The 138368-nt window shown below is 53.6% G+C and overlaps 28 protein-coding genes across 29 annotated transcripts; 16 read left to right on the forward strand and 12 right to left on the reverse strand.

Moving 5' to 3' along the window:
- Window positions 1–3861: 3861 nt before the first annotated feature.
- On the reverse strand, window positions 3862–4321 carry IUM83_14523 (LisH dimerization motif; the record flags this gene model as incomplete). Its single annotated transcript, XM_067939277.1, has 2 exons — window positions 3862–4137; window positions 4193–4321. 2 exons carry the CDS (start codon window positions 4319–4321, stop codon window positions 3862–3864), a joined length of 405 nt encoding a protein of 134 aa, XP_067793614.1.
- Window positions 4322–4647: 326 nt separating this feature from the next.
- IUM83_14524 (Myosin-like protein) lies at window positions 4648–5466 on the reverse strand (the record flags this gene model as incomplete). The annotated part of the gene is made up of 1 exon (XM_067939278.1): window positions 4648–5466. One exon carries the CDS (start codon window positions 5464–5466, stop codon window positions 4648–4650), a length of 819 nt encoding a protein of 272 aa, XP_067793615.1.
- A 2168-nt stretch (window positions 5467–7634) lies between these two features.
- IUM83_14525 (elicitin) lies at window positions 7635–8162 on the forward strand (the record flags this gene model as incomplete). The annotated part of the gene is made up of 1 exon (XM_067939279.1): window positions 7635–8162. One exon carries the CDS (start codon window positions 7635–7637, stop codon window positions 8160–8162), a length of 528 nt encoding a protein of 175 aa, XP_067793616.1.
- A 529-nt stretch (window positions 8163–8691) lies between these two features.
- Window positions 8692–9162, forward strand: IUM83_14526 (elicitin-like protein INL3B; the record flags this gene model as incomplete). Its single annotated transcript, XM_067939280.1, has 1 exon — window positions 8692–9162. One exon carries the CDS (start codon window positions 8692–8694, stop codon window positions 9160–9162), a length of 471 nt encoding a protein of 156 aa, XP_067793617.1.
- A 6147-nt stretch (window positions 9163–15309) lies between these two features.
- Window positions 15310–16216, reverse strand: IUM83_14527 (Lysosomal Cystine Transporter (LCT) Family; the record flags this gene model as incomplete). The annotated part of the gene is made up of 2 exons (XM_067939281.1): window positions 15310–15676; window positions 15795–16216. 2 exons carry the CDS (start codon window positions 16214–16216, stop codon window positions 15310–15312), a joined length of 789 nt encoding a protein of 262 aa, XP_067793568.1.
- A 1447-nt stretch (window positions 16217–17663) lies between these two features.
- IUM83_14528 (Ankyrin repeat) lies at window positions 17664–20585 on the forward strand (the record flags this gene model as incomplete). The annotated part of the gene is made up of 6 exons (XM_067939282.1): window positions 17664–18036; window positions 18286–18503; window positions 18580–18659; window positions 18732–18808; window positions 19748–20119; window positions 20227–20585. The coding sequence occupies 6 exons, from the start codon at window positions 17664–17666 to the stop codon at window positions 20583–20585; spliced, it is 1479 nt and encodes a 492-aa protein (XP_067793609.1).
- A 23-nt stretch (window positions 20586–20608) lies between these two features.
- IUM83_14529 (Ankyrin repeat) lies at window positions 20609–25198 on the forward strand (the record flags this gene model as incomplete). Its single annotated transcript, XM_067939283.1, has 2 exons — window positions 20609–22000; window positions 22235–25198. 2 exons carry the CDS (start codon window positions 20609–20611, stop codon window positions 25196–25198), a joined length of 4356 nt encoding a protein of 1451 aa, XP_067793610.1.
- Window positions 25199–25486: 288 nt separating this feature from the next.
- Window positions 25487–27211, reverse strand: IUM83_14530 (CAMK/CAMKL protein kinase; the record flags this gene model as incomplete). Its single annotated transcript, XM_067939284.1, has 1 exon — window positions 25487–27211. The coding sequence occupies one exon, from the start codon at window positions 27209–27211 to the stop codon at window positions 25487–25489; it is 1725 nt and encodes a 574-aa protein (XP_067793537.1).
- Window positions 27212–28960: 1749 nt separating this feature from the next.
- On the forward strand, window positions 28961–35899 carry IUM83_14531 (inactive serine/threonine-protein kinase lvsG; the record flags this gene model as incomplete). Its single annotated transcript, XM_067939285.1, has 4 exons — window positions 28961–29317; window positions 29436–30687; window positions 33055–33548; window positions 33617–35899. 4 exons carry the CDS (start codon window positions 28961–28963, stop codon window positions 35897–35899), a joined length of 4386 nt encoding a protein of 1461 aa, XP_067793536.1.
- Window positions 35900–40973: 5074 nt separating this feature from the next.
- IUM83_14532 (transmembrane protein 65-like) lies at window positions 40974–41249 on the reverse strand (the record flags this gene model as incomplete). The annotated part of the gene is made up of 1 exon (XM_067939286.1): window positions 40974–41249. The coding sequence occupies one exon, from the start codon at window positions 41247–41249 to the stop codon at window positions 40974–40976; it is 276 nt and encodes a 91-aa protein (XP_067793535.1).
- Window positions 41250–42037: 788 nt separating this feature from the next.
- On the reverse strand, window positions 42038–42949 carry IUM83_14533 (Transmembrane protein 65; the record flags this gene model as incomplete). The annotated part of the gene is made up of 1 exon (XM_067939287.1): window positions 42038–42949. The coding sequence occupies one exon, from the start codon at window positions 42947–42949 to the stop codon at window positions 42038–42040; it is 912 nt and encodes a 303-aa protein (XP_067793534.1).
- Window positions 42950–43689: 740 nt separating this feature from the next.
- Window positions 43690–44183, forward strand: IUM83_14534 (uncharacterized protein; the record flags this gene model as incomplete). The annotated part of the gene is made up of 2 exons (XM_067939288.1): window positions 43690–43700; window positions 43769–44183. 2 exons carry the CDS (start codon window positions 43690–43692, stop codon window positions 44181–44183), a joined length of 426 nt encoding a protein of 141 aa, XP_067793541.1.
- A 114-nt stretch (window positions 44184–44297) lies between these two features.
- Window positions 44298–50816, reverse strand: IUM83_14535 (Guanylyl cyclase inhibitory protein; the record flags this gene model as incomplete). The annotated part of the gene is made up of 3 exons (XM_067939289.1): window positions 44298–46624; window positions 47000–47572; window positions 48842–50816. The coding sequence occupies 3 exons, from the start codon at window positions 50814–50816 to the stop codon at window positions 44298–44300; spliced, it is 4875 nt and encodes a 1624-aa protein (XP_067793540.1).
- A 413-nt stretch (window positions 50817–51229) lies between these two features.
- Window positions 51230–52287, forward strand: IUM83_14536 (Teneurin-1; the record flags this gene model as incomplete). Its single annotated transcript, XM_067939290.1, has 4 exons — window positions 51230–51458; window positions 51527–51679; window positions 51759–51992; window positions 52073–52287. 4 exons carry the CDS (start codon window positions 51230–51232, stop codon window positions 52285–52287), a joined length of 831 nt encoding a protein of 276 aa, XP_067793539.1.
- Window positions 52288–53185: 898 nt separating this feature from the next.
- IUM83_14537 (outer envelope pore protein 16-chloroplastic mitochondrial-like) lies at window positions 53186–53920 on the reverse strand (the record flags this gene model as incomplete). The annotated part of the gene is made up of 5 exons (XM_067939291.1): window positions 53186–53249; window positions 53324–53523; window positions 53599–53651; window positions 53732–53798; window positions 53879–53920. 5 exons carry the CDS (start codon window positions 53918–53920, stop codon window positions 53186–53188), a joined length of 426 nt encoding a protein of 141 aa, XP_067793538.1.
- A 1338-nt stretch (window positions 53921–55258) lies between these two features.
- Window positions 55259–55750, forward strand: IUM83_14538 (uncharacterized protein; the record flags this gene model as incomplete). The annotated part of the gene is made up of 1 exon (XM_067939292.1): window positions 55259–55750. The coding sequence occupies one exon, from the start codon at window positions 55259–55261 to the stop codon at window positions 55748–55750; it is 492 nt and encodes a 163-aa protein (XP_067793533.1).
- A 1077-nt stretch (window positions 55751–56827) lies between these two features.
- On the forward strand, window positions 56828–57745 carry IUM83_14539 (reverse transcriptase; the record flags this gene model as incomplete). Its single annotated transcript, XM_067939293.1, has 1 exon — window positions 56828–57745. The coding sequence occupies one exon, from the start codon at window positions 56828–56830 to the stop codon at window positions 57743–57745; it is 918 nt and encodes a 305-aa protein (XP_067793532.1).
- A 5582-nt stretch (window positions 57746–63327) lies between these two features.
- On the forward strand, window positions 63328–63990 carry IUM83_14540 (reverse transcriptase; the record flags this gene model as incomplete). Its single annotated transcript, XM_067939294.1, has 1 exon — window positions 63328–63990. One exon carries the CDS (start codon window positions 63328–63330, stop codon window positions 63988–63990), a length of 663 nt encoding a protein of 220 aa, XP_067793475.1.
- Window positions 63991–64085: 95 nt separating this feature from the next.
- IUM83_14541 (reverse transcriptase) lies at window positions 64086–66109 on the forward strand (the record flags this gene model as incomplete). The annotated part of the gene is made up of 4 exons (XM_067939295.1): window positions 64086–64526; window positions 64609–64914; window positions 65006–65440; window positions 65540–66109. The coding sequence occupies 4 exons, from the start codon at window positions 64086–64088 to the stop codon at window positions 66107–66109; spliced, it is 1752 nt and encodes a 583-aa protein (XP_067793494.1).
- Window positions 66110–72134: 6025 nt separating this feature from the next.
- Window positions 72135–72623, forward strand: IUM83_14542 (reverse transcriptase; the record flags this gene model as incomplete). Its single annotated transcript, XM_067939296.1, has 1 exon — window positions 72135–72623. One exon carries the CDS (start codon window positions 72135–72137, stop codon window positions 72621–72623), a length of 489 nt encoding a protein of 162 aa, XP_067793474.1.
- A 1009-nt stretch (window positions 72624–73632) lies between these two features.
- Window positions 73633–87713, reverse strand: IUM83_14543 (reverse transcriptase; the record flags this gene model as incomplete). Its single annotated transcript, XM_067939297.1, has 2 exons — window positions 73633–73747; window positions 87241–87713. 2 exons carry the CDS (start codon window positions 87711–87713, stop codon window positions 73633–73635), a joined length of 588 nt encoding a protein of 195 aa, XP_067793502.1.
- Window positions 87714–89549: 1836 nt separating this feature from the next.
- On the reverse strand, window positions 89550–89852 carry IUM83_14544 (uncharacterized protein; the record flags this gene model as incomplete). The annotated part of the gene is made up of 1 exon (XM_067939298.1): window positions 89550–89852. One exon carries the CDS (start codon window positions 89850–89852, stop codon window positions 89550–89552), a length of 303 nt encoding a protein of 100 aa, XP_067793472.1.
- A 4688-nt stretch (window positions 89853–94540) lies between these two features.
- Window positions 94541–95008, forward strand: IUM83_14545 (uncharacterized protein; the record flags this gene model as incomplete). Its single annotated transcript, XM_067939299.1, has 1 exon — window positions 94541–95008. The coding sequence occupies one exon, from the start codon at window positions 94541–94543 to the stop codon at window positions 95006–95008; it is 468 nt and encodes a 155-aa protein (XP_067793473.1).
- A 633-nt stretch (window positions 95009–95641) lies between these two features.
- IUM83_14546 (p300 cbp acetyl-transferase) lies at window positions 95642–96222 on the forward strand (the record flags this gene model as incomplete). The annotated part of the gene is made up of 2 exons (XM_067939300.1): window positions 95642–95832; window positions 95895–96222. 2 exons carry the CDS (start codon window positions 95642–95644, stop codon window positions 96220–96222), a joined length of 519 nt encoding a protein of 172 aa, XP_067793493.1.
- Window positions 96223–96899: 677 nt separating this feature from the next.
- Window positions 96900–106901, forward strand: IUM83_14547 (Armadillo-type fold; the record flags this gene model as incomplete). The annotated part of the gene is made up of 4 exons (XM_067939301.1): window positions 96900–98079; window positions 98160–98337; window positions 98426–98506; window positions 100721–106901. The coding sequence occupies 4 exons, from the start codon at window positions 96900–96902 to the stop codon at window positions 106899–106901; spliced, it is 7620 nt and encodes a 2539-aa protein (XP_067793471.1).
- Window positions 106902–106972: 71 nt separating this feature from the next.
- IUM83_14548 (molybdenum cofactor biosynthesis protein C) lies at window positions 106973–107593 on the reverse strand (the record flags this gene model as incomplete). The annotated part of the gene is made up of 1 exon (XM_067939302.1): window positions 106973–107593. The coding sequence occupies one exon, from the start codon at window positions 107591–107593 to the stop codon at window positions 106973–106975; it is 621 nt and encodes a 206-aa protein (XP_067793470.1).
- A 185-nt stretch (window positions 107594–107778) lies between these two features.
- Window positions 107779–110335, forward strand: IUM83_14549 (mRNA cleavage and polyadenylation factor I/II complex, subunit Pcf11; the record flags this gene model as incomplete). 2 transcript variants are annotated; one of them, XM_067939304.1, is made up of 5 exons in its annotated part: window positions 107779–108021; window positions 108390–108506; window positions 108627–108941; window positions 109671–110201; window positions 110282–110335. In XM_067939304.1, 5 exons carry the CDS (start codon window positions 107779–107781, stop codon window positions 110333–110335), a joined length of 1260 nt encoding a protein of 419 aa, XP_067793496.1. The 2 variants fall into 2 exon arrangements, with proteins under 2 accessions (XP_067793496.1, XP_067793495.1); XM_067939303.1 differs by having other exon boundaries at window positions 109671–110214; window positions 110282–110286.
- A 287-nt stretch (window positions 110336–110622) lies between these two features.
- On the reverse strand, window positions 110623–113214 carry IUM83_14550 (TKL protein kinase; the record flags this gene model as incomplete). Its single annotated transcript, XM_067939305.1, has 1 exon — window positions 110623–113214. The coding sequence occupies one exon, from the start codon at window positions 113212–113214 to the stop codon at window positions 110623–110625; it is 2592 nt and encodes an 863-aa protein (XP_067793476.1).
- Window positions 113215–138368: the final 25154 nt, after the last annotated feature.

Genomic DNA, 138368 nt, shown 5'->3' on the forward strand with positions numbered 1-138368 from the left:
CGTCCTGTCGCCTCCAGTCAGATGACCTGTAGTTGTTGCCATGGAAGGAGTCACCACCATCCTGTTGGTTGTCGTGGATCCTTTGATCGCTCCGTGCGCTGCATCACGCGAAGAATCGCGGCTGCTTGTAATCGATGCAAATGCTGCATCTAATGACCTTTTGTCCATAATGCCCCGTTCGCTTGAAAACTGCTGAAGTCGTAACCCGATCTCTTCTCTTTCTGCTCATGCAGTTGTGAAGCTTTTCTGGTTGAATTGCCGGGGCCGGCGATACTCGTCTTCCCTGAATGAATCGGTTCGGCTTGCTTGCTCGCTTGTCTTGCCGTAGTTGAAGCCATCAGCATCTCTAGACACCGTTGATTCACTACGAAAGCGGTCTTGTGTTGACGTGAAAGACGAGTCTGTGCCAAGCCGCTCATATCCAGTTGTCGAGGCATCGGGCGCCTTGAAGTCCTCCCTTCGTTTCCTGCAGGCATGGTGTAGAAGCTGAAACAATCGAAAACTGACCATTATGGGCAAAATGGAAGGGTCGCTAGGCAAAACGATCGTATGTTAGTGACAACCGATTATCCAAACCTTAAAGAGTTCGTCTACTACTACACTAGAACGAGTCACTGTTACTTGCAGCACTACAGCACCAAGTACGCAAGTTAAAGGTTAGACATTGCACAATAGACGCGATCCATCAGTCACATACCTCGACTCGGCAAACGACCCTCCCGATAGCTCCAGTTCGTGGTCAGACTCGCTACCGTCGTCCAAGAGCTGAAGCCTCTGTCTTTCCTCCTCTTCTTTCGCCTTTCGCTCGTTCTCCGCTTCTTGCTCCATTTGTCGTTGTTTCTCGGCTGCTTTTCTGGCAAGTACGCGCTGACGGTACACGTCGATGACATCTTCATCCTCCTTCTTTTTACCTCATCTGCAGCGTTTTGTCTTTCTTGTTCTTCTTCCTCCGGAGTTTTGCTGGTTCTGGTACTGCTGCTATGGCACTGCTTAACATTTCATCATTGTCCTGATCTTTGTCACTTTCAGCACTTGTTGGTGCCAGCTTCACTTCCTCCACTTGGACTTGATCTGGGGACTCTGCGTTTTCGGTCCGAACGGTGTCTTGAGCAGCATGAACTACGTTGGTGGCTTCTGTTCTCACTAGCGACAACCTCATCACGACCCGCACCGGCCTTTTGGTGTCGTCGCTACCGCTGTGGGCACTATCGGCTACCTCAATACTCGACTCTTGCCATGATGCATCTTCCTCCGCTGAAGCATCTTTATCCGCTTGGATTGCATCCTCGGACTCCTTTCGCTCACGTTCTGCAACTGCAAGCTGACAATCGATTTCTCGCTGGCGATCTTCCTGTTCGTGTTTCAGCGTTGCTGCTTCTCGTTCCTTTTCTAGTTCAATACGCTCTTGCTCTTCATGTGCCACGCGCTCCTGCCGTAAACGTTCTTCTTCTCGTTCTTGCTGTTGCCTTGCTACCGCTTCGTCCTCGAGTTGCTGTTGACGGCGCTTTGCCTCGATTTCCTCGTTGAATTTGCGCTCTTCAGCTAGTCTCCTCTCCTGATAGGCTTCCTCGTCTTGAAGTCGTTTCTATCGTCAGCCAAGCGTTGTTCCTCCAACTTCCGCTGTAGCTCTGCGGCTTCTTGTATTGCTGCATGCTGTCGAGCTAGTTCATCTTGCAGTTTTGCTTCCACCTCACACTGCTTACGTTTACGTTGATCTTCCAGTCGCTCTTCCTCTTCAAGACGCTCCTGACGCATGCGATTCATGCTTTCTTCAAACTGTCTACGTTGTTCCGCGAGTTCGCGTTCTTGTTCCTCCATCCGAGCCTGCTTTTTTTTTCGTACTCGCGCTGTTCTAACATTTCCCTCTCGATCCGTGCCTGTTCTTCTTTAAGCCGCTTGGATTCTTCCAGATCTTCGTCAGGTGACTGATTTAGTGCCGCTTGTTGCACAGGCTGCTGCTGACTTGCGACTGCTGGAATTCCTGATCAGGACCCACGGGTCTCTGGCCTTGGTGAACGATGTTGGGCTGTGAAGAACCCGCATCTTGAAAGTTCGCCATCATTTCCATCATCTTCATCATAAACGTACGCTCACTTCCTGCTCGCATGATCTGATCAGATGAACTGGTATCGAATGTATCGCCACCTCCTCCACCCCGCTGCGTGCGAAAGGATGCCATTTCTCGCTGTCCACCATGCCTCGCATTGATAGTCGCTTGAGCTTGTGTCAGGAGTGAGTTTAAACTTGATACATCGTGCCGCAGAGATTCTACATGCACCTTTTCGTCCTCATATTGGCTTTGATATTTTTCAGCAAGTGCTTCGGCCTCCGCTAAACGACTCTGCATCTCACGCACTTTTGCCAGCAATTCGTTTTCTTTCCACTGAAACCGGTCACGCTCTTCATCCATCATTTGCATAAACCTTTTCCTCTCAGTAACGATCGCATTGGCTTCGTCGAATTTCATATCCAGTATCTGCTGCTGCAGAGTTCTAACTTCGACCGAAATAAGCTTCATCTGCTCTTTCATCGCGGTATTTTTCTGCTTATAATGAGACAGTTCGTCGTCAATCAGGATCCTGTCTGTGGCTAGGCGAGCGTTGGTAGTATTTGCGTCCTTCAGGCTGGATTTCAGTTCACCAATTTCCAATTCAAGCTCTTCGACTCGCTTTTGCAAACGCTCACGATCCTTTTCAAGCTGCACTGTCGAATTTTGAGCCGCACGCAGATCGTCTCCTGATTTCTAGAGAGAAAGATAACACACGAAGAATTAGGTTTGCCGTTTAGATAGACACGCATAGATAAACCATAAACAGCTTACCGATTGCAAAGCTTCCAATGCAGCAACTTCCTGCTGTAGTGCAGACGCCTGTGCTTTCAAAGTTTTGAGTGTTCCTGTTTCAGTAGTAAGAACTTGCTCGCGGTCTGATAACTCATCTTGCTTGGCTTGAATATCCTGAATTGCTTGCTGTTTCTGAATTTGCCACGAGCGTTCTTTCTCTCGCATCGCTTGAGTAACGATACCCTCCAGGTTAGCCTCTTGCGTGCGGACACTTTCCTCCCAGAGCTGGAAACGCTGGGTCTCGTTAGCAAAGTGGCGGAAATCACTCTCCACCTTTTACTCTGCAACTCGGCCTCCTTCACTCTAAGTCTCTCCATGTCTTTGAAAAGAGACTGTCGCGTTTCAAAAGCGAAGTCTCGAGTTCTGTCCGCCGTGCAACGAGTGCAAGTTCCAAATCGCGCTCACGCTCTTGAAGGCGCTCCTGCTTATTACGATACTCTTGCAAAAGCGATGCTCGAAGATTATCCACTTCTCGATTAAAGCGCTTTCGTTCTTCTGCTCGAACCAGCGCAACCTCAGTAGATTTGTATCGATCCAATTCTTCTTGAAGCCGCTTATCACAGATTTCGTCATATTCTCTCTGGTATTGAACCATCCGCTCTTCAGCGATTTCCTGGGGTTCTAATTTCTGAGCAGCACATTCAGCTAGGTAGGTATTCTCCACATGCCGTAATTGATTTTCTAGTCGCCATATAAACGTTAACATCAGTGAACAAACAGATCGGTCAGTCACAGTTAAGTTGCGTACCTAGGACGATTCGATGATCGAAACAATCCATCGCTGTCTGCGTCCCCGAGTCCATCGTTGCAAGTTGGAACCGGCGAACAAGCTCTCGTACAAGAACCAATAGCAGCGACTGTCCTGTGTTCGCTCGCTCTAATTCCTACAATATAAATCACGAATGAGTAACAATCTAATGCAAATACGTAGTGCAATGGTCTTACCAGTTGATTTTGAATAGGTGAGCTTACGTGTAGCATCTTACAATTAAGCACTTCCGTTTAGTACGATCTTTAGTCTACGCAAGAGCAAAGTACGCAGCACTCACCTCCAATATCGTCGCACTATCCACTTGGTTTCGAGACCCACCGATCTCCGGCACAAACACCGCAAGCGTGTTCTCCAGGCCCTTACTAGCCAGATATTCGGCCACAAGCCCATGCGCAAGTTTCTCGTCCAGTGTAGAGTTCGGGGAAGATCGATTACCTCGACTGGCATTGTTCTCGTCATCTTGGTCATCGCGGAGTCGACGCTGATGCTGAAGTTTCTCGATGAACCGTCGACGAAGTTGCGCCTATGCAAACAGGGTCAGCATCTCATACACACAAATCGATGAGCAAACAACTTACCCGAATGAGCTCCACTGTGCCGTTGTCGCGAATGGACTGGAACATGCCCTCCTTCAGCTCCTCGAGCGACATCAAGGCGTTGCCATCGGCATCACGCGCCTGAGGATTCGCCGCCACGTTCTCGTCCATCAATCAAGATCCAAACTACGAAAGGTCACATCTACCAACCAGCGTTGCTACGGAGACAGCGGGTTGCGCACAGAGGCGGGCTTCTGCGATAACACGGATCAAGCTACGACGTAGACGAAAACCAACAAACTACAGCAGGTAAATCCACACGCATCTCATAGATACCATCGATCGCACGAACCGTTCCCGGTCCAGCAATCTTCACCCCCACAAAAAAGAATACAACCAGAGACCTCTTCATTCTTGGTCTGCACATACTCAACCAGCTAGGCACCATTTAACCCGGCAATGTGATGCTCACCCATTTCCTCAGCACCTCTTCTCTTTTAAATCCAGAGGGACTCGTCATCGCTGTCTTCGCCGGAGCTGCTTTCTTCGTCCTGGTTGTTGAGCACCTCGTCCCTGAGCCTGGCGAGCTCCTTCTCGCGCTCCTCGTCCTTCTTGAGCTCCTTCTCCTCGTCCCGCTTGGCCTTCTTCTCCATGAGCTTGTTGACCACGAGCGCTGACCGGATCTTGTCCAGAATGTCCTTGGGGATGTCGTTCTTCACCAGCTGCACCATGACCAGCGACCTGTTCTGCAGGATGGCCTCCAGCAGAGCCTGGCCGCCCTCCTCACCGATCCCGTTGTTGGCGAGGCCCAGGTACTTGAGCGAGATGTTGTAGGGCAGCACCTGGGCCACGGCCTTGGCGCCGGCGTCGCCCAGCTTGTTGCTGGAGAGCCCCAGGTGCTGCAGCGACTCGTGGCCGTACAGCGCGTCGCTGATGGCGGCCGCGCCCTCGGCCGTGATGTCGTTGCCGCGCAGGTCCAGGTGCTGCAGCGTGTTGTTGGCGCGCAGCATGTTGCCCATGGCGCGCGCGCCGGCGTCCTCGATGTCGTGGTCGGGCAGCAGCAGGCGCAGCACCGTGCGGTTGAGCTGGAACACGCGGCCCACGAGGTCTCCGCCCGCGGGGCGCAGCTTGCGCTTCTGGCCGCCATGTCCTTGAGGTCCAGCTCGCGGATCTGGTCCTTGTTGGCGCGGATCTTCCAGGATCTCCTTGAGCGTGGCGGCGGGGCGCTGCGTCACCAGGTTCTCGTCGTGGTGGCGCACCGTCATGGCCGACAGCACGGACGTCAGCACGTCCGTCTCGGACTTGTCGGTCGCCATGGCGTCGGTCGTCGTTGATCTTCTGGCGGAGATTGCGGAATGACTAGCTAATGGAGGGATGGAAGAGCGCACAGGAGTGATGGTCGGTATCGAGTTAGTAGGGTATATGATTTAGAAAGGTGTGAGTCGAAGGGTGGAACTTGGGAATGATATGAGGGGCATAGGATATGGTGTGACATGAACGATCGAGTTTGGAGGGAATGGAAGGATGAGAACTTGGATACATTTTTAGCCTGCTCTCAGGATGCATTTGCTTTTTGGCAAGCTTGCTGCCTATGCCGACGAGTATTTCATGTTAGAGGCGGCATGCTGGCCGTTGGTGTGCAATGCAATGTTAACTGTAGACAAGGCTGCTGCTGGTGGCGTGAATATCCAGCTTTGGTCGGTGGATTCTACGTAGAGGTCCATGCGAACAGAAATGTTGGATGAAAGACTGTCAATACACCTTTTTACTAGCACTGGCGAAGACAGAGTACGTGTAGATGTAGGCATCGCACATGATTTGTGTCTTTTTTTTTTTTTTCTTCCCAAGAGCACAATAAGTCATGAGGCCGTCATTGTCAATGACGACCTGTCAAAGTGGAGATGTGGTCGTGCTGGCAGTATCTCACCCGCGAGTAACTCACGCGCTTGTTACAGATCACATCCGTCTACCATGTTAGAATACTTGGTAGTCGGCGCGTGTTTGACAGCGTGCCAGGCACGCGTCTCCAATGGAGACGGTCAATACCAATGGAGACCGTCTCCATTGGTATTGCGGCAAGCTAGACGTTTTGGTCGAGTGGAGCGTCTTGAACTGAAATGCCAAGATACCGTGTGCAATGAGGTCACCGAGCTGCACGCATGATGAGAAATAAAGGTGAGCGCGTGCCTGGGCACCTGACAAGCGAGATCACAGGACAATACCCGCGATGGTATCGCAAGATCTACATTTTGACCCTTGCAGCACGAAGCTGGACATCGTTTCGGAATCCACAAGACAACAAAGCAGTATCTCGTGCCATTGGCACGTGTCCTTCTTGTCTTACGAGCTCCGGCTTGTGCAGCTCTCCCTTTCAATCATCTCCCTCTACGCCATTCTGTATTTACGCTCAAGCAACGAGTCGTTCTGTGTGAATACCGCATGCCGGCGTGTCCTGGAAGCTCTGCGTGGAATCGACGAATGCTCATTTGATGATGGAGATCTTCATCAGAGCGTTGTGCTCCCGGTTGAGGCTGTGTGCAGCGCCACCAGAGCCCTGAGAGCAGCCGATGGATCGCTCCATGGAGGTGTCCTCGGGCTCTGTTGAGGCGGAGAATTCTCATGACGCAATGTCTTCTTCTAGTGAGATGAATCGAGTGACACGGAGGATTCGCACGATGTCGCTCCATCGGCTTCTGGTTCACCCGCCGCCGGTGATGATGACGATCACGATTCGCATGGCATTACTAGCTGTACAGCCTCAAGCTCCACTGGAAGCAAAGCAAGCAGCGACAAGACCACCAGCTCCAAGACTGATAGTTCTACCGCGGGTTCGAAAGCGGCTAACAGCAACTCAACCTCGAGCACGCAGGCTCCAAATGCCTCAGCAACATCGTCTGCTGGATCTATCTAGGTTGCTCTTGGATCAGTCTTCATCGCGGTTGCAGCTGTCTTCCTTTAAGTACAAGATCACCACCTGCACACTTATCGTAGACACCGCGCTCTGATCGACGCTCCATACTGCACGTAGCAGCTGTAGTCCATCAACACGCCTTCGCCCTGTTCGCTCATAAAGCTTCGTGTTAAACAGAACGCTTGAATGACCCATCCGAGGAAAAAAGTTTCCCGAGTTGCATGTATCCTTTGTAATTGCCAGTTCTTGGACGGTTGAATCAACGCACATCGAGCCCAACGCCCTCTGTGTGACTCTGGGACAGAATGTTCATGGAGAATGCACTGCCCAACGATAACAGTCCAGCGATCAGTTTCTCGCGTGTGGGCCGCCTGTACTGACCGCAACCACAAACAGCGACGCGTTCTGACCCTACTTCTGCCTTCGAAGGCGCAAGCCACATGGCCAGTGCCTCTTCCTTGATGTGTTCGAACAACATCAAGCTTGTGGGAGGACAGCCTCGTTTCACCATTCCTCATTCTACCTCGAGTAGCACACTCCGGTCCGACCAATCTCTTCAAGATCCCAGCCAAGATGCCTTCGCTCGCTTCGGTTGTGCTTCTCAGCCTCGCGCTCGTCAGCCCCGTCGCCGCCAAAGACTGCCCCACAGAGGCGCTTCTCAGCCTTGCCAGCAACACGAACCTGGCTACCTGTCAAACCGAGACGGGCGTCAGCGTGGCGACCATCTCGGCTCTGACCAATGCACAGATCGCGAAAATTTGCAAGAGCTCCGCTTGCCTAGGGCTGATGGCGGATGTGGCGTCAATGCACCTCGGTGACTGCACCATTCCAGGCTCGAGCGTGACGGTGCAGACGGATATTCTGGACAGAGTCACGGCTGCATGCGGCGGAAGCAGCTCTGCGGCGTCTACGGGGTCGACTGGATCAGAGGGGTCGTCAAGGTCATCCGGCGCCACAACGGTCGGTGACGAGTCGAGTGCTGGTTCTTCAAAGAGCGACAAGGTCGTAGGAGGAAGTACGACGGGGTCTAGCAGCGCTGCGACGGTGACTGTCGGATTCGTGTCGGCGTTGGCTTTGACGGCGGTGGCGTTGCTAGTGTAGGATGCTGAGTCATCTTGTAAGATTCCCTAGGGAATGCTTTCAAGGATAAACACAATGCAATCTTTCTTGTTATCGTCTGAGGGTGTGTTGTAAGGCCCTGCCGTGCAGTGCAGGGTGACTTTCGAATTTGCCGATTGGTTTCAATTTGCTGCACTCTTCAACAGAGGATTGCGCTGAAGTTATGTGCTTTTAGCGACGATAATCCATGTACAGTTGACTCTTAACTAGCGTAATGAACGCGAGACCACCACGTAAAATCCATGTTCTGCATATTGTATACCATCGTGTTTCCACGACAACAGTGCTTTGGAGACGGGAACAGGATAGACGTTGAGTTCGATGTACCTTGGCCGAAGGAACCTGGGTGTAGGCACCAGATGAACGATGGGCAGTCTGAATTGTGAGAGAGTGGTGCCGGATGTATTTGGTGAACGTCAGGTCCTTGCGAGGGCCGACCCCTCTTCACTTTTCGAATTGCCCCACAACGAGGAGATCACGTCGAATCATTGCCACGGGCAGCTTCTGCAATATGTTTTCTGTGTCTTCGCTGGTGGCGATTTGCTTGGTGCTCGCTGGTGCCGTCAACGGAAACCAATGCTCCACAGCGGAACTGCTGACGATCACAGGCAACTCGAACCTGGATGGATGCACTTCAGACGTGGGCTTCGGTGGTTTCGCTGCTATCTCGGTACTCACGAAGAAACAGATCCAGGCTGTCTGCGATAGCAGCGCGTGCATGAGGCTGATGGACGACATGCGGGCGATGAACTTCGGGAACTGCGTAATCGAAGGCACAAACGTTTCGCTGGAGACAGACATCCTGGACCCGTTCGCTAGGGTATGCGGCGGCAGTGGGTCATTGGATATATCGGCAAGCACTATCGGTGATGAATTTGTCGGTAGTGGTGCCAGCGGCTCAAGCTCGACTAGTGGTACTCCAACGAATGCTATCGGTTGGATCTTCACTGTCGTTTTGACATCGATCTCGTTCTTCACGTAAAGCTGGCCTTTCGGGTCCAAAGAAATATACTGTATTGACATCGACTTTATACTTACTTGATTCGGGTTCGCTACATTTCTCTTGTATCAACAAAAAGTGATTTCTTGAGTGACACCAAGGAATGCAAAGTTACAACGGAGGCACTCTAAAATTTCGCGATACCTATACTGGGACTCGAAGCTAATATCACAAAGCATACTTGGAAGTTACAAGTTGCAGCCAGCTAGTTATAATATATCTGTGTACAATAAATGTCTTCATCAGAACGAGTGCCCATCCACTCACGCTAAGCTTTTCTTTTGATTTTGTTGAGTGCAGCAGCACCATATGAGAATGATTTGATGGGTACAGAAAACACTCTATTTCGCTGGCGTTTACCCGGTTGCGGATAGAGCATTCAAGGTTTGATTATTATAGTGAGCTCTCACTTCCCAACTCGCCCAGTTCCCGACAACGGGCATATTCAAGATGCCTGTAAACGTTGCCTTCGTGGTCGTGAGCTTGGCACTGATGGGAGCTACTAACGCGAACGATGAGTGCTCCACTTCGCAGCTAATGGGTCTCGCGGGGAACAAGAACGTTGCTGGCTGCTCGAAGGCTGCGGGTTTCAGCGGCATGTCAACCATTGCTGATCTCGCCCCAACAGCTCAAGGCCGTTTGTGGAAGCTCGGCCTGCGTAGCGCTGATGAAAGACATGGCGGCGATGGATCTAGGCAACTGCAGGATCCCAGAGTCCAAGATTCATCTACAAACGGACATCATCGACGCTTTCAATGAAAAGTGCAGTGCCCGCGGATCGATGGACTCGTCGTCAAGCTCTACCGGCTCAGTCAGCAGCAGCAATCTCAGAGAAAGCAGTGCTGCGAGTTCAGCGAGCAGCGCAACAACGGTTGTCATCGGCTATGCGTGGGCGATAACGTTAGCGATCGTCGCGATGCTACTGTAAGCTGCCACGCAAGCAACAATTTATGAATCCTCGATAGTGTGTTTGTACGAATATGAAAGCAATTCTGAGTCTTGACAGAAGCGTCATACAGAGCATTATAAAAACCGTTGCTTCCTAGAAAACGTTGGGAGGTGGTAATAGCGTAATGCTACTCGTTTGGACTCATCAGAGTAGTGCTTCCATCTTCTTGGTAAGCGTGTACTAAGTATGTGGCTTGTTGTACCTCCATGAAACCCGAGTATGTCGAAGCGAATAAACCTTAGCGGAGGATCCGCGCCACGCAAGGACGCCGTCTTTCAAGGGCTCCTTGCGTGCCCTACGCGTATCTTCTTTGAAGTACGTAGTATCTGTGAGGACATGCTTCAAGTGACCCGGAGGGTCGCACTGATTTACTGAAAACATCTATCAACTACAGTAGAACAAGGACTCGATATTTTACGGCGACAGCAGGGGTGAATGACCATAATACGAGCAATACCGCGACTACAGATATGCGCGACCTCATAATGAGTAATGAGATCCTCATTACTATGCAGTCCTGTACTCTGGCGAGCAAGCGTGGTTCGAACGATTGTGTTCTTATCCCCCCTCCCCTCAGTTTGCTGGCTGTTAAACATCGACGTAACCGTTGCCGATCAATATATATGGACGCTTGGTTCTCCTTGAAGCCTCTCCTTGCTTATTAACGCCTGTCCTTCATCATCGCTCATAGCTTGGGCCTTGTGAACGTCCGCCTCGACTTTGAATGCCTATGGTATGGAGCCGTTTGCCCGGGGCATACTTAGAATCGCCTAGGTTAAGAAGTACAGACCGAAGGGCATGCCGATGGTTTCATTGTGGTACAGCATCGATAGAACTGTGGTAGTGCCCGCATATTAATTTCTAGAAAGCTCGTGTATAACAGGCTTCTCCCAGTCTTGTTGTGTGCCTTGGCACCGATATAAAAACACGTCTTCCAGCTTCTTCGCGAGGTTAGCGCTGGTTCTGATGCTTCGTTTGGGCTACGGAAGGAAGCACCGCCCTCAGGGCGCCACTGCACCTGGATCGGATATCACGCCGTCATCGCCGTGCTCCATTCCTACCGCTCAAGGGGACTTCAGGCAAAAAACGGCTAAAGATCTGAGATTTTCCCTGATTACGAATCTCTAATCCCCATTCGTCGTGATGTCGGCGGTGCTCCCCTTGTGGTGAATTAATTTCTTGGGTAACTACAAGACGAAGCGCCACTTACCCAACTTTGCCCTTGGCTGCAACTGTACTGTGCAAGTTGCCACATACATGTTGGTTTCCAGGGAGGGCCTCGAGGGATCGAAACCTCTCTCGAGCATAACAACAGGATTGGTTACATTCCGTTGGGGATAGTTTGGTTGGAGGTCATCAAGGGAGCATTCGTCTCGGTAGCTTCGGTTGGATTGGGTTATCGGGCAAGTAACAGAAAAGTCCAGTCCGTCAAGATAAATCTGCTGGATGCTAGCGAAATCGGCAGCGCTACCGACGTTGAACGAGCTCTACAAAGTGGTACAAACATGGAGACAAAAGACGCCAATGTTGGTGTTGCTACATGTCGCCGCGAAGCTTGGGTTTGACAACATTTCTCGAATCCTACTCAGCCACAACGCCAACATCAACGCGAAAACTCTCCGTAGTTCTACGGACTGAGTGTTGCTGCGGACGAGGTTCATTTGGCTGTTGTTCGAGTATTGCTGGAGTCTGGTGCCGACAAAATGTACTCCCTATATGCTAACAGTATTGTTCACTAAGCATGTGATTGCCGAACAAACAATTCTCGGACAAAACCCCCGGATATTACTCAAACGTTTTGACACTTGAACGCGGCAAGGCCCGAATACATATATATCGAAAATGGTATTATAATAGGGACTAGCATGTATCAGTAAACTTACGTTATAGTCAGCTTTTGATGAAATATATTGCACGATTATTTTTCTGCAACTAACTCTCCCACTCACAGTCAGCAAACATACACTTACAGTTAATGTGTAGTAAATGTTACAAGCAGCAAAATGCCCCACACTATCCTATGTATGCTGACGACTGCAACGGATGGTGGTCATACCGAGGTGGCAAAACTTCTAGCGGGGTAAAAGCCCAGTCTCGATATTCGGCTGAGTTGTGATTGCGATATTCGGCTGAGTTGTGATAGCACAGCACTAACAATTGCGAGTGTTCTAGGGATGGTGGATATTGCCGAAACACGTCTCGAAGGTGAGGAGTTTGTGGACTTGACAGACAATGACGGCTGGAATGCAATTTTGAGTGCAGCAACGAACGGCCATAATGCCGGCATATGTGAAAAAGGGCCCGAACAACGCCCTGCCCTGTCGAATGCAGCGCTATGGGGCCATCTGGAAGTGGAACGGGAGCCGATCTTCGGTTAAGCATCGCTCGATGAACCGAGTGAAGACGGTTCAACCCCTCTCTTCAACGCAACCAAAATGAGATTGTCCAGCTGCTTGTGATCGAAGGTGCAGATTTAAAGCGACAATTTTGCACTGACGCCAAAGCTCTGCTAATGGCCGCAATGTATAATCACTCAGCATTCTCTTGGACGCGGAAGCGAATGTGGATTGGAAGATTTTTGCGGCTAGACAATACTATCGATGGCGTATTTTAGCGGGTACCCTCAACTGGTTCAGCTCTTCTCTCAGAACTTGTGGCGGATTCAACACTTGTGCATCAGCAAGGTCTGGAATAGGCGTACCAATAGTTCGTTTGCATTGCGACGCCTCACCAATAAATCGACAAGCTTCTGCAAGTGCACAAGAAAAACGCCTATGAGGATAGAGCATACTAAAGATTTTCAAGGAAGTTTATCCAAATAGTCGGTGTTTGCATCACAATTTATCCAAATAGTCGGTGTGCTGCGAAGCTTGGTGAGAAAAGTTGGGGTAGCACGGAGTTCGAGCACCCAGAAGTGGTCTCAGATGAGCAAGTGGAAGAGTTGGTTATATCGTTGGTGAAGACTTTCCAAGCAGGCTTGGCAGGAGTCGAAAGTCGGCAATCCCATAGTACAGAAGCGCTGCTTGACGCAGCGCTTCTGTACTATGGGATTGACTATCACGGACTTGAATTGAACGGACTGTTGGTACCAGTCGGGGAATGTATTTCCTCCAATGAAAAGTCGCGATCCCAAACACCGACTATTTGGATAAACTTCCGATTTTCAATAGGGAGATACTCTTTCAAATTTATTTTCAAAAATAAAAAACGGTTACTTATCAAAAAAATCAAAAATAGTACAACAAAAATCAAAACAAAGTATAAATATTTTAAATATTTTAGTTAAAGAAGGTTTTATAAAAAGTTATAAAATAAATTCAAAAAATCAATTAGATATTTATTTAAAATATAAAAAAAATAAAGCAGTTATTACAGAAATAAAACGTTTATCAAAACCGGGAAAACGTTTATATATAACTAATAAAGATTTATATAAAAAAACAAGCTGGCATACTTAAGTACAACACATGGTTCTCGTCATTTACAGCAAGCAACTTAAACCGTATTGGGTGGAAGACATCTTGCAACTTTTACAGCAGCAATACTTGCCTGTAGAGACCTATCTTGCATACAAAAGTGGCGTGATGGCAGAGATAGCCGACTGCAAGCGCTCATTGAACGTCGGCTGTGTCGCCATCCCGCAATGGAAATCTTCTAGGGATAGCGGAGGTGGCTTCAGTTATGGGGGTAAGCAGCCTTTCAACTGGCCACCGTCTTGTGGATTGATACAGTTGAGCGAACGTTTACTCTGAAATTCGTGACAGCATCACTACACTACTCGATCGTAGCTCTTAGTACTCAAAGGTTAAGGTGCTCCGGTCAACATCGTCCACAAGTGACTTCGGATCGGATTATACCCCCTGCTAATCTGAGCATTACCAGCGGCACAGTCGCAATTATTCTGGTTTTGTGGCACCCGTGCTCTGGTAATGCGAAATTGTTGGCCATCGGCCATCCGACCTTCAGGTTGTAACAGATCAGGCCGCGCAGAATAAGCGCGCATGGGACTGCTTAGTCAAAGATACCAACATGCCAGTTGAGAAGGCGTACCAGGGACAATTCGTGGTCGACTTTTAGCGAGCAAAGACTGCTCTGATCGTAACCTACCTCGAGGTTTGCTGTGTTCTTCGACAGGCTGCGAAAGCGGTCATCATCGCCCTCGAGTACAGTAGTTAAAGTGCTGGCCACCTGTGCGGTTGTGGATAGGATTTCGTTTTGTCATGGTGGTACATTGATGCCACTTAACTTCTTGGCTGCAGTATGTTCTGTCACAAAAAATTGCTGGACACGCGAATATCTGGTAATATTACAGTTTGGTGATCCGCCACGAAGAACATCCGTTGTTCGTAACCTGACTTTACTTTGCCCTTATGACACGGCCGAGCCACAGTTTGACTTCTGGTATACACGCCACGTGGCCTGGTCAACTAGTTGCTAATTGACAAAAGCTCCCGCTTGACAGCGTGATATCTCGTACTCAATCCTCGGTTTCACTTTTCAATATCCCCTTCATCTCATCAGCGAGAAATTACCAGCAATTGAGACTATGCCGTTGTCAGTGTCTTTAGCGATCATTTTGGCTGCTGTTGGCACTGTCAGGGCAAGCGACTGCACCGAGGCGCAATTTCAGGCCATGTCAAGTAATTCGTACGTTGGAGAATGCACCAAGGAAGCGGGTTTTCTATAATTTCGAAGCTTACTGCAGACCGCATCAAGAAAATCTGTGCATCTAGTGCGTGCATGGCGCTGTGGGAAGATGTTCGGACGCTGGGTTTCGGCGACTGCACATTTCCCGGACAAGGCATATCTTTGCAGACGGACATCCTGGAGCCCGTATTTGCCGAGTGTGGAGGCGGTGGGTCTACCAGTATATCGCCAAGCAGCTCCACCGACGATGAGGTTGGATCGGACAAAACCACTCGCAGTAGCTCAAGCTCCACGATCAGCGTTTCGCTTCTTGCCGGTTTTTCCACAACTTTCATGGCGGTCTTGCTGCTATAGTCAAGTCTGCATTCAAGCACCAAAAAGAGCAAGCCCGTACCAACTAAATGTTGGGCTGACACGGTGCTTTTCTCCTTCAACAACGAACGATAACGAGTCGAGAAACCCCGTGTCAGTCAGAGTACACAGCATCATTTTTTATATTCTTGTTTTCAATTCACTAGCATCATCGAGCCCCTTTACTTGGGCAAGAATGGCTGGGCCTCCCCTCCGTGCAGCATGAAGTGGTTGTTCTCGGCGTAGAACACGTAGTGCTGCAGGATGAAGACCACATCCACGATGATGCTGACAAAGCCCAGCGAGAACTTGACAGGGTCGCCGGTCATGGCCGTCCAGTCGTCCGTAGCGGCGGCGTCCAGCACCTGCTGCCCGATAGAGAGCAGTCCTCCGGCGATGTCCAGCAGCACGTTCCAGATGGTCCACCCGACCGTGGACTTGCGCTGGTAGTTGAGCGCGATCTGCGGGAGGCACTTGACCAGCGTCGTCATGAGCTTCACGTAGCTCAGCAGGTAGAGCAGGTTGAGCGTGTTGAGCACCGAGTCCTCCCTGTCGCCCGTGACCAGCACGGCCATTGCGAAGAGCAGCGCGGCGACGACTGTCCCGCCCGTCCAGAGGATGGTGGGCTTGCTGACCGTCTGCCCCCCCTCGCGGGTAGATGGCGCACTGGAACAGCGACACGGCCACCAGCACGGCCGCGTGCAGCGAGAAGAAGACGTCGTTGAGCTCCACGGCGTTGCGGTGGCCGCCGTGGCGCCGCATGTACTGCTGCTGGACGCTCTCGCTGTAGTAGAAGGCCACGTTGAAGACCGAGTAGCACGAGAAGCCCAGCATGTTGAGCACCGTGTAGTCCAGCGACAGCCCCACGACGCTGCGGCGCTGGCGGTTGAGGAACACCTGCGGGTAGAAGCTCACGCTCCAGCAGAAGAAGTAGATCCAGCCCACGATGCTGGACACGCGGTTCCAGGGCCGCGGGATGTGCGCGTTGGCGTCCAGCGACAGCCCGAAGACCAGGCCGGCCAGCAGGATGAAGGCGGACACCACGGCCGCGCGCCGGTTCACGGACAGGTCCATGAAGGAGACGCCCATGGCTGCACTGCGAGCGAGAGCGAGAGGAAGAGGATGTGATGATACATCTTCCGAGCAGCCATTGAAGTGTGACGGTAGCGTCGGTATGTCTTGAGCGAATGGGAGCGTGGGACTCCATCGACGCGGCTTTTCGACAGCGAATCAGAGGAAGGGAAAGCTGCCGCGAGATTGGGGGGTGCATACCGGTATAACCGGTGAATATGTAGACGAACGCAACGTCATTGGCGGACGGCGGATCTGAGATGCACAGGCCAATCGTCACCTTCTGGATCTTCGTCACCAGTGTTGTCTTCGTCAAGTGCAAACTCTTCTCGCATCCTTTGTTTCAATTTTTATTCGTGGTCGTAGGTAAGCTGCGTACTGTAGTTAAAACACATTTGTCCTCCTAAGCGAATACCCGCTATCGTACAGTCAGCTGCGGCTACATACTGCGCTTGCAGCTGGGCGACGAAGAGGCTTTGTCGCGTTTGCTTGCAGGCTGTCGAGTTGGTGCAGTGTCGCACTTTCGACTGTAGCGTCCAGGCATACGTCAACAAAGGTGTTTAAAATCAGAAGATGACGGAAATGCAGTTGAACCAACCTTCTTTTCAGCGCCCCACGCTGAAGGCTGTTCCGGGCTTGTGCCCCAGCAGATAACTGCCATTGCTATAGGCTACAGCTTGCAACGAGCGTGCGAAGCGGCGAGAATTCCCAACCTCTTTGGCAACCACATGACCGGAGTGGCTTCCCGATGGGCGATCACAGAAGGGAAATCACGCCGTTAGAAGCAATATGGCAGGGTGAGCCATGCCCCAGCGAAATGAAGCAAGATGGATGGTGGTGGTGGTCGTTATTGATCACCATAGCCGGCCGAATGCTAACGAAGGCTTAACGGGGCGGTGCTGGTTCTTTACCGCCGCGATCGTTGCAGTCAGCAACCACTTTAACAGCTTCAGCACGACCAGCTTTGAGCGTTGCTCATTCCCATACAAAATCCAGTTAAACTGACAGCGTTCATATGCTGGGGCAGCGAGTGACGGGAATTCGGCCGCCTTCGGTGGTAGAGAGGCGGTCTCGGGAGCGATTTGTCGGCTGAAATTGCTGTCACAGCTTGCAATAATGCATCCAGCGACCCAAATCCGCTCCCTTCGCCGTGCTTGAGCCTGGGCAGCGAACACTGCTGAAGTGTTGGTGCTGCCCAGCTCGGCAACGGCAACCCCACGCTCGCCCGAGCACGACGAAACGCTGCCTTCTCCTCTTGGCCGCTCAAAAATCAAAACGCTCCGTCGGCGTTCGTCGTTCGGCTTCTTTGCCCCTCGGGGGCAGTTGATTCAATGGCAGCCGCGAGCGGTGAGCTCCCACGACTAGAGCTCAGTTCCCGATTTGCGTGCTCGACGTGAAGTGGGTTTCGGTGGCCAGCCTCTTCGACGGATATCTCCACGCTGTAGCAGCACTTAGCAATCCCGCAATGGCGACCCATTACGACGAGAAGTGTCGGCGCTGCTCGTGCCGGAGGAAGGCGTGTCAGCGGCGTCGGGCGCAGCACCGGCGCCAGGTCAAGTGCCTGTTCCCGAACGCGCAGTTCCTACTGGTCCCGAGTGCCGGAGCGCTCTTCAGGAGGCAATACCCCATCGCGGTCAATCACAATGCACCCCCATTCGAGATAGAGGGGGGCGACGAGATCGCGATCGACAGCGAAGACCTGAAGGTCATGCGCGAGTCGGTCGATACGATGCGGCAGCAACTGCGTCGTGGTCTGCGCGACATCGAGGAGATCCGCAATCTAATCAAGCGCGTGGTAGCTCAAAGGGATGCCGAGAAGCGCGAGCTGAGCCTGAGAGGTACCAATGGAGAGAAATAGCAGCAACAGACGTTAACAACATACTTCACGGTCTCTATGGATACGTTTACGAGTTCTTAATCTATGTTTGGGCATAGTAATACTAAGTGCAGTGTTTACTCGTACGAGCCCTGCTACTTTTGCGCGTACTTATGAGCGGTTATTTTTTAGTTGGCGTTTTGGTCTTGGTCATGAATGAGCACGTTCGGCTCATAGGGCGTCATGACAAAGCGCTCTCCGTATGAATTAGACGGCGCTGCGTCGTTGGCTGCTGGTGCACAGCGAACGAGGAAGAAGAAGCGGCGAGAGAACGCTAGCGATGATGAGACGGCCGCAAACATCTCGTGGCTGGCTTCCGTTCTGCATCCAGAACAGCAAACTCCTGCTCCTCAGGTAGAAGGTCAAACCAATGAAATCATCGCACGGAGCCGCCCAGTCGTACTGGAGAAGCAAGCGGGACCGCCCCGGGTATGCAGTGCCGATAAATCTTTTGCTGTGTGATGTGTTAACGATGGCGATATTGTACTTTTAATTTTGGTTGTAGATGAGCGTGGAAGCTCTGGAGCAGAAGAAGATGCTGCTGCCATACCTGGACAAGATCGAGTACATTAATTGCCAGCTACGGTAGGTAAGTAGTCTGGATATATCATTGTAAAGTGGGCGAGAACTGTGATCTGAGCGTCTGTGCGGCTGTAGCCAACGCGGACTGCTACCGGCTGAAGAGAAAACTGCTCTCAAAGACGGCGATCGATCCAGTAGCCAAGTTAGTCGAGGTCTGCACAACAAGCCATTGGCAAAGCCACAATCTAGAGTGCTACCTGGCGCGATAGCGCCGCGAAATCAGGATGAACAAGATACTGAACCTGGCAAAGACTCAGCGTCTGCAGTTACGCCAGCCAAGATGTCGACTCGAATGCTTCGGTCACGGTATCCACGATTCTTCGAAGCTGTTGTGCCAGCCGAAACAGTAAAGACCATGATCCCCAGACAACGCGGGATCAATTGGCTTCTCCAAACGATCGAGGTAGTATACAACTCTCTGGCAGATATCCTTTTACTGAAAGTGGGGTCTGAAAAAGTCGACGCAGACTCCACTTCTTTGGACACCTGGGCAAAGCCAAAAGCGAGCCGAATGACCACTCCAGGGTGGCTAGCCATGCCATTCTTCACGCGTAGATTTATCCGCCATTCGTTGGGTCTCCCCGAGCTCGCTGATCAAGAGTGTATGGATCTCATGTACAATATCGAACTGGTACGGGATCAGTATCCGCAGGTGACACTATTCGCTTCGTTTCTGAGGGAGATTTTGGACGAAGACGCACTCCTCTTCTTCCTGTTTGTTCGGAGTCATCTACAAGAGGAACTGGACCTGGATCTATCATCTAAAGAGAAGCTAGCACATTCGTCGCAAGCAAGTGGATCCAAAAAGTATATCGCCAGCAATATGATAGAGCTGCGCAATCACCCATTGATTCCAGACGGCACAAAGCAGGTTTTCCTGTCCATGACAGCTTGCGAGACTGTCATGCAGCGCGTATTCGACTATTCAAGACGTATTCGGTCTAACAGCGCAACTCGGATCGCAGCTCCCATTCTTCTGGCACAGTACATTGTTCGCGAACCGATAGTTATTCGACTGCAAACCGGCGAAAAGCGATTCATGATTTCAGCTCAAGTTTTCCTTACCACACTGGTTGAATTGTTTGGCGAAGTCGCTGAAGACATCCTTGCCCAGTTCAAGTTCAACGACGACGGCGAGTCCTTGTCGAGCCTAATTCGCCTTCGAGATACCATCACACTCGATTCCAAAGTCGACAAATGGGTGACGCTGTACGCCGAGCAGGAGCGAGCTTTACGCAATCAGAAAATTGAGCTGATGAAGATGGAACGCAGCAACACCAACAACCAGTTCCGCGTGCAGCTCCGGCTGCTAGCGAATCGGATTCGTCTACAAGAACGAGAGCTCCAGCATATCCAGAAGAAGATTACGGACGGAGAAAACCTCGTGAACAACGTATGGAATGAGGTGGTGACAGTGAAGTCTCCACCCAAACAAGTCATCGTGAGAGGATCCGGCCAGATTGGTGAGGGCGCTACATGTAGTAAGCTCCTGCCCTCCAAAGAACTGGTCTCGATCCTTGGCCGCTTTGAAGCGCACATTGGAAGGCTGCAAAGAAGCACGACATCGCAGTGAAGGCCTCGATGCTACTCGCTGTGCCGTGGCAGCAGCAGATGGAAGAGCTACGACTCCGCATGGTGATTCGAATTCAACGCGCGTATCGAGCTCGAAAGCGCGCTAAAGAAACCAAGCAGCAAGCTCGCGACAAACTCGCGGCTCAGATTCGAGAGCGAGAGATCAAGCTGAAGAACCAAGAGCTGGAGCGAAAGCGCCTTGAAGCCTTGCGCGAGAAAGACATGGAGCGCCACCAGCAGCGCTTGAAGGCGAAAAAGGAGCAGGAGGAGAAGCAAAAGCGCGAGCTGGAAGAGAAGCAAAAGAAGCTGGTCCAGAAGGCCCGGAAGAAGAAGCCATGCAGCGTGCTGCAGCCTTGAAGAAGAAGGAGTTCGTCCACGTGATGGAACAATGGAAGGCATTCGTGATCAGGAAGAAGAACCGACGGAAGGCCAACGTCTTGTTCTTGAAATTCAAGCTCATGAAGTGGAAGCTACATTTCGCTCTGCACAAGTGCATGGCACGCGCAGCCAGGACGATCCAACGCTTTATTCGCCAGCGCAAAGAGCACGCACAACTCCAGAAGCAGATGAATATGCGTGCAAAGCGCAACAAGGTGGCCAAGAAATATTTGCTGAAGGTGCAGTCGCGTATGATGAATCGGTTGTTCAACCAGTGGGCGGCCTTCACAGTCGAGCACCAAAGACTGCGCGAAAATTTTGCAAGTATCATCCAGAAACGAGAAGGCCACTGGTTTCACCGCTGGGTCAGCTTTACCGATACGATGAAGGCACGAAAACTGGAGTCTGCTATCTTGATCCAGCGGCAGTACAGAGGTCGAGTAGCACGGCAAGTGTTTCGCTACCAACGAGATCGCCATCGAAAAGCACTCGCTATCCAGCGGGTCTATCGTGGCTATCGAGGTCGAACTATTGCCAGAAAACGGAAGGAGATCAAGTCGACCCAGGACTGTGGGGTGGAGGCAATCCTGCGTCGCATCAGGAACCGAGAAGCTGGGCTGTGTTTTGATATGTTGGTGAGGAACACGTACTGGGAGCTACGCATCAAAGAGATGGCGCAATCTCGACGACTTGCCACGGAGAGATCGACGCTGCTCGCTTGGGAGGCATTCGTCACAATGAGGAAAGAGAAGCGCTCGGCACTTTTCCAGCTTCGCAATCACAGTGCCTTGGTCATCCAACGGAACTTCCGCCGGCATCGCTGCCAAGTTGTTTTCAAGGAGGCATTAAGCAACCATCGCGCTGCCGTTGTGATTCAGCGGGTATTTCGCGGATATCTCGGTCGACAAGCAGCAAAACGCCGTCGCTGGGAAATGAACGCCGCGCTGCAAATACAAACTGTCTGGCGGCGACACAAGGCGAAGAAGTACGCTGCTGCAGTGCGGACGGAGAAGATTCTTCTCGCGACGTACAAGGGTGATTACACGACAGTCAAACGCGCCATTGCGAGCGGTTTCTGGTACGTCACGGACGCTGACGGCAACGGCATTCTTCATCTTGCAGCGGTGGCAGGGAACAAGCGAATCGTGAAGCTTTGTCTCCGCTACTCGTTCGACATCAACCTCGTCAACTACCACAGCCAGACTGCATTGCACCTCCTGCTTGCCAATCTCCCTCCTCCGAGCGCTGCACTTGACGCGAGCGACGTTCGATCTCGAGATGAACGGGTCGCTTTGGCAGAATACATGATCGAACATGGAGCGTGGCACGAAGCACCCGACGAGGAAGGATTCACCCCACTTCTCCTATGTGCATCCTTGGGTCAGAGCGAAGCTGTCGACATGCTGCTGAACCACGGAGCCAACGCCGAAGCGCGAACTTCTGGAAGTTACTTGAACGCACCTCAGTTAGCGGTTGAAGGCAACTACTCAACCACACTGAAGGTACTGCTGGAGTCAGGGAGCTTCGATACGGGCGAGAGCGGACGCATAACAGAATTCTTGCTCCACGCATGTGCTGGTCGAGGGCTGGTAGACTGTGTCCGAGTGCTGGTTACGCATATACGACAGCGGCTTGAGGTGTTCGGCTATGACGCACTCAATTTGTGTGACTCGGAGGGCTATACCCCGTTGATTTACGCGGTGAGCAACGGGTATATCGATGTCACTGAGTGCTTGCTGGAAGCTGATGCAGGTCCAGACGTGAAGGACTATTTCGGCCGTTCTCCACTTCACTTTGCACTTATTGCCACTGACGCAGCGACGCGCGAGGCGCTGGTACATCTCCTCATCCAGTACGACGCCGACGTGAACATGAAAGACACGGACGGCGACGCGCCACTCCACGTGAGCTGTGTAGAAGACGAGAGGCTGGCATGCACGCACCTCTTGCTCACGAGTGGTGCCTTGATCTGTGCGAATGCGCTTGGGAATCATCCCACTCACATCGCCGCTCGCAATGGTGCAGTTGACACGCTCAAATTGCTGATCGACTATGGCGGGGACATGAACCTGAAAAACTACGAGGGCAAGACCCCGTTGGGTATGGCGCGCATGAACAACCAGCCAGCTATCGTCGACTTCGTATCCGCATACTTTGCGCAGGAAGCCGCAGACAAAAAAGACGTGGGTGGACCTGAGCGTGATCCCGCGGAGGTCGATGGCAGCAACCAAGACGAGCTTGAACATCCAGAAGATCAGCAAGTTTCCAGTGATAGACTAGAGGTGCTGAGTGTCGCTGAGGAGGTAGCTGAAGATGAGAACCAGCAAAAGGAGTGGACACCAGCGGAGTGGGCTGCAGCTGTATCCGAAGCGTACTGCATGGGGTCAATCGCAGAGTGGACACAGTACGTCGACTCATCCACCGAAGTGCCATTCTACTACACGTCGGGGCCTTCAGGCGAGCACATATACACTTGGGATACCCCGGTAGAATTCGATGCCGCTATGGGCGAAATCTGGGAGATCGTGCGTGGCCCCTCAACGTCAGCGGCAGTAACACTACTTGACGGCGAAGAGCTGGATCCGTCTTCAGTTCGCAAAGCTGCTGACAGTCGCTATTATCTGTACCACAATCGGATCACAGACGAGCTCACATCAACAATTCCACCCATCGACTACGCGCTGCTGCAGGACGTGGTGCAGAATTCGAAACGAATGAAGCTACTGCGCGCTCGTGTCCGAAAAGTATCCGCCGATGAACTTAGCGCATCCGCTATGGAATACATGCGCTTCTTCCGTGGCTTTGAAGAGGAGAGCGCCCAAATCCGCAAAGAGATGCGGGCTGCCATCAAGATCCAGCGGCACTTTCGAGCTCGAAGAACACACTTGCTTGTCAAGGCTCTACTCCATCAGAACCGGTGTGCTGTTGATTTACAGCGGGCATTCAAGGGACGAAAAGCCCGTCGAGACGCTGAATTGCGCCGGAAGCAGCAGACTGAAGTCGTAAAAATTCAAGCGGCGTATCGCGGATACCTCACCAGAAAACGCGAAGCCCGTGGGCTACGAGCACAACGCCAGGTGCACCTGAAACGCAGACTTGCAGCACGGGAAATTCAACGCACATTTCGAGGCTTTGTGGGCCGCAAACTTGGCTATCGCGAAAAAGTTATCCAGCGGCTTGGTCCGAAGGGATACTTTGAATGGGAAGCACTGCGGAAGCGGGCAACAGTGGTGCGGTCGTTCAAGGTTTGGGACGAAATGGAGGCGCGCACAGACTTCCCCAGCGCCTTGTTCTACTGCCACCAGGTAACGCGCGCTTGTAGCTGGCAGAAACCACCTTCCTGGATCACGCACGACCACGAAGCTTTCGAGACCCGATGCCAATTGGTTCGTTGGGGGTACACCGAGAAGATGCAGCAAGCCGCGCAAACGCTGCAGGCAATCTGGCGAGCGCACGTGGCACGGGTTTCGTTTCAAATGGTTCTTCGCGCTGTGAGACTCATGAAGACTTGTGAACGCGAATACCTCGAAGACCCGACGCACTTGGTGAAAATGGGCAATTACGTACTCTACTTGCACACGATCGTGCACGACTACGATCGGGCACGACCGCTTTATGGCAGGCTCCTGCGCGTGATGGCTCAGCGTGGACCTGACATTCCCTTCGTCCTGTTCTCGTACGGTATTTTCTTGTACATCACACAGGAGGAAGACACAACGCTTGTCGAGGAGATGATCTACCGTGGTAAAGTCGCAGATCCGACGCTCGTCAAGTACAAGGTCGCGTTCATTGGTTTCTTCCGGCAGGCGATTCTGCAAAACCCCGATGATGCTGAGGCGCACATCAACTACGCCGCTTGTATCCAGTGGCTCTACGAACAATACGACGAGGCCATAACTCATTATCTCCAGGCGCTAGCTCTCGCACCACAACGCAAAGGCACCATGGAGATCTTCCAGAACATGCTCGATCGTAGGAGGCGCATTGAGCGAGCCAAGCTCACACCTCGCAGCAGAAAGGCCTTGACGAAGATGGAAGACGCTGGTGTTGAAGAGCAGTTTGACGCTTTTGCCCGATTCCGACGCTGGCAGTCCAAGCAGGCAGAAGATGACGACCGCGCACGACGCTTAGCCCTCGAGGCGGAGCAGGACGTTGTCAATAGGCTCGAAGCTGCACGCAAAATTCAGGCCCGATATCGGCGTCGAAATGCCATGCGAAAGGTGACGCGTCTCCGACTTGAGTACAAGATCGCAGCGGCGAAAGCTGAAGAGGCCCAACAGCAAGCCCTTTACGACAGAGTGACCGTGGCATTCGAAGACATCCTTTCCAGTGCCAGTAAGAAGAAAAAGAAGGGAGACGCCAGCACCGTCCTGAGTCTTCCCGTCGCACAGCTTGACGCCATCTTCATCTCTCTGAAGATGGAATTCAATGAGGCTCAGCTGAATGCCGTGAGCGCCAAATTCCGGAAGGACCACCACAAGTTGAAAACCGTGAACGTTATGGACGTTTGTCGCTTTGTGCAGGCGCAGCCACTCCTGCAAGAGAGGCTTCCTAGCATCTTTACGTCAGCAGCGTCGAAGGCGAGCGCGTAGTTATCATATAGGATAGAAGATCTGTGAAATACCACACATGAAGTAAACTTGTTAGTCCAACAACGCTGCATTGAGAGGCTGGACGAATTCGACGGTATTGCAGACTGGTAGCCGCCCACGTGGCCTTCAGCTGCATTAACCACGTGAGCGGCGACGTAGGATAATCAAATACATATTATTTGGTACGATTGCTTGAGGGGATATGCATCTAGAGTACTTGGTGTTGTTGTTGATGATGCTTGGGGTGAATACATGTCTGGCACAAGGTCTGGTGGGGGTGCAGGTAAGCTACACATCGAGCACCCAGCTCGACTTGCAGGCTTCCTCACATGAGATTCGCTTGCTTGGGTCGGGGTGCAGCAAAGACGCCAGCAGGAAGACGGCGTGAGGGGATAATGTCGGCGGGAAAAACCACGTCGGGAACGCCACGGATCGCCGCGGCTGGACGCCGCCCGCGCCAGCAGCTCCACTCTTGAGCATGCCAGCGTCGGACGAGAACGGGCTGTTGGCGCTCGCGGATGCCGAGCACGACCCGGCGGCCTGATTCTGGTTCCAAAGCATGTTGGAGCCGTTGAGCATGAGTCCGAGCATCGGCGGCGTCGCGTGGAAGCTAGGGTGGGCCGGCGACATTTCCGGGAGCTGCTGCTTGGAGCTGCTGGGGCTGCCACCAGCCTGGAAGAGGTTGGCGTCGAATAGCAGCTTGCCCGTGTGCGGGTCAATCGGCAGAGACCGCAGCCACTCTCCGAACTTGAGATACCTCGGGCACGTGGCCAGGTCGCGTCCGAAGGGGAGCGTGCCGACCAGCAGTCCGTACAAGATGACGCCGCTGCTCCACATGTCTGCCTTGCGGCCGTCGTAGCCGTACCGCGCGTTCTGCAGCACCTCCGGCGCCACGTAGTGCGGCGAGCCGACGATCGAGTTGAGTCGTCGGAAGCGCGAGGGCGCCATCATGTTGGTGAGGCCGCCCTCTCCGTTGTTGTCCAGGTCGTCGGCGCTGGCGCCGCTGCTCACGGCGGCGATGAAGTGCGCCGACAGGCCGAAGTCGGCGATCTTGAGCACGTCGGCGTCGCTCAGCAGCAGGTTCTCGGGCTTGAGGTCTCGGTGCACGATGCCGAGCTGGTGGCAGTAGCGCACGCCGGCCAGCAGCTGGGTGAAGTACGTCCTGGCCGTGTGCTCCTCGACGCCGGCGTCGCCGCGGATGCGGTCGAAGAGCTCCCCCCCGTAGGCCAGCTCCAGCACCAGGAAGATGGTGGACTTGGACGGCTGCACGAGCTCCAGCACGTCGTACAGCTGCAGCACGTTCTCGTGGCCGCTGCCGATGCGCTCGCCGCTCACGCTGTTGCCCGTGAGCTTGTGCATGTGCGCGATCTCCCTGTAGATGGTCTTCCTGGCCTGCAGGAAGGCGCGGAACTTGGCCGGCATGCTGGGGATCACGTAGGCCGCGTCGTTCACCACGACCACCTCCCCGTCCTCCTGCGTCTGCGCCTGCGTCTGCTCCTGCTCCTGCTCCTGCTGGGCGGCCGACGCCGGGTCCTCGCAGCGCCTGCGGCTCGGCTGCAGCTCGTCGTCGTGGTGCTCCAGCAGCCAGAGACTCACGCACATCTCGAGCGTGAGCTCGCGCAGCACGGGGGACCCGGCGGCGGCGTAGCAGGCCAGCAGCTCGCGCCGCCGCGGCAGGTGCACCCAGCTGACGTTGTCCAGCGTCATGCCGCGCACGTGGCCGGCCACGGGCGCCCCTTTCTTGACCACCTCGGCGCGGCGCAGCGCCCCCGGACTCGTGAGCTTGTAGCCCACGGGGTTGAGGATCTTGACGGCCACCGGCCGCTTGGCGCGCTGGTCGAAGGCCTCGTACACGACGCCCGCGATGCCCCCGCCCAGGTAGTTGCCCATCACGAAGGCCGCGGCGCCCGGACACGACGACAGCGTGATGTGCTGCCCGTCGTAGGCGGCCACGCGCTCGGGCGACACGTCCGCCTCGCTCAGAGGCATGTACTTGGTCTTGAGCAGCGCCATGGCTGGCGGCGGTGGGCGGAGAGGAGGAGGAATGGAACGGGGGGGCTGCTGGGGGCTATTTTCTCCTGCGACGGCGCTAAAATGCCGCCTAATTCGCTTCGAGAGAGGGTGGGCGGGCCCTGGTGCACGCAACAGGGTGTGGCAACACACTCACACACCTGAGCGGGCGAAAGCGTAAATGGGGAAGGAAGAGCCCTAGCCTTTTGGGGTAGGGCCCACTAGAAAACGGAAACCAAGATTTCGGCCGCCGCGCGCAGAGACGGGCGGGCCCCGCCACACTGGCGTCCAGTATGCAAGCCGCGGTGTGCTAACGCTCTGGAGCGGCTTGGGCTTCGACGGCGCCTGAGCGCTCTCGAGCCACGCTGTTTGCGTGGCCGCTAGGTGCAAGGAAGCAGGTGCGTGTGGCTTGCGCTGAAGCGGAGAGATGCAGTCGCCGGGCTGAGCTGCACTGCACTGCGCTGCGCTGCGCTGCAATGCGCGGCGGCGGAGCGACTGGATCCAGTTCGGTGCGCCACGCTGACTCCTGCTGACTGGACGAACGCTGGAGCCAAAGCGGCCACGGTCGCAGCTAAGAGCTGGCTGCATAGATAGCCAAGCTTGTAAAAGAAAACTTATCTTGGCTTTCTGGTGTACGGCATTGACACGCCCGCAGAGCAGACCCGACTGCAGAACGATTGCTGCAGGGCAACGTTCTCGTGACAGAGAGCAGTGCGCGCTCATGACGAGTTTCTTCCGACGCCGCGCAACCGGGCCATCGCAGAGTTTTTCGCAGGACGAATTACAGACGATTTACGACGCGCTTTTAGGCTGACTGCTCGATTGTATGCGCGCGCTGACTATCCAGCGCCTAAAATTTAGCTGGGAAGTCAGCACCGGCTGCATAAACGTGCGGTCTCCGTCGATCTTCAATCGGCGCGCTCCGACGGCGCGGCGCTGGCAGCTCCGGCCCGGCCGTCGGCCGCCCACCAAGCGCGACCCAGATAGATACCGACCCATGCTATTGTCACCGGTGCCTTGCATGGGTCAATGCCGCGGCTGAGTCAGCGCACCCAGCTTATCCCGCGCGGCTGCGGCGTTTTTTTGGCGTTCGCTCCGCCCCCTGCCGTCTCGACCGGCAAACTCGGCGGGGCTGGGCTGGGCTCGACTCCGGCGTTTCGAGCCTGGAGCTCGTCCTGAGTTGTTCGACGGCCCGATTTGCTTGTTCAGCGCTGGTTCCGCGCAAACGGAGCGCTGGTTTGAAAAATCTGCTGGCCGCGGCGGCAGTCTCCGCTCGAAAGGAGTCATCGTCATTTCCGCCACGAGATACAATTCGTTGATCCCAGTTGCACACACCACTGCCCACCGAGTTGAGGGAGTTGATGCCCGGCATGGCAAGCAAATCCAGCGCGCAGATGGACAGTGCGGCACCGCATGGCACACCCGGACTCAATGGCATCCGCACGAGCGGCGCCTTGCAGGAACTGCAAGCACAGCGCGCGCCCCACCAGCAGCAGCACCAACAGCGAGAAGATCTGCTCCGTCCTACAGCCTCCATCTCCACAGCCTCGTTTTCCATCCGAATCAGGCTGGTCCTCCGTGGTCCTCGTCTACAACGCGAAGCTCCCGCTTGTCACACGTCGCATATATCCACTCTTACACCGTTTAACTGTGTACGAGCATTTCTATCTTACCGTCCTCCACCTTATCGTCCAATCAGAAGCCACTCGGCAACCCGACGAAGAGCTACGTAACTCGACGATCGAGCGGCCCATGATGGCATCGCCTCGCCGCGACGTGCGCGAGGCGCTGCGGGCGTCGCTGGGCTGGAACTTCTCCTTCGCGTCCTCGGAGCCGGCGGCCGCGCGCTACCTGGTGGCACACCCGAAGGATTGCGCGCGGCTGGCCGAGTGGCTCGTGTGCGAGCTGCCAACGCTGGCGCACAGCGACGTGCCCAAATCGGGCCCAAACGCGGCGGGAAGTGCCCAAAAACCAGTGGAAGGCGGCCGATCCGGCGACCTGGAGGCGCTTTTGGAGCGGGAACTAGGGTTCGGGGCCTCCGTTGAGCTCGTGGACTCGTCGGCGACCACGGAGGACCGGGGGCAACACGACGGTAGCGAGTTGCAACAGGTGCGAGACGGCAACATGCAATAATGGCAACATTTGCAATTGCAATTGGCGTAATGGTGCTAAAGTGGGGTTGGGGCTGATGGAAATGATGACGTATGCTCGAACGAACGTGTTGCAGCTGTCCACCCGCGAGGTGCTCAAGCGGCTGTATGAGGACATCCCGTCGTATCCCGATGAGGACGTGCTCAAAGTGACTCGCGGGCTGTTCGACGTGCAGGCCACACCTCGCAACCCGCACTTGCCGGCGTTGAGGGGGGTGTTAACCACAGCAGACCCAAATTCGCAACATGGGGCAACAACTTCAACTTCAACATGCGCTTTTGCGGTGTTCGAGTACCACGCGCAGTCGCTGCAGGACGTGCTCACGTACAACCGAGCAGTGCTGGAAGGTCGTCGTGATGTGGACGTGGACGCGGCGTGCGAGCCCCAGTCGCCCGAGGAGCAGCAGGACGCCCTGGGAGACCTGAAGAAACGGCTGGTGCTGTTCCAATTGCGCCGCGTGCTCGAGTTCCTGCACGAGCGCGGCCTGGCCTGCGACGGCTTCTCCCCGCGTGACCTTCACTTAACCGACACGTTGTGGTTGCACCTGTCGGCGTTGCCGCGCGTGCTCGACGCCTGTGCTAACGCGCGGCGTGGACCTGAAGCTGAAGTTGAGAGCGTGCAGCAGCAGGTGCAGGTGCCTCTGGATGTCGAGTCGCGCTCCTCGAGGTCGATCACCGAGAGGTGGAGCACTGGTGACATCAGCAACTTTGAGTATCTCATGACGTTGAACGCTGCCGCTGGACGCCGCATGGAGGACGGCGTGTTTCACCCGTTCTTGCCCTGGGTCACGGACTTCACGGCGGGCCCGCACGGCGGCTGGCGCGACCTGAGCAAAAGCAAGTTTAGGCTCAACAAAGGTGACGCACAACTCGATCGCACGTTCGCGAGCAGCGCTGTGCCGCATCATATCACCGAGAGTCTGTCGGAGATCACCTACTACATCTACTTGGCAAGGCGCACGCCGATGGCGTTGCTTCGTCGTGTTGTTCGCGGGGATTTCCAAGCGCGAGAGTACCCAGCTACAATGGCGCGAATGTTTGAGTGGACGCCGGATGAGTGCATCCCGGAGTTTTACACGGACCCAGCGGTGTTCAAGTCACTACATGGTGACGATATGGATGATTTGCAGGTCCCGTTCTGGGAAGATACAGAAGGCGGAAAGGACCAGGATGTCGCCTCAGTGTTTGTGCGATGTCACCGCGCGATGCTGGAAAGTGACGAAGTGTCGGCACAGCTACACAAATGGATCAATCTGAACTTCGGTGCTGCGTTGAGTGGTGACGCTGCTATCCGTGAGAAAAATGTTCCGCTGGTGGTGCACGCTGCTGGTAAGAGTCCTGGTTTCGTGCAGCTTTTCACTGTGGCACATCCTAGGCGAATTTATCGCCGTCAACAACAGCAGCAGGAACCCGAGCCGATCAAGCGGCCTGCAACGTATTCTGTTGGAACGGAGTCAGAAGCTCCGCGGGCAGCATTGCGGCCACAGGGCACCACAAAGGAAGTAAACGCGATGCTTTCAAGAGCGATGCAAGTTGTGACCGACGCGCAAAAGGATGGACTCGCGTTGTCTCCGTTAAACTTGGGTGGAGGTGGCGTTTTGGGTGGAATGGCAGCATTAGGAGCTGCAGCGAGGGGAGGCGCGGATATGGAGATATCGCGCTTCGGTCTCATGCATAGCCAGAGTGCTGGGGATGGCGGTACTAGCATACCTGGGGCTGGTGGCGTAAATGTAATGAGCATGACAGCGGCGTCCCCGAACGAAGCCACACGGAGTCAGGTCATCATGCGCAATCTAAAGCAACGCCGACGTGGAGCCAAGCCTCGAGCACGGTCCCAGGCAAATGTGGGTGGGGCTGATCCACTTGTGTCGCCTCCGGCATTCCTGTCCGCGGGAGGGCGTGATGCAGTGTCGCCTCCGGCGCCGTCGTCTGGATCTGGATCAAGCGGGTTGGGTGCATCGCGACTGGGAAACCTGTTCCACTCGGACTCTTCCAACCCAAGCAACACTAGCAACAACAACAGTATTGTCGGTGGTGCCAAGACTTCGAACGGAGCATTTCCTAGCGGCTCAGAAGTGTCCGCAAGCCCACCAAACTCGACGGGGCCATTTACTAATACGCACAGCACCAACAACCGAAGCTTTACAGGAAGTAATGGCCCTAACGACCTCCGCGTGCTTACCATCTCGACACCTCAGACCGGAAGTGGCAACGCCAATGGAGGGCTTGGTGCATCTGCTGGTGAACGAGGAGAAGGTACCCTGACATCGTATCACACACGTCATGCCTCTCTAGGAGGTGGTAGCCCCAATACTGGCTCGCATCTGCTGCGTGACTTGTGGCAACAATTGCGCCAGCCTGAAGACGATAGTTCGACCGGAAGTAACAGTGCGGGTGGTGGCCACAGCCACGGTCATGGCCATCGTCGGAGCGCTAGTACGGGACACGATCTCATGTTGACTCTTGGTGCGGCACCGGGCGATATGCAACTCTCGGATTTGGACGCCGTCAATGACACTGCTCCTGGTATTGATGCATGCGGAGCCCTGGATGACGTCGACCTAAAGCTGCTCCAGCTTGGCCTGCGAATTGTTCTACCAGAGGCTGAAAAAGAGCAAAGAGTAGAGCCCGAAGCCCATGCACCGACTATGCCTGAAGTGGAAATGTCGATGCTCAATGATCAACATGCATTTGGGGATGAAATGGTGGATCCTGTGTACCGCATCCCTCATGAGTTCCTAGAGTCTACGGGTACGGCCCAAGATCTTACGCCATTCGAGCTAGCACAAGCTGCTGATATTTTTTCGATGGGCTGTATTGCCGCCGAGCTGTACACACATACACCAGTGTTCTCACGGCGCTCTCTGGAGGACTATCTTGCTGCATACTTGCGCCAGCAGAAACAAGAAGCCACTGAGGGAACTAACAACGGTAATGGCGATGAAGATGGTTGGATTTCGGGTATTTTGGCTGCCCAATGCCACGCAAAACTTTCGCGGCAGCAGCTCCATTGGAACCACGCTGTGGCAGAACGCCTTGCAGGCTTACCACTTAATTTGAAACAAGGAATGCTGGACATGCTGCATCCAAACCCACGCGAGCGGCTGCTTCTCGCCTGCAGGATTGATGGACTTGAGCCTGTAGCTGTTCTAGGCAATTCGGTTCTGTCTTTGAAGAGTAAGTCGTGTGTTCCGTCGACCAGACCCTTGGATACATTCCACGCAGCACCCTCTGCATTGTTCCCGAAAGACCTGGGGGTCGTCTACAAATTCTTGACAAAGCTTCACAGCGCTCCAGAGCGAGACTGGCATGCTAGATTTACTGCAGCAAGACAATTACTGGCGTCAGTATCCGGTTTATCCGAGATCTTGTTCCGTGTTGCGATGCCTGAGCTTTTGCGGTTCTTTCGAGCAAGATCACACACGGAGACCATCCGCGCCGAGCGAGTGGCGGCGGCTGTCGTTTTCCTGCTACCCGAGATGGCGCGACAGCTTGGCCGGGAACGGGCTCGTGTTGAGCTGCTGCCTGATGTGGTGCGTGTCTACGAAAGCAGCGAATTGGGGCGCTCGCCGCTCTTGAGATGCTGTCTAGGAGCACCAAGTGTGTTACTCTCCCTTCTTCGCGCATTTGGAGCAACTGCAGTACTCGACAGCTTTGTTCCGGTGGTATTGGAGTGGTTGGTTCCTCCTGCGACAGACTCCGACGCGGAGCTGAGATCATCACTAACGCCGTTGTCTGTTCGTTCTCCACCGTTACCCCCGTTTGCCGGTGAGTCTGCGGCGCTTGCTGCTGTGACCTTCGGTGAGTTATCATGCTCAGCGATGTTGGGTCCATCGCTTACGGCGAAATACTTGCTGCCGTCACTACTGCACCAGCTTGGGCGCGTTAAAAGTCGCTGGACGCACCTCGCAGATTCCAAGACACTGCGGCGCACCGACAAAAAAGTTAGTTTGGCTCCTGTCATCATCGAGAATGGCGATCTTCCCGGAACGTCTGAGTTCCACCTTACCTTCCTGTCTAAGGCCAAGCTGTACGAGTCGCATCACGTGGCGGACGCTATTCTGCAAGTGTGTCGTGAGTTGGGCGAGTTCCCCGTGGCGACATTGCTCCTCCCGCGACTATTTGACGTGCTTCCACGTCTTGTATCTCTATCCGAGAAAATCGGGTCTGTTCGCATCGAAGGCGTTCCGGTACGTGCCTCGCCTTTGTTTCTCAATGCGTTGATGTTGCAGAGTTAACCGTCACAATTTTGGTACAGGAGGAACTTGGGCGCGAAATCTACGTTCTGCTTCGCATTTTGCGGCATGTAGTGCGAACGCTGAATGACACAGCATCTCTGCAAGACCTGCTCTCTCGCCGCGCGCGTAGCAATCTGATGGAATTACTAGCACAGGCAGCTCCACCTTTTTTGCACCCTCGTATGGCAACTGCGGTGATTGCAGCCGCCACTGCAGGTATTGAGTCGACTTCATCAATTCGCGCGACATCTACCGGTACTACTACGATCTCGACGAAGAAAAAGGTGCTGCGTAGCCTGAATTTCATGAAGGACGCGGACCACCGCAATTTACGCGCTTTCACGGTTGTTGGTCTCTCGCGCACGATCGTGGCAGTGTGCCAGAAGCTCGGTGCAGAAGCTACTGTGTCGGATGCTAGCGTTGTGAGCGGCATCAACCGGTTCCTGAAGCGCTGCAGTGATGTGTATGCTGAGCTCGAGGTATCCAACTTTCAATGGGATCTAGCGAGTGAACTGGTGAGCGAGTTGTGTGTGCCACTACGAACATTGCTAGGGAAGGAACTGTTCAACCGCCACTTTCCTATCGTTGCCGGTAGCTCGGTTCTTCAGCTACTGCTGCTACCGCTGAGCAGTAGTGCTGGTGTCGATCCCAACCGAGGTGGGGGTTTCGACAGCCAGGCGCTCAGAAGTGACAAGCGGAACTTAAGCTCGTTGGACAACCGTCTGGCGCAGTCACAAATTCACATACGCAAACGAACGCCACTGGTAGAGGAAGCAGAAGGAGCAGGTGACGAAGAAGACGACGACGATGCAGATGACGAAAATGGCGATACTGATAACGCATCGGTGACATCAACACCAGAGCTCGAGGATCCCGCGACATACCCACCCGAGCTGCTGCGCTTTGCTTACCACGCTGTTCGTGTGCACTCCGTTCGCGCAACTAGTTTCCTTCGCGTGCCGACAACACTGCTCATTGGTTCTGGCAAGAAAGCGGCGCAGTGGGAGGCTGCACTCAGCAAGGAGTTGCTGATCTTGCATGAAACCCGTCGTCAGCGCAAGGTAGTAAGCGCAGCGCTTTCTCCAGAGCGTGCTGGTGCTGACGCCATTTGGCTTCGACCACGTATCCGCCAGCCTTTCGAGCCTCGACACGATGAAGGAGCCCCGGGCGGCGGATACGAAGGCGGTGGTGGCGGTGGTGGTGGGATGCTCGGAAGTTCTTGGGCTCTTAGCGCCGAAATCCGACAGTCCATTAAGGCCCATTCCAGCTCTATCCGCTGTGTAAGTGTGGATGCCGACGAAGAATTGCTCCTGACTGGGAGTCGTCATGGCTCGTGTCGGGTATGGCGTCTTGCAGGTCACCCAGTCCAAGCTCGGGCGGCAGCTCCGACAAGTGCGTCCGACAACCGTCCGATCCTGTCGGTGGCTCGCACCGGTCGAGCTGGCGCTCGAGTCAAAACAGGCGCACTTGGTGCTGGCGACGCTGATGGAATGGCAGTGGCGGCCTCAGCGTCAGGTGTAATGCTGTGGGATCTGCGAACGAGCCAGGAGCGGATGCGTCTGCCGTTTTCCGCGATGAACGAGCCTGTCGTGTCGATGGCTACCGGAACTTATGCTGTAGACGTGGCTGTGGCGACTGGGCGGCGCGTCGTCTGTGTGGACTCCCGTACCGGTCCGCGTGTTGTAGCCGAGTGGTATGCCGATGCTGCTGGAATCGGCTCCAGTTCATCGTCAGCAGGGTCGAGCTTGGCAGCCGTGGCCTCGTTCGTGGACGGTACCGGGTATCTTGCAGTGGGGACTGCAAGCGGTCGTGTGGTTCTATTGGACGCGCGGACTGGTCGTCAGGCAGCGCGATGGCAAGCTTTGGAAGTCGGCTCCCGTATCGTTCACCTGGTCCAGATTTCTTCAACGCAGTTGTTGGTGGTGGGCGCAGACAAGGAGGCGCGCGTGTGGCGCGTGATGCTACGTAGTCACGGACACCCGCAGCTCAGGATGACCATTACCGGCGTGCCCGAGGGCATTTGCGCCTCGCAGGTCTCAGTCCACTCTGCCACGGACACGGGCGTGTTCTACGTCGCCAACGGCGCTCGCTTACACTGCGTGCAGCTTCCGACGGAGCCGCGAGCCGTAGTGTCGGTGCAGCCTGCCGTGAATGTTCGGATGGAGTCTTGGCAGCTGACGGAGCCCGGAGGACCCAGCAAGAACAACAAGAGCCGTGTTACATCCCACGGCATCGCAGTGCTGCCGCTTCGCCAACTTCTGCTGCTGGGCACGGAGGATGGCTGCTTGAAGTGCGTCGTCTAGCAGAAGGGAGATGGAGAGTCTCGATTAAAACTGTATGTATTTCCGCTTTCACTAATTTTGCCACCCCATCAGGACTTCTTAGTCGGACTTTGATTATGGTGCTAAAGTCAGATTATGAAACTGCAAAACGGATGTCGGGCCGAATAACTTTAGCCCTCGGAACTACTTTAGATAACAAGATGCAAGAGCTCCTATCTGGAGCATTAGAAGGCACGATGCCTAGTACGGTTCGTTGCTGCTTGATGATAAAGAAAGGTGAAGCACTGAGTAGATGCCGTGACAAGGGACAAGTGGCTCGGTTTGATTTCACAGTCGGTGACGAGCTTGATGTTTTGCGGGCGAAGGTAGTGACCAAGTTCGAGTCAGCTGTACGGAAGCCGCTTGACTCAACTACGACAGTGTATTCGAAACCAAGCAACAATGCCTCCCAAAAGTTATACCAGCCTATTGCAAGCTCCAATCAAGAGCAAACAACTATAAGACGTGCATCACAGCCACGCATTTAGAAGCCGATACCCCGTGTTGCTGAATTTCTGCGTGAGAGGCGAGTGTCGGCTGGGCCTGCTACGATACTCTACATGGCTACAACTCAATCTAGGCAACCACAGGGTGCTCCACTGGAGGTGCCGACAACAACTACGCTTCGACAGCTTCAGTATATTGGCAGCAACGCATTGTCGATGAGGATGCGGCAGCTGCAGTCGAGATACATAGCAATGCGTATCCGCTTATTGTCATTGGCGCTGTTCAGACAACGCTTGGAACCTGACAAAAATTAGTGACATTTTGCCAGGTTCCAGGGAAAACGTGTTCAGCGTCATCACATTTCGCCCTGTAACCTGAGAAAAGGCCACTAAAAACACCAGGAATAACCCCGCTTCAGTGCCCTTTTCCCAGGGGCCTCAAAAGGTCCTGGATTCTAGGACTTATAGTCTACCCTCACACCCAAGGTTCACAAACTCGCCGAATTACCCCCTCCCTCACAGAAGCGATAAACGCAAGCAGCGGGACGCTTCATGAGAGCGGCTCGCCGACGGAACCGCCCAACCCCGCCCCCGCCATTCCCAAGCGCAAGTGGTCTGAGCAGCGAGTCAAGTGGCATCTGTATAACCTTACCGTAGAGACCAACGCCGTCTCAGTGGTGCTTGCTTCTTGCATAACGAGTCCTCTTCTGTGAAGAAAGCCTACCCTCCCTCCCTGTCAGAATCAATGTTCGAAATGATTGTGCGCTTGTGTAGCTGAACACGCGGCAAATCCTGGAACCTGGGCCTTTTTCTCAGGTTCCAGATCTCAGTTTTGTCTGAACGGGGCCATTGTAAGCGAGAAAACTCTGAATGGCCGGGTGATGCGCGGCATTCGGGCTTTCTCGGACTGCTAACTTGCCTCTAATCTGAGTTTTAACATTAGCACAGGGCATAGCAAATCCCATCCTGTACCCTAGTGACACCAGTAGGTTAGTCTCGTGGTTTAGCCAAAATGTGTGAAAGACACAATACCCAATATTGAACCCATTCATTATATTGTGAAAACCGGTGATTTTGTCACTCCTTATAGCTCTGTAAATCAGGGCTGTGAGCAAAAACGATACATGGTAATTTGTACTGAATAGGAAGTTAATGTGGGTGCTAATCTGAGTAAGTCGGCTTAAATAGGAGTTGGGAACTGGGCTCTAAAGCCATCTTGTCAGAACAGAGTGGTGTGGGAGAGAGACAGCGGAGACACGATGTATGCCGCAGAATTTCGTCGCCACGTTGTGTCGCCTGCCTGATTTTCCCTGACAGCAAATGAGAATAGCTCCAAGCAGACCGGCCTTGTGTCCTTGCGATGCCGCTGGAAGTTGGATCGGACCGTGGCCACAACGGCAGTCCAATTTGACTCAGTTAAAGCCACCCAGCCCTGCTGAGTGGCAACTTGACTTGGCTTAGCGTAGAGATTAGTATCAGGGCGCAACGTTCTAATATCGAAAGCAGCTAGCGCGTCTACGATGCGCTCTTCCGCTCTCGCGTAGAGGTCATCAAAGCTGCCCTCTGGGTCAAAACGAAACTCAGCGTCCTCGACACGGACGCTGGTTCTGCTCGTCCTGTTGATTCCTCCTATTTTGACTGATATCTTGGCTAGTGTTTGCATAGCCGCTTGCTCGGTGGATTTATTGTGCGGACTTCCTCGGAATGCCGAGGTTGGAGCTGACATTTCAGCCTATTTAGAGACCAAATCGATTCCGACTCTAAAATAACTTCGACGCGATGCTGCATAAGACCAATTATAATTAGGGGTACCCAATTCTAAATAAGGGATGGATCGAAATAAATAAGGGTTCCCGTCTCTAAATAAGGCACTAAATCAGCCGATTTACTATCCGATTAGACATTCTGAGTGCTTTTCACAATATAATAAGCTATACAAATGGGTGAATAACGGAGACCTAGTCGCCATATGTGATAGCAAACTAGGCTTGGATGTTGTCACTTCCGCCGTTATCACAGACACAGAAAGTTGGAACTGACTCGTGCGTGTCAAAGAAGACCGCGTCAATTCGAGTGGAGGCGCGCTTAGCTGTGCCCCGGTCATGGTGAATCCCCAGGACGCGCTCGTTCTGTTGCAAAGCTGGGCTGCAGCGACGACGGACAACTGGTTCAAGGAGGTGCAGCAGGAGCTGGCACGACAGAAGCGAATACAGACGTCGATCCGATTCCGAGCGCGCAAGAAACAGGAACTAGCTCAATTGCGGCAAGACCGCGATCGATTGGAGGCCGAGGTCAAGCGGCGTCTGGAGGCAATAGAAATCGTAGTGAGAAGGGACAAGCCATCGTGGACAATTCAAGACGAAATAATCAGCGCAATCTGCAGACTCGCGCTCGAGAGCGACAGCTTCAGGACGCAGAATCTCAAATTGCAACAGAAACTTCGGCTGTTCGAGCGCTTTGTATCGATTATGGGTGGAGATCTCGACACCATTCTCCCCATTCCCTCCCCAGACTGCAGCGCGTTGAATGTTCGAGACGCGAGCAAAACCTCGCCATGGGTTGCACATGCTCTTCGTAACGAGCCAGGGTGGTGCGTGTATTTTCCTCGCCATGAGCCGTCGTTCTACTTCCACCCGTTCTCTCGGGCAGAGTTCGACTCCAGCTTGAAAGTCTGCGACACAATGTTGGCTGTTAACTTGCCGTCCTCTTCAATCCAAGGTACTTTGTTCGGGTGGACTGTGCGCCACGCGCAGCTACTACGTCAAGAAGACAACTCGTTATTAGCCCACGCAAGGTTCACGACGCGTGTATGCTGCTCGCTCGATGACGCGGACGCAATCATAACCTCAGGAGCGATAAATGCAGTGTGTGTGCTCATCATCCCTTCAGACGGAAAACGCACACAGCGAGATCTAGTCAGCATGCAAGTGCTGCAGGAGTTTGACAGAGACAGCTACGTCATGGTTTGCAACATTCCTGGACAAGTACACACGCGATTCTTTCAAGTTGCGCGACGACAACCCGTAATAGACTCAAATGGAAGGCGTTCGATCACGTACTCACTAGTCGTTGCCGACTCAGAGACCAACCAACGGAATCGTGCAGCTGAGGCACCACAACCGGATGTCCAGTGGGTCAACAATAACGAGGCTGGTGTGTGCATGAAGGTCGAGGAAGTGAATGAAACGACAATCGACGTCAGCAACAATCACTGGGCAGGATGCTCGAGTCAAGAACATGCCAAGCACTATTATCTCTTGTGGGGAGAGTATGCGTGCCAGAGGTTATAATTCGTATCACCACCGATTCGTAGCACCACCGAACCAACTTGATACCGACTAAAAATGACGGATATATCCGGCTACAGTGATGATGATAACGAGACTGATACCTGGAGTTACGACGCAACGCAACCTCGTATAAATCTGTTTTTAACGATCTACTTCGTAGTAGTCCGTTGCCTTGTTACTTGCTGCGATTTATGATAACCCAAAGTCTATGAGGTTGAAGATTAATTTGTCGCCTTGCAAGCTGCACAAGTATTTTTTTTTTCAACTCGAAAATCTTGAATGAAAGCTACATGCATCATGTGTATACAGTATGCACTTCATATATTCTTCTATTCTCCATAGAATTCCAGAGATACTATCTTCTGACACCAGCCAAACGTGGTGAAACACTGTGCCCATCTCAGATACAGATTTTTGCGTGTAGATCGTCCTCGCAGACGGCCCAGAGGCCGTATACGATATCGACCGTAGTTTTGGTTACTTCCGAAACAGGATCGACTGACCCCCTTCGGTAACCCAATGGACGCTCTCGCCCAGCTCTTCTACAGCGCGACTTCGAGCGTTGGTAAGCGAATCCGCTGTAACGGCAACAAACTTCAGCGAACCCTTTCGCGTTGCAACTTTTTCCCGTCATCTCGCGTTTTGTAAGCTGGGAAGGCGTGTGAGCTTGGTCTGGGATATTGCAAACCATCACGTCGGAGTTACTGTCGATTTTTGGAGTATTTGGGTACTTGCGTCGCGGCGCTGATTGTTACTCCACTTACGCTTCCAGCCTCTGCTTCGCCCATGCTTCAGTTGTCAGCGCGGACCACTCGCGAAGTATTGAGGGCCCGTTGTTGTGTTCGCAGGAAGACATTACGTGGAAGTGATGTGGTGTTGGAAGGACAAAATGCCATGACCGCGTTCACCCACTCGTCATCGTTGGGTAGATTCCGTTTGCTACCAGTGGTCCAGCGTTGTGCCAGCCAGTGTTAGCACAAAATGCGAGATACGTTAGGGTACAGTGAGCTGGCCAACATCATTGAGAGACCTAGTATTATTAAATACACATGTTAAAAAGAGTGTGAGTTAACCGTAACGACGACCAACTACAAGTACATGTAAGAGATGAATTGAACGCCTCGACACCAAAGGTAGAACCAAAATAAGTGTTTTCATTTCGCTCTAACCCTCTCCGTCCGCACACAGGGGCTTCGAGAGAGAGCTGTAAATGTAAAAGTACAGCACTGAAAGGCTCAGCTTTGATCCCGCGTCGTCGGGTCGGCTACACCAAGGAGGGGATTTGATGCACCACGAGTCGGCGGCCAGTATGTCCGAGACTTAGTTGTTCAGACCCTTGGCCTCGTTGATGACGTTCTTGTGGATGGTGGCGATTTTGCGGCGGTGCGACTGCCACTCGGCGCCCACGTCCTCCTTGTAGCGGAACATGTCCTGGCGGTTCTGCTTGCTCCAGTTCACGTCCGGGTGGCCGGCCAGGTAGCGCACGCACTGGGCCGTGCACAGCGCGGAGGCGGCCACGCAGGTCACCAGCACGGGCCACGTGCCCTTGTCACCGAGCCATCTCTTGGTAGCGCTCTGAGCAACACGGCCAGCCATTGTCTTGAGCGGGGCGGAAGGTCTTGAGGAGAAGAGCTTGGTGGGGCTTGCGACGCAAAATGAAGAATGAATCGAGCGAGTGCACAACGCAGCGGAGACTGAGGTGGCAGGTTCGCCAAACCTGCTGACGTCAGCGTTTTCAGATGCGATTACCTCTATCTTCCGATCTTCAGTATCGCAAAATTCCAGTCAAATCGTCCTGGCAGACCGCATGAGTCTGCGAGAACGAGTGCGCGGACATGAGTGGCTGGAGGCCTCCTCCCCCCAGCTATGTGCGACGCGCTGTCGTCCTCAGAATTCGGGCCGGTCCCTTGAAACGCAAGGGCCTGTATTGAGGCCGGCCGGAGCCAACGTGGGGTCCAAAACGCGACAGCATGCGTTCGAGTCCGTAGTGTTAAAATAGCGAACTCGAGCGTCGGCGGTGATATGGCGCGGATCACTTGACGCGTCTACAGCTTCAGCTTTGCGTGTCATGCGCGTGGGACGCGGCGCAACGGACATAACGGTCGAAATGACTTGGTTTTTGTAAGGCGATGGCGTTTAACACTTAGCGGGAATATGCGGCAAAGACACGAGCCTCGTGTAAATCAATAGGCAGTGGCGGTCCATACAAACTTCAAGAGTAACGAGTTGCCATGACACGGATATGGGAGGCAGGCAGCGCGTATCTCTAGCGTTTAACGGACACGCGATGACGATCGTCGCGGAAGGGACGCGTTCAGGGGCTATATACATGACTACGAAGGTGGCTGTGGATTTGTCTATCTGGCAATTGAGGTTTCTGAAGTTTACTTGGCTGTCGCGGTCTCTACAGCTTCAGTATCAGGTTTCTTCCTCTTGACGGGCTCACCGGTCTGTTCCTCCTCGTACGCGTCGTGGTTCATGAAGAGCAGCGGGATCATGCCAATCAAACAGCCGATGGTGATGCCGCCCGCGGATGCGAAGAAATTGCACCAGTGCGTGATGGACATGTTGGCCTGCGCCTTGGAGAGCATCGGGTCGGGGATGCCCAGACGCCGGGCCACGGACTCCACGACGCCGCCCAGACTGAGCCCCACCACGTCGGCCACGGTGTTGCCCAACGCAGCGGCGCACAACATCGACATGGCGTAGGACGAGTGGAAGTGTGTCTCGATGGCATCGCCCGCCACCAACAGGATCAGGTTGTCTACGAGCCCAAAGCCCACGAACGGAATGGCCGAGCCGATCATCACAAGCTTGAGCTGACGGCGAGTTGGTGGCGCTAGCGCGCGGGACGATAGCGAGGCGGCGGGGTTGGTGCTCGCAACTGGACGAAGACGGAAGCGGGATGTGAGTAGCCCGCGCAACTGGTCGTGGCTCAACAGACCGTCCCGGTCCGTGTCGGCGGTCTTGAGCACTTTTTCGAGCTCGTTCGAGTAGTTACTCGCCACGCGGGTGATGACATTGTAGCGCTGCGCCTTCGAGAGCGATTGGAACCGCTCGACTAGTACGTCGACGGTGCTTTTCGGCTTCGGCTTACTGCGGGACACTTTAGGTGTTGGGCCTTTCGACTTGGCAGGCTGGTGCATCTGGGCGACGGTGGACGCGCCCCAGAGCATGGTGGTGGCCGAGCGGCGGGGTGGCGCTTTGGAGCGGCAGATGCCAGCGAACGCAGCATTCGTGCGCTTGCGGGTCTTGGGACCGGCGTATATATTTCGGAAGCGTCTGATGGTGCTCATATTGAAGCAGGAGAAGATGTGGCAGACGATTGATACAGGTCAGCTACCAGTGGGTTGGGAGTATGGAGCGACGCAACGCGAGGTCGAAAGTGGCGCCTGCGGTAGCGGCGATCGCCGCTACGCCGCGGCGACGGAACCCAGGAAGCATGCGCAAATATAGTCTGGCACCATAGACGAGGTCGGCGATAAGACCGCGAGTTCCTCACGCAGAAATAGCGGCGCAGCGTGGTTGTATGAATGCAAGCTAGCATCCAGCTTCAGGCTACGGTTTCGCACTTTCGTCGAGGATGTTTGGCTCAGTCTGCAGTGGTCTCTGTGTGTACGGAGCAGATTTGCTCGTGTCATGCCGTCCAGTTGTAGGAGCACAACTCCATGTCGCGCTGTTTTAGCAAAGCGACCTCGCCAACGGTCTCAAACTGAGCAATGTAGCTGCATACCTCGCACCTGAAAACTCACCTGATCGTTCCAACTACGGTTTGCATGCGAATTGTAACAACCCGAGGATGTAGGCTACCCATACAACTCGGATTCTCCAGCAGAGCGAATCGGCCTCGATCGGGGTTGAAGTGTTTATCATGTACAAATTTTCACCTCAATAGAAATGTATTACATCACATTATTTTACACAGTCTACTGGATAGAACAGGTATTCAGTGGTATTTTTTTTCGAATCTTTATATACTATATAAGAGGGTATACGATGTCGATCTGCTCCCACTCGTCTGACACTTTTGACGAGAATGCGAAACAGGTCATCGATCGCTCCTGCCCCTGCAGCTCCTTCTTCCCGCTAACCTCCTCTATGCCCCTCTCCGACAGCGCGTTATCCGGAGTGTTGGGGGCCGTCGCCGGCCTGCTGGGCAAACTGGGCGCGGACGGAGACTCGAGCGCGCTGCAGCTGCTGGAGGTGCAGTGCGCGGCCTCGGGTCTGTCCGAGTGGTGCTTCGCGCTGGCGGCCGCCGCGCGCCTGCTGTGCCTGGCGCTGATGCTGGGCGCCAACGCGCTCATGATCAACTTCTACATCCGCGGGCTGCACGAGACGGACACGCTCACGGCCACCGTCACCAGCTCCGCCGTGGGCTGCGTGCTGTCCGCAGCCGGCGGCTTCGTCTTCTTCCAGGAGCTGCTGCCCGCCCGGTGGTTCGTGGGGGCGGCCATCATCATGGTGGGGCTCGCCTTCCTGCTGCACGGAGACACGGCGGACGAGAAGGTCAAGAAGCACAAGGAGGAGTAAAGCAGTACCTTACCTTTTGTGCAAAAGTTTCATGTGTTTATTTTTCATAGATGGTTACGGTAAGTATGTTCTAGGTATCTACTACTTCTTACTGCTTACTACGGTACTACTTGCTCAGTCGCGCTCGTCGTCCGAGTCGTCGGTGATCCCGTTGCTGCCGCACACGTTGATGGCGGCGGGCCAGTGGTTGAGCTCCGCCAGCTCAAGCCACGGGTGCGACGGGTACCCGGCCTCGCCGAACCAGGCGCTGAACTCGCGCAGCGACACCTGCTTCTCCAGGTCGAGGTCGTCGGCGTTGACGTCGGCGTCTTCGTCTTCGAGCGTGGAATCGACGAACGACTGCAGGACGGCGTCGGCGCCCAGTTCGGCCGAGTATCGGGCCACCTCGGCGCTCAAGGAGCTGCTCATGCCGTAGAACGCCATCAAGAAGCACATGAGACTGGACTTGATCGTCTCCAGCGTCACCGTCGGGACGTCGGTTTCTCCTTCACCTTCACCCTCGCCCTTCAGCGTGTTCTCTCCGTCCTCGTTGGAGATAAGTGCTGCGCAGCACTTGAGCTTCTCCAGCAGCGAGCCTTCGCATACCACCAGCAGACCGCAGATCGCTGCGCCGATGTCGATGGGGTCTTCCGACTCGTCGTCGTCGTCGCCGTCGGTTGCAAGTTGCTCTCCTTCGTCGTCCGACGCAGGCTCGTGCACGAACACACCAAGCAAACGATGCAGCATCTCCGTCCCCTCGTCACTTAGGAATCCTGTCTGGCCGCTAGACCCACTTGACGGCGTAATGAGAGGCAAAGTTCCGCATACTTGTTGCAGCCCACGCATGAACATATTTCGCCGTGTCACCATGATACCGTTGCTGTTGGCAGTAGGGAAGTCGAGTGCCTCCAGAACAGCACCTTGCAACTCCCATGACGTGACGGTGTGGAGTTGCGTCTGCCGCAAGAACAGCTTGAGCGTTGAAATGTCTTCGTTGAAGAACTGTAATTCAGCAGCGTCCTTGGCAACAGCGAACACCATGACGGGTCCATCCGAGGACAAACTGATTGCCCCTGCTGACTCCCGAGGATCGGGCTTCGGGTCAGATCGATCACCAGGAAGTCCACGAACAAACGGTGTTGATACGATGTCGCTCTGCCGCACCTGCCGGCGGCGAGTCACCGGCTTCGTTGATCGTTGAATTGGCTGCATTGGCTCTACGGGCATAGGAGCAGCGGTAGACATAGGACCACGAGTTTGTGAGCCCATGACAGGTGCCATGCGCTTGCTCTGGTAAGTTGAAGCCGGGCCTGCTGTTGACATGGACTGCTCCTGGAAGTCTTGCTGCTGTTGCCACTTGCTCACATCCAGGAGCTCCACCCATGAGATAAGCTGGTAGCCGCCTGTGTTGTACCATTCGCCAAACTGCTCGAAGGTCACCCGGGCACGCGAGCGAGCGCTTCCGTATCCTGAAAGCGCAGTGGATGAAGCCGCATTGGTACCTCCATTAGCTGTTACGTCCGTCATGAGGTCACCCATAGCTTCTTCGATGAAGTCATCAGCCTCCACATAAATCTTCTCCAAACCGAGGCGGTACGTGCCGTCGCTGAGCGCCATAAGTGCCAGCAAGAACGACCGCAGATAAATGAACAATACCGAGTGTGGGAGAGCATTCACCTCGGCCACCGAGAGTGGAGGAGGCTGGCGATTCATGCCCCCACGCATACCCTGAGCTGTGGATCCCAGCCCACGGGTGCTAGGGAACCCAAATCCACCAGCCCCACTCATCGAGAATTGATTGCTTTGAGCGCCCGCGAGTCCAAAGCCAAAGCCGCCGGTTGCAATGCCTTGCGCCCCGAAGCCACCAAATCCAACAGCAGTGCTAGGAGGAGGCGGTGCATAGCTCGCTAGTGTCTTGTGTCGCTGCTGCCGCATTTTGGTGATGAAATCGAACGCTAACGAGAGCTTCTGGCTTTTGGATCCTCGGCCTAAAATGCTCAGACCACAAGCAAGCTCCAGGGCATTGACGCGGCCGCAACGCTTCCGGTCGAATACGTTGAAGAGTCGAGAAAGCAACTTGGACGACGTCTGTTGCGCTTTCTCGGACATTCCATCTTTTGATACCAAACTACGAACGCACTCGTAGAAGTTGGGGCGGGTGAGAACCAAGTACGCTCCTTCATCTTCTTCCACAGCGGCATATGAATACATCTGACCTCGGCGGCTCTGAGTCCCAACTGCTTTAGACATCTTCAGTGCCTCTTCGGCGGAGGGGGTCGCATACGCTAGCAGTGCGTCATACACTTTGCTTACACTCAACTCGCCTAGTTTTGTCGAACGCAGCATGAACAAATACGTCGAAATGTCGCTCTCGGTAAAGTGCAAGATACTGCCTTCTTCAAGCATGTCGAATGCATAGATCAACGGCTTCTCGCGCTTGCTAGCCTCGAAGGCCTCCTTTGCTGGCCACTTCGATAGGTCAAGCAATTCCAGCCACGGGCAATCTATATAGCCCCCTGCCGCATACCACGAAGCAAACTCCGCAAGGCTGATCGCATCTGGACGCTTGCAAGTAGCCTCACAGAAAAGTTTGGAGACAACAGCACCTGCTGCACGCTCTGCAATTGAGTTTGTACTCCAAGAACTGACTGAACTTGTGTCATTTGAGTTGCCTCTTGTAGCATTGTAGCTTGAGAAAGCGAACAACACTACCAGAACAGATTTCAGCATCTCAAATAGCCGCCGCCGAGAAACATGCCCATCTCCATGCGAAGCGAATAGCTTGAAAAGAACGCTAAGCTTGGCGCTTTTGGTTGTTCCACAAAATACACACATACCAGCGACCAACTGTAGCGTCTCCACTGATATTGTGTTCATGCCCACACCGTTGCCAAGTCTTCCGTTCTGGTCGTCATTGTCTTCCGCACTGTCATTGTCATTCGACTCATTACCTTGAAGGACACTCTCGCTTTCGAAAAGAGTGAATATCCGCAGCAAGTGGAACGACAAAAACTCCTGATCTTCGTTCGACAGTTCGTCGCGGGGAACGAGGTCGCGCATGGCTCGTAAATACCCTGGTTTAGTCAGGGAGCGATTGTGCGCGTGCTTCTTGAGCAGATGAACTAGCTCACCACACGTCATGCGGCTGAAGTTCATGCGTTCCGAGATAGTGTACACGATAGCGACGTCCTTCAAACGAATTCTGAGGGTCGTGTTGTCATAGCTTGTAAGTTTGAACTGCAAAGCCACAGACGAGAGGTCCTTCGCAGCAGCTGCTGAAGCCGTTGGAGATGTTATGAGGTTTGCAATACCGGTCACAGCATCCATGCCTGCTTCCACAGCGTATCGGTTCGCCGACCGGAAGGCAGTAGTGTCGAGTACCGTCATGTCGGACTCTGGATAGTTGGGTTCTAAGGATGCATGGACGCGGTTAGTGCTCTCGTTTGAAGACACCGTATCGTTGGATGACCCAGAACCCGTATCATCAGACCCCATTTGAGTTGCGTTCTCAAGCGCATGCTGCTGACGACTGTTGTAGCGAAGAATTGCATCGGCCACCGAACGGCTTACCTCTGGCCATTTCTTGGTGTCTAGTAACTCAATCCAAGCAATGATCGTGTAACCATGCTGTGAGTACCAGACGGCGAACTCTTCAAAGGACACTACACCACCCCGAATAAACGCACTTCCTGCACCAGCACCTGCAGCATTGGATGCTGCCCCGACGAGATGAAGGTTACTATCTCCCGGAAAAGATCCGCGGTGCTCGTAGCGCCCCTGACCTCGGTGATGGCGCGTGGAGCTCTTGAACGAAGCCATGTCCGCAGACAGGGGGATGTCTAAGCTGTGTCGTTGACTTCCTTCTTGCGCGGACATTACTGATTGTCTTGTGCTAAACGTCTTGTCGGTGTCTTTGAAGATGCAATCTGCTATCTCAATAGCGGTAGTATCCGCTACACTGGCGATTGCTTCAGCAGACAATTCTGATCCATTTCCTAAAGCCAGCAGCATTGTCAAGAAAGACCGCAGGTATTTCCACATTTCCCGGCGTGTAAGACAACCATCTCCATCAGCGTCGAACAATCGATAAGCAAACGCTAGCTTCTCGCTTTTTGAGCCCGCACAAAATATGGTAAACGCTGACACGAACTCAACCAGATCAATCTTCCCCGTTCCACCACGATTAAAAGCGAAAAACAGGCGACTTAGGGTGTCTGCCACCATTTTCGGATCCTTTCCACGCCCGACACTTCGGGGTGCGACCCGTATATTGCTGTTTGCACCAAACGCTGCTGCCACACTTGGAGCTACGTTAGCAGGCAGTAGTTTCCCCACGCACTTATCAAAAGTGCTCTTTTCGATACACGAGGACGATGGGTCTTCCATGAACGGCTCAAACACGTCGTATACGCGATACAGCTGAACTTGATTGAGTTTGATCACACGCTGGAGCTCAAAATACTGGATCAAATCGCCGTTGTCGAAACTCAAGGTTGTCAAAGGCAGTTCGGTAATTGCATCGTCGTCAGCGTCGAAAGGGAGGTCAAACTCGAGCACAATTTCATTTTTCAAACAGATCGCTGGCAGGGTAGCAGGAATACTGCTGTTGTATGACCGCACAGCTGTGGAGGATGATTCGATCGATGACGATGAAGGAGGAGGCGGATTGTGTCGCCTACCAGAGCCGCGTTCCGCGTCTTCATCCTCGTCGTCCTCCTCATCAATTACGTCAGCAAACGTGAAATATGGCTTCTTGACCCCTGGTACCCCGTCCGGAGGATCCACCGCGTCAATATCCACTTGAATGTTATTGGCCGTATAGTAATTGTTGCTTGCCACAATTGGGTCCACTGACCGTGTGTCGAGACCCTCCAAGTTGAAAGAAGGTGATACAAATACCCACTTGCGAAGATCTAGGAGCTCTAGCCAGCTCATGCCCTTGAAGCCCCCGCCATTATACCACAATCCAAAATCTTCAAAGGTATAAAGACCCAGGCGCATGTCGGAGTTTGCTCGAGCGCGGTCCCCATCGATTTCATCGTATTCCCCACTGTCTTCGCTTCCAACACCACTCTTCTCTTGCTTGGAATCACCATGACTGGCATCATCCCCGTCTTCGTCTTCGTCTTCCTCGCCATCGTCATCGGGAAGACCCTCCATTATAGCCTCTAGGATATCTTCTTCTCCTTTGTCAACCAGCTCTGCCAGTGAACCATATCGATGCAAGACGGCATCTGTGGGGGGAGATAGATGCAGTAGCGTGATCAGAACAGACCTCAAGAACCGCCACAGCTGCTGGCGATTCAAGTATCCTTTGCAATCTGCGTCAAAGTAATGGAAGGCAGAAGCGAGCTTGTCGCTTTTCGAGCCCCAGGACATGAGGCTGAATCCAGCGGCTATCTCGAACGCATCCACGGTAGGACACTTCTCGGGCAAGAACGCCCGGAAGATCGACAGCATGCTCTCGAGAAACGCATTGTTCTCCATCAAGTGGGGCTTGTCCGTCATGCTGAGCAGCTCCTCAATGGCCTCGAGGAACGTTTCTTCCTCCAGTAGACCGTCTCCAGTGTGTTGTACAAAAGTATCATACATGGCCTGCGGCGCCACGCGCGTGAACGCGGACTGCACCAGCAGGTCGTACATATCAATAGCCTGCTGCTCTCCGATGGTGAGCACGCCGCCGTCCACGCTGGAGAAGCGGAAGCTCAGTTCGGCCGTGGAGTCGTCGTCATCGTCGTCGTCATCATCATAGTCCGCGTCGTCGTCTCCTCCGTCACTGGTCGTCGGCGGCGGGTCCTCCGGCAGCCCCCACTTGGTGGGCGAGCTCTGCGGCGACCGCGGGGTCAGCTTCTTGGAGCCGGGCCACTTCTTCTGGTCCAGCAGCTTGATCCAGTACGCCGCCTTGCTGGCGCTGCTGTTGGCCTCGATCCAGGGCCAGACGTGCTGCTCGAACGACGCCGTGTCGTCCTTGCCCAGCGCGTTGGCCGCGAACATGCGCGCGACCGTCTCGTCCACGCACGTGGCCACGATGGAGGCCGTGGACTGCAGCTGGTCGGGCGTGGCCGTCTCCAGGTCGAAGACGGCCGACACGGAGAGCAGCAGGCAGCTCAGCGCCGCGCGCACGATGGAGAGCGTGGCGGGGCCGGCGCCGTCCACGCCGCAGCCGCGCAGGCTCAGGCGGATGGCCAGCTCCAGCTTGCGCCGCGCGTCGCCGGGCAGCAGCACGAGGCAGCCCGTGGCCAGCTGGTGCGCGTCCGTGCGGTTGGCGGCCTCGAAGGAGCGGAAGATGCGCTCCAGCGTGTCCTCCACGGGCTTGAACGTCTCGCCCGTGCGCAGCTCCGGCAGCGCGCGCACGAGCGCCACGAACTCGTCCCTGTCCAGGCGCTCGGCGGCCGCGCGCGAGTCCGCGGCGGCCGCCAGCGCGTCCAGGCCGCACGACGCCAGGCGAGACGCCACCAGCGCGTTGCGCACGAGCCACACGCGCTTGGACTGCAGCGCCAGCGCGCAGCTGGGCGTCACGAACGGCAGCTCCACGCGCGCGTCGGCGTCCGAGGGCGACGACGGCAGCGACGGCGTCTCCGCCGCGCTCATGTTGCTCTGCAGCGGGATCTCGATGGCGGGCGGCGGCAACGCGCGCCGCGGGCTCTCGGCCATGGCAGAGATTTCTACAATGGCGCCGGCACCGGCTGCGGCTAGAAGGAAGCTAGGAGACACGCTGCTTGGGCCTGCGCGGGCTTCTTCTTCTCTCTGCTGCGCTCGCCCCGCTCGTCTCCGGCTCGCTCTATCCCGCGCGCGGTTGTTTCCTTTGGCGGCGTAACGCACAGTGATCTTTTTTCGCGGCTGCCATTGGGCAACGTATTGAACCTGGGTTTAACGAGTTGAAGTGCGTTGAACAGAGGGAGAATGGTTGAGGAAGATTTAAGAGGCGGGAGTCTTGACGGGCGCTAAAGCCAGGGGAAACGTTGCCGCTGGCGTTGCCCGAACGGAGTGCGCTCCCCAAGAGGCGCGGACCTATAATTAGGGGAGTGTAGCCATCTGGCGCCGGATCAATCTGGATCCAGGGCGCAATGACCGTCCGGCGGCTCGCGGCGCTGGCGTGCTGCATCGGCGCCGCTGCCACCTGGCCGCTGCTGGCTCGGGGACAGCTGGGCGTGCCCACGGGGAACCTCTGCGCCGCGCTGAGCGACTGCAACGCGCACGGCCGCTGCGACGCGCTGACCAAGACCTGCGCGTGCTTCGAGGGCTACGGCGCCGACACGGACATCGCCAGCTACCGCTCGCCCGACTGCTCGCTGCGTGCGTTGCGCTGCGTGGAGCTGCTGCACTCGCTGTTGGCCCTCTCACTCAGCTGGTATTGATGGCAGGAACTTGTCCGGCGGGCCCGTCGTGGGGCGGGATCCCGACCAGCGCCACGACGTCCCATGCCAACGCGGAGTGCTCCGACGCCGGTGTCTGCGACCGCTCCTCGGGCACGTGCATGTGCTACTACGGATACGAGGGCTCGGCCTGCCAGCGCAGTACGGTGCTGCGGACAGCTGTTGCAGGCAGCGCGTCATCCCGTGTCCAACTGACGCTGTCGTTGTGGATTTCCGACAGGCAGTTGCCCCAATGGCTGCTCCGGCCACGGCCAGTGTCTCAGCATGCGAGACCTCGCGGCGCAGACCGGTGCATTCCCCTTGTCGCCAGCTACGACGTACGGCGGGGATGTGACCGCGACGACCTGGGACCAAGACCGCATCCAAGGCTGCCTCTGCGACTCGTACTGGCCCGTCGGGCTCGGCGCAGGGGAGTCGCAGCTCTCGCAGTGGTTTGGACCCGACTGCTCCAGAAGTACGCGAGCGAGCTGTGGATTCTTATCTTCTTGCCCTCCGTGCTAACAAACCCTGGCGCTTCCACTGTGCTCGTTGCAGTGCACTGCCCCTCTGGAGACGACCCGATGACAGCCGTGGACGAGACGGACTGCGGAGGCGTCGTCCCTGCAGGAGGCCTCGTCCCCGGAGCGACTGGCAACTTGTGCCACGTGGACTGCGCTAACCGCGGCATCTGCGACTTCTCCAGCGGCGAGTGCTCGTGCTTCTCCGGGTTCTACGGCTCCAACTGCGCCAGTCTGTCGCCGCTCGCTTAAAAGGCAACTTGGTGCTTGAAGTGGCTGGAGACCGGTTCAATAGGCGCTCAGCCAATCAGCGTCGCGCTATGTTAACCGTTGAACCGTAGCTTCCTGGCCAATCACCCAGCAGAAGAGATATACAGCATCGGTGTAGGTCGGTCATTGCGCAAGGATCGTCGTTGGGAAGAAGGAGAACGAGTCTGCTGAAGGCAGACTGGAGCTTGTTACGCGTCTGCATGTTATCACTCAGCCGCGGCTTGCTTGCTCAACCATACGGCCTTGTTGCTCGTTCGGTGGCAACTTGGTCTGGGCACGGCGAGCCTATAGCAAGAATGGGGGTCGAGGGATCCCTTCGGATTACCCGGTGAAGAAGGGGTTTTCACGATCCTCTCCATACTAAACACAAAATCAATTGCACATTCATGGAGATAGTCGTAGAGGAGGTTTATGAAACGCGCTAGTAGTAGTAGTAGTACATTTGTAGACTAGTACTACTATCGCGAGAACCTCAGTGTTCGTCCACTGAGGGCACGGCGAGGTGCCAATAAGCTGGTAGGCCAGCGCATGTTCAAAGTCAGCCTAAGGTTTGCAGCCCTTAACAAGTTCTGCAGCACAAAACCTTTTCGTTTCGACCCCACGGAATCCGTGACGAAGTTCCCCGCACTACTTTGTCTTACAGAACTTGGCGGCAAGAGCTGTACGCGTATGCAGTATTCTCGTTCGTGTTTGCTCATTTACATCTCACCGCCGAGGTAGCTGTGCACTGCGTCACGAGCTGTAACCTTCTAAACGGCAGAAGTAAACCCTGGCAGCGCAGTCAGCACTCCGCGTAACCAGAATAGCTGCCCAAACTGGCTGTGGCCTTCATTTCGTTCATTTTGTCGTGCTGGCCAAATGCTACTTCGCCGCTGCGAGCTTAAGAGCGGTCGGCGTGGCGCGCAGCCGCGTACTTCTCGAGAGGCGAGTCCTGGATAGCTTGCCTGCACAGCACAAACCGAGCCACAACGTCAGCGAGAGGAGTCCTCACCATTTACCTGCTCGAAGCCCAACGTACCAGTAGGACGCAGCTGCCATGGCGGCACCAGCAGCGACGCCCGAGGCCACTCCCACACGCATGCTCTGCTTTACCATGCCGGGCACCACGCCCACCAGAGCGCCGCCCACACCGGCGCTGATCGGGTCCTCCTTCTGGCGAATCGAAGCCGTCACGTACTCGCCCGTCGTGAAGATGCAGCCCACAGCAGCGAACACGAGCTGCAGCACCCCACAAAGCAGCAATAAGTCAACAACAGCCTTGCCAGTCCACAGTCAGCAGCGAGCATTTCGTACCGAGCGCGTGCCCAGGTGCTTGAGCTGGTTGGACAGCTTGGGCAGCTTGGCGCCTACATGCACAGAATTGCAGCAGTATAGAAATGAGTGTTCTGCAGCTGCAGGCGCCTGGAGCGGAGTCATGGCGACGCACCAAGCTTGGGGATGGCCCACACCGACTCCACGGAGCCGATGGCGGCGCCGAAGAAGGCGCCCGCGGCCTGCTCAACGCAAAACAAGGCAGAGAGGGGGTAAGCACACGCTACGATGTGGGGCGTAGCGAGCGAGGGCAGCCACGCACCGTCGTGTACATGATCTTCTCGCTTCCCGCGGGTGCGTCCATCGTCGTTGCTGGCTTCAGCGGCGTGAGTTGGCGCGGTGTGCGGCTCTCCGGAGCTGGAGACTTCCGCACGTTGATTGGCTTATTTAAACCACCGAACAGCACGAGCCACCGAACAAACTACTGTCACTGAACGATCCTGGAGGTCCACAACCAAAAATTAGCTGCTGTACGTATGGAAATTATTTAGTTATAAGGTATACATTCACTATAAGTGTATGTTATCTTTGTGCTTGGGGCAATACGATAGTGTGTGAAGCTTTGCTGATGCATCGTGATTGCTAGTTGAAAACTACTCCAACACCCGTGAGAAGGCCACTGGCCGGCTCCAATTTCTGTTTTATCTCCCTATCCGGGAGGAAGTGTTTTTAAAATTTATAATCTGCACGTGTTGGACGCTTACAACCAAACGCAGTACGAACGTTGGTGCTCTATCTATAATAGTCGTGCCGAAAATGCCAAAACACGTCTGAGAGTAACCCAAAACCACAGGCTGCCGATAAAGACGTTATTTCGCTAAGATTTTGCGATGAATAGCTCGAATTTTCATTCCTTAAGATTTTGAGATAATTGGCGGTGCCATGTGAGTTTTCTACTTACAAACGGAGTTTTGGTAAAACGGATACGGTATTGACGATGTACGTAGTCCAAATTGAATACCACTACGGAGAAATCATAGTGTTGTTTAAGTTGATTAATTGTTTAAAGAGAGTGAGTGCTACGCCTAACTGGAGGGGTAAGTTAAAACTGTTTTGCGACATGACGCTGTCCGCCCAGGGTCCGTACGGCGTATAGCGTATACTTTCTTTCCCTTCTTCTTCTTGACACCCATTCTGGAAATCGGCGGGGGGGGGGGGGGGGGGGGTCCGGGACCTGCACGTCACAGCGGCCAATTTCTGTCTTCCCCCTTGAGGGGCCCCCCACCACCGCACCCACACACCAGCACCTAGATCCTCCACCGAGACGATGGTATCGTTCGGTTGGAGCGAGAGCCCACCCCCGACCCCCTACCACGACGATCTCCCACGCAGGACGGGGCGACCCCCATGGACCACCCCCCAGTCAGCAGCCAGGCCGCCACAGCGGCAGCAGACCTCCTGCGTCTCCCCGCGCCAGCGGCACCAGCAACGTGGAGCTCCGGTGCAGCCGATGACGGCCGTGAGCTAGTCGTGCCGGCTGCCACGGACAGCGTCCCGACCAGAGCGCCCGCCCCGGCCTACTGGACCACCCATGCCCGGACCACGGAGCCCTCGACGCGCGTCCCGACCACGGAGCATACAACGCGCGCCTCGACCACCGAGCCCACGACAAGCCCTTGGACCACGGCCGGAGCAGTGACGGATGATTGCGCGCCTGCGAAGCGCCGAGGACGTGCACGACCGAGCGACCATTCAACCGGCGGGCACCGAGGAGGTTGGAGATCCAGCGCAAGGTCGGCCCGCGCCCACGGCGGATGACGAAGACCTGTCAGCCGCGTGGCGCCGCGCCGCGACAGAGGTGACGGTGGGCGACGACGCCGACGTCGGCGACCCGTTGGCCGCGTGGTCACGCACTGTGGCTGAGGGGGACGGAGACACGACTCATACCTGGAATGCGTTCACCGCGGCCACAGCCACTTTGCCGACCATGTGGCCATGCACCGTGACCGAGGGGACAGTGAACGTCGATGAGGACGTCGGCGAGGACATCGACGACTTCCACTCGGCGCTGGGATCAGACGACCTCGACGCGCACCTGCTCTCCCTCGATGAGACCGTCGACATGGACCCCCCCCCTCCGCCCCGGCGCCACAGACCAAGACGTGACGCCGGACTCAGCATCCCCATGCGCTAAGCCACCGAGGGCGTCAACCCGCTGGGGGTCTCCCCTGTGCAGCACGCCCGCTCCACCAGGCCCATGACCCTCCGCCTCGGCTGACTCTACAGATCGCTGGACCCGTACCTCCTGATCCGGCGCCCGGATGTGGACAAGGTGGGAACCACGTCGCATACAGATGCCGATCCAGGAGTAGCCTCCATGCCACCCCACCGTCGGGCCAAGGGCAAAGACACGATGGGGCCCGCGCCTCGCAACAGCAGAAGGATGAGCCACGGCAAAGCTCCCCCCCATGTACGCCACGCCGACAAGCTACCAGCAGATGCCACGGATCGGACCCCACGCTCTGCTCCCTGGGGAGTCGCAGACGGACCGGCAGGTGCAGCCCTCGCCAGGATCGATCCGCTACCGCCAGCTCCAGGTGTTTGCGCATAACGCTGCTAGGTTTGACTGTGTGTGTTGCGAATATTTTTCCATACATTATGGCGAACTCGTCCGTCATAGACGCAAATAACATCGAGCCTACGAGTTCAACGACTGCTTCCACAGCGGCTGCGGCGCGTGTGCGCGTGCATTTCCGACTCGGCTGGCGGCAGCAGCCCACGCGTGCAGCTGCCCCTCAGCCTCTCGGCGACCTCCAGCACAGGCAAGCCCATTCTAGCCCTATCGCCCTCGCCCGTGCCCGCAACACCGACGCCCGACGCACATCCGCAGGGACGAAACTCCCCGGCTCGTGCGTCGACAGCGCCTCCGATCACTCCACAAGTACAACCGCCTCGGCCCACAACATTGTGGAGCCACCCCTCCTGGCTCGGATTCGTCGAGTGCGCTGGCAGGAAGCGACGCAGACTTTCACAGACCGACAGCGGCGCCGACCACGCGGCCAGCGCTAGCGCTCGCACCCCGACGGCGCCTTCCCCTCTCGCGCCAGCACCCTCGCCAACAGAACCACCTGGCCCAACATATCCGACTGCGGCAGCCCCTGCAGGCTCTACGCTACCAGAGTCCACGCGAGAGGCGACAACAGAACTAGCCCGGACAGCGCTGGAGTGGACCCTGCAGTTTGATGGCGCCTGTCGGGGACGCCAACCGAAGATGGCCGGTGCTGGCGCGCTGCTGTATAACTCGCAAGGGACCGCAACCTGGACGGACTCCGTGCACCTTGCGGGCGTGCAAAGGAACAATACAACGGAATATCAAGCGCTCCTCGCAAGGGTCGAAGCAGCGGTGGCACATGGCTGCCGGGTGCTGCGCATTGAAGGGGACAGCGCACTGGTCATTGCCCAGGTCAAGGGCGAGTTCCCGTGCAGCAACACACGACTTCGAGGATACCGCAACCGCATCCGCCGAGGCCGTACCGCCGTTGGTCGGACCACGCTCGTGCACATCGACCGCATGAACAACCAAGTGACCGACCGCCTCACCAACAGAGCCCTGGAGAGACATTGCTCGCGCTTCGAATGTGCGGACTACGGCACTAGGACGACGGCATGCCCGACGACGGCGCAGCCGCCACCGACAGCGACGACGTCACAGAGCCAGACGGCGCCATCCGCTCCGACACCGCAATCGCCGCAGCTCCCACGCCAAGACCACTCCCTGCCCGACGCACCGGTCGACGCTGCGGAGGGCTTCCCAGTGATCGCGACGGGTCCGGACGCGGTGCCCGAGGCTCGGCCGCGCTTGCGACTGCGCAAGCTCACAGAGGGAGAAACGACCAAGGCGACGAAGCAGATGGAGCTGCTTGCACGCCGGCTCCAGACCCGGCTCCGGGAGGCGCCCTCCTCGGCCGAGGATGAAGGACTGCTGTGTACGATTGCGCCTGCGATCTACGACGCCCTGCTGCCATTCGCGCTGCCCGCGCGGTACCGCGAGCGCCGACCCCGCAGTCCTCGCAGCAGATCGGAGCCGTCCAGCACCAACGACATGCCAGGAGCCAGCACTACCAAGAACGCCTGGACGAGCTGCACGCAGTGCAGCGGGACCCAGTGTAGTGGGTTTGAGGTTGGATAGCCTCATCCAGCCCGTGCAGTGGGCGGCAGGCTGATCTTCAGATTGGCAGTGGCGAGTTGCCACTGCCAACCATCGAGTTGATGGTACGACGATCGTAGGTTTGTTGCCCGAGCTGGCAGTAGCGTACACAGCAATAGTAAGAGTCAGTTTTAAGTTTTGCTAACAAATACACCAGGCAAGAAGCTTTAGGGAGTGCCAGCTCCCCCAGTTGGTGTTCTTGTGCGAAACCCACCACAAAGTTAACTTTAGTAACTGGACAAGCATGGATACCAAGGTCAAGGCAAAGGCGTCGGCTGCCGTGTCTCGGTTTGTTCCGCTCGTCGCACCCATGATTGAGAACACCTCGCACGCAGCGTTGGTGGAGTGGAAGCGGCGACGTAAGGAGTACGAGCAGGAAGTGGCCGTGCGCTGCTGTCACGACCCCGAGAAGATTATGGCAATAACTACTGACATCCGCAGCTCTTTCGAGCCGAGCCTGCTCGAGGTTCTATGCGACGTAGAGTGCGGAATTGACAAGGCCGAGCTGACTAACGAGCTCCTACTGGGAACACTTGACTCGATCCTTTCGGCGGTGAAGAACAACACGGTTCCCAACGTGGCGGTGGAGTTCAAGGCTGCTGTTCGAATGAACCTTCAGGAGAGTGATGTACGTGAGCGAGTTGTGCAGTTTTTCAGGTCAGGCAGGCACGTGATAGAGGAAAACGGTTGGTCTCAGTTCTTCAATGATCAAGAAGGTGTGAAGTTGAAGTGCAAATTGTTCGTTGCTTCGATCGAGCCGCAGGCATTGCGTGAAGAGATCGAAGCTATCCTAGCGTACCAAAATCGCGACGCGCGTTCTGACGAAAAAGTTCTTTTTAAGATTATTCTGGAGAAAGCCCTCGAGCACGAGAGGGACTTTCAGCGGCGAAAGCGGTAGCGGAATCAGATCCGCACTGTCGCGAAAAGTGAAAATGCGCGAGGACAGGAAAGACAGAAGAAAAAACTGCGGGCAAAAGAAATTTACGACATGAAGACCAGCCCACCACCAGGTATTGGTAGTGGAGAAAAAAATCACAAACAACCCCAGCAGGAAAAATCGAGGGCGGTCTCGACCAAACCTGACGGCGGGTGTTTGAAGTGCAAGGGCGACCACTGGCTTGTGAGATGCCCGGTCGCGACTCACGAGGAGAAGAGGAATTTGCTCAGGCAGCAACACGAACGGTGTAACCGCGAAAACGACGAGCGTAAAAATATTGTGCAGGCGTGAAGCCTGAAGCGCATTAAAGAGTGTTTATCAGGGCCTGCGAAAATGGTCGAATTAAACGGGGTGCACTCAATGCCCTATTGCGCTGATTCAGGGGCAGATGTTAGTGTCATGAGCAATGCGAAGCTTGCAGAGCTGATGGCAAAGGATATGGAGCTAAGACCGGTGGAATTAGACGAGGAGGTGGACGTGGCAACAGCAGGTGGACACATCCTCCGAGCCAGAGCTTACATTGAAGTGAAGTTGCAAATTAATACAGCGGCAGGACCTGTGTGTCTCACGACACCTGTGAAGTGTCTGATAATTGATGAAGACGAAGATGAGTTTATCATTGGCAAGGATGTATTGGCTACATTAGGAATTGATGTTGATCGTCAACTCGAGCAGCTTGTGATACATGGGGGCGCTGAGAACGAAGACACCACATATTATGAAGATGATATTGAGATTGGTGTGGAGTGCGATGCTGATGTAAGAGTAGCGATTCATGAATTATTGGATAAGGCGATCGATAATGGGTTTCCGAGTGAGCGACGTGAGGAACTACTTAAGATTGCATTGATGTATGACGTGTGGCGGCTGAGACTTGGCGGAGACCCACCCGCCAAGGTACCCCCGCTTCTCATTAAGCTGAGGGATGGTGCTAAACCTCAGAAGTGCAAGGCGCGTCAGTATCCACCACATATTAGAGAGTTTTTGCGAGATTTTAATGCTGAGCTAGAGCGCATGGGGTGGGTTTATGAGAACCCACAGAGTCGCTGGGCCAGCCCGGCATTACCCGTACGCAAGCCAGGCACAGAAGAATACAGGCAGACAAGTGATTATCGCGCGGTGAATGCGGAAACAGAGGCCGCAGCCGGGGTAATGCCTATTCTACGCGTTGTCACGGAACATGTGCGTGGCATGACACATTTTGGACTATATGATTTTCTGAAGGGATTCTGGCAGCTCCCGTTGGCGAAGGACTGCCAAGAATTTTTGTTTTATATGACCGACAGCAAAGTATACACCCCTACACGCGTACCACAAGGGTGCAGCGATGCTGCCATTCACTTCCAACGTACCATGGAAACTTGTTTCAAGGAATTGTTGTACAAGAATTTACTAGTGTGGATAGATGATCTCCTACTTTATGCTAGTAATATTGATGAGTACCTCGAGAAGCTGCAAAGACTTTTCTGTTTGATTAATGAGTTTGGCTTGAAGCTCAGTGTGAAGAAGTCAAGTTTATATCAGAAGAGTGTGAAGTGGTGTGGGAAGGTTATCGACGGTAATGGCGTAACGCATGATCCTGAGAGAATTAAATCTCTACGTGAGATGCCGTGCCCAAAGACAGCTGCAGATCTACAGCAGTTTCTGTGTGCAGCCAATTGGCTACGCGAGAGTATAATAGGCTATGCAGAGGCTGTGAAGCCATTACAGGAGTGCTTAGACAGCGCGCTAAAAAACAAAAGAAGGTCGAAGCGAGCCGCGGCGGCTGTCCCGATAGAATTTAGCCCACAGTTGCGGGTAGATTTTGACAGAGTCCGAGATTTGTTGGCTACATCAGCCACGCTGCACCATCCCAGCCCCGATGGAGATATGGTTTTAGTGACTGATGCCTCTGACAAAGGATGGAGCATTATAGTGACTGAAGTTGAGACTTGGGATCCTAATAAGGACGTTAGTGAGCAGTCTCACAGACTTTTGTCCTGTTTAAGTGGGGCTTTTACAGGAGCACAATTAAACTGGAGCGTGATCGAAAAAGAGGCGTTTCCTCTCGTAACAGCATGTGAGAAGCTCTCATATTTACTAATGCGACCAAGAGGATTTCGAATGTTCTGCGATCATAGGAATCTAATTCACGTTTTCGCCCCTGGGGAAAGCGTAAAGAAGCATATTAGAGGAAAGTTGTTGCGATGGGCACTGAAGCTAAGTGAGTTTCGATATACTATCAACCATATTGCTGGAGCAGCTAATGTATGGGTCGATATGTTAAGTCGGTGGGCTTGTCAGCCCTCGGGGTCGATTCAACTCAGACGTGTAGCTACCCGACGCAAACAACAACAGCAGCAGGTCATGCTGCGCCCTCTAGACGATGAAAATTTCGTGTGGCCAACACTTGAGGTAGTGGCTCGCGCCCAGAAGCGGCAGGTGTCGCAGGCTTTGCCGTCTTGGCTGACAGAGCGTGACGACGGTTTGTTAGTTAAGGGTAACTTACTATGGATTCCTACAGAGGAGCAATCATTACTGCGTCGGCTGATGATTATATCGCATTGTGGACCTCAAGGACATCGCGGGCGACACGCGATGATGACTCAATTGGCCAACGTGTTCTCAATTGATCGGTTGCGATTACATGTTGACCGTTTTCTTACCAAGTGCTTATTGTGTTTGCACGTAAAAGGAGGGAAAATTATTCCGAGGACGTGGGGTGAAACATACAGAAGCAAGACGCGAAATGAAGCGTTTCGTTTTGACTTTTTGTATCTCGGAGAATCTTTTGGAGAGAGCCGGTATCATTTAGCGTTGAAAGATGATGCAAGCCATTTTTGTGAATTCGTTATTTGTAAATCACCGACTAGTGCGGTGGTTGCGGAGGCTATTCTACAATGGCATTCACGTTTTGGGGTACCTAAACTATGGATTAGTGATCAAGGTAGTCATTTTAAGAGTGAAGTGATTGACACCCTGCGAAGAAAACTAAAGTGTGATCATGATTTTTCGGTGGCATATTGTCCGTGGATTAACGGGTCAATTGAACGGATAAACAGAGACATTTTACAAGTTTTTCGAGCTATGATTTTGGAGTATAAACTAGATTATCGCGACTGGGTGTCGCTGGTCTCAGTAGTTCAGTCTAGCTTGAACCATACACCTGTACCCTCACTAGCGTACAAATCCCCCTTGGAATTATTTACGGGTTTACCACCACCGTCACCATTTGCCCATGTTTTTGTGAACGGACAGGGGCAAGGCGAGTTAATTGAGGCTGGCAGCTCTGAAAAAATCGAGCGCTCGTTTGCTCAACTGCGTGCTAGCGTTCAAAACGTGCATCGAGCTGTCGTTAATGCCAGAGAAAAACAAACTTTGCTGAACAAAAGAAAGGAACGCGGAGAAAATCTGGTGAATTTCTCGGTCGGAGATTTTGTTCTACGCTCTCGAGTAGATGAGAAACATGTCGACAAACTTCTAGTTACTTGGGTGGGACCGTACGTGGTTACGGAGGCCCATCCTCGGCACTTTGTGGTAAGAAATTTAGTGACGGGCAAATCGAGTGATGTGCACGCGTCAAGGCTGAAGTTTTTTTCCGATAGTGACCTACAAGTGACGGAAGAATTGCTAGAACATGTTGCCAGCCAAGGTGTTATCTTGGATGTTAACAAAATCAAGCAGCACCGGTGGAATTCGGTGCGCAATGATTACGAACTTTTTGTGAATTGGCGTGGTCTTGAGGAGATCGAGGACTCCTGGGAGCCCTTCACCTCTATGGCACGTGACGTGGGAGTACTAGTGGAAAGATATATCCTGGCTGCACAAGATACGCAGCTTTCCGATTAGTTGGCTCGATTCCACCGCCGGCCCCAACGTGGCGGCAAATAATTGCCTAGATTATTGTTTTAGTGGCTACTAGTACAGTGTGTGATCGCTGGGCGGCCATATGCGTCGTTTAGCTAAATTATGCAAAACTTCAACAAGGTCAAGTTGAAGTGTCATGCGACAGGACAGTTTGACTAGCGGAAAATTTGATTAGCGAAAAGTTCGGGGAGAATTTCTGCTATGATATTTTGCCAAACAAACTGTGGGCGAGGAGTAGTGGTTGGCAGCGTTGACGGCTATCAATGTTGCGCGACTGTGGACGAGGTGACACGGTCAACTTCGTTTGGCAGCGTTGACGGATATCAATATTGCACAACTGTGGACGAGGTGACACAGTCAATTTTGGCCGTGTTGGTGGGTACCAATACAGCTAGAGCTAGGGCTTATTCACGGGGCTGAATGAGGCTTTGAGAGAGGGGACTGTAGTGGGTTTGAGGTTGGATAGCCTCATCCAGCCCGTGCAGTGGGCGGCAGGCTGATCTTCAGATTGGCAGTGGCGAGTTGCCACTGCCAACCATCGAGTTGATGGTACGACGATCGTAGGTTTGTTGCCCGAGCTGGCAGTAGCGTACATAGCAATAGTAAGAGTCGGTTTTAAGTTTTGCCAACAAATACACCAGGCAAGAAGCTTTAGGGAGTGCCAGCTCCCCCAGTTGGTGTTCTTGTGCGAAACCCACCACACCCAGCAAGCAGCCGCCGTGCCGTCAATCGAGCGAGACGCGCCACCGGAGGAGCGCGAGGGTCACTCGAGCGGGAACGGCTGCGGCGCCGGTTTGACCGCGATGAAAGCGGATGCGTGCGCGACATCCTGTCCGCTGCTGCGGAGCCTGCAGACCCCGACGGCCAGAAAACCTCGGCAGACCCTACTTGTCCCCTCCCAGTGGACGACGTCCACGGCTACTTTGATGGCTTCCACACTCCACGTGTGGACTTCGACTTTGACGCCCCGAGAGGAGCGCCCTTCCACGACCTGCTAGGTAACTTGCCCCCGCCGACGGAGGCGGCTGATGCATTGCGCATTGACATTTCGCTGGAGAATGTGGAGGATCAACTACTGCGTGCCCGCCGCCAGTCGGCCCCTGGCCACGACGGAATTGGCTACGACGTCCTCCACCGCTTGAAGACTGAGCTGCTACCGCTGCTATACGCGGACCTACTCGTACTGCTGGAAGCATCGCCGGCTGCCATCCTCCTGGAAGGTTGGCATCGTCAAGTTAGTCCACAAGAAGGGATCGCGCACGGTGCCGTCCAACTAGCGGCCACTGTGCCTCCAGCCCACGCTGTACAAATTGTACGCCAGCGTACTAGCCCGCCGCCTCTCCACATGGCTGGAAGCCAACGACAGATTCACGGCTCCCCAGAAGGGGTTCCGCGCGATGAATGGGTGCAACAAGCACAATTTCTTGACGGCAATGGGACTTGACGACGCTCGACGTACCGGCAAAGCGCTGTACCTCGTTTGGTATGATCTAAAAAATCGCGTTCAGCTCCATTCCGCCTGAGCTGATCTGGCGCACGATGTCTGCGATTGGCCTGGACCGAGCGTTCGTGGACTGCTGCCACGCCATCTACACGGACTCCTACTACACGGTGGTCAACACAGCGACGGGCGCCACACCGCCGATACGGCACCGCCTAGGGGTCTACCAGGGATGGCCCCTCAGCCCTTTCCTGTTCCTGGTTGGGGTCATGCCGCTGGTGTGGCGGCTCTATGAGCTCCCCTCTGCTAGAGTGCAGCTCGCGGCGGACGTGACCGTCCGAGCGACGGCGTTCGCCGACGGCATCAAGTCGCTCAGCACGACCACGGCAGGCATCGAGGCCGCCCATTGGGTAGTCACGGAGTTCCTCCAGTGGTTGACCATGGCGGCCAACCCGTCGAAGTGCGCCACGTTCGGCACGCGCATGCACGACCGCCACCGCCAGGAGGATCCGCCCAAGCTGCTGCTGCAAGGCGAACGTGTCCCCCGCCCTCTCGATGGCGGACACGTACCGCTACCTGGGAATCGACGATGGGTTTGACCACTCTGTCACTGACTTCCAGCAGGACGCCAAGCTGAAGGAACTCCGGAGCGAGGTGACAGCGCTGCTCGGATCGGGTCTCCGTCCCTCCGAGGTCGTGAAGGTGATCAAGGCCTACGTATACTCCAAACTGGAGTATGCATTCCGCCGGGTGAAGACCCATCGTGCCGCGCTCGAACGCTGGGACGCCTGGCCGTGCCATGGCCTCCGGCACCTGCTACGACTGCCACAAGCTGCCTCGACAGCTTTCTTCTACGCGCCCACCTCGCACAGTAGGCTCGGGCTGCTGCCGCTCACCGACCAATTGGCGGCCATCCTGGTCGGCCCCGTAGGCAGATGCTCCACGCACCGAACGCTACGGTGGCCGAGGTGGCGGGGAACATGTCATCCAAGTCGCATGCCGTCGCTACCGCCTGGAGGAGGACCACTGGAGAGAACGTCGAGACGAGCTCGTGGTCGCCTTCCTGCAGGGGACGCTGGCAACGTCGCAATACGCTTCCCGCCGCAACCAGTCCCGCCACATTACGTCGCTGTGGATGGAATTTCAGCGCCATGTCAGGCGCATGGGCCTCGCATTCGGGATCGCGCCAGCCGTGGAGATCTCCGACGCCACCAAGACCAACGGGAACGAGCCAGACCTGCCGATGACACCCACGTTGACGACACCCACACACCCGGTACCACTGGAGCGCAAGCACGTGATGGCCCAACACAAACTGCATGCCAAGCGCCGGTATGCGGCGACATGGAAGGCACAGGAGGACCAAGGACTCACAGTGGCGGCACACGGCAACGCCGGCAGTACATTCCTTACGCGCATCGGCGGTCTCACGGACCTCGATTACCGCTTCGCCGTGGCGGCATGCACGAACCAGCTGTCCACGCGCGCGGTGTTTAAGCGACGGAAGCAAGGATCAGTGACGAGGTGTCGCCAGCAGGGCTGCCCCTAGCAGACAGAGACCATGGGCCACGTGCTGAACCACTGCGACCCCAATAACAGCAACATCCGCGCGCGCCACGGCCGCGTACTAGAACGCATCGCCGACGAGCTCCGCAAGGTGCGGCGCCGGAGTCATGTGGAGCTGCGGGTCAACCAGTCCGTGGCCCAGGCGCCACGGTCCGCCCTCCGCCCTGACCTCCAACTGATCGACCACGACGAAAAGAAGGTGATACTAGCGGACCTCGTGATAGCCTTTGACGCTGACACGGTCGGCCACCAGGCCACAGGCCTAGATGTGGCTCATGCATCCAAGCTGGTAAAGTACACGCCGCTGATGCGTGAGCTTCATCAGCACGGTTGGGGCACGACCATGACAGCGATCGCGTACGCGTCGCTCGGCTCCGTACGCAGGTCGAACTACAACACCTACACCGAGACGCTGGGTCTCGCCAAGCGAGCGGTAAAACGACTAGACCGTGCCTGCTCGCTCGCGTGCATCCGAGCCAGCGAGAGCATCTGGTTTGCCCACACGGTGTCTACCAACGGGGCGAACTGCGACCAGCCGCCACAGCTCACGGAGTGATGAATTATGTAACGGGGTTACACGTACAAGTGGCTGCAAGCCACTTGTGAATTTAACAGATAGGTTATCTGTTAAACGTCTTGGATACTTCCTCACATTGGTGTAAGACACACCGATGGATACATTGAAGTGGACCACCACAGTGAGTGGTCCACACATACCCAAAGATCCTATTGGTAGAAAGCAGCATCTTTCTACCAATCAGAGACATGCATATTAGCGGGGCTCTGACAGCCAGTCGCTGCCAACCCTTTCATAGATGATAAACAGTTTTTAGCAGATTTTAGAGGAAGATCAATTTACAAACAATACAGTTCTCATTTTACCTTAAACTAGCTACTTGGAGTCTTGTCTAAGTTAACTTATATTTGTGTATTCAAATATAATTAACCTAAGTAATTACTAAGTACTTACGCTTCCTCATACACGTTGCGCAACGTGTAAGCTAAAGTAGTGAGTCAAGTTAGACCCACTACAAATTAGGCCTCCGGGCCACCAGGGCCCCCTCCCCATAGGAGCCGCCCTTCTGAAACCCAGCCTTCGTCAAGCGATACAATTCACAAATTACATCAAAAGCCTTCATTATCTAGCCACATCTCTGAGATATCCACCGGTAATTGACAACTCCAAAACTACTCCAACACCTGTGCGAAGGCCACTGGCCGGCTCCAACTTCTGTCTTATCTCTCTATTCGGGAGGAAGTAGTTTTTTTTTTAATTTATAATCTGCATGTGTTGGACGCTTACAACCAATCGCAGTACGAACGTTGGTGCTTTATCTATAATAGTCGTGCCGAAAATGCCAAAACCACACCTGGGAGTAACCCGAAAACACTGGCTACCGATAAAGACGTTATTTCGCTAAGATTTTGCGATGAATAGCTCGAATTTTCATTCCTTTAGATTTTGAGATAAAGCAGGTGTTCTCTTCGTTGTTGGAGTTCGTGGCACTGGTGTCTTGGTCGGTGCCTTTGGCACCGAGAACGTTTACAAACGCCTGCGTCGCAAGAGCCATTATTTGGCGGACACCTTGTTGAGACTCGAGCTGTTTCTCTTGTAGTTCAACAGCTCGCTGTTCCATGCATTCTTCATGCTCAAGGCGATCACGGGTTTCACTTGCTCTTCGGGCCCCGTACGTTTTGGTTAGAGCTTTTATAAATTTCAGTGGATCGGAGCGCTTGTTTACCGATGGCTTGCTTGATTTCTTCGGCTTCTCACTGCTCAACGCAGCCTCCCGGATTGGCTCTCCAAGCAACCCGATCTTCTTCCGTCTTTTTGGTACGATCCGCGATGTGCTCAGCCTTCCTGGAGTCTTCATCTTCGCTCAACTCGATGTAGCGTATCAGCAACCCCTCGAGTTCGACTTGATCCGCTGTTGTGTTAGGTTCACGACCTACAACAGAGCGCGGTTACAATTAGCATCCATACTGGAGATGTAAAACATCACGGAACGCACCCGAGAGTCCACGCTCCTTCATCATCTGCTTCCGATACTTCTTCACAAACACCTCAAGGTGTTTGCTCAGGCCCTCCGGTGTAATTCGACGGTTGAGCACATACGCTTACCCACCGTTCCGTCTTTGATTCACTAATGCGGTCGAATAAACTGTCGTCACCAAGCACCTCCTGTAGAACGAGGCTTTTTGTTTCGTTGTGTACGCTTGGCCGCATCTGCAGCAGCAACCAGATCACTCACTAAGTTGGCGGCTTCCTCCTCTTGGCTGTCGCCGTCGGGCAGATCCGAGCTCGGCGCGACATCTATGGTTTCTGGTGCCGCTTTCCCTGCTGCCGTTGCGGCCTTGAATGCTTTCTTGCTATTAGATGCGTTTGCACCGCTGACCTGTGTGGCAGTAAGAGGGGTCACTGCAGGAGATGCGTCCGCACGCTTCTTGGCTGGTGTGGCTGCTTCGTTGCGGCAGTTTCCTCAGCAGCTCGCGTTTTGCTGGGGTCTTCTTCTTCGCACGAAGCCCAGCTGAGTGAGGCTTCTGAGTCGCGCCGCTGGCGCGCAGGCACAGAGGGGGGCTGGGCCTTATGGCCTCGGGTCAACTTGTCTTCCGTCGTACTAGGACAGGGAGAAACGACCCGTCAGGGGAAACCCAGGCTTTACCTTGAGCACTGCTACAAAGTCGTGAGGGTTGTGGCAGAATGCGCTTGGAGTAACACACGCACCCTCAATAACTCCAAGGAACATTGCGTTTGGAGCAAAAGGTTATGCGTTTCAGTTGTGAATCCGTATAACTACGAATTTTAGTTCCATAACCCTCAAATAGCTCCAGTAACTAAAGCTCTCTGGTATCGCTCGGCTGGAGTAAGAGACCCCCCTCCGGCAGCGGCCAGGCCGCCACAGCGGAAGCCTACCGCTGAGGGCCTCTCGCGACAGCAGCGTGGACACTTCGACCTACAGGAGCGCCCCAACCACGAGCGCCTCGACCACGGACGCCGAAGCGCCCCCCCCCCCCCCCCCCCCCCTGCCCGGTGCACCGCTGTGGACAAGGTGGGGTCCGCGCCACCCCACCGTCGGATCGAGGGCAAGGACACGATAGGGCCCACGCCTCGAGACAGCGGCACGGCGACACAACCCTCCGTGCACGCCAAGATGACAAGCTACCAGCGGGTGCCACCGGCCGGTCCACACGAGCACCACGAGCCGGGCGGGCGTACGGGTTCCAAGAATGCTTCCACAGCGGCTGTGCGTGCGCGTGCGCGTGTGCCGTTCAAACTCAGCCGGCGGCAGCAGTCCACGCGTTCAGCTGCCCCCTCAACCTCTCGGCGACCACCAGCTCCGGCAAGAACATTCCAGCCCTTTCGATCTCGCCCGTGCCCGTCGAGATCAGTGACATCCACTCCCGACGCACATCCGCAGGGACGAAACTCCCCGGCTCGTGCGTCAACTGCGCATTCTATCACTACATGGTTACACTTTTTTCGGTTCGTCTGCTGTTCGGTTCGGCTTCTGGGACTTCGGTTTTAGAGTCGTTACGTACAGCGGATTTGAAAATTACGACACAGACCCCTGAACCCGACCATAACAAAACGCCAAGCAATACCGGGAGTGTGGCTAGTAGTTATCGCATCTATAGTAACGATTACCGTTTATTGCGGGGTGTTATCTATTTTGTAGTTACATTCAAAGTATAGGAGAAACATCTCGTAACAGGGTTCGATCCCTACTGTGTCCTGCTCTTCACGTAAGATTCGTCGCTCATTCGTTCGCCAATATCCGTTCCGTGCACTCATAGGGTAAGACGGCCCCAATCACAGCCGCGGTAAGCTGTGACAGGATAAAGGTCAGGTACATGGGAACGATGTGAGATAGAGCGATGTAGACAAGGGTTGCTTTGGCTGTTACAGCATGTTACTGTTATATAAGAGGTGGCACTCTTCATGAGATGGGGATCTTACTTCAACGTCGAAGTTGGATGTTTTCGAACGTCTTTGAAGCCTTACTATTTTAAAATACGTACCGTAGATTTTAATGAGCGTGATTCACGTACCACCTACCTGTCGACGAAATGTTGCGGTATCGTTGTGAAATTTAAAATGGTAATCATGGAAGTGTGGTTTCCAACTTGATTTTTTTTTATTGTCAGACCGAAGCGTTCTCTGCAAACCTACAAACCCGCGCTGTCTAACTGGAATTTCTGGAAATGAATGCATAACGAGTCAAACAAACTATACAAACTTTGAGTTGAGATGGAGGCCAGGACTCGAAAGTTCGGAAATGCAATGAATCTGAGCCAAAACCTCACCACGTCTCACAGAATGATCTCAGGAGGAGTGTAGTACGTACCATGCGGGGGTGGGCGGGCTCGGCCATGGGCGACATCCTCCAGCAGTGTCACAAACGGATGCCCGTGACGCTCAATAACACCCAAAATTCGTGCACGTTGGGTCACCTCGTTGCAAACCTGTTTTTCGCGATTGCTACGTTCCAACGGATTGTTGGTTCTGCTGATGATCTGTCGATTAATGCCACGCACGTTCCAAAGCGTGGGTGGGTAGAGGTCGATCCATGTGCGGCGGAAATACTGCCATAACTCGTCCCACTTGTCTTCGACTTGATCTCGTTGGTAACATACTCGATGCATTGTGGGTCGATCTGCTCACGAGGGAGAGCTGTCACTACATCCGGCATTCCACGCGCCATTGCCACCGTTATTTCTGCAGTCGGAATGTGAAGTTACACCATCTTTTGCGGATGACTTGCTTGAAGTGGAAGAGACAGCCCACAACAGCGCTGTTCGGAACCCGGTCGCTCACTGCGTTAATGAGCCCTTGCTTAAAGTCGCAGGTAATCTTTCCAGGTTCTATGCTCATCCCAGTAGACACTGGCACGCAATGGAGAATAACCCAATAGCCCCACTCAGTTTTGCACGTGTTGAGAATCCACTTGCACAGGACGTAGCACCGGGACCCGCGGTCGTAAGCTAAGATGACGACGCACAGAGAAAACGAAGATGGAATAGAATAGAAGGTCCCATCTCCGAACCGAAACGTTGTTATACTTCAGCAGCCGAATCAGAGCTGGGTGACCCTGGCCAATTTTACGCTCGTCGTTCGGCTCGTCGGTGTAGGTGAAGTTGAACTTGCTGCCATCGCCAGCTTGAGACAGCAGTGGTAATTCAACATGTCCATGAACTGACCCACCGAAATGGAGACGTCTCGTGCGATAGACCCGGCTAATGATTTGTTCACGCGTCAATCCCCGTGGCACCAAATCAATCGAAAGTTGCTCGCGAACTTGCTCCCAAATTCACGAATGCAGGACGCTGACTTGATGCATAGCAAGGGCATCGGTCTCTTCGGCCACCTGCTGAGTCACATCTCGAAATACCTGGTGAGATTCTGATAAAGAATCACCTTTGCTGGAGTCGTCAGAGAGGAGATCGATGATTTCACCACCTCAGGTATGCGGATAGCGAACCTCAAGAACGGGCCCAACGGTCATTATGTCGATCTTCGCTTTGCAACCCCGACGGTTGTAACGGAAACGATACGTTGTCATTAGGCTCGACGGGTATCCCTTGGTCAGCTGGAAACCATTCCCTTGAATCGTGGTGCAAAACGGAGTGAGGTTGGCCGAATCGTCCATGGTGAGGAGCGAGGAAAATGAAAAAATGATAATGGCACTCGGCTACTACCGACAGTTCTTCCGGAATGGCTATTAATGCATTATGGGGTTCTATTGGTTTGTTTTCTAGGAAACCTCCTGAATTCACCTGTAATTACCGTTTCTAACGCTACTAATGAGTGACATTCGGTAGTAACTAGCGACAATCGCCAGTAATTAAATCTGACTCTAACATACTGATCGGGCGGTCGATCCAAATTTCCTGGTAATTTACCGCTATAAAACCCCAGACCTGGAAGCCCGACCCGAACCGCAGACGAACCGAATAAAATTCTACCCACTACACCAGCACAACCGCCTCGGCACACAACATCGTGGAGCCACCCCTCCTGGCCCGGATTTGTTGAGTGCGCTAGCAGGAAGCGCCACAGCCTTGCCCAGACCGACAGCGGCGCCGGCCACGCGGACAGCACTTGATGCCCCCGACAGGCGCCATCAACTTGCAATGACCGCCCCGGCTCTGTTCGTGCTCGTTCCGGCGTCGTCTCCCGCGCGGGATCTGGCAGCGTGTTGCATGCACGACCTTCCACAGTTGGGAGCGCTGGTTCAGGTGCTTCCGATGGCAGGGGTGCTGGCGCGAGCGGGGAAGGCGCCGCCACTAGAGGAAGACGGCCGGTGCGGTGCGCTACTTCTGAACCGCAAGAGGTCGCCACCTGGACGGTCTCCGTGCATTTTGAGGGTATGCAAACGAACAACACCGCTGAATATCAAGTGCTTCAGGCTGGTGTCATTGCAGCGGTGGGACATGGCTACCGGTTGTTGCGCATTGAAGGTGATAGCGCGCTGGTCATCGCCCAGCTTAAGATATAGTTTCGTTCTAGGATAAACGCCTTCGCGGCTTCCGCAACCGAATCCGCCGAGGTCTTGCCGCCGTCGGCCGTACACATTGCCCGCATGGACAACCAAGTGTCCGACCGCCTCGCCAACGGAGCCCTCGATAGACATCGCTCGCGCTTTGAGTGCGTGGACCACGGTACCAGGCCGACGACATGCCCCACGACAGCGCCGCAGAACCAGCCAGCACCGGCCCTCCGACACCACAGTCGCTGCAGCGATTGCGCCAAGGCCGCGCCCTACCTGACGCACCTGCCGACGGCGGGGCTCTCAGCGACGGGACCGGACGCAGTGCTGGAGGCGCGCCCGCGCTTACGCCTGCGTAAGATCACAGCGAAGGAAACGGCTATGGCGGCCAAGCTAATCGAAATGCTGGCTCACCGACTCCAGACCCGACTCCGCGAGGCGACCGCCTGGGCTGAGGGCGAAGGACTGGTGTGTGCGATTGCACCAGCGATCTATGACGCTCTGTGCCATTCGCGCTGCCCATGCGGCGTCGCGAGCGCCGACCTCACTACGATCGTCGCCAACTATACACCAGGGCCCTAGCACTTCGAGAACGACTGGACGAGATAAACGCAGTGCAGCGGGACCCAGTGAGCAACCGCTCCATCTATCAACCGAGCGAGGCGGGCCACTGGGCGGTACTGAACCGAGAACAGCTGCGTCGCCGATTTGACCATGATGAAGGCGGATGCGTTCGCAACATCGTTCCCACTATCCCCCCCCACCCCACCCCACCCCACCCACCGCCGAACAGAGCACTTCGGCTGACCCTACTTGCCCCCTTCTGGCAGACGACGGACAGGGCTACTTCGAGGTCCTCCACACCCCACCCGTGGAACTTGACTTTGAAGCCTCGAGCGGAGCGCCGTTCCGAGACCTACTCGGTAACATTCCCCCGCCGACGGAGGTGACTAATGTATTTCGTGAGGACACTTCCCTGGAGAACGTGGAGGACCAACTGCTCAGCGTTCGCTGACAGTCGGCCCCTGGCCATGATGTCCTCAGAAAAGACGTCCTTCACCGCTTCAAAATCGAGCTGCTACTGCTACTACACAGCTTACACATATTGTTGGACGCATCGCCGGCTGCCAGGTTGGCGCAGACAAGCTGGTCCACAAGAAAGTCTCGCGCTCAGGGTCGCCCAACTGGCGCCCGTTGTATCTCCGTCCCTCGCTGTACAAGCTGTAGCCAGCATTCTCACCCGCCTCCTCTCCACGTGGCTGGAGGTCAGCAACAGACTGACGCCTGCCCAGCAAGGGTTCCGTGGGGTGAAAAGCTGCAACGAACACGACCTTCTGTCAGCCATGGCGCTCGGCGATGCACGGCGCCCCGGCAGAGCGCTGAGTATTGTGTGTTAGAATTTAAAAACTGCATTCGGGTCCATCCCGCCCGAAATCGATCTGACGCACGATGGCGGATATCGGCGTAGAACCGGCGTTCGTTGCCTGCTGCCGCACCATATTCGAAGACTCACACTACACGGTGGTCAACACGGCGACGAATGCCACACCGCCGATCCAACCCCGCCTCGGAGTCTTCCAGGTCGGTCCCCTCAGCTCTTTTTCTGTTTCTGGTTGGTGTCGCGCCGCTGGTGCGCCGGCTCCATGAGCTCCCCTCCGCTGGAGTGCAATTCGCGGAAGATGTGATCGTCCGAGCGGCCGTGTTCGCTGACGACATCAAGTCGCTCAGCACCACCATGGCGGGAATCGAGATCGCCAATCAGGTCCTGGTGAAGTCCCTCCAGGGGTCGATCATGGCACCCAACGCGTCGAAGTGTGCCACGTCCGGCACACATATAAGCTACCGCGCCGCCAGGAGGACCCGCCCAAGCTGATGTTGCACGGTGAACGCGCCCCCACCCTCTCGTTGACGGACGCGTACCGCTACCTGGGTGTAGGCGACGGGTTCGACCACGCCGTCATCGACTTTCAGCTCGACTCCAAACTGAAGTAACTTCGAGGCGAGGTGACAGCGCTGCTCGGCTCGGGGTTGCGCCCCTCCAAGGTGGTGAAAGCGACCGAGGTATACATCTACTCCAAGCTGGAGTACGCTTTCCGCCACGTTCGGGTGCGCCGTGCAGCACTTGAACGTGGCTGTATCGCGGTTTTCGACACCTGATCGCTTCCCTAAGCTCCCTCGACTGCTTTTTTCTACGCGCCTACCTCGAGCGGTGGGCTTGGGCTGCTCCGCTCACAGCCCGTTTCCGAAAGCCTTTGCGTGGATGTTCAATGTAGCCTTCTTTACAGTACTACAATTGGCGACCTGTAGTGTGCACAAGAACTGGAATGTAAGCGGAATATGATTCGATTGCCATTTCGATTTCTGCACCAAATAATAGCTGTTTAGATTGCGTTCGTTCTTCTCCGGCAAGCGCGTCCATCCCGTTAAACGATGTTCCAGTAAAGAAACCCACACCATTTCCGGCGTTAACTTCTCAAACCATTTTTCAAACAGATTCAATAGAGCTTTCTGAACCAACTGGATGAGGTCCAACGTGTCATTGGTGTAGCCCTGCTGCCCATCCAGTGTTGTGACTTCATCTAACAAGTATTCCTTCCTTAGCCAATCTTTATTGTACCGTAAGCACGGTAGAGTAACTGATTGTGTTGAGTACTTCGAACCACTAAGCTCTTCCGTTATCGCTGCAAATGGATCTAGGCGGACAGTCATGGAGTTGATTACCAACCAATCCGCTGGGACTGGACGCGTAAGTTTCATGTCCTTAAAATCGGTCTTCCCCTCCTGGGTATCGGCGCAAGAAGCGAATATAGGTAAGACTTCTTTCAGCTCGACCATGCAAACCAGCGTCTCCTTAGTACTATCCCACCGCAGTGGGCCGTCAATCGTGACTCTCAATGGCCAGACCCCTAAGCATTCGATTTGTGTTTTCTCCTGCCATCGTTTAGTTTTGGCCGATTTATGAACGTAGGTGGCAATACTACAAACGTCTGGATGAAATTGTACAGTCTATTGAGTATCAGTGATTCTTTCAAAATCAACCAAATCCGAAAAACCGGAACCAGGTCGTCCCAAGCACGTCCTTGTAGCCACATTTCAGCTTCCGCGTCAGTAGTGCCAGACTAATTCGTTTAAGATGCCTGACTTTCCTAGATCACGCTACAATCTATCAAGGCCACGGGTCTGTTCAACTCGGCTGCACCTAACGGCAAAAACGCTTCGTCGTTATCGCCCTCCGCATTCTCAGTCACATACACCATACTTACGCTCTCTACAGAAACACCAGCATTTAGATTTTGTGCAATTGAGTTACTCGATCGTCCTGACGGGACCAAGCTGCGCATCCTCTGTTTTTAGGTCTCTGCTTTACCAACGCTACGCCGTGAACAAGGTGAAGGGGAAGGGGTACCCAGGACATGTGATCTACGGAGAGCAGTCCCGCTGTACTTGCAACATTAGATGCACCATCCCGTACCAGTTTGACACACAATCGACGGTCTAGCCTCCTAGGCGTCGTAAAGCGATGCGAGCCCATTTGCAATTGCTTGGCGGCTGTGGCGTCCTGGAAACGAGACGAACTCCAGCATCCAACTGCGAAATCGAATATCTGAAGTAGCGTAGAGCGGCGTTAGAGCTACGTAACTGCCTATCCTGCTAGACCAAATGTCAGTTGTTATCGTTAGTACCGGTATTTGAAGTGTCTGCAAAACGGCCATCGCGAACTAGCCGAATAAAGCCCTACATTTGCTTGCGGTGTTGTTTCTGCATTTGGGACATGTTCGGAGGGATGAGAGGTGTCTCCGGTTCATCGTATCCACGATAGAGAGATGCACCAGGCTGCTCCAGAGAACACGTCGCTTGATCCGCGAAGGCTGGATCGGGGTGAGCGCTGATACTATTGCTGGACAGTGGTTGCAGAGGGGCGCACCATTTCCCCACTGGTGTTCTTCCGCAGGTAGACGAGACATGTGCATTTTGTAGTTTTGTGCAGATCCTTGCGGCTACTTTGGCAATATTATGTGCTTAAATCGTGCTACAGCACCTGAAGCTGCGAAGCCAAACCTTCGGAGACATTTCGCTGTTGCTGGCGCTGAGTGAACGGTGTCGAAATGCCCTGATTATGGACAGATTACAGCAGTGGGTGTGCTGTGGCGGCGGCTGCTGTTGAAAGTGAGTGTCCTGCTGCTGCCGACAGTGGGGTGGCGACGAATGCTGCTGCTGGTGCGAACTGATGAAATATCAGGAAGGCAGCCAACGTGCTGTGGAAGCCTTTGTGTCGGTGGATGCATTCCGCACTGTTCTGCTTACTGCCGAAAATCTGGTGTCGAACACTGTTCCGCAGGCCAGAGAGCTGCAGAAACGCTTCGAGGCAGAGACGGCGGCGAGGCGAGTAAAGAAAACAACCATAATTGCCTGTATAAGCTCTATCTTCAGTGGTCTCCTTGAGTCTGGCGGCGCCAATCTTCTTCTGCCCGCTCGGCAGCCAGCCACCAAATCTAGACCCGGCGGCAATTCCACTTTAATTGACCGTTGATCATTGGTCAATTTTCTATTGTTTTTTATTAGAGGATTACCATTAAAGTGGAGTAGATCTATTGCGGGCGGCAGATTAATGCTCCTCAACTTATATGCAATGTACTACTTTTCTGTTTCACTTGAATATGACCTAATCGCTTCGTGGGCCATATCTCTCCAACTAGTTAGCGTTTGATAAAAATGAAATAGCCTCGGAAAGTTAACGCTCCCGCGCGTCTGGTGGAAGTTTTGCTGCTCCTATTCATTTCCGTGCAAGTCCATATGCAGGCGAGAGTGCGGGCTTGCCTGGACGTAAGTGTTTTTTTGTTTTTGCAACCCAGTCAAGTTTTAGCGCTATTAGACCGGAGAGTCACGCTCATCTTCTATTGCTTATGCTATATCGGAACTGCCAACGACTTAGACAAAACCGTTGATTTGAAGGCACAAGAGCCTTCAGAAGAAACTAAGTGTTTCTATCATAAGTGGACCAATGAGGGGGAGACTAAGTATAAGATGTAATTTATAAGACCAGAGAAATGTCGAATTAATTTTTTTTTATTTTTGGTTGATCTTAGCGAGCAACCTGTAGCCATTCTCGGCTAGTTCAGTACTAATTGGTATAGCAACTGGGCTAGCTGACCCGCTGTAGTAATGTTTGCGCGCGTGGGGTAGCTTGTAGTCGTTTTCTCCGCCCTGCTCAATCACTACCTTTGGCAATGTGACGAAACTTTTGTCGATAATGCTGGGCGAAATCTTGCCGAACGCATCGTTGATCGCGTCAATCAATGCGCCCAAGTTCTTCGTGTCCTTGCGGTATTGAATTGCTTGCAGCGCATTAAAAATTCCCAAATCAAATACGTTCATATCGGATCATCTAGGTGGCTGGTACGTCATTTCAATGCGCCAGCCATCTAGTTCACTCGCTTGAACAATATCGTCGCGATATGGAGACACATTTAGGCCCGCGTTATCCTGCTGGATCTGGATAACGCGTGCCATGCGTCCTAGTAAAAGATAAAGTGTGTCAGTTCAATACTCTAGAAACAAATAATAATAGGTAGCTTACCTGACCATTTTCCATATTGTTGGAAAAACTTTTCATTTAACATCTTGACGTTCTTGGTCACCAGGTCCCCCTTATTTCTCATATTTGTTTTGTATTTTGCTTCGTGCCTCTCAATAATTGGCCATATTCCAATTTTACTATCAAATGCTTCTTTTTTGCCGTAATTGTACCGAGGTCGTGCGACGGCCGCCAAAACATCATCTTTCCGATGTATCGCTTATTAAGCGAAGACCGGTAAGGGAGAGATTCATTGGGAGAAATGTAGAACTTGATAGAGGCCTTATAAAGTTTGAACCATTTTTTGTCAATGTGTACAATATCATACATGTGCTGCATACAAAAAAAATCCACCTTAATAAAATAGATGTCAATAAATAAAAAAAACATATTAGAAATTACCTATAGGCCTCTGTATGTGACTGAGACAGAAGAAGAGGCGTCGATAGCGGTGGTCTTCGGACAACGTTGACTTAACGCGGTTGATGATCAGTTTTAGCAAGCCGTCCTTCAGGTGACGCCACAGCGGCGTGAGGGGTCCCCTGTCGCAGCCGCCAGCAACCGAAGTGTCTGACGCTGACACAGGGGGACCACCTGCACGCGCTGTGCAATTTCTTCCGGTGAGATGTTGCGCTGTCGGGGAGCCGCGTGTGCTCTTGGCGGAGTGAGGAGCTTGCCGATGTCCTCACGTTGGATCCAGACCCTCTTCACCGAAGATAGGGAGACGCCGAACCTGACCGCGGCAGCGCTCTTCGCGCAATTCAGCAGGCGGCCACTGCTGCTTGACTGCACGAGGAACATCAGCACTTTGACACGCGTGGCCGACTAGATATCGTGGGCTTTTGTCTTGCGGGGTATCACTATATGGGAAACACTGAACTGAACTGCTGGACCATAACATCCACGAGTTAACGAATTAGTTGACTCGCCGCACCTAACCCTAGTCATGTTTGACCAGTAGTATTGAAATGGTGGCGCACATAATCCCCCAAGTGGTCATATTCAAATGAAACAGAGAAGTATCGGAAACTATTAGAGACTGTTTTGTCAGTTTTGGGAATTGTGCTAATTATATTCACAACGTTGTGGAGTGTCCACTTTATGCAAGTTTACGGCCACACCGTCAAGCCTAGGTATCACCATCAATCATTGGGAACATATCACAAACAGCTGTTCAGTTCCAATACGACTGGGTAAGCCGCAAACTAAAAATGAGTGGTCACTAATTCGTCATTACAACAAAAGTAATATATGTTTAAACGGACACTGTACAATCTACTTTACGCCGCAATTGGGCATGAAGCTCGACTTCGTTTATTCCTACACTGCCAGGCTATACCCGAGTGAAAAACGGCCGTGTTCCTTGCACCATTGAGCATATAATCACGGAGCAGATCACGCTGGCGATGGCTCGGCACAAGATGCACTCAATCAATACGGAGGGTCGAACCCAACAATGTCACTCCAACGTTGAGGACCGTAAGTGCATCTGTCGGTACAAGATCGATAGCTGCGGAGCATTCAACATAAGCATTGTATATTGACAGGAGTGCTACCAATATTTAGGCAACGCCGCATCACCCACCAAGCCAAAACTCGCGATGGAGATGAAAACATTTGTGCAAGACCAACTAATACAACTGCCAGACGTGAGACCTTATGATCTTTTCAGTGTCATCACCGCGATGACTCACAAGGGCCAAATGCGTGGGCCGGAATCAGAGTTGGAGCAAGTACATAATTACGTGAAAGCGTGGAACAACGCTAGTCATACCCACAACTGTGACAGCGGATGTACGACACGATTGGGATATCAACTTACTTTCCAGTGGATAGTTTGGTGCTGTGCGATACGCACGAATGCAAGAATGGACTGGTGTCAAACCTTCGCGACGGCAATAAAGGCAACCCATTCCGAGCAGGTATCACACCATACAAACTTCTGGAAGTTTATGTCGGTGTTCGGCGCATCGCCAGACAGACATCCATGCTGCACATTAGCCCAACCTTCAACGCCAACAAGCAGCAATTTCTTGTCAGCGGTGTCAGCATGTCGGACAGGTGTGGGCACTTTTTTCTGCCACCTATTTCAGCATTTCGTATCGGCGATTTTGTTTGGTGCTTAAGACAGCTGGATTGCGTGATGAGTGGAACCGTTGACTTATGTCTGGCGCCCAAGTTCGTGATGATGGACGGAGATAAGGGTCGCTTCTACCGACTCGTAATTCATAAAAAAAAGTAAGCAAATTTGGATTCCATTGCTAGAAATCGAATACACACTCAGCGCTCTTTTGATTGGTGTGCTGCCAGCTCGATAGCACCAAATGCTACAGCGGCTGCAGCAAAATGAGAAGTAATGACAGCCAAACTGACGTAAGATGTCGCCCATCCCCATCTCACTCCACGGCCTAAACTCTATCATTCAGCTTTTTATATCGTCCCAAGTACCCATTCAACCCCAGCAATGAGCCCCAAACCCACTCCCATGCCAAATGAAAAAAAACATGTTCAACGACGAGCGCACACGTCGTCGCCGCCGTGCTGACACTGGCGTCCCCAAGCTGAGAGCCTGTGTGGAGGTCGCCTCCAAGTTCCCCTTCACGGTGATCACCGCGCGTCGTATCTGGCACCGCGCCGACGAGAACACCATGGCCAGCGCACCTACACCTCCACTTCGCGCATGAAAGGCTGCGGTGACTGGCCCAACATCGATCATAGTACAGCGTTGGAGTGTCTGTAAGTCGTACCGCTCACCAGCGACCCGCCATGCGGTTTGCAGCCGCAGCGTGCAGTTTGCCCCCACTTCCTCGGCTGCGTACTCATAACTTCTCGTCTTTTTGACGAGATGTATGGCGTTGTGCGCGTTGACGGGAAGTACTTCTACATGACCGGACGAGCATGTGCCGTATAGGGCCTTCCGAATTAATTCAGGATTATCTTGAACATGATTTCGGACCGTGCTAGAAACAGGAAAAGTTGTTTACATGGTAGACTCGCTGAGAGCGGAATCTATTTTAAAACGTAAGTGCGGTGAACTCTAGAAATCCAACTCCAGAGTCAATACTGAATGGGGACATGTCGGTACAGCACTTGCGTGTAGCGACACGCTTTTTATCAGCGGTCGACACATTCTGCGAGTCCAGGTATCCCATTGTGCCTGCCGTCTTCGACGATGCTGAAGTATCGCTATTTTTTCATGTGTTGTAGCAGGGTTGATGTGTCACGCGAATAACGAAACGAATACAGCCTACCATTCCACGTTCGGATTGGTCAGGATTCGTCGGTGACGATGACGCCTTGACATCCCACCGCAGTGTGACCGCACACTAAGTTCGAACGCGAACTTATCCGCGATATCCGTACTTTTGATTCTCCCGAATCGTCGTGGACCTTTCGATCGCTGATTTAAGCCGTCCGCAACATCTCCGAATTATCAGGAGCCCTCGGAAACGACTGAGACCCTTCTAACGTGTTAAATGTGTTGCCGGCAGCTCCAAAACAGACGCATTTACACTTGATATTTGTATAGGATGATAGGAAACTTAAGTGAAATCAGGGTGACCTTTTCGGCAACACCATCAGAGCAGATTTTCTTCTCTACCACTTAAGGACGAAACCAGTGGCGTCCTGCGGCTCAAGGTAAGCTTGGTGGGAAGGCTTATGTCTGTCGGTGGGCATTTACTATTGTAGCGTGTGTTCACCCCAGACAGCGTCATGAGATTGTAGTGGCGGTGATGCTGGGTTGCTGTCGGTCGACCGGCGGGAACACGGTACCCAACGGAAACATCAACGCGGTGCGAGGGGGGTTCATGGACCTTCGGGTTCTAGCCCCAACAAGCCCATCGAGTCTTCGCGACTTGGTTGGTGGAGAAGTGTGCAATTATATAAATTAGTGTGCGTTCCTACACCACAACTAGTGCCGCGACCCAGGATCGGTATGACCTTCCGTGTTTCTTGCTACGGCAGTACTATCAATTCCACGAGCAACAACTGAGAAAATGCAACAAGAAGCACGAAAACAAGAAACAAAAAACAAGAGTGCCGAAAGGAATTCAATCGGCGGTACCAACAACTCCGACGCACTCCGGCGGAACGCGTGGCGACGACTCTGCAGCGGCACTTATCACGTCGCAGCTTGACCCGATTGCTGAGCGCACTGTCAGCTTTGACGAGTCGATGACGGGGTCCGACGCCAAGGACGAAGACATGAACGAAGGCTTCGATGACTACCAGGAGAAGAAAGCTCTTGCGCCCGCGGGGGTGACTCTCGAGATTCAGGAAGGTGTTGTGATGTCCGCGGGACGCAGTGGGAACGTTCGCTGTCGCGAAGTTTTGTAGCTTTGTGGGTGAGCATGGCGAAGACGCGCGTTTTGTGACGCAGAACCTCGCGGACAAGCTGGATGATGTGGATGGTCCCGGGTCAGCGCGAGAAGATCTGGTGGACTTTGGAGACGTTCGAGATTTCCGGTCCTGACAGCTCAAGTGACGGAGCAAACCTCCGGTAAACGACCACCCGTCAAGGTGAGGCCCCAGAAGATTGCTTGCCAACAGCTTGCATATGTGTGGTTGCGGTGCGATATGACTCCATTTGGACGGTCACACATTGGCATTGGTTTTGTGCTTGTTGGTTCCACGTGCTTAAGCCGGCTTAACAACAACAACATCGTACTACTCCGTTCCCGAATGAAAGCGTGAAACTCGGCAAAATGTGGTAATAAATCATTTTTATAGTTTTTTTAAGGATAAAAGACTCTGTCTACGGTACTTAGTCTATGTGCGAAAATAATCTGAATGCGAAGTTAGTTTAAGATAGACTATTAATTGCTAAAGCAAAATTTGAAGTTCGGATATAGTCTCCCAATGCAACTTAATAATTAGTGTGAGTGGTCAAGTGTGCAACTTGACAAATCAATGTGATTGGGTCCGAGTCACACATTACACGTTTGCTTCCATAGCAGTGGTTTCTGGTGCTAGTGGTTCTCGAAGTGTCGACCAAGTACAAACACTTGTAGGACCATATCGGAATCCATTTTGTCGTCGACTTCGACAATGACAATACACTTGGCAGTTTCGGTGATGAGACTGTTAACCATTTGTCTCCAGGGGTAGGATAACGAGTCTCGCGCGCGTACGGGTAGGCTCAACTTTAAAATAAAGTTTGGCTCACCTAGCAACGCACGCTTAAAATGAAACCAACGACCTTCTAGCAGAGATCGATATTGTGCTGTCATTTTTTTTCGCACTCGGTTTGACCAAGGGAACATGTCTAAACTCAAGGCGGGAGATCGAGTATGTGGGAAAAGTAAGCGGCACGCTGGCAAGCTAGGAGTGGTGCTTGTGTCCTCCGTGAGACCCGCCAGTTCACGTACGAGGTGGAATGGGCACAAGGGGGCATCGGTATTGTTGGGGCTCGATCTATCTGCGCGCAGATAGTTCCTACAAACAATAATTTGGACTCATCGAGCGGTACAACCGGCGCAGCAGGGTCATTGTTGGGGCTTTTGAGCTCGGCAGGGGACGGTTTCAACAATTGCTCTTCGTCCAGTGACAGTGAGAGTGGTGACGACGACAGTATATTCGTAGAAGAAGAAACGGGTGACGCAGCTCCTTTAGGCGAGCTCGGCAGCGAGGATTTAGCAGTGGTTCATGGTCGTAAGTGGGAATTGTGTGACTCAGTACTAATAGACCCCGGTGCCCATATTCCTCCTCGCGCGACGACATTTCTGTGGCCTCGCCACTTGCAACTGGACGACCGGTCTACAGTACAGTACTTTTATCTCATGTATCCTATGAGTACTGTACGAGATACCTTGCACTACACAACGATCAACTTGATGTCCGACTCCCATCGAGATTTAGATGAGGGTGATTTTTTTAGGTGGCTTGGCATTCGATTGGCCATGGCACTGGAGCCAAGACGTGGGCCTACGACTGTCTATAGGGAAACTGATCCAGCTGAAGGCTGCATTGGTACGCCCGCGAGTTTCGGGGGGCGATTTCATATGAGCAGGCACCGCTTTCAGCAGATTACGTCAGCACTTGCCTTCACAGATAACTCAATGACCGATGATCCGTGGAAGCTCATAAGGCCCATCATAGCAGGCTTCAATGAACAACGCCGTCAGTACGTGTCGCCCGGAAATATGCTCTGCGTCGACGCATGAGCGCGTGGAAAGGAAGAGAGGGCAAGTACACGCATGATGGGCTCCCGCATAAAACTAAATCTCCCGAAAGCCAGAAGGACTTGGTACTGAACTAAAGTCACTCGCTGATGGAGCCAGCGGTGTGCTGCTTGCGCTTGAGTTGGTATAAGGTTCAGCGCGGTAACGACTAAAGCCATACAGTGCACAATTTGGGGAGGGCACGTCTGTTTTCCTACGACTAGCTGAAGCGTACAAAGGGTCTGGTAGAACGGTAGTGGCTGACAGCGCTTTCGGTTCTGTGACGACGCTGGTACAGTTTGAATCACTGATGGGTCTACACTTTATGGGCATCGTCAAAACGGCCACAAAGCAGTATCCTAAGGCAGCTATGTCGAAATGGGTGGAGACAGCACCGACCCGTGGAGCTTTCAAGGTCATGTCTAGTAAGTCTGATAGTGGCAAACTCATGTATGCTCTGTGCTGGGCAGACAAAAAGGCGAAGATGCTAATATGCAATCGAGGCACCACACTTCCTGGCCGTGATAGTGTACGTATCCGTCATCGTATTGTGATGCAAGACGGGACAGCACAGACTTTACGCTACGAAAAGCGAATCCCCCGTCCACAAATGGTGGAGTTGCTTTTTTCACCATTTTCGGTGATCGATGTACATGATCACCTTCGACAAGGCTCGTTGGCTATCGAAAGAGAGTGGATCACACAGAACTGGGTGCATCGACTTTTTGGTACCATCATAGGCATGACTGTGGTCGATGCCTACCAAGCATATAGACACGAATCAACTGAGAGCAGTTTCATGGGGACAGCAGTGATAGACTTCAACGAGTTTGTCTCTCGCCTTGTAATCCAGCTCATCTTCAATGTGTACAAGGCGGTCAGACCAGCAAGAGGACAACACGAAGACAGCGACGATGATCTAGCAGTAGTAAGTTCCCGTGGTGAAGGGGGGTTGAGAGCTACACTAACTGTTGTTATACTTGCCAGCACCGGCACGTGCTCAAGCCATTTATTGAGCTCGCACAGTACGCGCCAAGCCGCCGAAGCGGCAAGCGCGTGCAGCGAATGTGTGGTATATGCAAAAACAAATCGTCTTACTACTGTTTGGCGTGCTCAAACTTGCCGCTGCGAGCGTATTTTGGTATCTGCGGACCAAGATCTCAGCGGAGGTGCTATCACATCCACCTTTCTGCAGCCGAGTGATCCCCTCGGATTTGCTTTGCTTCAATTGGCCCCTTCCATGCCGTTACGTATGCTTTTCAATACAAATCTTCATATTAAACTATCGCGAGCTGCGCGTACGGGTAAGATTGTACCCATGCTACCCGTACGCGATTGACCTGGAGACAAAAGATTAAATATGCTGATTTCATGTCTGCTGGTGAAGGCATGGCTATGGTGGCCCAGCTTACCGGCGGAACAAGCCCCCAATGATGAGATTTACGAATTCTGAGGGGGGTTATCCTATTCATGATGTGCCTGACAAAGCACCTGGCGTATGCTATCGCTCGAACAAGAAGGGGTGGATGACACAAAATCTGTTCGAGAATATCTGAATGAGAGACGAGCTATTCGTCCAGACGTACGTGGTCGAAAGAAGACCATTCTGATCAAAAATTTTGTCTCTGAACACGATCGATCGCTGCCAGCCCGCAGATACGTCGTTTTCTCCAAGATAAAAGACGGGTGGGAAGTCAAACGGAACGAAAACAAGATGGTGTTGATCTAGGAAGGTTAGTGGTAAAACCAGATTAGGAAAAATGGGCCTTGGTCGGGAAAACTACTAAACCCTGGGAAAACGTTTTTTCCTGCAACTTGCCGCGGAAGCAGTCAAAGCAGTCAGCTATCAAACAAAACGAAATGGTATGCCACACGCGCGTAAGGCAGTGATGCGATGTGGTTTGTCACTCGAAATTGATGGGGTGTGATCAGGCAAGCAACTTTACCCGCATCTTCAACAAATCGTGAGCAAACATAGCACGCACTTGCAAAGCGATTCTGTTGACGAGAAGTACTCCAAGCTTGATAATATGTAAAAACCAAATACAATTTGATACTTTTCGTACTCATTCTGAATGCGTCGAGGGTACGAGTCCCCGTGAAGACTAATTTTGATTTGTTAAAAAGGTTTAGACAATAATTAGTCTCAGTGAGACTAATTACTGTAAAAAAGCATGAAAACTATAAACAGAAAACATTCTCAATCAGTCTAATTAACGTAGAAAATGTACTATTCGAACCGTTGAACCGTTTTCTTTCATTTGGTGTGCATCCATAAATTCACAAATGCAGCCCACAACTTTAGATTTCATTATGACTACTTGTATCGTTTAGAAATGCACTGTTCATCCAGTATTTGACGATATCAGTCGCCATCCCGACATTTAGATCAAGTCTAGTTCTGTGCTTTCATTTTTAAACAACTAGCATAACTTTTATGATGGAACAGAGTTGTAGCGGGTAAAACCAAATAGTGCATGGTTCGCTAATGCTGTTTAGTATTGACGTTAGAAATATGTCAAGTGAGGATACAGTATTCGGTATAGCACTGCAAATCTTTTTAAACAATTAATCAACTTAAACAAAACTATGATTTCCCCATAGTGGTAATCAACTTGGATTACGTACGTCGTCATTACCGTATCCATTATAACAAAGCTTAGTTTGTAAGTAGAAAACTCACATGGCACCGTCAATTATCTCAAAATCTAAAGAAATAAAAAAATCGAGCGTTTCGGCACAAAATCTTAGCGAAATAACGTCTTTATCGGCAGACAATGTTTTTGGGTTACTCTCAGGTGTGTGTTTTTTTTTCATCTTTGGCACTAATATTATAGATCGAGAACAAACGTTCGTACTACGATTGGTTGTAAGCGTCCAACACGTGCAGATTATAAATTTTAAAAAAATCACTTCCTCCCGGATAGGGAGATAAAACATAAATTGGAGCCGGCTGGTGGCTTTCTCACCGGTTTCGGAGTAGTTTTGGAGTTGTCAATTACCGGTGAGATGTCGCTAGAAGATGAAGGCTATAGATGTAAATTGCGAATTGTATCGCTTGAGGACGGCCGGGTTTCGGAAGGGCGGCTCGGCCCTAGTGGTCCTGAGGCCAAGTTCATCACTCTGCAGTGGGGGGCGGCCTGTCATGATGCGCCCCGTTGGTTGCCGCTGCGTGGGCAAACCAAATGTTGGCGCTTGCCTGGATGCACGCAAATGAGCTGGCTCAGTCGAGTTTCTTGGCTGCACGCTTGGAGAGACCGAAGCACCCCCGCGTAGGTCTTGTAGTTGCAGAGTTGCGAGCAGATCCTAGGGATCCGAAAGGCGATGGCCGTTAAAGTCGTTTCCCACCCGCGGTACTATAGCTCGGGGACTTCACCAGCTTGTCGTCGTGGGCCACGTCGAGGCCGGTTGAACGATGGTCAGTCGTATCCGTATCAAAGGCGGCCACCAGGTCGCTGAACACGATGCGCTGGTGAGGTGATGGTAGCCGACCAATTGGACGTCGGGACGGAGGGATGAGATGGGCGCCTGGTCCACCGTCTGGTTAATTCGAAGCTCCACGCTGCCAGTCCGCTCCACCTCGCGCAGCTGTGCGGCGTTGCCGTCAATCACGCGGTCGTGGTGCGCTCGGATGCTGGCGTTGTTCGCACCGCACTGGCTCAAGATGTTAGCCATGGTTTCGGTATGCTGGGGGGAGCCTCGCGACCTATATCGCGTCACGGTGCCGCGACGCGGTCGCTTCAGCACGGCTAAGGTGGGCAGCTGGTTCATTCGTGCTGCCACCGCAAAGCGATAGTCGTAGTCTGAGATAGTGCACGGCCTCGTGATGAAGGCGCTGTCTGCGCCTCGGTGCGCGGCCACCGTGCGGCCTTGATCGTCCAGGCAGCGCCATGTCTCCGTGTGTCGGTACGTGGCGTGCAGCTTCAGCTGCTCCATTACATTTTGTTTCGCTTAAGCGGTTCTGGGTGCGTGGGGAGGCGTCTGGGGCGGGGCTGGTGAGTCGTCGTCAGTCTCCATGGGCAGTTGTTGCTCGACCGTTGGTGCTTGGGCGACCACAACGTGAACCCAAGGCGCTTGACGTGTTCTTGCACCTCTGTCCACAAGGACGTGATGTCGTGGAACAGGAGACGGCGGGTTGCTTGCGGCGACGTCGCTAGCGTACCCTGCAGGAACGCCACCACCAGTGTTCGGCGTTCAGGCGGTAGCGGTGGTGCGTAATCTTCACCACATGTATTCGAGTGTTTGCGGTCACTGCTGGGTCCGGAGCGTGTTGCATTTGTTACGCGTGACCGATCTGGATAGCCGCAAGATGGTCCACTAGGCCCATAAGTGAATCCTGCGGAGCATCCCATCGCCTCACGCTCAGAGTACTAAGACAGATCAGCGAATACTTCGCGTCCAGTGCGGTATTTTACGACGGCGACGACGAGGAAGAAGATGATCCGTTGGTATGGCGGTGGCAGAGATCTATGCATTTTCCATTCTAGCATGGCTCGCCAGAAAGTGGTTAGAATGCGTGGCAACCTCAGTTCCTGTTGAGAGCGTATTTTCAGCTGCAGGAAACGCTTTCGCCGCAAAGCGTATTGCACTCAGCCCTTCGATAGTTCGTGTCCTGATATTCATCCACGACAACTATACTAGCAAGACGCGTTAAGCATCACAATGGGGATCTGCTTCTTACAGTCATTGCCGATTTCTCATTATCACTATCGCATGTGTCCGGAATTTAGGCGATCAATCTGGGTACCAGCATCTATCCTTACGTCAAACTTCATCAGACTATTCAATTCAACATTCTGGGCACGAACAAATCCCCATCGCAGCTACTATGAGCGTGTACGTTGGCCGACACGCGCTATCACATCGAAGCACACGCTGCGCACACGCTGCGTGTATGTACTTTGAACACCGCGGAAAACCCGCTGCTCTGACACTCACGAGCGACCCGTCACGCTCTCTTTTGCGAACACCTTATTGCGCAGTGGCTCCGATTGATCGAAGTTGTGACACCTCCAGGACATGAAAGGGATAGGGGGGGGCGGTTTCGTCATTGACATCATTGTAAGGCGCTATTGCGAAGACGGATATGCGAATACGATATCAGCGTTAGCCTAAACACGTAAAACTTGTTAATGGTGATACATGTTTTACTTTGGGTGGATTTGAGTGAAGGTTTTTCTTAATGGATAGTCAGCATATTTCTGTTTAACGAGGGATTATGAACATCTGCCGAACCCTGTTGAAGTTTAGAGACGTTGTGAGGCAGTTTAGGCAGTTTGGACAGGTTTTGAAAAACGTTTCGGTCGGATGTGGCATAACGTTGACAGGCATAATGATACCGATGTTCTTGGTGATGTCACCTTGATCTCATTTCTCAACACACAATTCGAGGGTGGTTTGTCATTCTGAGCGCTCATTAGCTCCAGGATAGGGTCCATTTCTCAAGTGGCGCTGCCGTATAGAAATTGTCATATCCAGCAGCCGTATTACCCGGTTAAACGTTTCCTGTATAAACAGATATTCACAATCATATTAAGATATCTAAGTGTATGGCATATGGTTCACAAAAAGTGCGACGCTATGCCGGACAAAATGTGAAGTTGTAGGGAAACCGACATCAGATTCGAATTCAGAAGGGGGGTTACCCCGAAAACCTCTCAGCTCGCGAACGGAATCCAGCGAAGCATAACCTGTATCCGCTGCAACCATGACCACACACACACAGAGAGACACGTGATAAGAGAAGTAAGGATTAAAACCATGGATTTTGAATTAAACGTCAGCATATTCAATGTCATCAACCACTCTATCGGCGTAGTCTTGCTCGTCCACGACTTCACCCATCCTCTTATTGAGCAAATATAGCTGTTCTAAGCGAACTACAACATTGTTGACCTGACGTTTGGTGGCTTCATCTTCTTCACTATCGTGCAGCACTCCTTTGAAGCCATTCGCTATCGTGTCCGCGCTTAGCTCGCTCCATGCTGCCGCGACCCACTCCACAACATCTTCACGCGCTGGCGCCACCATTTTGAAAGGCTTTGTCACAGCCATTGCCACATCGTGCTTCTCCATCTGGCGCTCGAGATAGCGTGTCCATCGCTCCCCTAGTCGAACCTTAAGAGGACGATTCCACGCAACATCGGCAGGCCAGCCAACCCCAGTGCACTCAGTAGGGACGGACATGAGCTCCACGTTCAGCGCCTTCGCGCACGATAGAACGTCGCCTGTCCAGTGTTCGCTGGACTCGTCCAGGAGCAGAAGTCAGGGGTCTCCATGTCGCACTTTGCTGGAAAATGAAAATGTAGAAACTCAATGACTAAACGGTTGTTCCAGCGCCCGATACCGTTACCGCAGATCACCATATCGTTCTGGGTTTGCAGCGGCTTGATGTTTCTCTAGGGATGTATCCCAAATCCATGACGCAACTTGTTGTTCACCGCGAGAGTGGTCGGTACGGACGATAGCTTGGTAGATACGGCAGATACTTGCGCCCAAACAAGTCCCCAAGCAGCATGAAGTCAGGCGTTCCTTTCCCTTCCCCGAAGAGCGGACGCAAGCAGTGCGAACACCCTTCTTGGTGATCGTTGATTTGGGTAGGTACACGAAGAACACTGGGGTCTGGTCTGCGTTGTAGGCGACGTCGACTCCGAGCTCAGCCATTCCATGCGTCAACTTTACGTTGAACTCCATCACTATCTTGCTTGCGTCTTCTGGCTAGATCTGGCCTTGTCGCGTTCGTGCCCGGAGTACCAAATGATGTCTGCGCAGGGATGACTTCGCCCACCCTCTCGAAGCAGCAAACGATCCGGATAACATTGCCAATATCGTGGGGAACAGCGAGTGCTTTCCGGTGGAGCGTCAGATTAGAGACAGGGAGACCTTGGGCGCGGTAACCATTAATCCATTTGACTAAGTGCACCTCTGCATCTCGAGGCAGGGTCGTGGCTGTACTTCGGTGACGAATCTTCGCTAGCTTGCTGCTCCTTGAGTTCTACGAGCCTTGCCTTCTGCTTGCGCCATAGTTAAACACTAGTACGCTTTGTATGAAGCTGCGCACCAGCTAGATCCTTGTAGAACTTGCCCAGCGTTTCCTCCATACTGCGGTCTTCAAAGTACACCACAACATCCAGCCTAAACTGGTGCGTTGGCACGGAGCGTTTGTAGGATCTAGGCTTCCTGCCGCCGTTTTCCGTGTGCTTTTGTCTACCCTTGCCCATCTGGACGTGGACGCAATGCAATCTTGATAGATGTCATAATATCTGCGTCCAATCAAATTGCCGCACTTCATTGTCCATCAATTTGTGTCGGATATGACAATAAAAAATGGAGAAAATGAATACTTGGATTTGATTGGCTGATTTACTTTTTCGGATATGACATTTTGCTAGATATGGCATTTTCTATACGGTATTTGTCTACATGCGAAATACGGTACTTACTTGGAAATGTTTTAGCCAATCAGAATCCAGAAAATATCTGGGCGTGCAAAAAATGTTTATTTGACTGTTGCAAAAGTGATTGTTTACAGTTTTCAGCATACAAACTTCAAGTCTAAAGCAATTCCAAAACCTACAGAAAGTCACAGGCTTAAAAAAAGGTTCATTGTGTCTCCAGGCTGAAAGCGTAGGGGTACCGTAGCATGGGTACAATCCTACCCGTACGCGCGGCCTCCGATAGTTTAATATGAAAGTTTGTATCAAAATGACATATGGATTGCAAAAACGCTACGCGGATACGAAATCCGAGATTTGACGATCTTTGCCTACGTTTTCGAGGTATTTTAAGGAAAACTTGGTTAGCAATTTTTGGTGTGATCCTTGCTCATTTCAAGTATCTCTAAGTTGTGCCTAGCTCTCTAAGTGATCGTCTTTCCACTGTACTAAGCCGTTTCTCCGTTGAATCTAGTTTTCTCAAAACATTTGGTGATTTTTATCGATTTGTCCAACTTCCGACAGCAGTGTTGGGCTGATGCGTAACTCGAATCGATCCAAGGAAAAAGCTGAGTACTCTTCAGGTTTTCTTCTTTCTCCTCATCTATTTTATTTGTCTATTCCAGCTCTGTAGCGTTCAAACTTAGTTTTCAAAGTTGAGCCTACCCGTACGCGCGGGAGGCTCACTATCCTACCCCTGGAGACAAAAGGTCACGAACGATTTTGGTCGAAGCCGCACCACTGAGCTCTATCTATGATAGAGGTATGCTTGGTGTTCTGTCGCTTCGTGCATAGGTCATCCGGAGAAGGATCTCACGCCAGCTTCATCGAGTGCATCGGACCGAAATGTGGTTGAGCCCCCAATCCAGCAGCCTTCAGTGAAAGCGAAGGAGATCATCGACGCGCCTCGTCAGCGCGGCACAAGCAACAAACTGGCCGCTGGCCGCCGGCCCCGGCGCTCGCACTGCGTGGCCCACGCACATCGTGCGCTGGACAGGAAGACGAGACGCAGCTCGGCACCCCAACGCGATTGTTGTCCCGAAAGTTCAAAGAAACCCCATGGACGGGCTTCAGTTTGCGACCGTCTGCGCTTGATTGCTGGCATCTCAGCTGCATTGGTAGGCGTGGTTGAAGTGGCCGACGGTCACGGGGCTCGAGCCGAGGTTGCTGCGGTTGCCGCGGTTGTCGGTGGCGGGCTCGCAGCGCTCAGGACGAGGGCGAACAAACACGCAGGCTGCGTGACGCCGTACGAAGCGAGATGATCTCGGAGATCGTGTTGCCGGCTAAAGAGATAGGCCGACGAGGGACCTGTGCAGAGCTGCGCGAGCGCAGCGCGGCGGACCGGGGGAGGGGCCTATCCATTGTCAAAGCAGCAGCCTCGAAGTGAGCTCCGGGTGCAGCAAGAAGTCCGTGCTCTATGGACTCGGAACTTCGACTCGAAAGTGCGTCGAGCTCATTTAAGTCCTGCCCAAGTATGCGATGTGCGGTGAGATTTCTGGACGTCGAACTATGCGAGGCTGGCGTGCTGTTAAAGGAGCAGGTGCACCGCCAAGAACGCACGTGGCTGCTTCGTGTGCGGCGTGGAGGTTTCGCCACGAGCTCACCTAGATCTGGCTTTAGCTGGACCAGCCGGAGTCGGTCGCCGCCATGTGCCCACCGCACGGTTCCAGCCGTCAGTCTTGAGTCAAGGCTCTTGACACCCGCAGCGTTCGTCGCCGCCCAGGTGGCGGCGGTGTAGCCCGAACGCTTGCTTACAAAATGTGCACCGCGGCCAACTGGCAGCGGGTCCCAGCGGACGTGAGGTTGTGAGCAAACCGGGGTTTCCATCCGCTTCCGCTTCAACGCCGCGTGAGCCGAGCCAAGGCGGTGAAAAGGTCTGACGAAAAGGGCCCCGGCCCATGATCATGTTGCTGGAGACCCAAGGTGGTGATCGAGGCCGGCTGGCAAGGCGGTCGGATGCCGCGCTGCTTGCTTATCTTTCCTGGCGTTGAAGGTGGCGCCTTCAAGGCGGCCACCTCTACGGCGAGGCAGGGTGAATAAGATCGACGCCGCGATGTGCGTCGTGCAGCCGCAGGCCGAATCATCGCGGGCAGAAAGAAGTGGCGAGGCCACGAAGCAGAGCTTGCCGTGCAGCGTGGGCAGGTTGAACCCGCGGCGCGCGGGCGGGATTGTGAGCGCCACATCACGGAGCTACGGTAATGTTCGCGGGCAGCTTTAACAGCGGTGCCGCGCCATGGAACCAACTCGGCAGATCTCGCCGCGCTAGCAGCGAAATAAGTGCATGTGCTGTCAGCACAGTGCTGAGAGCGGCTCCCACGCAGAGAGAATGAGCACTGCCTGCAGCCTTCATTCGAGCCGCCGAGACGCCAGCACTGCTCTTGCCCGCGGGCACTCGCAAAATCCAAAGTCTCGCCTTGTCTGAAGCGGGTACCGCGCCTGCGCGCCTCAACTGTCGATTCGGCTCGTTTGCTAAATGCTGCAACGCGTTGCAGTGGTCGGCCGTCGCGTGGGTGCGAATATCCTGCCAGGGCGTCTGCTATACTAGGCCGACGGCGACATGCAGAAGATCATTTGATTCAGAATTCACTGCTGTGAAAATAGTGATGACATGAGCTCCGGTATTTGGACTTATGAACCAACAGGTATTACCCCCAAATGCCATGATATCTGCGACGGTAACGGCCGCTAGTAGTGAAATTCTGCCTAAATTCTGAGGCGGAAACCGCCGCAATGGCAACGAAAGCTGGCCATCATCTCCGACATCAGAGCAAACAAGCTGGGGCGGGACATGTGCTGCTGGTTGGTCTCGCGGAGGGCGAATCTCGCGTGGAATCTGCGGGTGATAGGCGACCGAGCCCGTGCTGGCCGCGAGATCGGCGACCGGGTGGGCAATCGCTAGCTCGACGTCGGAACGAGAGCACTGCTCTCGTGCTCTCAGAGCGGCAGAAACAAGCAGCCCCAAACACCCAGCAATTGCAGCTGCTTTCGTATCACGGCGCGGTCCACCAGGCGGCGAAATACTCTAATCGACTGCGATATCGCCCCTACAGCCCGGGATCGACGCCAAATATTCAGTGCCCGCGGTTTCTCCCTAGCAAATTTAGCGCCGCCACGAGCAGCAAGAAAGCAGTGAGACTCTTGGCCAGCGTAGCGCAAGCGAAGGCAAGCCGGCGGCCAACATGACAGCCTCGACGTCAGCCCGCGGTCGTTGTCGCAGGGCGGCCGTCTTGTTTGACTCGCCCCCAGTATGGCCGGGACCGTTTTGCATAGACGAGGCTAGTCTTGTTTATGTATTTGTTATGCTTTGGCGGCCGGCCAGCTGGCCACGCAATGGAGCGCGGCGCGCGGCTCGAGCCGATGCAGGCTCACTTCGCATTTGCCTCACTCGCTCGCACCGCCCGACCGCCTCCGTACCGTATCACCATGACCCAAGTGGAGATCCGCAGCGCCAGCCCCATCGGCAGCCCCGTGAGCCCGAGCGCCGTGGCCTCGCCATGGACCAAGGACGGCACGTACATCATCGAGGCCACGCGCAAGGCGCACGCCTGCTGCAAGTCGTGCGACGCCACCATCGAGGCCGGGCGCCTGCGCGTGGGCGTGGTGTACCAGCACCGCAACGGCTTCGTGTGCATCAACTGGCACCACGTCGAGTGCTACAAGGCCGCGAGCCAGATCCCGCTGCGGTGCCTCGAGGGCTTCAGCGACCTGGACCCGCAGCAGCAGAAGCTGGTCGAGAGCTGCCACCTCGTCGACCTCGAGCCGCAATTCGTGCCCGAGGCCCGCACCTGCTCGGCCTAAGAAGCCCTAGTAGTAGTAGCAGCAGCGCGGGCCTCCTTGTGTCTGTCTCTGTATGTTCGTCCCCCACCACGCGAGTTTTTGACGTGACGCCCTACGCCGAGAGCCTCCGAGGCCCTACGCTACGCAGCGCAGGCCAGCCAGCTAGTTCCCTAGCTCAGTGCACCGTAGACTGCGCACCTATTTAAGTATCAATATGAACCTCCCCACCACTGTCCACACCTGCGTTGCCTCGCCACGAGTTCGGTAGATGGCGAGGGAGGCACCGGCACAGCACGGAGCCATTGGCACACGGGCGGTAACGGAAGCAATGCGAAGCGACGGTGGCCTCCGGGGCAGGCCGTACATGTATTATAGCAGTAAGACGCCGGCTAACGCAATGGTCTCTCCCTCGTTCCTTCCGCCGTCGTCCGCGTTGCTCTGCTTGAAGAGCCCAGCTGGGGTCCGTATGTTGTGCCTGAAAATGCGTCGAGACCATTGTACGCAGCTAGTTTCCCCCTTCTCGCCGTGACACCTCGCTGTCACTATGCGCGTGCGTGGGGAAAGTTTCCGCGCAGTCTTATTTCCGGCTCCGAGGCGGTCAAAGTCCATCAGCAGGCAGAAGAAGCGACTTAAGTTACTAGTGTTTCTGCCGCCATGGACGTGCAGATGGAGGAGCAGTCGCACGAGGAGAAGTTCCGCGTGTACAACGAGGCGCTGGTGCACGCGGCCACGTGCCCGGAGGCCAAGTGCGAGGCGCTCAGCGGCCGCTGCCACAAGGTCAAGGCTAGCATCGACCACTTCGTGCGCTGCTACGGCCCGCGCCGCAAAGTGTCCCCCATCGAGAGGTAAATGCGCGTAACCTGCTGCTAATTGCTGCGTGCCAACCTCCTGACGACGCTGCCTGCAGCTGCGAGATGTGCTCCAAGATCTGGGGCCTGCTCTGCTTCCACGCCAAGACGTGCCGCACGCCGCTGGGCCAGCGCTGCGCCGTCTCGCAGTGCGACTACCTGCGCGACAAGATCGCGCGCAAGCGCGAGAGCGACCGGCGCGAGCTGCAGGAGGCCAAGGCCAAGATCCAGGTCAAGTTCGAGGAGTGGCCCGTCGAGCGCCGCATAGCGCAGGTGGAGGCCGACCGGCAGCAGGTGCTGCAGCTCATAGCCGACATCCGCGCGGGCAAGGCGCGCCAACCGCACGTGGTACAAGCGCAGCAGCAGCCCATGGTGTCCATGAGCTGAGAGCGCTGCCCGAGTCAATTCAGACGCCAGAAGCCAGGCGAGGCCGACCCCACCGTCCTCTGCTCGTGCGCGGCCTGAGGTCCACGGCCCCGAGAGGAGAAGACGGAGACATGGGGCAGGTCCCTTTGCGAATGGAATGTTATTTGCTTTTATATTTTTTTATTGCTCGATGCTCTCGATGTTCCTCCGTGCGCCGCTGGCTCATCGTGGCTGACTGACAAGGTGGAGTTCCCTCTATTCCCCCGTTGCTACGTGTGCAGGTCCGTTTCCGTCCGAAGACACCGGTACGGTCGCGTCCCATGCGAGTATGCGGCCGTGCCCATTTGCGGTGATGCAGGTGCCGTCAAGCCAGGAATCGATCGTTGGGGGAACATGCTGTGCGGCAGTTTTCCTTGGAAATGAAGGGTCGAGCGGCCAATATTGGCAGGAAACGAACGAGGCCCCTGGTCGGTTATCGCCATCGAGGCGGGTGCCGCAGCGAGAGACGCCACTTACGGCTGCAATCGCCTGTGCAGCAAAGCCTAACTGAGACCGAGCGTGTGTGCTCGAAGACCCTGAGGCTGCTACTGAGTCGGACAACGAAGTGGAGCTAGTACACGAAAAAAATGGCGGCGGCTCGGCCGATCTATCGCGTTGGCGAGCGAGTAGACGGTCTATACGATGAAAACACCGACGATATGTGGTACCCGGGGCGGATACGATGCGCTCATCTTGGCGGAGCAGAGGCTGACAGCGCAGAAGACCCCACGTTTGAAGTTGTGTACGACGACGGAGAAGTGGAGATGCATGTGCGACCTGAATTTCTTCGCCAGCATGTGCCTGGCACCATTTGTGTTGGAACGCGTGTACTTTGTCGGTACGATGGTGGAGAAGAGTATTACCCAGGCCAGGTTTCTGACGTACAGGAAAACGGAAGGTATACGATTGCGTACGATGACGGAGAGGTGGAAGAGGACGTGCCCCTTGATCATATTCTGGAGCCCGAGGAAGAGAAAGAAGAGGGTGCTCCGGGTACAGAAGGTGAGGATGAAGACGAAGAGGAGGAGGCATCAAATCAACCTACGAACGAAGCTGCTGCTGAGCAAGAACAGCAGCAGCAGGAGGAGGACGAGGACGAGGACGCAGAGATGGAGGAAGCAAAAGATTCTCTAGGCAACCTAGCGGACGGAGCAACCAGTGGTGCTGATGTAGCACACGATAGTGAAGAGAGCGTGAACAAGGATGTCGAGTCCGACGAAGCAGCGATTAGCGAACCATTGGAGCATTTCGATCAACCCAGACCGGAGCATTCGCAGTACAAGGTGGCTTTCCGCCCTACCCGTCAAAACGAAGACGTTTCCGACCCGACTCCTGCAGGGGTGTCTGCTGAGCGCGCATACATTATTGAATCGCTCCAGCTGCTGGAGAAGCGACTGGGTGATGCGTCGTCTACCAAATCTGTTCTCTCGACGTTGGTTAAGCAGATGCGTGCATATCCTCAAGTCACAGCTGATCTAGTTCATGAAAGAGGTGGTGAGCGTTTAGTTATCGACGCGCTCAAGTTTCATCAATCTCACGCGGTCATTCAGTGCTACGGATTTGTACTCTTGCGCAGGCTCTGCTTTTTGTGTGTGAAAAGTACGCACTATTTGCTACGCAATGGAATCGTGGAGTTGGTGATCCAAGCTATGAACGCGTTTGCGGAGGATGCTATTCTTCAGGCGTCTGCCTGTGGAGCTCTAGCCGTATTTACACGAGTCCATTCCGGTTTGAACATTCTTATCGAGTATCAAGTGGCGCAGCTAGTGCTATCGACGCTGATTTATCACAAAACGTATAGCGTCCACACACGACAAGTACATTATTACGCATGCGAAGGTAACATGCCCGGTTTGTCTTAAGCCTATCAAGTAGGTATTTAACTTCGGCTATTGTGGTGGTTTGTTTTCATGTTTTAGTTCTGCTGGAGCTTTGTGAGCTGGACGATCTACAAACGCTGAATATGCTTTGTGGTGAGCAGGAGGAAGAGTTTACAGGAGATATGTCTCCAATATCTCTTTTTCTCTTCTTGCTCCGGCAAGGACTTTCACTCGACGACAAGAAAGCTTGCTGCGCCGTCGGCAGCTTATTGATGTGGTACGATATATAGTGCGGGCAGTACATATCGGCAGCGTGGTTAACTTGAGGTTATTGATTTTGATTCTCTGGTGTATTTCAATTCCAGCTTGGCCGCCAGTGGAAAACGCGCAGCCGCATTGATATTGGGTTTCAATGGCATAGCTGAACTTTCAACTGTTATGGCAAGGTACCCTACCGAACCGAGTATCCAGAAGTACTCTGCTGCAGCTTCGAAACAAATTGCACTTTGCAGTGTCCGGCAATCGCCCACAAAGAGAATCAAGGATACAGCTACCGAGATTTTACGGGAGGCTGAGTCCCTTGAAAACACCCCCACAGATAGGCTGCCAACGAAGAAAAGCAGTCTCCGAGGCCGATCTACTAGCATCGGGAAACGAAAAAGCAACCCAACCTCAAGTTATGGAGGCCCATCGTATCCCCGTGGCGCAGCACATACCTCTAGTACACCTTATCGGAACGCTCAAGGTTACTCTAAAACATCGTCTTTATACGGACAAGGAACTTCTGGATTTGGAGGTGATATGAGCACGTTTGGCTATCCTGGTCGTGATTTTCCTGGCGCTGCAACAGCACCGCAGCAACCAAGCAGCCTGGTCATTCTTGACGGAAGTCTTGGTGCGGATAGCGGCTTTGGCTCTATGAACAAGCGAAAACAGCAACTTTCTAAGGAGGACCGACAATCTGAGCTATTTGACGCCTATGGTATCCAGGGAGTGCCCAATAGCACCAATGAAAGGCCTTATGGAACGAAGAGAGCGCAATTGAGAGCACATCTAGCGTCTGCAGAATCGACTTGGGCCCCACCGCAGCAGCATGCTCCATCTACCAGCAAACCGTACTCTAGTCGCTCCCAGTATTTAGATCACAGTTCAGACTATTCGCATCGAGATTTCATGAGTCGCCAGAATCGGTGGGACGAGAATGATGAGCCTCAACACGACCCTGAATTGAGGCAACCACGAGGAGCAAAGCGGAAGAAGAAGAACCCAGCGCCCCGAACAGCCTTCCAGGTAAAAATTGAAAACGAGAACCAGCTTCGAGTGTCCAGAGATACTCGCTCACCCTATCCTTCACCTCAGCGCCTGGGTGCTGCGACTAAGAGAGCAGCGAAGGCACGTCAAAAGCGAATCACTGCTGGGGGTCACTCAGCCATTACCGGAAGGTCGAACAACGCCTCGTCCGAATCACTCAACGACTATGCCACACAGTTGTTTCAAGATAATGTGTCTCGAGGAATCGGTATCCCCACCAGCTCCAAGTTGACGCCGCGGGAGAAGGAGGAAATCCGAGAGCGCGAAAGATTGAGCTTTGCTGAAAAGTTGCACAAGATGATTGACAAAGCGAAATCGACGTTAGCAAACGGAAACACGACCTCCGTTTCTGCTGTCAATCATTCAGCAAGACAGCAGAAATCTTCTGCAAGTTCCAAAACAGCTCGAAAACTACGTGAATCATCCACAACGCCTTCAGATGACAAGCGCCCGCTTTCAAAGAGACCGCGTCCAGTGATCAATAGCACGCCGAAAAATGTTGCGAAGGAAGCTCCGTCACCTCGAGAATCAACCGAGACAAGACCAGCGAAGCCAACTTCCGGAACGTCTAAACGCCAAGCTACGCCTAATGAGGGGCACCAAACTCCCTCTGGCCATCAAGCATCCGTGGTCGCACGAACCAAGCCGATCGCTCCCCGACCTATAGTTCCCCCGAAGACAACTGCGGAGCAAAAACCTCGGTCTGTCGTCAAATCAAACAAGGTTCCTGCAACAAAATTTGCTGATAAGAGTGAAGCTGAGAGAGCTAAAGAGTCTGTTACTGCAGCAGCATCTGCAGAAGTTGTTCCAGCTAGCACCCCAGCGACTGACGAACCAATTCAAGTGGACTCGGATGCTGTAGCAGAGGTGGGATCTCCTGAAATATCCGACGCTGTACATGTGCAAATAGATACGGCACCCACTCAACAAATTGAACCAACGAATCCAAGCAGTAACGAAGCTGCCACAATTGAAGTGGAGAGCATGTTGTCAAATTTACCGACAGAGCTGACAGAGGTGGTGGATCCTGCAGGACATGAAGACAAGTCACCCGGCGAAACCAACGTACCCAGAGAAGATATTGTTGCCGAAGTAGCAGTTGTGGCGCCGACACCAAGCGAGACGGAGATCGCCACTTCTCCTGTTGATGCCCCACTGCCACCACAAGAGGAGACTATACCGGACGCTGCCACGGACAAAGCTGAAACTGAATTATCAGATACGTCAGTAAACGCACCACACATTAGAGTATCTCCGTCGGAAGCGTCGAGTACAGTGACGGAAGCTACCGAAGGCCAAGCAATCGGAGGAAGTGCGACAGTGGATACGTTGTATGGTGATGCGTATAGTGAGTTTGACGATAATGGTGGCGACGATGAAGACATGGCAGCAGAAGGTGGGGTAGATGCTGATGATCCACAGATACCAGTCGCCGAAACATCGGATTCCCCAAGAGAAGTTCCGCTCCAGGAGAGCAAGAGTGGAGAAGCTCTATATGACGATGGTTACGATGAGTTCGATGAGGACGATACAGCAAACGCTGAAGACGGGGAGGTGGCTCCTGCGGGAATTGATAGCGATTTAGCAGCAGAAGTCGCAGACGTCACTTCTAGTGAGCCACTAAGCGGTGATTCTGATCAAGCAGCAACTGTGATTGAGATAGAAGGAAGTGATACCCCTCCTCTTGCTCCAGACAATGCATCAACTGAAGGCAGTAGAGCGGGGGATGAAAGTGCGCTGCCGGGTGGCAACGTGGAGAACAATACTGAAGACGGTGGTGATGGTGGGGATATGGTTAATGAGCCAGAAGAATTGCAAGAACCCCGAACAGAAATGGCAGACGTCGCAAACGCCGCAAACGAATCTCCAAGTGATCCGGACGTACTCGTATACACCACCGCAGAGGAACAGAATGGTAGCGCATCCCCCGAGTTGGAAAATAACCTAGTACCTGATTCGAGCGGTGAAAGCAATGCAGAAGGCGAACAAGAACCTGTCACTACTGCTGTTGAAGTAGATACTGCTGATATACATGATACTTCTGATGGCGTCGTGGAAGCTGAAAATCCTGGCAATGTCGATGAGCACGCAGTAGTGCTTGATTCAGAAGCCAGTACTTCTACTTCGGTGGCCGAGCTAACCGTGACGGAGATTGAGATCGTAGACACGGAGCCTAACTTTCACAGTGATGCGGCTTCGGGTGAAGCCCCAGCAACAGATGTCCCGGGTGAGCCAACAGACTTAGTTGATCATGCTTCTGAAGACATACTAGGTTGTGCTGTCCAACTGCAACAAGAGGAGGGTGAATCAACGGAAGTCACCGGAACTGAAGCCAAGGTCCTACTGGCGGATAATTCCGCATCTTCCCTAGAGCGAGATGACGAGGAGTCCAAAAAGCTGTCTGCAGATAGTTCCGTCGTTAGCATCCAGTCAGCCGCTTACGATGAAGAAAACTTCGATGCTGAGGAAAGCCATCACGAAGAAGAACCAAGTGAAGCAGTGAATGAGACTAATTCTATCGCCTCGCCGGTCGAAAAAGTCGCTGAAATAGCAGGTGAATTGGTGGATCCGGAGCAGGAGCAAGGAGGAGAAAACCCGTCGGTCTCTGAGATTGAAGTTGATGCGGGAACAGCGCAGGACGTGACATTCGATGCGGATAAAGATTCAGAAGATGGTCCGAACGGGTTAACAACTAACAGCTCCGAGCTAAGTGTACAGTCCGCAGCGTATGAAGATGACGATTTCGACGATGGCGCACATGAAGAGACGGGCGTTGCAGAATCCGAAGGCCAAACACTTGATCAGCAACCAAATGTTGAGGAAGACACTGAGGTTGGTGAAACAAATGTGCTAGCAGAGGCGGTAATATCAGTTGATGAAACACCTACAGCGTTTGGAGGTGATGAAGAGGGACCAAACACCTTAGACAATGAATTTCCGAGTGAGCATTCAGTGGTCTCAGGGGGCGAAGACTTCGGCAATGTTGCGCTAAGTGAGTTGCCAAAGAAAAATACGACCGAGACATCGGATACAAAAATGACGGGCGAAACTTCAGAGCTACAGCAGGTAGAGCACGGCAATTCCACGGGAGCCTCAGATTCCGATGTTGTTGAGGCTCCCGCAGTTGAAAATGATACACCAGCTGCCGTGCATCAGGACGAAGCTGCTGATGAGCAGCAGGCTGCGGATGAATTAGACAAGTATGACGACCACCCGCAAATGGATATTTTGGGTGAAATTACAGCCGAAAACGCCACAAAATCTGAAGATCTTACCTCTGAATGCCCCATCGAAGAGGCTAAGCTACCCCCAGATGCGGTTGATAGTGCCACAGTGCCTTCAGCAACAAACGATACTCTTGCCAGTAAATCTCCTGAAATTACCATTCCCGCAGATGAACTCACACAGGAGGAAGCTTTTGACACGTCTGACACCAATGAACAGCCAGCAACGTATGGTGATGACGATTTCGATAATGGTGGAGAAGACGAAGAAGTATCTCCGTCTGTGGTGACACAAGATTTTGATCCTGTGAAAGGTGGAGAAGACCCCAAGGACGACGACCGAGACGTTCACCAAGCGTCAGAACAAGTTAGTGACGAGGCTGGGGACTTGCGATCAACAGAAGCAAACGCCATCGATGAACCTATGGTGGATCCGTCTGAACCTGAGTCGCAGACGGGTGACCAACAAGAGCAACCTGATATCGAGACCGAGTTAGTACCTGTTGCTGATGATGAATTAGCTCCAGGAGGTATCGCTGGTGGTCTTGTACTGGAGGCGAAATCAGAACTAGATCCCGCAGTCTCCTCAGGTGAAGTTGGTGATCGCGTTGCTGATGATGACAGTGCGAACCTAAATTCTTCTAACGATGAAGCAAATAGGATTGCGATGGAAGTGGCGCCACCTGAGCTTGGGATTGATTCATCGGCCGAGCCTGATTTGCAACCTGCTGCTCCAAACGAGCAAGTAGAGGAGGAGGAGCGCTTTCAGAATGAACATGAAGAGGCCGCTGAACCTGAAGGTGCCGCTGATTTCTCAACAGAGGAAGTACCGCAACCGGAACTCGAGTCAACTAATTTGGCCGAGCCAAACGAAGTTGATGTCACAGTCGAATCATCTGCAAATGAATCCGAGCCGAGTGTAGAAGTTGCAACAGAGGATATTGTAGCTGAGCAAGCTCCGGAATACACGCAGGGCAGCGACGAGTTTGACGAAGAATCACCCAAGTCTGACCCAGCTCCAGCCGATACTGCTGCTATGGTGGACAATTCAGCGAAGCTCTCGGAGGCAGCTGCCCATGAGGAGGATCAGTACGGCGACGCGAACTTTGATGAAGTTGAGAACGATACTGCTGCTCTAAAGGATGTAGCGCCTGAAAGTGCACTTGGACAAGTTGATCCTGGTGAAACCGAGGAAATTGCATCAGCGGACGTTGCGAACACGGCTCCTGGGGTTTACGATGAGCATGAAGAGCCCAAAATCTTTGCCAACGTAGAACCAGACATAAGTTGCCGCATCAACGACGCATTAGAACCCTCCGAAGCGACAGCAGGCATGACTGGAGATCAGGAAGTGGCAGTAAACGATCAGTTTACGGGTGATACTACCCCAGAGGCAACGGGTAATGCTGATGATTATCTGAATGACGACACTATCATGATACCAGATGCAAACACTCAGGATGGACTTCCTGTGTCGAGTCCAGATGCCGCAGCGTGTGAAGAGAACTTGCTGTCCGATACATTACCTGGGGCGAATGAAGATGTATCAATCGCCACTTCAGCCTATGTAGAGGAAGTCGTCGATAATGATGACAAATTTGCGGTTGGTTCTAACAGCTCGAGAATTGGATCCGTAGCGAACGATATTCCTGTGGCAACAGCTGATGTATCACCAGAATCTTCCGCTGACGTTGACACGGTCCCTATTTCTCCACCAAAAGACGAGGGCTACGGTGAAGGATTTGATGAAGCGAACCCTCCTGCCGCTAACTCAAGCGATCCGGTTGACCCTACTCCCAGTACTGAAGACACCGTCGCTAATACTGATGTTAGTGTCCCCAAAAACAATGTTCCTTTAGAAACTCCTGATGATACTGTCGTAGCTGAAAGTGATCAGCTGAACGAAGATGAAGACGTGTGTGATGAAGATGTTCCTAATGCAGCAAAAAACTTTGCTCAAGCTGAGGAGGAAGAAAAGCCTGAAGACTGTGATACAATTAGCTCAGTTAATGTAGAGCCAATAGAGGGGGCTGTGGAATCTGATGTAGTGGCGCCGGAAGCCTCAGGAGTCGAAGCTACAATTCCTGCGGATTCAGAAATGGGCTCTGTTGAGATGGTGGAACCTGCTACAGCAGCAGAGAGCACCGATGTCGAAACTATGTCGGTGGAGCCCGATGTTGCAGAGCTGGCAGTCGTTGAATCGGACAGCGCTCATGAATTTATTCAGTTTGAAGCTGCAGAATCTGAAGCTATCGAGCCCGAGGTTATGGCGGTCGAAGAACCTCAAGCTGTCCAAGCCGAGGCTATAGTGACTGCAACTCCAGAAGCTGCCGAACTTGAGGCTGTGGTAGGCGAAGAACCTGAAGATGTCGAGCTCGAGGTTATGGCGGTCGAAGAACCTCAAGCTGTCCAAACCGAGGCTGTAGTGACTACAGTTCCAGAAGCTGCCGAACCTGAGGCTGTGGTAGGAGAAGAACCTGAAGCTGTCGAGCTCGAAGTTGTAGTAGCCGAAGAAGCTGAAGCTGTTGAACCTGAAGCTGCCCAGGCAGTGGCGGCTGCAGAACCAGAAGCTGCCGAGACTGTGAATTCTGAGCTGGCAGCAGTGAGTGGAGGCGAGTTGGAAGCGATGGAGGATGTGGTAGTGGATGCGGAAACAGCGGAGGTAGCAGCAGCAGATCCCAGTGTAAACGAATCCGCGTCGGTCGAAGAGAAGGAGCCGGCCATTGAAGCTACAGAATCCGAAGCCGCTCCTCAAGACAGGAGACAATCTGACGATGTCGAGTCCTCACCTACCGCTGATTCTACTCCTGCCTCGGAGTTTCCCCTGGAGAATACCAGTGCTGAATCCCCTCCCGGCGAGACCACTATACCGGATGCGATCAAAGACAAACTCTCACCAGAAGCTTCGGAAACGGCCGTCGCGGCTGATCCGGTCATTGGCGACAGTGACAACTTGTCCGTCAATGATGAGGGAGGTGCCGTAAAGGCAAGAAATGACCCGACCTCGATTGGGGATAACGAAGATGCCAGTGAGAGCAAGGACGATGGCTGTGGCGAAGCAAACAGTGGAAAGGTTAAACCCGACGTGTCTCAAATTGAGGAATACGCGGATAACTCTGCAAGCGCTGTGCCTGTGGGCGAAGATTCTCCCGAGGTGATTGCAACTGAAGTACCTGGTCATGTCGAACGCGACATCTCGGTACCTGGTCATGTCGAGCACGACGTCGGGGTTGAAGCCGACGCGCCAACTTCTGACACATCACCTGCCATTCAGGAAAATGCCGATCCACCTGAGTCAATTTACACAGACGACGTCGATGCCAACGATGATCAGGGGGCTTTGGATGTCGTCCAAAACACGGGTGAAGTAGCCGCCAATGCTACTTCTGAAGAAGAGGAACCGGTGACTGAGGTCGCTAATCCAGAACCAGCAGAGGTTCCTGGCGAGGCCCAGCCAGTTGCAGAGGAGCAAACTCCCGTCCAAGCTGACGACTATGACGCAGACCCGCCGGTGGATGAACCACCAGCCTCGCCTCTAGTTGAGACCACACCCGCAGATGCTATCCAAGCTGAAGCGGTAGAGGAGGAAGCTCCTTCGACGCAAAATTTTGCTGCGGAAGCACAGCCAGACGCGTCTGCGGACGTAGATGTTCGTGAATCCCCGGAGAAACTTGCAGTTGAAGTTATCGAGTCTCAGCCCGACGAGCTCGCAGTGGAGAGCTCTGCCGTTGCAGCCAGCGAAGGACCCGCGACCGAAGATCAGTATGACGACGAGGACGGGTACAACGACTTCGACGACCAAGAGAACGACGCCCCCACCCCCAGCGTGGAGATCCCCGCACCTTCCGCTGCTGTCACGGAAGCGCCAGCCACCGAAGATGACTACGAGGAGTTCGAAAACGAAGACTACGGGGACGAAGAGAAGCCCGCCGCGGAGATGTCAGCGCGTCGTGAGCCTCCGCCTTCCGCGCGCGAGGAGGAGATCGAAGAAGTGGCGGACGAAGCCGACGAGGCCGAAGAGGAAGCGTACGCCGACGACCCGGACGACTACAACAACGAGTTCGAGGACGACGACGCGCCCGCTGCAGCCCCCAAAGCCAGCTCGCCCAAGAAGGACCAGCCGACTGCGGCTGCGGACGCGTCGGCCGACGAGTACGAAGACGACGCCGAAGACGAGTACGCCGAGGACGAGGTAGAAGAGAGCTCGCCCAAGGCTGCAGCTCCTCGGCAGCCAGCAGCAAAGAGCAACTCGGACGACGAGATGGAGGAGGAGCTGGGCTCCGACTACGCCGAGTCGGACGGCTGAAGCCCCCACCAACCAGAGACAGCACCTGCACTTAGCACTAGTATTTATTTAACGAGCCAGCCCATGTATGGCTACATGGCCGCCTTCCCGCCTTCCTTCTCGCTGGAGAAGTCCCTCTTGCCGCCGGTCTTCTCGACCAGCCGCGTGCTCTCGATCACGATGTCGTGGCTCAGGGCCTTGCACATGTCGTAGACGCACAGCGCGGCCACGGACGCGCCCGTGAGCGCCTCCATCTCGACGCCCGTCTTGTGCGTCACGCGCACGCGGCACTCAACCTCGATGGCGTCGGGCGCCACGACCTGCAGCCGCAGCTGGCAGTCCTCCAGGGGCAGCGGGTGGCAGAACGGCAGCAGCGCGCTCGTCTGCTTGGCGCCCAGCACGCCGGCGATGACGGCGGCGGAGGCGATGGGGCCCTTGGGGCCCATCAGCTGGCCCGCGTCTCTGCTGTTGCCGCTGCCGCCCTGCAGGCGCCGCAGCTCCGCCAGCACGGCCGGCGGCAGGCGGATCGTCGAGCGCGCCGTGGCCGAGCGCCGCGTCACCTGCTTGCGCCCCACGTCCACCATGCGCGGGGAGCCGCCGTCGCTGCTCACGTGCGTGAACTTCCACTGGCCATCGGGCGCCGCCGAGGTGGACGCGGCGGCGTAGCGGCTCGGCCCCAGGCGGCGGGCGCCGACGACTACGCGGCGCAGCATCCGTGGGCTGATTAGGTATGGAGTCAGTACCGGTGCGGCGGCGGTATGCTAGATGACAGGTTCTGATATGCTTGATGCAGGTTCTACACACCAGCCCGGCCAGAACCAAGAAGCCAGCCAGCCGAGGCCCGCGCGCCCCAAGCCTCCGCCTCCACCTCCGCCCTCGCCCCGCAGTCCGCCGACCCATGGCGATGGCGCAGCTCGCCTCGTCCACGCCCAGCGCCAGCGCCAGCTCCGGCCCCGCGTCGTCCTCCTCCTCCGCCGCGCAGAAGACGGAGATCCAGGCGCTGCTGGGCCAGTTCGACGCGCAGATCAACGCCATGATGGACTACCCGGCCAAGGACACGATCAACGCGCTGACGATGCTGGCCGAGCGCACGCAGTTCGCCCCCGAGATTGTTAGCTTCCTGGAAACCAAGATCCACCGGGTAATGAACCTCTGCACACGTCCCAGCCTGCCCCCCGAGCCTGTGTCTAGTGTTCCTCCATCTCTCTCCCTGCTAGGGCAGATGCTGTTGTAGTCTAGCCAGCTCTGTTGTGCCGGCCTCTGTAGCCCCCGTTCGCTCTCGCTCTCGCTCTAGCTCTCTTTGGCTGAGTGGGACGGTGTCTGCCGCCGTGCAGCATGTGCAGCTGCTCTCCACAGGGTAGAAGTGCCTTGTAGACTGAGTGAGCACAGGAGATGGAGACTGACTGGCTCACGGGCGGCTAGTAGGACAGGTTGGCAGTAGCTACGCCTGAGCTAGGAAGCTGATCGTCTTGTGTGTTGTGCTGCTGCTGCTGCTGCTTGTGCTGACAGGTTGCGCCCAACTGCAAGCTGCCGATCTTCTACCTCACGGACTCGATCCTCAAGAACGTCCGAGGACCGTACCTGCCGCTCTTCGCCGCCAAGATCGTGCCGCTCTACTGCAACTGCGTGCGCCAGGTAACGGTGCACTTCCACGTGGACCATGTAGCTGTTGGTCGAAGAATAAATTCCCGTCGATTCTTAACGTCTGGCTGTGTGTGTGTGTGTTGTGGGTGCTGCTGCGTGTAGGTGTCGGGCAAGGACCTCAAGCGCTTCATTCATGTGCTGAATACGTGGGAGACCACGCGGCTGTTTAGCAAGGAAGCCATCGCTCAGATGCGCAGCGCTGCGAATCGCGCCATGCAACAAGCCGATCCGTCGGCTCGGTCTGCGCCTGCGAGCTTCAATCAGGAGAAGTCAGTGCAACAAGCTCGTGCTGCAAGTGCTACCAGCTCCAGTGCCAAGCTCGCGCAGCAGCAGCAAGACATGGAGCTGCGTTCTCTGCTTACAAAGCTGCAGAACGACATGGGTATTCACCCGACGGAGCACATGAGTCTTGAAGAAGTGCGTACGAATAACCCAGATTATTACAACCAGCTGCTCGAGTTTCATGCCGCCTCGAAGGTTGAGCAGGCAAGTTCGGTACGAGGGCCTGCGGCTACTAGTGCTCCTCCTCAGAGAACGAGACAACAGCCTCCTCCTCCTCAGCAGCAGCAGCAGCAGGCTTCTGTGGCTCGAGACCCTCGACGCCCTGCACCTCCTCACGACCCACGTGCTGGACGGGCGCGAGCCCCGCCACCACAACAACAGGTTGCACCCCCTCCATCGCAGGCCCCTCGCGCAGAACCACCTCGACAAAGCGCAGCAGTTCGCAAGAGTGACGATGGTTCCGCGGCCAAATCATCTAACGTTGCTCATTTGATGCAGCTCCTAAAGCGGAAGCAACGTGCACCTTCGCCACCGCAGCAACCAGTTCAAGAGATCACCAACGACCCTCCTCGTGCTCCGGACGCGGCAGCTGTCATGTCGATCCTGCAAAAACTCAAGGGTCTGTCGAACGGAGGCACTTCATCCGGGCCGTCACCTCCACAAGCACAGCCGCAGCAAGTTCAACAGCCTCAGCAGCAGCAAGGAGACCAGCAGCAGCAAGCTCCCCCAAGCGACAATGCTTCACGAATGTGGTTCAGCGACAAGGTTGTGGCCCACAAGGACCGAGTAGAATCCAACGTCCAAAAGCTGTATGCAGCATTACCCCTTGTGTGTCGTGAGAGTGGTTTGCGCTTCCGTGAGCAGGCCCAACTGGATGCTCACTTGGATTTTCTCTTCCAGTACAACCGCGCACGAAAGGAGCGAGGTAAGGGCGGCGTATCACGATCATGGTATCCAGATGAAGACCAGTGGGTGGCCGATTTCTCTGGAGACACTGCACCTCGCGAAAGCACCAGCAGTAGCTTCTTCGACAGGACACAAAAGGAAAAAGAGAAGAATGCAGGCGAGCAGGCCTCGTGGGAGAATGCCCGTGTTCCCGTGGACGAGACAATTACTCGATGCCGGATCTGTGGCGAAAACTTTTCGAAAAGCTGGGACGAAGAAGAAGAAGACTGGATGTACACTAACGCAGTTGCCGGCACGATCCATAACACCGGCCCCAATGGGAACGAGCAGCAGGATACTATCTTCCATAAGTATTGCTACGATACGGTAATGGCGAACTCGAAGCAAGTCACGCCCGCGCATTTAATTCCTGCCGAACGAGATGTGGCCATGAAGGGAGCGAGCTCAGATGATAGTAGCACCGGCCGTCTAAAGCGGTCACTTGAAGAGGTACGCAACTGTGGTTGACTTGAATCAAATTTGGTTTGTGTGGCGGCGCATTGACAGGTTTGTCTTGTTTGTGAATTTAGGATGACAGTGATAGTGACGGAGATGACGATGTGAAGCGTGTGAAGACCGACTGAGTCTTGCCTGTGCCGCAGAGTGAGGAGCGTGTCACGAGGATGTAATGATTAATGAGTGGGGTACTGGTATTTTGTTGGTGTGGTGCTCCGGCAGCGATCAACTGCTTCAGGTCTCGTCTCTATATTTGTTGCTTCCCTATCCAGATAGTGCGGCGCTCGGATACATTTTGCTTGAAGCGCAGCAATCTGCCTACCGCGCAGGACGAATTTCTTCAATAAATACGACATTTTTGCATTAGCGTGAGCGTTGTTTAGCTATGCTACATGAGTCTGTTCCCGCGAGTTGTTCAACAGAGGGAACCTAGCAGCGCCACGACTGCCGATATGGTGACTCGGTCATCAGGGTTCAAGCAGCACATGCGTGATACAAGATCCCACTGCTCGTCGTTGAAGACGTCGGGTCGATGAGGTAATTTGCCTTTTGTCACCTTGGAGACGACTATATCTTCGTTCATCGTTTCGCGCCACGGAAATGAACCGGTCACGGTTTCGATGATGCACATACCGAACGAGTAAATGTCGGATGCGAAGGACGGGCCGCGGTCATATTCCCCGAGGCGTTCCGGTGCCTTCCACCTGATAGCGCCCACAGTACCGCTGCTACCAGTCCATTTCAACTTTTTCGCGGAAGCACTGAGACCAAAGTCTGTCAACTTCACCTGGTAGTCGGAGCCTACGAGGATGTTGTTCCCCTTAAGATCGCCGTGAATAATTCCGCGCTCATGCAAATGATGGAGGCCTCGAGCAGCTTCGCGCAGGCACTTCCACGCATTGGAGCGCGACTTGTGCTTAATTTCCCACTTTTTGAGGTACTCGTTGAGGGTGCCCTCGCTCGCGTATTCGCACACGAAGAAAGGGCGACGGCCGGTTTGGTTTTCTGGCTCATCAAGAATGCGCGGAGAAGAAGACTTGCCAACGTGGCATGCACCATAGAGTTTGACCACGTTCGGATGGTTCAGCGAAAACCAAATATTTGCCTCGCGCATGAAGAGTTTCCGGTCACTTTGGAACAAACACTTGACGGCGACAGTGGCGTTGAGCCATTTGCCGTGGTGAACAGACCCAAAGGACCCCGAGCTGATTTGGGAACTGACCTCGACTTCGTAGCATGGAATAAACCACTTCGGCAGCACAATGCGTTCTTGACCACCAGGAAGCCCCGCGATGCTTGCGGCTGTACGTTCAATCGCCAGCAATTGGTTACGATCATAGCTGCTACGGTGTTTAGTCGCCTCAAAGACTAGAAGAGTAGCGGCCTCGACTTTTTCCTCTTCACCCAGATCGTTGATGAGGCTATCGAGGGCCGATTGAAAGGATTCTTGCTGGTTTAGTCGGAGGAAATTGAAATGTTGGTTCCAGTCGTGAATGGAAGTCGTCGCAGTCTTGGTAAAACCACAGCGTGTTATCAAAGCATCGATTTCAGTGTGAAAAGAAGCACTTCTGTACTCAACACTTCGGGATGATGCAATGCAGAAGGAAGGTACGCTACTGTCTGCTCGCCGAATCAAAGACCACTTGAAGCGCAATATGATCTCCATGAATGAGCGAACCAACTCCTTCGCGAGAATGGAGCCCAAGAGTTGCTGGTGCACACACACGAGTCGCTCAAACACGTACCCGTCCATCAGAGTGGCTTCACTTTCGTCTCCGTTGAGTTTGCGGGTGATTTCTTGAAACAAGGACTCCACAGACTGGTCCAATCCCTGATCAACGTAGTTTCGAGTGTACTTCACGAGGCCGGATGGGTCTTGTGGAAGTTGGTGATCCTTGCGGTTCCAGAAGTGCCAGTGCGTAGGCTTGCCGCGTTCTTGGAGTTGTTTTATCATATATGATGCATTGTTGCGATTACTGATGTCGTCAGGCCATAACTGTTTGATATACCTCCACTCGTCGTTCTTCAAAAACACTGGGCACGCTGACAAGGAAAACGTCTTAGTCGGGTCTTGCTTTGCCGGCGGCGAGCATACCGGAGTCGGGAGAAGTTCTCCGCCGTGCAGCATGACCTTGTGCTCCTTTCCCGTGGAAAACAATCGTTCAAGTGTCAGGTTCGCCGGCATGACGTGCCGTTCATGCAGGAACTGGAGCACATGGGCGGTGCCAACGAGTACGTCTCGACTCGGCAGTGCTGCCCCCGACTTCTTCACGCACTGAGCGCTTTCACGCACCAATACGAGAGATTTGCCGACGTGGCATGCCCCAAACAGCTTCATCACATGAGGGTGGTGAAGATCCCACCACGCCGAGGCCTGTCGGATGCAAAATTCCTCGCTCGTCTTCACCAAGTGCTCAACATCGACTTGAGTACCCTGCCAACGATTCTGTCTGGTTTCGTACGCCGGAACGAACCACTCTGGGACGGTCATGACGGCGAGGCCCGAAAGTCTCGTGCAGGTTTCATACACATCCGATATCACGCCGAACTCCAAGTCTGTGTACGTGTCGTCGCTGTGCTTTTGAAAATCATAGACCAGCAAAGTCAGTATTTCCAGTTGCTGCTGCTCGTCACCCAGCGTCTCCAGCAAAAGGGGCTTATTCGCTGCCAATTTCTGGAATCGCGTCATTCGTTCCTGGCGCTCTTGCTGGAAAACGGTTGGCCACTTTTCCATCCCGCGTGGTTCCGGGATGCCGTACGCCGCGAGTGCGACGTCCAAAAGTCGGTTCAACCGCATAATCTGCTGCGCGATGTACCCGGTCTGCGCTAGCTGGACGAGTACATTAGACTCATCCTCGTACGCAACGATAGCTTGAATCTGGTCGCTCACGGCATTGACGATGCCCTGCAAAACGTGGCGCGATCGGAAGTTCATACGGGACCCAGCCAGCGCTTCCGGCAGCCAAACGTTGGCTAGATTTCGAGCCTGGAAGTCATCGAGCGCCATGCACCGAGCCACAAGGTGGTCGCCAATCCGGTCGGGCGTCAACAGCCCCAAGGTCTCCGGTCGCCGACGTCGAAGTCGATGACGATGTTTTTGACTGGCCACCCACGGATCCCAACGTCGCGGAGGAGACTTAAGTTGGGTGTGGGGCATGGTAGTTTACTGCGCCGATAACAACGCAAAGTGGAAATGCAGTGATAGGCAAGCAGGGTGAATGGCGAGCGCAGTGCAATGCTTGCACCTCAACGTGCCGGCGGTCATGGATAGGCTTCGATTGACGAATGCATGACTATGTGGCTGACCATGCAACACAAGCTGCTTGAGGCCAGTCTACAGCTGCGGCTGGTGGTGGCTGGTTGAATACCAACGCACGCAAGCGAATCTTCGCCATAGCTCCATAGCTCGCAGCACGCAATGCTCGTTGACGAGCATGGAACTACGGCGTGTAGCCGAACAGGCATTGCAAGCAACCGATGGGTTAAATTTACCCGCACGTCGAAGAAGGTTGTGAAGCAATGACCCTGCCGATAGCAGGACAGCCCCATTTTCTCGGAAGCACTCCACACATGAACACAATTATAGGCACGTTCTTCAGGGCTGAACAACGTCGTCAAGGCTAAAAACTTGCCGAATTCGACGAACACTTCCACGACTTTATCTGATCTACTCGCACTCTGGTTATCGAAGGCCTATTTATTGTTTATTGCAGCTCTTTATGCCTTAAAACTATAAGTGACCATCATTAATTTCAGACGTTTTACCATATATCACAGGTTTTGTGCGTGTCTTTTGTTGCTACAAAGAGGCGGCATTGCGCGTCGCCGATTGCTGCGACCAGATGCAGCAATGCAGCCTCGCTCGATGCCGAATCGGCCGGAACAACTAGCCGACGTGATGGCGGTGAGCTACATCGAACCGCTCCGAAGCATAAATTCACCGACGGAAAGCTTAGGTTAGACTACTTACGTCTTAGTCTAACCTAAGCTTTCCGTCGGTGAATTTATGCTTCGGAGCTGCCAGCGAACGCTGCCGTAGTTTGAGTCCTTGTTGCACTTCAGACATGCGCAACCCGAATCTAAGCGTGAGATCTGGGGTCAACACCTTGCGTCACCTCTAATATCAGACGCAGTACAGTACTTCGATAGGCTAGCAGCTAGCTATAAGGACTACTCGATATACCAAGTTAGGCGACGATGTCGGATATTACAAGTATTCATGATTGGCTTGGTTCCAATGAAGCAAAAACGAAGCAAGAGGCTGCCGAGGCAGTGCAAAGAGCCTGTATTCCTTCCCACAGAACTATGTAGACTCCGACTAACATTAGTAAAGAGTATTTACTAAAGACGAAATCGACAATGCAAAAGAGAGTGGGCCTCAAACATTTATTCCTAAAAAAAGTTAAATTCCTTCTCGTGAACTATTTTAGTGCCGTTCCCTCCATTTGAGCTTCTCCCGCTTTATTGCTCGAGTTAGTGCATTTTGTCATGCCATCCAGAGCTCTAGTCAAGCCGGGAGATGCGGTACGTTGATCAGCTTAAAAGATCAATTGTAGTTGTTGCTGTTGATGCTAGTTCGACTACGCGAGGCAGGAATACCCGCAGGTTCCAACACCGAAAGAGCTTGAACTTTCACGACAACTGGTTGCACTCCAGCAAGAGAAAGACTTCCGAGAAAATCAGTCCTTGGCACAGATCCGAGATTTGGAGTCGCAAGTTCATAAGTATGACCAATGCTGTCTGTGGACTTGCTGCTTTTGACACTTGTAACCAACCTGCTACTGGATTTTGTGAATGGCAGGTTGCAAGTTAGAGTTCATGATCTCTCACAAATGCTGCAAAGCACAAAGCGCGACCAAATCTTAGCCCAGCAAGCGGCCGTGGAGGAAGAGCGTAAACGATGGAAATTAGTAGCGCAAGAGCTTCAGTCAGAGCTTGATCAAGAAAAGAATGACAAGGAAGCGCAGAAAAAGTGGCAGTCCAGATTCATTTCTCAGCCTGATCGACCTGAAGACAAGTTTCTCACCTCGTCGTCACCGTCAAAACCTCAGATGATTGACCCAAGGGAAGACGTATTTTCGCGTTTTTCGCAAAGCCTCGCGCTGCTTCCTGCGTCGCAGGCACCCCAGGTTGCTGAGGCTGGAGCTCTTCCCTTTCTTGTGCATTTGCTACAGCAGAAGATGGGCGATATTGTTACTGGCTCCGTTTTAATAGCGCTCGTTCACCTTGCTATTTATCAAACTAAAGCAAAATGCCACCAGCTATCGGGCACATCTATCGGCGGGATGGACATACGCGAACAAATTGTAAAGGCTGGGGTGGGAACACCTCTGGTTGACATTCTCGAAAACTCACAGAACGCTCGAATCCTCGTTGAAGCTTCTCGGTTGTGCGCAGCTCTAGCTGGCTATGTCCCTAACAAGCGTGTCCTGGCCTCCAAAAATGTGGTCCGCTTTCTTGTCCAGCATCTTATGCCTCGGGTCCCCCCAAGAGATCGTGAAAAGCGTGATGATGACGACGACGAAGATATATCTACCAGGTTTGAGAAATTGCCACTTCCTTGGGATCCCGCTGTCCAACAGAATATGCTAAGCGCACTCGTCAATCTTTGTCACGGTGAGGATATCCCTCGACACTGACCCATAAATTTGAATCTGACTTGTTGTCTTGTTCGTATACTGGCATAGATTCCGAAATTTTACGCTCTCAGATTGCAGCTATCCCGTACTTCCTGCCGATCGTGATCCGGTACGTTCGAGAGAGCCCTAATGCCGGAGTGCAAACTGAGGCTGCCAAACTTCTGGGTAACATGGCGTACAACCATGTAGTAAATCAGAGTGCATTAATGGCTGCCGAAGCTCCCGTGGCGCTGACTGCATGCCTCACAGCTACAAATCTGCAGCGCAGCCCGCAGCTTGCTCGAGCTGGAGCTGTTGGACTTGCTAACCTCGCGTACACCTCTGTAAACCAACTCACAATCGGCTACAGCAACGCGTCGACACTGCTCTTGCAGCTCCTGGTAGACGCTGTACACCAACCACCAGTCATAGAGGCTGCTTCCACGGCACTTGCTTGCCTCTGTCACCAGAACCCACCGAACAAAGCTCGAGTCGCTGCGCAAAATGGCATTCAGGTTCTGCTGTATGCGCTCGGCGCGATTCCAGATACCGAAGACGACGAAGACGAATGTGGCCTGGGGGCAGCATTGATAGCACTGTGCGAATGCTTTGCTGTTGTCACGCACTCCAGACCCAACCGACAGCAAGTGATGGAACTCGACGGTCATGTTGTTCTCTGTCAGCTCTGCCAGCACTGCTCTTCAATCACCACGCCCAAACTGCTCGAGTCTTCAGCGCGCGCGATTTGTGCGTTAGTCCCACCTCCGCGAGAACGAGATGCATTAGTTGCTGACAACCGTGAGAGCAAGATGGAAACGAGGTCCTACGCACTCAAAACTCTCGAGCGTGCGCACCACTTGCTACAGCAAGATTTTCAACTTCACCAGAACCACAGTGAGGAAGATACAGCCATGAAGGGCCGACATCGATGGCTCACTCAAACCATCGATTTGCTCACAAATTATCAAATGTTTTCCGGATCTCGGCAACCGACAGCTCCGTCTGAAAAGGTTGAAAACGAGTATGAGCACAGTATTACAGAGCTTCGAGAAAGAAGCAGTTTCTCACTCGAGTCTCTCACTGCTATTCCCCCAGACGAGCTCTGTCCCCATTTTTACGACGAGTAAAAGTCAGTGCGTGCAAAACTATTAATATATAATAGAACAAGTTAACCCATAGATTTGAAATTGAAGCCTATAGCTGCATAATATGGACAATTTTTCCTTAAAGCTGCATATATTATATGCAGCTTTAAGGAAAAATTGTCCTAAGTTTGTATGGTGTGTATTTTCCCTCAGCTAGAGCAAACTAACTATAGGCCATGGTATTCTTTCGCCCCCTTAGCTACAACTGCATCTACGTCCACAACTGCAACATCAACCGCCGCATCAATCGCAACAACATATTCAACAGCAACTGCAACAGTTGCAGCAGCAGCAGCAACAAGACACCCAAGACCAGCAGCAACAACAAGAGCAGGTTTTCTGGAGCCACAGTACCAACAACCTCTACTTCCTCCTCACTTAAGAAATGAAAGAGATGTGATTGACGTCAAGGCGCTACGCCGGCGTGCCGAAGCGGAAAATGGCCTAGTGTTGTACACCATACAACGCCAAACGAAGAGAGGTGTATATAATGACGGCGTTTGTGATACGCCTGATATCACAATGCGACCAAGCTCGCCAATCTGGTTGATATTCACCCGGTGCGCTGGATGGGGTACTGTAATTCTCTTGCTGAACCGTACGAAACTCAATAATAATGGAGGCTCGAAGTTCGTTGATTCTTTGATCGAGATCGCTCAATGAAACAGGTGCCACCCCATTAATAACAAAGTGCTGCCGCAACGCTTCGCAAACCTTCTCGGCTACTTCATCCAACAACGTCTCTAACTTTACATTCTTGAGGTCATCAATCTCGGAGTGCAGGCTCGCAACTTCGTCTCGCAAATCGTTTACTTGCTTAGCAACAGCAAGGTGTGCCGGAATTCCAGTCGCTTTCAGGCCACATACTGGTGATGTACCAATCGCTAAAATAACAGCACCACGCTGTTGATCAAGTAGTCGGTTAGCTGAAAACACGCGTGCAGTAAAAATGGGGTGTTGAGAGCACAGTGTGTCACGAAGATACGGCTCGTGGTGAATAATTGATGCAAGAAGAAACGGGAAAGCAGACTGAACACCGCGTGGATAGTTGGAATAGCCGCTCACAATTTCTTTCCAGTACTCAATTGACATCTTGGCTAGCAACTCAGGATGGAAATGCGGAGGTAGAACACCAAAACGCTCTGAATTAAACCGCAGTCCTGATATCATTCTCCCACAGAGTTGGTCTGCACCCTCTCCAAAGTGAATGTACCTGTCTTTCAGCTTTCCAAGGCTCTGACCCATGCGTAGGTATACCGACACGGGTGTGGGGCCGTTCACTTGCCCCAGCGCATATGAACTGCTACCTTTGCATAGGCTGTGGGTGCCAATGTCCTCTGGAATACAACCAAGTACGCGCAACTCCTCCTCATCGAAAGACTTAATGACACGGCGCAACAAACGCCCAAATCGGTCCTTGCTGTCGCTACCGATAAATAGTTGCTGTTTTTCCACCAATACCATGTTCGGGACAGCAAAATAGATGCACAGCTAGTGCAAGTATCGGACACTTAAATGGATCAAATGGGTTTGCATATATATGCTTGCCGTATTTTTCCGCACCCGTTTGGTCCCCTTTGTGCCCTTGCTCTTCAATAATAAGGCAGTCTTCGTTCCACTCCATATGCTGTAGCATGATCTTGTCAACTGAGTCCGCTCTACTCATCAAATTCCACATGAGAATGAAAAAGCTCCACCCGAACGACATTTTATACCATGTTTGGCCTTTTGTCACAGGTTTGAGAGCCATAAGCTTTGGCGCCACGAGATCAAATCCGCTTGACTTTAGTTGAAGCTTCCCCCTCGTTGATTTTCATTAAACCGCGTAGTTTTAGACTATTGATCGTCTTCTCATAACCCTCTAGAACTCGCCGCAGCTCTGTGTCGAGTCGAGGTTCCAGCTCGAGGAAATTGGCACGGTAGACATCAACGAGAGCGCTACAGTAACCCCAGATACATGAAGCCGAAAGCGGAACACTTGAGGTAGTCTGTGCAGACACACCATCACGGTCGCAGACATGAGCAGACTCACAGAGATGACCAAAAAAGGCTAGGACGGCATCTGTCGGGAGGGGAACGCGCATGTGACTCGTGGTGTTGTCGATCGTATCCGGATAGTGAGCTATCAGCCATTCGGTCATTGTCTTCACCTTGGACAGATAAGTGCGCTTGGTACTTGTCTTCGTTCGTTTAGCCTGGAGCGATCGCGCTACAGCTGCAGGATCCTCCGCATCTCTCTTTTCTCCAGCCGGCATTTTTTAATGTGATTCTCTCCGTATCACAAACGCCGTAAAACTGGCACATTAAGTTCGCACCATAGTGAACCCAAGCCTATTCTCCTAGATTATCACGGCATTCACGGCAACTATGATGATTCTCTATCACAGCTGACTAACAAAAGATCACACCCATACCACAAATGCAGGAGATGTCTGGCATTTCGCGCGACTACTTCAAAGCGATAACTCCAGACAGATCGAAACCGATCAGTTAACAAACAGGCATGCAGAGCTCGCGTTTTGTCTTCTGTGCAGCACCACCGTAGCTTTTTTGGTTGGCCAGTCGAAGGTGCAACTGTATGCCGATTGGTAGATAGTACGCAGTAGTAGCCAATAGGGTGATAGCTAGCATTACCATTACAGACTGATTAATATGCGTGTGTTGAGCGGTAGAGCCAGATCTGGCTCTACCGCCCGCACGCGGGGGGAGGCAGTTTTCGCTTTCCTCTCCTTCTACCCAGCGACCGCCCCAACCTTCCCTGCGCTTTGAAATATTGGTAGCACTTGTTGATCCCAGCAACCTGACCTCAAGGAGCCCAAGCCAACGAACGCCCAGTTACGTACAGAAATTGATCGGCTGAATCAAGCGATGCAAGAGCAAACGCGAGTATCAAACAACCTGTCCAAGTTCACCAGGAAGAGGGGAGAGGATGCTCGCGAGTGGCTATTCCAGATCGAGAACGCCTGTCGCATCAGCGGCATTCTCATTGAAGACACGAGCACCCGCCTCCCAGGAATCGCGGGATCCTCAATGGAGAAACCTGCTTCCAGGAGGCTTCTACACTGGTCATCGACGACAAGGAGCGAGGAGCACATGTGGGGGATTTTCCGTGAGCATGTACTCCAACACTTCGAAGCGTCAAACTACCAAGCCGTCCCACGCGAGAAGCTTCAACGCCTGAAACAGACGGCAGACATCGAGCCATACAACGGCGAGTACTCAGCACTTATCTTCCGCGTCGAGGGAATGAGCGAATTGTAATAGGTCCTATACTACGCGAACGGTCTCAAGCCTCGCACACGCAGCTACATGAAACTGGAGAATCCGAATAAGCTGAGCGACGCTATGGATCTAGCTGTCAAGTACGAGGTGACCTACTTCGTGGAAGACATGCGCATTCGTCAACTACGAGAAAAGAAGAGGGGGCCAGTTGTCCAGGCACCCAACCATGGCAGATTTTTGAAGGCAAAATTCGAGTCTTTCGAGGAAAAGGTCGCTTCAAGCCAAGGTCAGATGCCAAGCCTTCTGAAGGTCGTACCTGCTACTTTTGTAAGAAGCCCGGTCACATCAAGATCAATTGCTTGGCCTGAAAGAGAGAACAAGGCAAACAGGAAAACGACAAACCGTTGTGCGAAAACTCTCTATATGTCGGGGCGAAAGGCCTATCGGCAAAAAACACGATTCCTGTCGAGAAGCCGCGCTGGAAACGGATTTGAAACCTACTGTCGAACCAGTTTGTGACGAAATACAGAGATATCCCCCCCAGATGTTGTCGATGAACGACAGAAAAACGGGTCGGTCGACAAGTGTAACGGGGTTACACGCACAAGTGGCTGCAAGCCACTTGTGAATTTAACAGATAGGTTATCTGTTAAAAGTTTTAGATACTTCCTCACCTTGGTGTAAGACACACCAATGGATACATTGAAGTGGACCACCACAAGTGAGTGGTCCACACATACCCAAAGATCCTATTGGTAGAAAGCAGCATCTTTCTACCAATCAGAGTCATGCATATTAGCGGGGCTCTGACAGCCAGCCGCTGTCAACCCTTTCATAGATGATAAACAGTTTTTAGCAGATTTTTAGAGGAAGATCAATTTACAAGCAATACAGTTCTCATTTTACCTTAAACTAGCTGCTTGGAGTCTTGTCTAAGTTAACTTATATTTGTGTATTCAAATATAATTAACCTAAGTAATTACTAAGTACTTACGCTTCCTCATACACGTTGCGCAACGTGTAAGCTAAAGTAGTGAGTCAAGTTAGACCCACTACACCTGGTAGCACTTTGTAGTCCGTCCAACGACCGACTGCTTGACGTTCGTACGCGGTGTACGAACGCGGAGCCGAGAACCACATGAGCACGGAGGTGCCCATGGAGAGCTTCAACACGCCTGCAACGCATGTTGCACGCGCTGACTGCCCCCACCTGTCTGACCCAGAGTGGGAAGCCCTCCAACGACTGTCAATAGTCATTGGAGAAGCGGCGATAGCTACAATGCTGCGTACGCTATCGCCGACGGAGCAACATGGTGTTGCTCTGGGGTTCATCATGAGGAGCAGCGTGACGCTGCTTCCACAGTGACGGCGTCGTCAGGGACGACACCGCGTGCTCAATCATTAAAATTGAGCGTGAGCAATTACGTGGGAAGAGAGGGCGAGCCTCTCCTCCGGTGGCTTGTCGAGCTCGACACAGCCATAGCGGCTCGACGCATCGTCGACCCGCTGTCGAAGGTCGCGTTCGCCATGTCCTGCCTTGGCGGACGCGCAAGGAGTTGGGCGTATGGACGCCGACTCTCCGATCCTACGTGCTTCAGCACGTACGAAGTGTTCCAAGAGGAGCTCAAACAAACGTTTGAGCCCCCGCAAAACGAGTTCCGGTCGAGGGCGGAGTTCCTCGACCTTCACCAGGGTAAGCATGACGTCCATGCTTACGCGCAGCGCGCACGATATTTGGTATCAAATATCGTGACTAACCCGATTGACGAGGCGACCAAGGTCGTCACGTTCATGAAGGGGCTTAGAGATGGGCCTGTGAAGACCTATCTCTTCCGAGAGTACCCGGGTACTCTCGAAGCTGCGATTACTCTTGCCATGCAAGAAGAGTTTAGCCTGCGGCAGGCTAAACTGCATGTGAACGTGCCGAGGCCGCAACCACGCACGGTAGCGAGGCCGGGAGGTCCGGAACCAATGGACCTCTCGAACGCAACAACTGCTGGTTACCAGCAGCAGGGAGGCAACGTGCGATGCTTCCGTTGCGGAAGGATCGGTCGCTTTACACGGGAGTGTACAGCTCCCATGCCCCCTGGAGGTGGCCGTCGTGGCGATGCTAGGCATCGCCGCGGACCAACAAAAAACGCGAACATCCAGTAGGCGCGGGGCGCCCTACTGGTAATGCAGTCGCGCGTGCCGACATCGGGCACGCGACACTGAGGACTGCAGCCCCCAGTGAGACCAGCTCTCACTGCAAGAAACAAGATGACAGGCTAAACCTAGTCATCTTGAAGGTTTACTCGACGAGAGCGAGTGACTCTCTTCGAGCTTTGGTGGATTCAGGCGCGTCGAACAACTTTGTTCGACTACGAAGCCTGCCGAGACTTGACTTCGAGGAGGTAGATACACCTCGAAGTCTTCTGGAGGTACGACTGGCAACAGGTGCCATCGTAAAGACCGAGAAGCGCGTCATGAACGTGCGCTTCTCGTACAAACAACGGGTGTTTGTCGAACACTTTATCGTCCTGGACCTGGACGATAAGTTCGACGTTGTTATGTGCATGCCGTGGCTTGCACGGCATGATCCGGTGATAGACTGGAAGAAGCGCACGCTCGTGCGCTTCGGCCGCGACAGCGGAACAGAGAGCGATGGCCCTGTTACCGCAGCGCACGCACCAACAGGTGCGCACGGCTCACCAGTCGAGACAGCGCTTAATGCCGCTGTCCCGGAGTGCCCAAGGAGTGCGCGAGGGCGCGCACAAGTGAGACCCACGTCGGCAATGCTGCCGACGTCGGCAGAAAAAGATGTGTTGGTTCCGGGAACCAACACCCACGTTCAAGCGTGTAAGGGACAGTCCCTGACCCAAAGAGGTCTGGTCGACAACGACGCGTCGGCTCCGGGAGCCGGCGCACCCTCGGTCATGAGGGGCTCCGCCAATAAATGGCGTCGAGGTGACGAAGGCGTGTCAACTCCGGGAGTTGACACTGCAAACAGTGCGGACGGTTGCAAACGTACCGCACTGACGCAATTTGCATGCTGTCGTGCAGCCGGGCTGCACGACGAAGCGCCATGCGATCCAGCCGGGCTTGATACCGCGCGCCCGCGGACAGGGTCCGCCGGCGAACAACTGTCCACGGCCGGGCCTGGACCAGAAGAACAACTGTGCGGAGCCGGGCTCCGCACAACAAGAAGACGGCGCAAGCGGAAAACGCTGCGCAAGTCTCGGTCCGGGACCGAGACGCAACAAGAGCAGTCTGCTGGGCAGACTGCGGCGGTGACGCCGAATGTCAAGACGCTAAGCGTCTTGACGCGCACCGATACTGGATTCCAGTATCGTGACATGGAACTCGCTAGTCCTCCGACGACGGCGTCGGAGTTGACTTCGCTTCCAGCCATGAGTTGGAAGCGCTTCACGCGCGACTTGCACGATGGACGCATCGAGCAAGTCTGCGTTCTTTCAGACAGCGAAAGAACGGAGAGTGAGAGCGAAGAGCTGAGGCAGCTCTTCATGGGAAGTACCACTGAGAGTGAAGACACTCTCAGTGCGAAGACGAAGCGAGAGCGCTTAGAGGAACAAGGTTGGGACTCGTTAAAGTCGAGTCCCTATTACGAACTGTTGAGAGAGTACAAAGACGTACTCCCGGAAGCGATTCCTGCGGAGCTTCCGCAGGATAAGGGCATTCAGCACGAGATTGATCTCGTGCCGGGCACGAAGTACTGTGTCACGCGGCAGTGGCCACTGCCGCGAGAGCAAGTGAAAGCGATCGACGACTTCTTTGAAAGTCGTCGTAAAGCAGGACAAGTGCGGGAATCAAAGTCCCCGCACAGTGCTCCGACGTTCTGTGTCAAAAAGCCACAGGGCGGATGGCGCATCTTTCATGCCTACAACAAGCTGAACGATGCGACGGTACCGGCGCAGACACCGATACCACGAAAAGATGTTATCATCGATTCGATGGCCGGGAGCACCGTTTACAGTGCTCTCGACTTGCGAGATGGATTTTATCAAATCCTAATGCGTGAGAGCGATATCCCTCTCACGGCAGTGAGCACACCAAGCGGCATGCTCTGGGAATGGCTAGTAATGCCACAGGGGCTTAAGAATGCCCCTGCGACTTTCAACAGGTGCGTGACGCACTTGTTGCGCTCGGTGCGCGACTTCGCACCGAGCTACTTCGATGATGTGTTCATCCACAGCCGGGCTGTGGACGGGAAGACCGACGTAGAGATGCACAGGGTGCATCTCCGGAAGCTACTTGAGCTTATGCGAAAGCATAAGCTCTACGCGAACCTGAAGAAGTGTATCTTCGGGGCGAGCGAGATACCCGTCCTCGGGTGTCTCGTAGGGAAGAATGGTGTTCGCCCTGACCCGGAAAAGGTCAGAGTGATCAATGAATGGCCAACGCCTTCAAGTGTCAAGGAACTGAGGCAGTTCCTTGGCTTGGCCACGTACTTGTGCAAGTACGTGGAGGACTATGCGGGCAAGATCCGCCCGCTGTCACAGCTTCTCAAGAAGGAAGCTGTGTGGAATTGGACAACCGATTGCCAAAAGGCATTCGATGCAGTCAAGCGGGGCTTGACTGAGGCACCGATCTTGGCAGTAGCTGACCAAGATCGTCCATTCCACGTCGTATGTGACGCATCCGACTTCGCGATCGGATGCGCATTGATGCAGCACGATCACGAGGGCCGTAATCGTGTCGTCTACTACCAATCGCGTCAGCTGAAGCCAGCTGAGCGCAACTAACCGGTGCATGACAAGGAACTCCTTGCCATGAAGTATGCACTCGCAAAGTTCCGAGTGTATTTGCTTGGGAGTAGACCATTTGTGGTCTACACCGACCATGCTTCACTGCGTACCGCAGTGAAGTCGCCACACATTTCACAAAGAATGGCGAGATGGCTCTCATTCTTTGCGGAGTATAACTTCCGGGTCGAATACAAACCCGGAAGATTGAACGTGGTGGCCGACGCGTTATCACGTCGGCCGGACTATGCAGAAGCTGTTGACGTCAATGCCATTGACGCCATGCGATCGAGCAAACCCACATCATCTCTGTTGGATGATGTGAAGGCCGCGTACGCGCACGACGCGGACGCGAAACTCTTGCTGGCCTATGGCACAGCGCCTTCTGACAAGTCCCGTCAGAAGCTGCCCAAGCACCTTCGAGCGCGTGCACACCGCTTTCGTGTGCACGACGGACTACTGCTATACAATGCAGTCGACGAGAACGCGGATCGCGTTGTCGTGCCAAATGACCATGACCTGCGACTCAGGATCATGTACGAGTATCACGATGCCCCGACTGCGGGACATCTCGGACGTGAGAAGACTTACGTCCTTCTCACGCGCGACTTCTACTGGCACCACCAGTATAAGTGGGTGCGCAAGTACATCCGTGCTTGCGAGGTATGCCAACGCGTAAAGCCTGCGCCATTCGCGCAGGCTCCTTTACAATCACTACCGACTCCGTAGGAGTGTTGGAAGTCCATGTCTTTGGACTTCATCTTTGGTCTTCCCCCGGATAGCGGAGGGAACACCGGTGTTGTGGTCTTCGTCGACCGCTTCAGCAAGATGGTACATCTTGCTGCGGTGCCGGCAGAGGTGACCGCGAAGCAGACGGCCCGTCTGCTCGTCGACATGGTGTTCAAACACCATGGCATGCCGTCCGACATCGTGTCGGACAGAGACCCGCGCTTCACAGCGCATCTGTGGCAAGAAGTGTTTACACTTCTTGGGAGCCAGCTTTCCATGTCGACTGCGGATCATCCGCAGACGGACGGTCAAACCGAGCGCGTGAATCGCGTGCTCGTCGATATGTTGAAGAGCTACGCTCACTCGTTCCAATACTGGAGCGAGTGCTTATCGATGGCAGAGTTTGCCATCAACAACTCAGTGCATGCCTCGACCGGGCATACACCGTTTTGTGTGAATGCCATGCGGCATCCACGCCTACCGAGTTTACTCGGAGTGATGGCTCCCACTTTAAGTGGGGGGGGATCTACGACTGCAATACAGCAGCCGCAGAAAACCGCTGACACTTGCACAGTGTCAGCTGTAACAATGGACAAACCACATGAGTCTGCGCAGGGCGCAGACTCCCCCAACAACAAGGCCAACGACCACGGGTCTGCGCAGGGCGCAGACACCGCAAAGAACCACGCAGAGGCCGGGCCTCTAGCGGAGAGCGAGCTGAATGACTTCAGCTCGGATGCAATCAGTTTCATCACCAAAAGACAAGCCGTAATTCGGTTTGTCCAAGACACAATAGCAGCTTCTGTTGATCAACAGAAGCTGAACGCAGACAATGCGGGCAGAGGCAACACAAAATGAATTCAAAGTTGGTTCATTAGTTTTGTTAGCTACACAAAACCTGCCTAGACATGCAGTTTCGGATTTCGGAGCAAGCAAGCTTGCTCCGCGCTTCATCGGGCCGTTCACTGTGTTGGCACGGCACGGCAACGCATACACGCTAGACATACCGTCTAGCATGCGCCTCCATCCGACCTTTTACGTCGGACGGCTGAAGCCATACCTGCAGCACGAGCCATCTAGCTCTGCTGACCCGAAGCCTCGGCAGGAGCCGAGGCAGAAGCGGAGGACCTGGCCTCGGCGACGAGCAGCCTCCCCTCCAGCGCGCGGACGCGCTGGAGCAACCCCTTCATCTGGGTCCCCAGCTCGGCCTGGATATTCGAGGCGGTCTGCGAGACCGCCGCGACTTGGGCCTTCTGGTTCGCCAGCTCCTGTTTCAGGGCGGCGAACTCAGCGCCCTGCAGACGCTCCACGACGGTCACCCGGTCGTGGAGAGGCGCATACTGATCAGCCCGGGGCTGATCATACCCGGGGCGTGTTCCCACCCCCGCCACCGCCGATCCGTGACGCCCGCGGCTCAACCCGCTGGATTGTTGAGCGGATTGTTGACCATAGTATCCCGAAAACGAACCCTCAAGGGGCTCGTTTTCGTATTCGTTGGAGAGGATTTCCTCCCCATCGAGATACATGGGAGCCGCGGAACGTCTTGGTGGAGGACGTTCCGGAAAATGGTGAGGGCGTACGAGGAGCAGTACGCGCTGGCGCAGCGGAAGTAACACGAGCGCTGCGATCATCGCTAGTGCCCGAACCCTCACGTGCTAAGAACTTAGCACGGAGCTCTTTGAGACTCTCGGGCACACGGAACGACGTGTACCCGTTCAGGTCGCGGTCGCTCAAGCGGACCGCGCCTGGGAAGCACTTCGTGCACTGAAAGCCCTCGGGCACAGCGCACGGCACATTTGCCTCCTCAGCAGCAACATGAAGTTGCTCCAGCTTTCCACGCTTCGAGTACGTCTCGAAGCGATCACGCGCTTGCTTAATCCGATCACGGTAAGCACTCGGCCTCTTGTTGAAGTTTTCAACAAAGGCGTTCCAGCTTTGACAAAGTGCCTGTCATTCGGGCACTTTGCTGCGAGAAGAGGTCTTCTTGCTTTGAAACCATCGGAGCTCATGAAAGAGTCCGATGTAGTAATCGCGCCTTTGATGCGTTTCCGCATCAAAGTGCAGCTCGGCAGCCACAGCGTCATCTTTGATGGCGCTGCATACGTACAGCGGCACCTCATTCGGAGGTACCGAGTTCCCAAATCGGTCCGCGATCTCAGACGCGGACGGCATCCATGGATCGCGCGCTGCAGGTGCAGCGCGCGGAGAGCCTTGAGCTTTGACATCACGCGCTGCAGCAGCAGCGCGCGGAGTACTGAGAGCCCCAGCGGAAGCGAGTGGGGTATCGCTCTCAGTACGCGAACGCTTCGAACTCGAAGCGTCCGATTCGTCCCCTTCACGCGGGCGAACGTTCTTGGCGTGAGGGTCGAGCGATTCGCTCGACACTGAGTCTTTACGCTTTGAGGGCGAGTCCTCCTCGCCCTCCATATCTTCATCGTCGTCGTCGAAGTCGACGACGTCGCCGTACTTCGCCTTCTGGCGTTCGAAGTAGTCGTCGATGGAGAGATGACTCCCACCGACTTTGTGGACTTCTTCTGAGGCGCGCTCATCGTTGAATGAGCGCGGATTTCTTCTCCAAACGCGGAGAATTGACGAGTGGTCAATTCCGAAGATTGACGTGCGGAGACCCCGCGCGTCTAACCTTAAGGGGGGATGGTGTAACGGGGTTACACGCACAAGTGGCTGCAAGCCACTTGTGAATTTAACAGATAGGTTATCTGTTAAAAGGTTTGGATGCTTCCTCACCTTGGTGTAAGACACACCAATGGATACATTGAAGTGGACCACCACAATGAGTGGTCCACACATACCCAAAGATCCTATTGGTAGAAAGCAGCATCTTTCTACCAATCAGAGTCATGCATATTAGCGGGGCTCTGACAGCCAGCCGCTGTCAACCCTTTCATAGATGATAAACAGTTTTAGCAGATTTAGGAGGAAGATCAATTTACAAGCAATACAGTTCTCATTTTACCTAATCTAAGTCACTTGGAATCCCTTCTTATTTAACTTATATTTGTGTATTCAAATATAATTAACTCAAGTAATTACTAAGTATTTACGCTTCCTCATACACGTTGCGCAAAGTGTAAGCTAAAGTAGTGAGTCAAGTTAGACCCACTACAACAATGGTTCGACCACGATGGACGACAAGAAGTTGTCGGGACGCGAGGGAACTGGGAAAGAGGTTGGGGATAACATCCGTGCTCCGGGAAAAGAGACTATTGTGGAAAAAAAATGTTAACGGTGGGTGCAATTGATGATAAGGGTGTACTGACCAAGTATATCACGCGTAAGAAGCTGCGAAAGATCCTGATAATCAAGACCACACAATTGATCAGCGTGAGTTCCAGTTGGTGCCGACCAACGAGACGGTTAAACACATTGCACAATCACCACAGCGACGTGGTGAGCCCGACAACGTTGGTAATGCAAAGGCACAGCGCTGTCTGGAAACAGACTGGGACATGTTTCGGAAGAATCTAGCCTTCAACCTTCTAATCGAGTTCAAAGATAACGTATTCCGTCCTGAACTACCAGAAGGTCTACCAGAGAAACACGTTATCGAACACCGAATCGATGTGAAAGATCCAAGTCTAGCCATGTGTCGGTAGCAGTGGCGACAATCACCGGAGCAACAACGTGAGATTGTGCGTTGGGTTGGGGACATGGTGAAAAAGAACCTCATCTATCGCTTGTAGTGGGTCTAACTCGAATCACTACTTTAGCTTACACGTTGCGCTACGTGTATGAGGAAGCGTAAATACTTAGTAATTACTTGTGTTAATTATATTTGAATACACAAATATAAGTTAAATAAGAAGGGATTCCAAGTGACTTAGATTAGGTAAAATGAGAACTGTATTGTTTGTAAATTGATCTTCCTCTGAAATCTGCTAAAAACTGTTTATCATCTATGAAAGGGTTGACAGCGGCTGGCTGTCAGAGCCCCGCTAATATGCATGACTCTGATTGGTAGAAAGATACTGTTTTCTACCAATAGGATCTTTGGGTAGGTGTGGACCGCTCATTGTGGTGGCCCACTTCAATGTATCCATTGGTGTGACTTACACCAAAGTGAGTAAGTATCTAAAAATTTTAACAGATATCTTATCTGTTAAATTCACAAGTGGCTTGTAGCCACTTGTGCGTGTAACCCGTTACATCACTCCTCATAATATGCCAACGTTATATGTCCTGAAACCAGTCGGTTGGCGGATCATACACGACTACCGGTATTTGAACTCAAACACAATACGTCAAAGCATTCCAGTGACACGAAAGGAAGATATCCTGGACGCTATGTCGGGTGCATACTGGTTCTCCATGATGGAGCTAACGTCTGCGTACTATCAAGTTTGCATGCGTGACGAAGACATCAAGTTTACAGCATTCCAGACACCGAATGGGTTATGGGAGTATTTAGTCATGCCGATGGGTGTTTGTAACGCACCAGTCACGATGCACAGATTGTCATCGAAGCTATTTCGAGACTTCAAGAACACAAAGTCATATTATGATGATATCTGCAAGTTCACGAAGATTGGAGATCATCTGAACGCTCTGCGCGAAACATTGAATTCCTTGCGCAACAAGTTGTATGTGAAGCTATCCAAGTGTATCTTTTGCGCCGATGATATTCCGTGTCTTGGTGATTTCGTGGGGCGTAATGGTGTTCGGGTGGACCCAGATAAAGTAAAAACTATAAAAGATTGGCCTTTACCGCGAACACAGGAAGAGCTACATAGTTTCCGGGGCTTAACCGGGTATGTTCAACGATTTTGCCAGGACTACGCATCATTAACAGCTGCCAGGTTCACTCTCTTGAAGAAAAAGAGTAAGCAGAACGCCGAAATATTTTTCAATGAGGAGCAGTTGAAGAATTTCAAAGAGTTGAGGCGAAGACGGTATTACACCTCCCCAACTTCAACCAACCAATGCGTCTCCACACCGATGCAAGCAAGTTCTCCGTCGGTGGATTGTTGTTACAAGTTATTAATGGTGTTGAGCGGCCCATTGCGTATACAAGCCGTAAGATGAAGTCGGCCGAGCTGAATTATCCGACGCACCAACAGGAACGTTTGGCTATTGTTCGTGCATTGGCATCATTCCGAATTCTCTGTCTAGACAAGCCATCAATCGTTGAGACAGACCACAAAAGCCTGGAAGGTCTGTTTACGCAGAAGGTTGCAAACCGTCGCCTACCACGCTGGTATGATATTCTAGCAGAGTACCAACCAAGTTTCACGTATCTCCTTGGAGCAAAGAACGGAATTGCAGATGCGTTGTGCCGAAGGCCTGACTACAACCAGAGACGAGACTAAGGATAGATACTGTGGGTTGTGGCATCGAAGATTGTCATGTGTACGCTCAGCTAAAACACGTCTGGGATCGGTTAGGCACAACCACTTTTGCTCTCAAGGAAGCACTCGCACCCACCCTAAAGCCCTCTTCAGCCATGGTCCAGCTTCACCCGAGTATAGCGGAGACGATCGCCAACTTCAAGCTAGGTCGTGCTGCACCCTCGCTTCAACAAGATGTCGATGATCTTCAGGTATGGGGTGCGTATTGTCGAGACCCCTGCCCCGCCCGCTGCTACGATTCCCCTGGGGGACAGTCTATTTGACCGCGATTCCTCCCGCAACAACCCCAGCACAGTTTATCCGCTCTCCACGGGAAAATCCTCGAAAGCTGCTACCAATCTTTTTCGCGAGGTGTCCTACACGATGTCAGAGAAAACAACCAGCGAGAATAAAAAAGAGACGCCATCTAAAAAGACTGCGGATGTCACAGTTATACCGCGACGACTCCCCTCACGTCTACATCCTGTTGGAAATGCTACGGTCCGTTTACAATAACCTGCCATTTTGTTTGGCTGAATAATGGATTCGATTTGCATCCACGAGTGGGTGATGAAGGATAACATGCACGCTCCAGTCAACACCGGAGTGCTGACTGATGGCAGTATCCAGCTGTGCTCTTCGTCCAAAAAAGACAATTGTTGTCCTGCTGAAGGATAGCCAAATCGGTTGTTGTGCCTTTTCCACGATAATCCTCGATTTCTGAACCTCAAAAGCTAACAACACCAAATTTCTCTGTCTACGAATCCATCGATTTTAAGTCAAGCCTACTAGGCACTCGCAAGTTCAACCCCAGCCACAGCGAGCGCACTGGCAGAATTCGTGCACCATTCCTTCTCTTATGATATTTCGGATTGAACCGCTCGGATGTGTTTGGTGCAACCACTGATGGGGGTCCTGATGTAAAGTGGATGGTGGAGAATGGTATGCAGCTGCGTTGGCAATGGCGCATCCACATCTGACCAACGTAGCGACCAAACGTCCATCCAGAATGGTAGGGAAAGCGAGCGCGTCAAAAATTCCTCCAATGACAGCTCTATTGGCGCATATCGTAAAAATCGCGTGTTTAAGTCATGGGGATTCTGTGTGAGGAGCTGTGTCAAATGGGGGTTGGTGGCGATTAGCATACGCCTCAGCAACTACTCGACTACAAAGCACACCGTTTTCTTGAACTTACGCGAGTTGTTCGCCGTATTTTGTTTCTCGGGGACCCCCTAGTCGCCTGGTACAATGAACGGCTAGCCAAAGCTGATCGTAAAGTAAATGTGCCGCCGTCGGCATATCATCTGGCTGGTGGGCATGAAATCTGACGCAACTTTTCAATCTGCTAGAACCAATTAGTCTTCTAAATTGCACATGGTAAAGCGAATCAGCGAATCAGGTCGAAGTTTTGCTAACAATATTTAACCTCCGTCTCCCGACATTGACTGCCACCAGCGTGCTTTGTGGTTACCGTTCTTCAAAACGTTTAGGCCGGACCAGCTAATATCCCTTGTGGTAAGCACGAAATCACTCTTGCTTACGGCATTTCAACGGATCTTCTTCTCCCGTTACACAAGCCACCAAAATATCACGAAGTGTTCGTTCGTCCTCGAGATGCCGCTATTTCTCCGTCCAAGCTTCAAGAACCTGAACGTACTCAAGAAGGTCATTTTGTTGTGCAGTACCCAAGAGAATAGATGCAGAAGGTAATGTCACTCGAGTCAAGAACGCGATCATGAACAAAGTACGCTTGCTCATGAAGACTGCGATCAGTGACTCCGACGAGGAAATAGCCCTTCACTAATTGCTGTGTCCGAGGACTTGATAAGGCTATTTGACGACGCTTCTGCGACTATCGAAGTTGATCAGCATGAAGACTTGGATAAGAGTAAGAACTTCAACGCTGGGTTGTGGCTCCAACCACGCTGCGTCAAGTCATCACGGAAAAGACAACTCACGTCGAATCTGTGCCTGCGTACCGGAAGCGTCAAGAATCTACCAACACCTCCAAACGTCTTGCTCGCGTCGCAAAAACTATTTACGCGATGCCAGTATCACCCGCGCAAATTGAACGGGATTTCGGTGTTGCTGGGCGAATGGCGACGCCTCAAAGATCGTTAATTGCGCCGCACAACGTTGTATGTCCACCGTCTTGAGTTGCAACAGGAATATGCCGACTTGACCCAGTGCGATCGCATTCCGGCAAGTGATCTCAGTTCCCACATACCGAGCAATGTGTTGGTCCCTATGGACTCTGACGAAGGTGACATCACCGAGGAAATGCTGACTGACTACGTTTCGGACGAGAGTGAGACTAAGAGTACTAGACAAGGATGGATGTGCGTGAAAGAACATATATTTGCATTGTGCCAATTCCATCGTTCTCACGGAATCGAGTGCGTACAACGCTATAAGACCCTGGTATTTTCATTTGGTTTGCTTTGTCTTGCTTTGGTGCGCAGCTTTACGCTTCTCAGATAGCTTCAGGGCCAACTCCACGCATTCACGATTTCTCAATATAGAATTCGTTACTGGCGGTCGGTCTGCCGCTTGTTTTTGCTGATTCTGTAGCTTCAATGCCCTTGAATGCTTAAGGGCATGAGCAGTCAGTTTACCTTGTTCAAACGTGACAAGTTGTTGCCGGGATATGGGCGGTGTTTGGTGGTAACAAAGTCTCAATAGGGTAGGCGACGCAGCTTCATCGTCAGATACACCAACAGCATCTTGTGTATCAAAAGGAATTTCCTTCTGGGCCGAATTCATTTCGTCACCAGTGCTGTAGCTGTTGTCCACCTTTGTTTCCTGAAGTTGCATTGCTGACAGCTGTATATCCCGCTCCAGAATTTGCGCTGCATCTAACACCTGAAATATCATTAAGGATACAACATCACTTGACAAGATATCTGGTATCGCTGCGTCAGCTAGTTTTCTCGTCACCAACTCGTTGATCATCGTTTTCGCTCTCGCTTTGGCTCGCGCAACCGCTTCTTCTTCTCCCTCGCTAATAGCTTGAAGAATCATTCGCTTCAGTTCCTCAAGCCCCAGATTTTCGTTTGCAAGGTGGCGGCGGACTGCTGCCTGTGCTTTTTCCTCTGCTTGTTTGGTTGAATTCTCCAAGCGTTCTTCAAGCTTTCTCTTGAATGTGGTGGGCTGAGCTGCCGCCTGCTTCACAGTCTGTACAGCTTCCGCAGTTATCACCGTTTTAGTTTGGGCGGCGTGATGCTTGAAATATGTCCCGAGCAGTTCTTTGGTGCGCTGTTCTGAGTTCGCAGCGATCTCTGGCATTTAGGCGTCCCTCCGTATCTTGCTTGGCTTGGACTTACTGATACTGTGAGCTCTAGTTTTGATAAGCTTACTATTCTACTGTTTTCAATCGAATCTGCATCTGCTGAAGCGACGCGGCTTGCTGCTGGATGCGGCTTGTGCATGAACAGCAGCCTCCCGATATGCCTCCTCCATCGCAGCACGAATCTTCATGTTGATGTGGTCGTCAATCTAAGCGGGGTTAACTTGGTTTTAACGAATAAAGTGCGCGAGCTCTTCTTTTCATGCATTTACTTCGTCTCGTCCGCTTTCTGCGTATTGTTACTGCTGGAAGAGTTGATGGTTCTGGCAATATTGGAGCTGGATTGAGCATCCGCCAAAGTACCAACTTTGGCGGATACATGCGCAATCGCCATACCAAGACAGAGAGTGTCAACTTGAATACGACTGTCGACGTCATATCGTACGAGCGACGCTATCTCCATGCCCTCTTCTCCGCCTACGTCAGCAATCTTCACCATGCGGGTCAGCCAAAGTGGCGTACGTCGCAAATGAGATAAACATATATACACATTTATTAGATCCAATGATAGCGGCCTAGTGGTCTAGTGGTATGATTCTCGCTTTGGGTGCGAGAGGTCCCGGTTTCGATCACCGGCTGGGCCCGTGTTTTGCATCGGACCACCCAAAGCCAGGTCAACCGCGCCCATCGTGGCGAGGCGGCGCACGGCGGGTTTTATTTCCTGTACGGCGCGTACTACCGACTACTCTGGCGGGCTGCTACTGTTGGGGAGGTTTTGCTGCCCGTCGATCCTGTCAGCCTGTCGTCCTCCCGCTGTTCATTACGTGCATGCGTGGGGGCTTTGGTGGGACCCACCTTGATTCCTTCCTGGGTCCCGTGTAAGACTCTACCTCCTCGGTTTGGTGGGATCGCGCTCGGCGTTTTGGCGCTGACTTGGCGTAGGCCTGTTGTGCGCGGGGCAAATGGCTGAGAGCCTCGCGTCTATGTGTTTGTGTGTTGACGCCGCTTTCATGAGCAAGCGGTCTGCGTGCTTGTGTCGGCTGGGCTTGAGTCACCTCTATAAATTGATATCACGAAATTGTGAATAATAGGATGTAGAGAACGAACCAGAGTTTCGCAACAGAACGAGTGGACGCAGATGTAAACGGCGGAAGGTGTGTGCGTGCTGTGTGTGCGTGGGAGTGTGTGGGTGGTTGTTTTGGGTAGTAAACGCGACATGTGTTTTGTTTGAGGCTAGGTTAGCGGCCTAGTGGTCTAGTGGTATGATTCTCGCTTTGGGTGCGAGAGGTCCCGGTTTCGATCACCGGCTGGGCCCGTGTTTTGCATCGGACCACCCAAAGCCAGGTCAACCGCGCCCATCGTGGCGAGCGGCGCACGGCGGGTTTTATTTCCTGTACGGCGCGTACTACCGACTACTCTGGCGGGCTGCTACTGTTGGGGAGGTTTTGCTGCCCGTCGATCCTGTCAGCCTGTCGTCCTCCCGCTGTTCATTACGTGCATGCGTGGGGCTTTGGTGGGACCCACCTTGATTCCTTCCTGGGTCCCGTGTAAGACTCTACCTCCTCGGTTTGGTGGGATCGCGCTCGGCGTTTTGGCGCTGACTTGGCGTAGGCCTGTTGTGCGCGGGGCAAATGGCTGAGAGCCTCGCGTCTATGTGTTTGTGTGTTGACGCCGCTTTCATGAGCAAGCGGTCTGCGTGCTTGTGTCGGCTGGGCTTGAGTCACCTCTATAAATTGATATCACGAAATTGTGAATAATAGGATGTAGAGAACGAACCAGAGTTTCGCAACAGAACGAGTGGACGCAGATGTAAACGGCGGAAGGTGTGTGCGTGCTGTGTGTGCGTGGGAGTGTGTGGGTGGTTGTTTTGGGTAGTAAACGCGACATGTGTTTTGTTTGAGGCTAGGTTAGCGGCCTAGTGGTCTAGTGGTATGATTCTCGCTTTGGGTGCGAGAGGTCCCGGTTTCGATCACCGGCTGGGCCCGTGTTTTGCATCGGACCACCCAAAGCCAGGTCAACCGCGCCCATCGTGGCGAGGCGGCGCACGGCGGGTTTTATTTCCTGTACGGCGCGTACTACCGACTACTCTGGCGGGCTGCTACTGTTGGGGAGGTTTTGCTGCCCGTCGATCCTGTCAGCCTGTCGTCCTCCCGCTGTTCATTACGTGCATGCGTGGGGCTTTGGTGGGACCCACCTTGATTCCTTCCTGGGTCCCGTGTAAGACTCTACCTCCTCGGTTTGGTGGGATCGCGCTCGGCGTTTTGGCGCTGACTTGGCGTAGGCCTGTTGTGCGCGGGGCAAATGGCTGAGAGCCTCGCGTCTATGTGTTTGTGTGTTGACGCCGCTTTCATGAGCAAGCGGTCTGCGTGCTTGTGTCGGCTGGGCTTGAGTCACCTCTATAAATTGATATCACGAAATTGTGAATAATAGGATGTAGAGAACGAACCAGAGTTTCGCAACAGAACGAGTGGACGCAGATGTAAACGGCGGAAGGTGTGTGCGTGCTGTGTGTGCGTGGGAGTGTGTGGGTGGTTGTTTTGGGTAGTAAACGCGACATGTGTTTTGTTTGAGGCTAGGTTAGCGGCCTAGTGGTCTAGTGGTATGATTCTCGCTTTGGGTGCGAGAGGTCCCGGTTTCGATCACCGGCTGGGCCCGTGTTTTGCATCGGACCACCCAAAGCCAGGTCAACCGCGCCCATCGTGGCGAGGCGGCGCACGGCGGGTTTTATTTCCTGTACGGCGCGTACTACCGACTACTCTGGCGGGCTGCTACTGTTGGGGAGGTTTTGCTGCCCGTCGATCCTGTCAGCCTGTCGTCCTCCCGCTGTTCATTACGTGCATGCGTGGGGGCTTTGGTGGGACCCACCTTGATTCCTTCCTGGGTCCCGTGTAAGACTCTACCTCCTCGGTTTGGTGGGATCGCGCTCGGCGTTTTGGCGCTGACTTGGCGTAGGCCTGTTGTGCGCGGGGCAAATGGCTGAGAGCCTCGCGTCTATGTGTTTGTGTGTTGACGCCGCTTTCATGAGCAAGCGGTCTGCGTGCTTGTGTCGGCTGGGCTTGAGTCACCTCTATAAATTGATATCACGAAATTGTGAATAATAGGATGTAGAGAACGAACCAGAGTTTCGCAACAGAACGAGTGGACGCAGATGTAAACGGCGGAAGGTGTGTGCGTGCTGTGTGTGCGTGGGAGTGTGTGGGTGGTTGTTTTGGGTAGTAAACGCGACATGTGTTTTGTTTGAGGCTAGGTTAGCGGCCTAGTGGTCTAGTGGTATGATTCTCGCTTTGGGTGCGAGAGGTCCCGGTTTCGATCACCGGCTGGGCCCGTGTTTTGCATCGGACCACCCAAAGCCAGGTCAACCGCGCCCATCGTGGCGAGGTAGGCGCACGGCGGGTTTTATTTCCTGTACGGCGCGTACTACCGACTACTCTGGCGGGCTGCTACTGTTGGGGAGGTTTTGCTGCCCGTCGATCCTGTCAGCCTGTCGTCCTCCCGCTGTTCATTACGTGCATGCGTGGGGCTTTGGTGGGACCCACCTTGATTCCTTCCTGGGTCCCGTGTAAGACTCTACCTCCTCGGTTTGGTGGGATCGCGCTCGGCGTTTTGGCGCTGACTTGGCGTAGGCCTGTTGTGCGCGGGGCAAATGGCTGAGAGCCTCGCGTCTATGTGTTTGTGTGTTGACGCCGCTTTCATGAGCAAGCGGTCTGCGTGCTTGTGTCGGCTGGGCTTGAGTCACCTCTATAAATTGATGTCACGAAATTGTGAATAATAGGATGTAGAGAACGAACCAGAGTTTCGCAACAGAACGAGTGGACGCAGATGTAAACGGCGGAAGGTGTGTGCGGTGTGTGCGTGGGAGTGTGTGGGTGGTTGTTTTGGGTAGTAAACGCGACATGTGTTTTGTTTGAGGCTAGGTTAGCGGCCTAGTGGTCTAGTGGTATGATTCTCGCTTTGGGTGCGAGAGGTCCCGGTTTCGATCACCGGCTGGGCCCGTGTTTTGCATCGGACCACCCAAAGCCAGGTCAACCGCGCCCATCGTGGCGAGGCGGCGCACGGCGGGTTTTATTTCCTGTACGG

Source organism: Phytophthora cinnamomi (genome assembly GCF_018691715.1).
Source record: "Phytophthora cinnamomi strain GKB4 chromosome Unknown Contig28, whole genome shotgun sequence".
NCBI lineage: Eukaryota > Oomycota > Peronosporomycetes > Peronosporales > Peronosporaceae > Phytophthora > Phytophthora cinnamomi.